The 141,193-nt window shown below is 52.3% G+C and overlaps 1 protein-coding gene across 1 annotated transcript; it reads left to right on the top strand.

Moving 5' to 3' along the window:
* The first annotated feature begins 26,993 nt into the window (after positions 1-26,993).
* On the top strand, positions 26,994-132,957 carry HCN4 (hyperpolarization activated cyclic nucleotide gated potassium channel 4). The gene is made up of 8 exons (XM_030955113.1): positions 26,994-27,967; positions 57,227-57,650; positions 92,723-92,884; positions 101,737-101,955; positions 115,378-115,524; positions 116,640-116,880; positions 118,474-118,638; positions 130,770-132,957. Exons 1-8 carry the CDS (start codon positions 27,264-27,266, stop codon positions 132,323-132,325), a joined length of 3,618 nt encoding a protein of 1,205 aa, XP_030810973.1. The 5' UTR covers positions 26,994-27,263; the 3' UTR covers positions 132,326-132,957.
* The last annotated feature ends 8,236 nt before the right edge of the window (positions 132,958-141,193 follow it).

Here is a 141,193-nt window from a genome sequence, read left to right as displayed (position 1 = left end):
GGCTGCAGCATATTCCTGTGGGATATGGCAACTTCTCCCGTGTGTAATGGAGGACGTGATTAATTCTGACTGTGCTGACACAAGAAGGTTATTGAATAGGATTTCCTTGTGAGTGGCACATCCATTCCCAGGAAAAAACCATTACAGAGATGTCAAACACACTCCCATTCTGTTCTGAACACCCAGCCCAAGGCTGCACTAAACCAGCTCAGGGTGTTGGTAATTAAAAGCTGCAGAGAAGCATCTGCAAACTTGTTCATTTCATAGTAAAAACAATCGGAAGACTTATTTATTGAAGGAAAATATTAACTCTGCAGCCTCCCTGAGTCTCCTCAGCCTCTGTGTTCTCAGCAGCAGTGCAGCTGTGCCTGCATTGACTGTGGAGAGAGATGAGTCAATGACTTAGAGCTGACTGCAGACACCCGGCTCTGGTCAAACAAATCACGGATGAGCAATGCATTCATCACTGTTACCCTCTGGAAAGGAGCCAAGGACCTTGACAGGTCTGGGCTCCTCCTGCCTCAGAGCGAGGTGCACAACATCCTGACATCTGACACCAAAGCTGGGAGGTGGAGCTGGCTCCAGCTGACCTGCACATGCTTTCCCCCTACTGAGAGGATGGAAGAACCAGTGACAGGCATTACTCATGGTACTCCAAGCACTCTGAAAGGTATTTTGGTGCAAGGTAATGGATGTAGCATTCCCACTGAATTCCCGAAGATTTAAGTGTGCATTAATGCTGCACTGACACAGCTCCCCTCGGCAGCTCTCACCTTGCTATTGCTGCATTCGGCTCACTGCAGGCAGTGGAAAGATTTGCAGCAATTAAAAACCAGGCAGAGGAATTGGTACCTGCCTGTGAAGTTCTGAAATGCTCCTGCAGCAGCTGTTGGAAAGCTCTGCCCATGACTCACAAAGGCTTCTCTCTTTTTGTTCTGGCAGGGCCATTGTGGTGGAGGGAGCAGGGTGTCCTTGGGGAAGGCAGGGACAGCCAGGGATGCCATGGGACACTGTCCTGGTGCCATGAGAGAAGCAGGGACAGCAGCACAGGGTCCTACAGCAGGGTTGTGTCACTGCAGGACCCTTCTGACTGCCTGCTTTATTCCCTTGGAATCTCCATGTCATTGCCTTGGAAGCAGCTTGTTATGGTCATAATACAAAAGGTGCTTGACAGAGCGCAAGTCTCAAGTAAGAAAAACAAATTGATTATTTGTGCCATCCCATGCATAGATTGGACACCTTCTAACGAGAACATAAATAGGATTCTGTGAAGGATCAAGACATCCTGTACATTTTCTTTCCATAAGAAGTTTCAGGTATGCGATAGGGAATTTATTGATCAGCACCCTGAGTCCCTGCTGCAGCTTTCTAGGAGCATCAAGCACCTTAGGAGAATCCATTAGGATACTGGATGCTAGTAGAAGTCTCATAGTTAGTAGAAGAATGACACTAAGATTAAGAATTAAAAATGATTAACTGTTAATGCACATTAATAAACTCAGTGTATAGAGCCATTGGAAAGGAACTAGTTCAGAAAGTTTTCTGTCCTCCAGTAGTCAAGAATTAGGCTGGGAGGGTTTTGAATTTCAAGTACTAATTAATATTTCAAATACATAAGTGCTGGATATAACCTCCAGGTCACTAATTATTCAGTAGCCACTAATTAAACCCTGTAAATGCATAAATCAACTAAATTATGTTATTATTTTGTTGTTATTAGTGTAAAATCCTAGAATCATCCTTAATGATCTTAACTGATCAAGTAAGTTTTCTTCCAAATAAGAAGTTCATAAAATTAAATGTTATTTTCAGCGCTGTGCTTATTTTAGAATTTAATGGGATTCCGGGCAGCTGCCTGTTCTATTTATTTCTGCTTTTGTATATTAATTGGTTATATCATTCCTTCTGCCTCTGAGGTCTGGAGGTGGAAGCTTTACAGCTTAATTAATCAGTGCTTTTGCTGTATTAATGTCATTGTGGAATCTGGAATTGGATGGGGTCCTTTTTTCAGCAGTGGTGAGGGCCATTTGTGTGAAGCTTCTTTTCCAAAGCGTGCTCAGCTTTGGCTTCATGGGCTTAGCTCTGCTCTCAGGCTCACTGAGCAAACGGCCAGGAATCCATCCCATCAGTGCAGATACTCCAAAATATCTTGCATTAAATCAGATTTTGAAGAATTCATTGATCCACATGCTGTGGTGGCATAAGGAATTCCAGTTGCCTGGGGCCATCTGGAGAGGACGCCTGGATCATTTCTCCCATGTAAGCAACAGCACACTTGGAGAAATCTGATGTATTTTAAGTTTGCCTCTCTGGCTGAGCTTGTCAGCTGTGGCAGTTTAAATACAGTTCCTCCAACAACATAGTTAAATCCCAACTTTTTCTTTCTTTTTATTTGTAAAGCATTTGGTCCTTCTTGAATGCAGCACCTTCCAAATTGAGAGTACAAGGTACAAACATCACAGATTCATGTTGTTATTTTGGGCAACGGTGGTGAAAGACAACTTTGTAGAAGTGGAAAAACATTGAGTGAATTGTTAGGCAGACATTATTTAAAAGGTTTTGTGTCTTTCATGTGTTTGCTGTTTAATGAACATCACACTTTAGACTCTTTGAGAGCTCTGCTTCCATATCCCCATCTTGGTTTTGACAAGATAAAACACTGGACCACCAATGCTAAGTTCAGCTTGAGCTAAAAGACCAAGTTGGAGAAATCAGAATTTGCTAGTAAAGGAGCACAAAAGGAAATGTATATCAGACTCAGGCCAGCGGGGCATACAGAATATTGTCAGGGCTGGGTAGTACTATCTCACATGCTTTATGGCTAATATATACCTCAGACAAACTCAAAAGAACTTCAAAAGTGTCACTTCGGTGGGGGAAAATAAGTGAAAATACATGGTGTAGAAAATGCCTTTTTATCCCAGTCTGATGATCAACAGGGTCCTCTGTCCAAGACATCATCAATTATACCTTTTCCCCCAGAGCTGTTTACTGATCTATTTTCAGAGCTCTGTGTAGTAGCAACAACAACAGGAAGAAGAAAGGCTCAGCAAACAGGCTGTTTCCCCTTCAGGTACAGAGCAGAGCATCTATTAGTGAGAGGAGATGCTATTTTTGAAGCATTCCCACTGTCCCACTTATTCACTGGTCTCATGCATCCATCTACCTCTCAAACCCCCGTAACAATGCAGGCACAAGCCTTTGGCCAGCTGTGCGTGTGGTGTGGTGTTTAATGGGTGTTGGGTGAGTGAGCTGAAAGGCTCCTTCCGTGTCAGCCCCTGGCCCAGTTCCTGCGGGAGGGGACACAAGGATCCCGCTGTCAGGGAGGCACCGGAGTGCTGAGGAGCAGAGATGCTCTGAGTTGATGAACTGCCCGGAATGTTGTTTATTTCTAACTGCTCTGATGAGCTGAGTGCCCCAAGGCCACAATCCCATCGGTGTAATCCCTGTCCCAGAGCCCCGGGCAGTCCTGCTCTGGGGGGCTCTGTGTTTCCATGGGTGTGAGGCTGTTTGAACAGCTGAAGTTTGATCCAGGCTCTGTTGTCCAGCAGTTCTAGAAGCTGGAAGTGCCCAGGGTTCAGTGCAGGAATCCTGACCTTCGTTTTCTCTGGATGAACTTAGGAGCAAGGCAAGCAAAGGGCCCCTGAGTGTGTGACAAATCATCCTCACAGATCTGCTCTGGCTTTAAGGCAGGGTTGTTCCTGGACATCTTCCCCGGTGTGGGAGCTACACTTGAAATTTACTTTGCTCAGGAACTCTCTAGAGCTTGGATTGGAAACCGACACGGTGTAACCTTGGGGGAGTCATGGAATTGCATATAACCCTATTTGCAAGTTTGGGATATTAAAATCCTCTTCTTGAAGAAGGGCAAGAAGTCTATTAAGTTCCCTAGGAGGCAGACTGCTGGGAAATGAGCATCATTGCAATTCACATGCTTGAGTGAGACATGAGTACAATTTGCTGTGAGCTCTGCAGCATGAGCAGCATTTTCTTCATTCTGTTGTACTGAGATTTTATAATTTCATTACTTTAAATTGAATAGGACATGAAGGCAAATCCATCTATGGAATTGAAGCATACTTCAGTGCATGCACTCATGCTTTAATATCTTCAGACAGGGGCACATCCCATTGGAAGTAGTTTGTGCTTATGTTGTGAAAAGCTTAATCTGAGAAACTGAGGCACGCATCCTTCAGATTACTCACCTGCCTAAAAGCTTGTGCCTTCTTTACAAATTATGCTCCCACTGAAAATGTATGCTTTTCATAATGATAAATATTTAACAGCCCTGAAGAATTCCAGAATTTTGCATATTTATCAAATGATTCAAGCAGAAAACCTTGTCCTATCCTTGCATACACTGCTCTAAAAAGGGGGAAAGTTTGCTTTCCATGGCTCATTCAGTTCTCTATAGGCAAGGCAGTTTAATTCTGGGAGCAGACCTGAAATCATTTAGTGCTCTCAGTGCAGTCATCAGGTGCAGGCATTGGTTCTGGCTCTCTGCATGTGGAGCAGTGTGAGCTGGCTTTGTTCTTGAGGCTCTGGTTGCCATTGCCATTCTCCAGTGGCTTTTTTGAACCCTGTCCCAAATTCATGAAACACTCCTTAGATGGTCTGAGACCATCGTTTCATTTTGTTGCTGACAGTTCCATACTGAATTCCATGATGAATGTATGCAGAAGGAGAGAACTACAGAAGAGAAGGTGATCATGGAGGAATTGCTTCTTCCATCCCATCCCTGTCAGGCACACACACAGCCCTTGCCCTCAGGAAGAGGTGGAATTGCTGAAGGAGCAGGAAGAGCAGGGCTGTAACACAGGGAAGGGCAGGTCAGCAGCTGAGGGAGCCCAGGCACAGGCAGGGCCAGCATCCTCCCCAGTGGCCACAGCACCTCAGCTGGGAAAGCAGGACAGGGCTGGTGACCCTTGCAGGTCGAGGAAAGGCAGAGAACTCAGGAGCAAACATGGAAACAGCAGAGCTTGGGGCAGGACTGGCTGCAGGACCCAGGATCCCGACTCCACAGCTTGAAGAGAGATCTGTCATTCAAAGATGAGTGCTCCCTTCCCTGTCTCCTGCTGCAGCCTGCCTGGCACTGGCAGTGCCGGGCTGCTGTTCCCTTCATTCCAATGACATGAATCTCCTAAAGCCAGTCACTGCCTGACCATCACAAGCAATTTATGGGAAAGCACTTCTTTTGTTCGCTAAAGTGTCACACCAAGGCAATTTGAAATCCAGGTTTATATTCCTATTTCTTTAACTGCTGTTTCCTGCAAATACACAGCGCTGACTAAATGAAGAGCACACAGTAATAAATCACTCTTGTTGAGGCTGCTTGGTGCCCAAACACTGCAGCCAGAAAAAGATGTCACACCTTGGCTGCGGTGACAGTGGAGGCAGTGAAGGATGGTGCTGCCCCCTCCCTCAGTGCCAGGCAGGAGATTCCAGTCTTCAGCCCTTGATGTGTGCCAGCTGCCATTCATTAAGCAGCACTGCAGAATTTGCATCCATCCCCAGCACATCTGATTTACTGACCAAAGACTGGGAGCCTTTTCTAAAGAAAACATTTTTCCTACCCTCCTTCACACATACAGCAGCTTGACCTGGGGATATCTTTTCTTCCTTAATTCCTAACTATTTAATTTCGAGGCAGCCCAATAGCTGCCTTATTTCCTTACCACTTTTAGCAACTTCATAATTCACAAGCTGTTTCATGGACAGCTCCTGAGCTATCCTTTTAGACATGGCAGCTTGGCTTCTGCTCCACAGGATACTTTGCTGCAGTTCAAGGCTGAATATTAGGCTGTTCCCCAAAATTTCCATGGGGTGCTCCAGCTCAGTGCTGAGCCCTTTCAGTACCACACAGGAGAAGCACTACAGAGGTGGCTTGTTAAGGGAGCAGCCACATTTTCTCATTTGGTACTGTTTAGTCATGGGTCCTGTGCCTTGGGGCTGCCTGAGGGATTGTCTCTACAAAAGCTGTTTTAAAACAGACTTTGCATCAGATTTCTGAGAGTTAAAGATGATCTGGCAATGTTTAGTGCCATTACTGCTCTTCTTTGTGCTCCCGATTTTAGCAGGTTCTTAGGAAGATGGCTTTGTGATAATCTCTCCCTAATCCTGCAGAAACCTGTTTTTTCCTGGGCTGCTGAGGGCTCTGGTGAGGAGAGCTTGCATTTGGGATATAGGTGCACTTGGCAGCTTGGTCTTTCTTACACCTGGTGGGCTCTTCCAGATCAGAGGGATGATCACTCTGATTCTCAGCCTCTTCTTTGTGACTCATTTTTGGTTACTCAGAAATGTCTTTGAAAGCAAGGGATTCTTCCTCAGCTAAGCCATGATGAGTTTACAAACCTATTGGGCTTCCTTTTTGGTTTTGATGGGAAATGAGTCCCACTTCTGCCTTCAATTCAGTGATCAGAGAGAAGGCAGCTGCCTGAGTTACAGCCCATGTCCTCCAGAAGAAGCCAAACACTCCTGTGGAGGTCAGGACATTGAGTTTTGTACCAGTTTGAGCTGAACTACAGCTGGCAGCCCAGGAGCAGAGAGGTGCTGCATCTTTTTGTTCTCCCAAGACATCTAATTTTCTAGAAGAGGATATAAATATTAACAAATAATTGCTGTTCTGGTTAATAAAAGAACCCATTTTCCATCATCCCAGGAGCAGGCATTGATTTTTGTAGAAATTCAGCAATCTCAATTCAGCAATTCAGAGAACAGACCTGTTCACTATTTATGACTTACACTGAATGGTTTTCTAAAAAATAGAGTCAAGGATTTGATCTTGAATGATTCATGGAAATCAAGAAAAAAGGTCAGTCCCCAAGAAAGTCTGATAAGTATTTCAGAATTGCAGCAGCACCTTCCCAGACTGTATTCCTGGCTCAGTTATCATCTTTGAACTCTCCATTAGTCCCTGATTTCTTTCTGTCTTGCCCATAACCATCCTGACTAAATCCAGGGACAGGCAATTCCATCATTGTCTCTGTTAAGCTCCCAGCACTCGTTCCTGAGTTACCACAACAACAAGGATTACGTGACAAGCAAATGAAGAACCAGTCAGATAATGGAGTTTTTTAAATGGGGATTACTGGTGCTGAAGATGTAATGGCCTCTTTGATGCTGTTACTATCTATAGCACAAATCCTTCTCAGTCTTTGGACTATTGACCTGACACACTGAAAAGGCTCCTTTGCAGCCCCCATTGTCCGGAGTAAGGGAGAAGCTTTGAGCACCGAGGCCTTCAAGGCACAGGAAAAACACAAGGCAGAGAGATAAGCTCGGTAATTTGAAAGCATTTGATTTCTTTCAAGCACAATCCCAACGTTTTAGCTGAAAGTGATATCCCGATTTTATCTGTGTTGCTTTTTCTCCAAGGTGTGCACTCAGTACTTGGTAATTTCCAAAGATACTCTGAGCTGATCTTCCAGCAGCTTGCAAATCAGATCTGCTGCAAAGAACTGTCTAAGGAGATTCTGGGGAAAAAGTTCTCCCTGACCCTTGGGCCGTTGTTCCTTTTGGGGTGTCTACAGGTTGGACAGCATGACTGGATATAGACCTTTGCTACCTAAGAATAAATAGCTGGATTTGGGAATAACTGGGCTGATTGTTCTTGGTTTGGGAGGTATCAGTTAATGGCACAGGACAATTTGCAGAAAGGTGAGGTTTTTTACCCTTTGTCCATAACATAATGCTGATTGTCTGCAGAGCTGCTAATGTCCAGGGAAACTGAGCAAGCATCAGCCCTTTGCTGTTTCATCCAGAGAGTCCTGGGTTTTTCTGCAAATAGATTATCAAGTTCATAATATTGTGAGGAAGTCGGGGTTTGTAATGCTTCCTGTTTTACAGGTACAAGGGGAAATTCTCTCCTGCATTATGGCAACATTGTGCTTTCTAGCAGAGTTACGAAGACTGCCTGCAGGAACTGAACAGGTGTAGCTGTGCTTCACACACACACTCCCCTGCTTGGGTCTCTGATTAGTCCCTGGTTTTGTGAGAGCTCTGTGGGATACCAGGCAATTAGCAAGTGTTGGACCAGTTTCAGTTTGCTCTGAGACTGAAAATATGTGTGCAAAAGAAAACCGAGGGGTGAGGCTGAAAGCTGCGCTTGTAGAGAAGTTGCCTCCCTCTGTTTTGACTCTGCTCCTCAGCTGCATTCAAGGCCAGGCTCATGGAAACTCGGCACAGTGGGACTCATTCAAGTGTCCTCTGAGGAGATCCTTGTCCTCAGTGTCCCCACCAGCTCTGCCCCCAGGGCTGCTGTCCCTCCGTGTGTGCACAGCCCTCTGCTGATGCCAGCACCTTTGTTAGGTGACACTGCCCGGGTTCACAGGGGCTGCTGCCTCCTTTCCCTTGGTGCCTCTTCACAACTCAGGGCTCAAAACACTTGTCCAGGAGCTTGACTTCTACACTGGCTTCAGAGCATTTTCCTTTCCAGTGTTCCAGTTCTGGATATCAGAGCTGCTCCAGCATTTGTGCTCTGGACTTTCATTTCCACAAGCCTTGGACATGTCTCTCTGCTCAGCTGCATGGTTCATGGAGATCAATACATCACTGGCAGGAGACTCCTGGGCTTTAGCCTTGCTGCCTTTGCTCCCTTCCCTGTCCCTTCTCATGACAGCACTCTAACAAACTGGATTGCCCTTCCTGTGTTCAAACCTTTCAGCTATTGGCAAGTGGTTTTCAGGACCCCCAGTCATTGCTGAGCCAAGCTGTACATATTTAATTGCGTTAATTTAATCTTTCTTCACAAGTCAGTCTTTTCAGCTCCCTCATCACTTGTGTCATTTTTTTCTGAACTGCCTACAAGCTCTGTCAATAAGGAGCCCATGACAGAACACCATGTTAGAGATGCAATTTCACCACAGTGGCAAAGAAGAAATTTTACTGGTTCCTTCTTCCTTAATGCAGTGTCACTGTAGATTCTCCCTCAGAATTCCTTTGCTTTCTCTTCCCTTTTACTGATATATTTTAGTGAAAACTCACTGCCAGATTCTCCTAAGGCCCCAGGTGTTGTCCAGGGTCACATAGGATGTGGGGAAGCTATTAGCTTAAATTCAGACCGCCAGAAGAATGGTGGGATTATTTGTCAGGATGGAGAGAGGCGCTGGTAGGAGTCCCCTGGAGCACAGCAGTTTAAACAGAATTCAGGTAATGAGTCACAGCCAGAGCTGAGAACACAAGACAGGAGCTCTGGTTGCTATTTTCTGCTCCAACCTTTGCCCTCACACCCAGGCCCCTGTCTCGAGGGCATGCTCTGAGCTGCCCTGGCAACCTGAGCAGCAGCACTTCCACCCTGCTCTGTGTGCAGGCACACCCGAGCTGGGCACAGCAGGGTTATTCTCAGATGCAGCCACACACGGTCCAGGCTGCACTGTGTGACCTGATCTGTTCAGACTGGAGCTGGTTTAGGTGTGATCTCTTACAGAGGCAGTGACAGGGGAAGCTGTGGAAATGGAACGTGAGTTGACATCTCAGAGCCTCAGTGTGGGTACACTGACCTGCCTTGGTGCTCAGGGCACCCTGCCCTACACCTGCCTCCACCACTGGCTGACTGTGAGCATGACTGAAGCACCTGCTCGCCCTTGGCCTCTCTTTGCTCCCTGACCCTTCATCTAGAACATCAGCCCTCTCAAACAGCAGCTTGGAGACTTTTTTTATGCACTGCCTAAGCTGCAGGGGCTGAGTTCAGCTGGGTTTAGATTCTCTCAATCACTCTAATGAAGCCCATCACAACAGAACAAACAAAAGCAGAGCAGAGTGGTAACCCCTCACTAAGTTATTAGAATTGCAGCACGACTAAATCCCACTCAATCTGCTAAAGACAAGGCTGGCAGCAAGGGAATTTCAGTAATGTAATATATGTATTTTTAAACAGGGAAATAAGGGATGCTACAGGCCAGGCAGTCTCACCTCAGGAGCCAGCAAGATGAAGCAGATCTGCACTGCAGCAGATGCAAAGTAAGGAGGTGATTGGTGACAGCCAGCATGGCTTCACTAGGGGCAAATCCTGCCTGACAAATGTGTGACAGGATTATGGTGTTGAGGGGTGAGGGAAGGACACCTGAATCATCTTCTTGGGCTTGTGCAAAGCATCAGACCCTGTCCTGCATGATCCCAGTGTCTGAACTGGGAGACATAGATTTCATGGGTGGGCCTCAGGCTGGGTAAGGAATTGGCTAGATGCTCACACCCCAGGAGCTGTGGCCAGTGGCTCAGTGTCCAGGGGACCAGTGGTGTCCTCAGGGGTCAGACCGGGGCTGGTGCTGTCGAACATCTTTGTCAGTGACAGGGACAGTGGCATCCTGTGAAAAGCCCCAGCAGGTTTGCCAAGACACTGAGCTGTGGGGTGTGCTCAGCCTGGGGACCTGGCACAGGGTGCCCAGAGCAGCTGGGGCTGCCCCTGCATCCCTGGCAGTGCCCAAGGCCGGGCTGGACAGGGCTTGGAGCAGCCTGGGACAGTGGAAGGTGTCCCTGCCATGACAGGAGGTGGCTTTAAGGTCCCTCCCAACCCAAACCATTCCATGGATCTCTGTGTGAGCTAACACACACTGGGTCAGGAGTGCATGGCCATGAGTGCACCACAAGTAAATTTAGGCTGAAAAGTTGGAGAAGAACTTTCTAAGCATCAAGCCAGGTATGTTCTGGGAGAGTTTCCCCCTAAGGAAGTTGGAGACAGATGACATAACCTTTTGTACTAACTGTGAATAGCCTTTTAACTTTAAAACATGGGCAACTAATGAAGTTTGGGGACAGATTCTTACTCCACATGTCCCTTTCTCAAAGCCATGTCAGATCTTAATTTCCTTTGTTATTTTCTATCTTTAATTCCTACCAGTTCCTACCATTTCCTTTAGTTAACCTGAAAAAGAATCTAAAACAAATTTGTAAACCAAGCTGAGGTCAGATCAGAGGGTTTTACCTGTCCATTCTAAACCTGAGAAACTGTGGCTTCTTAGTGAGGACTTCTAAGAGGATTTTTGTCTGAACCACATTACCATAATGGAGATAATTTGTTCCTTGATTGCAGCAGTCCACTTAAGGAAGTTTGCAGCTGAAGTGTGCAAGCAAATGCACCTTCCTCCCCACAGCAGGAAGGGAGGCTGTGCTCCCCTGCCTGCCACCTCGGGTTTCTGCAGCTCTGCAGGCTGTGCCTGTGTCTTAACTAGGTCAGGCAATATGGAAAGCGGAACCTTAGCTGGTTATCACCCTCGAGAAAAGTGCTGGCTTGGGTTTCAGCACGAGCTGCTGATCCAACCTGTGGGGAAAATTACTTCAGTGGAAAAAGCCACTTTTGTGAAGGAACAAAGCAGAAGGGAATTTGAATGGACTTCAGAGTAGCTGAGAAACTCCACTTGGTACCTGCCTGCCTTTGTCCCCCTGTCCTTCCTGTGCATGTGCTCTAAAACACAGAGCAGAACAAGCTCCTTGGAGTGTAAAATGCCAGGAATTCTGCCTGAATGGATCAGTGTCACTCCTGTGCCAGCGGCATGGCTTTGACAGGGCTGCTGGATGCAAACATCCAATCATGGCCTCCAGGCCCAGGCAACACTTCCTTGTAAGAGCCAGCTTGGCAGCATCCCTTTCCAGGAGGTTTTGCAGGCAGGCAGAACAAGCTCCCACAGACCCTGCACAGCATGTGAGTTGGGAAATGCAGTCTGCATCCATTTGGGATCTTCCTTCATTGGGTCTTCACTGCTTGTCCTTTCTCCTGTGATGAGATGAAGGCAGATGCTCTGTGCTTGTTTCCAGCAGTCACAGCTGAAACCAGAGTCCTGAGCCTCCCCTGAGGGCACCATCTGATAGTGCCCAGGCAGAGCCCAGCACACAGTGTTCTGCAGGGCTCCAATCCCTTCTTTCTCTGAACATCCCAACAGCTTTTCTGGCAAGCAGTCCCTGCGTGGCATCTCTACCTCACCTGGCTGTTCTGTGTGTCACAATGAGCCCCAGCCAAAGGGGGGAGCTGCGTTTCCCCAGCCACCTCCTACACTCTGCTGCTTTTATTGCCTCTGGCCCTCAACAGGGCTTTAAAAACTGAGGGAGTCTTCTAAGCTGGCAGGCAGCTAAGGAAGCAAACCAAAAAACTCTTACATTTCTGGATTGGGAAATAGAAACGTTTGTGAAAGTTTCCTGAGTGCAAAGAAAAGGGAAGGGAGAGCAGAAGTGGGGAGCGAAGACCACTTTCAGCATCTGCCAGCTGGTAAAGTTGTAGTTTCAGCTGTAGTCTCACCCTGTATTTTCTAAAACACCAGGAAAAACTGAAAAGCTGAAAACACAGAACTAATTTTCATGGTTCAGAGAGATGTCTCTCCTAAGGTTGCAAAAATGCCTACAGGATAATTCTCACAGACCACAAGGCACACGAACATAGTGTCCTTCATTCTAGGTAAACTTTGTCAGAGTGCAGCCCCTAACTGGTGAATATTCTGCTCCTTGGGTGGCATCTATGCTAGAAAAAAAAAAGAATTAGCTTGTCCCAGTGGAACACAGGGTGGTGTACAGCTGTCAGAACTTCCACCTGTAACTCTGGATGCAGGCTGTTCTCTCATACTCCATGTTCACCCTGGAGAACCTTCTCCTGCTCTCTAGTGGTGGAAGCACAAAAAGGCCAAAAATGTTCGGCTTCTTCTTCCCGGGCATCTCACGCATTCACACCTCGTTGTTGCTGCACAGCCCCAGAAATGGTTCCCAGTTCCAAGCTGGATAGTTCAGTGCAGTACATATCTGTGTGCATAGTGCTTCTTAAGAGTGTCAGAGCAATCGTTGTGCTGCACTCTTTTAAAGAAGAGTAAAGTCCTTGCCCAGCTCTGCCTTTAACTCACTACTCCATGCAGTAAAAGCAGAGAGACTCCTTGGCTGCCTGGCAGCTGAGGACACAGTCCTTAAACTCACACCTGCAAACACACCTATAAATAGGGTTGAGTCCAAGCTAAATGAGAGGTGGATCTGGATTTTAAACATGCAAACATTTCAGAACAGTGTCCTGGGTTATAAACTAAACAAAAAGTTCCCTTTAAGGCTTGCTTTAACACAGGCAACTCAGAACAGATGAGTCAGTGCTGGAAAATTGCAGATTATTCTCTTGTTCATCCCATCCAGTGGAAAAGAAGGGATATAAACTTTTTCCTAGTCATCTGCTGACGTGTGAGTAACATGGTTTGATACCTGGACAGGCAATCCTCAGCTTAACTGCCTCAGTTGCTGAAGTATCCATTTTAATCAGAACTGCACAGCACCCTCTTCTGCTGAGAGGAGCTGAGCCGTGGAACTCCCTGGGCTGGCTCTTTTCCTGTCTCTGATGGGCATTTATACACTGAAGAGCAAGGTAAGTATAAAAACTCAATTACAGCAACTAGGGCAGAATCAATAAAGGAATGAGAGGCTGGCAGCTGCATGGATGGGGCTTTATCTCTGCAGCAGAATCCTGACACACGACATTACAAGAACATGGAGTGCTTAGGTGAGTTATGAAGATTGATATTTATGATTATGACTTGCAATTGTGCTATTTTAAAAACCCACCTATTTGGTAATGAAAACCTGCTGGCAAGATCTGCTCAAAGAGGTGAAATTGCAGGAAGAGTAAAATCAGATCAGTAAATCAAATGCTCTAAATCATCAGTGAGACACACTACAATTAGGGTTGGATTCAAGCAGGCAGACTTATTGAATTGCAAGCATAAATCCATGGCATGCATGTGCTGCCACTCCTTCTGGGAAGCACACTCTCACCTCCAGCATTCCAGACTGACCTCTGCCAAGGGCAGCAGGATAAGGACTGTCTCCCAACATAACAATTCCCATGGACTACAGTGAGGTTCACTTCTCCAGAGGATCCCCATTTCCTCACCTCAGGCTCTTGGGGCACAGGGGTGGATGGGGCACAGAGCTCTGCTGGAGGCTCAGAACCCTTGGCTGACTCTGCCTGATGTGAAATGCACAACAACCTTGGAACAGCAGGGCCTTCTCCCTTTCTGACTACCGACCTTGTCTCTTGTTTTTGTTAATCCCTCTTGCTCCATTTGCCTTAAGAAGACTCCCAGTTCCTGATGACCTGCTGGCCTGTGCATGCAATGGGCAGCACAGGAGTGGAAGGTGCAGGAGCTCCTCTGAATAATGCAGTGCAGCTCTGGTGTGCTGCACTGTTCTCCCTCTCCTCACCCACCCCAGAAAAAGGCGAGGCTGTCAGTGATTGTGAGAAATGCATGTATTTTATTATTGGCTTTTCGCAAATATTAAAATGAATATTATATGTGTTGTGTTAGCAAGTAATGCTGTATTAATTCTCTTAAGTACTGTATAGTTTTAGGTTATAAAAAATTGCTAAAATAGAAACTATGCTATATAAGATGCTTTGTTTAAAAGAAAGGACTCGCAGCGAGATAACAGCCACAGGACACCTAAATCTTTCAGAAGAGAAGAATTTATTGCTCTCCTATCAGAAGAAACGAACTGCTTCCCGCCTCGAAGGCGCCATGGGTGTTAGAAAGGAGAAGTTGACACTGACCCGACAAAAATCCTGTGTTTGAATAGGAATTTATGCATCATGTATGAAGTGTATGAATATGCAACAGGCTATTGCTCTTAAAGATTACTCCTTTTGTTAAAGGTGTGTCCTTTTTCCTGGGCCGGTGCTGCCTGGAAAAAGGTACCCAGACTTCCATAACTCTTTGTCTTTATTGTCTCATATTGTCCTAACCTAGCTTGTCCAAATTATTATTACTCTGATTGTATTACTATTTTTATAACCATTTTTATTACTATTAAACTTTTAAAATTTTGAAAACAAGTGATTGGCGTTTTTCACAGTGATGAAACTGCAGCCTGGGCTTTCCCTGCTGCCCAGGGCCACCTCCTCAGGACATGGCTGTCAGCTGGGGATTGAAGTGACTCTTCCAGTGGCAGCTGGCTCATCAGGTTTAGTGCAAACAAACCTGCCTTGGAATGCATTTAGGGAAATGCTTCACAAAAGCTGCTTTCAGCTCAGTGGCAACAGCTGGAATCTGGTTTTAAGAGGCAGCATTGAACAAGCACAAGTGGAGAGGAATGGTTTGTTCCAGTGGGCTGATTATGGCACAAGGAATTAGGAAATCCTGCATTTTAGTTCCTACCACTGCTTTGCTAAGAGGCCTTGGTGAAATCTTTTAGATTCTCTCTAGTGAGCCTCTTCCTTATTTCACCTCCTGTAGCAATAAAACTTGCTTCAGTGAACAGTCACAAAGGCTGGCAGCTTGACACACTACAAATGAGCCTTGCTCAGAAAATTTAAGCAGGGCATATGGTTTCCCTGGTTTAATTTTTAGTAGAGAGGAAAATTGTCCCAGGAGTCCACATGGGAGTGATAATATCTGAGAATTTCCTGTTCTCACTGGAGGAAAACACAGATCTAAGAGCACTTTTGTCTCTTTTCTCCTATTTCAGATCCTCTCTCCTTGATTCCTTTATAAAGAGGAATTAGAATAAAAGAGTGGATTTATGAGGAAAGAACCCCTCCAATTAATTGGGATTTTTCCTACAGAATGCTGAGGAATGATTTGAAAGCGACAGCAAGACTGTTGCAGGTTTTTAATCCTGAGTCCAGCACTGATTTCATTGTGGTAATCTGTCCAAGGTAACCATTCTGCCTCATTTTCCCTACACAGAAACCTCACAAGGTGCTGAAGTGAATTTGTGCTCCTACTCTCAGCAGCACCTTTGGTGCAAAGTAGTTATTTCCGTGGCTCCTTGATGCTCTTTGTGTGTATCCTGCAAAACTGCTGGAGGGAGCTCAGTAAATGAATGGTTACTTGTCATCCAGCCTTGGGAATGGCTCCATCAGTTCTCCAAAGTGCCAGTTTATTACTCATTTTACTGAGCTACGAGGCATTAATAAAACATGAAGGCTGAAGCTGACTTCACTGCGCTTGGAAATTCATGCAACATAATTACCCAGGCTGGGAAATCTCATTATTTTGCTTTCAATTTCTCCAGGAAAACAAACATTTTGCACCAACAGAATTTACTGTTTGTGGGTTTCAGTTTGGATTCACCATCCCATCACACTGCCATGCTCTCAGCAAGATTCTTGCAAAAAGCAAAGACAAAATCCCCAAGAATTCATTGGGAATCTTCCTTTGAAGCAGCCCCAAAGAGTGCTCAAATAGATCACTGCAACCAAACCCAGAATCCTGAATTCTGAGCACACAAACCTCTACAGGACAGGAGCTTGGATTAAAAGGATCTACTTGGTTCCACTTGGGAAGGGTCAAAAGGAGTCCTGAGAGTTTCCAAACCTCTTGGACATCTTTGAAGAGCCATCAATAAATGGAATAGCAAGATCTGATTTATATTGTCCATTGGAAGTTTCAAAAGGCTTTGGCAAATCTATTTTTTGAGGAAACTGAGCAGCCAGAGAGGGCAGGGGAGTCCTTAGATGGGGAGACAAAGAATGGGATGGAGCCCCACAATAGTGCCAGAGGAGCTCCTCAGGGGTTTGTGCTGGATGTAGCAGTAGAGCATATTCACAAGTGACTCAGAAGAGGGTGTGAGCATTCTAGTCACTATTCCTGTTCATTTGCCTTTCTGTTTTCCAGGATTTAATATAGAAAAGAACATTATTAACATTTACTCTGGCTTTCTTTGCGACATGAGCTGGGACAAACCCAAATTGATTGCAGATTCAAATCTAGCATCTGAGATTGAGCTAAGGCAGACCTTTTATGAAAAAAAAAATCTAATCTTCTGCTTAAAATTTCCTGTGACAGAGAATCTACGAGAACTTCATCGTGTCAATCTAGAGGTTAGTTGCCCTCAACGTGAAAAATTATTAACTGAATTCTGGCCTGGAGGCGTGGAGCTCACAGGCAGCATCTCTTTTGCAACTCCATCTGCTGGTGTGAGGAGTCCTCCGTGTTCAGGTCTCCACCTCTCCATGTGGGTACTTACAGATGATTATCAAATAATTACTTACACTTCCTTTTGCTTAACCAGAAAAGATTACACTGCCAGGATCTTTTCTATTAAATCTGTCTTCCAGTTCTTTCCCGCTGAACAGGATCTTCAGCTTGAATTTGGTACTCCCACAAATCCTGAGTGGAGTTTAATCACCTTTGTGAGGGTCTTCTGCACCTGGAAACCCTTCCAGCCAAGGGGAAGGGCAGGATCTTTCTCTGGATCCCACTGCAGTCTTGTCCCTGCCAGGAAAAGTTAAGCATTCCCTCGTACTGAAAGGACAAACACCTGCTCTGAACCCTTTCCCCTCCTGAGAAGTCTGAATTTATAGCAGCAACAACACAATTGTGAGCTTTGCCCCCATTACTCATGAAGGAGGTGTTTCCATCACCGCACTTTCCAAAGAAATCCTGACACCTAATCCTGTTAAGTGAAGCCTGCAAATCCAAGGAAGTGGAAGTTTTGTTGCTTCGCTGAAATGAGGATTTGTGCAAGGTTTTGCAGAAAGGTGAAAAACAAAGAATTAACAAGTCCAGAAGTGGCTAATAACGCACACAATTATTCCTGGAACAGACTTTGATCACAGCTTGTCAAGTGTCTGCTGTGACACGAAGTTTCTGTGAAGGGGGACAGCAGTGGCTTTGTTATTGTTCAACCTGAAGTGCTTCCTCCGGGCTGGAGTGTGCCCTGGGATGTCCCCACTCCACAGCGCTCCTCAGCCTGACCCCTGTCTGTGGGAGCAGGAGGAGATGGTGGCAGTGCCTGGGCGGGCTTTTCTCAGCTGCTTTCTGGATCTGTGGATGTGAACAGAGCCAGCAGAAATCCATGTTTTGTGCCAGACACTGTGGGAGCGCAGCTAACCTGGCGAACTGTGTGGGCACACGGCCTGTGCCACCTTGGGCAAGGTTTTACCCAGCCCAGAGAAGGGTGGAAGTGCAGAGTGTGGGTCCTGGGGGCAGCCAGGGTGGGACACTGGCCCTCTCAGTGCACTGGTGGCTCTCTGGGGACATGCCAGCCTGTGTGCCCAGCAGGGAGCAGCTGAGTCATGAGGGAAATGCTGCCAAAATCAGGTAACCACAAATGGCTGCTCTTCATCATCCCACCACAGATCAGCCACACGTGGGGCTGTGTGTGCTCTCACACCATCCAGAACTCTGCCACAAAGATTCAGGCTTTTTTACTAAAACATCCCCCCAAAAAAACCAGAAGCATTTTCATTCTCCTGAATTGCAGCTGGTGAAGCAAATGCCCCTTCCCTGTTTGCCTGGTGTCCCACAGGAAGCATCTTGGTGAAGCTGCTCCATTGAACAGAAGATTGAAGACACCATCAGGCAGTAGGGAGAGCACAGGAGGGAATTGGATTCTGTCAGCTAATGGTTTGGGGGAAAATCAGGAAGGCCTGGCTTCTGTCCTGCTCCAGGAATGTCTCTGCAATTCACATGGGACAAAGCCTTGCCTGAAGACAGCCCAGGAAGAACCATCTAGAGCTGCTGGGTGTTGTCCTGCCCCTGGCCCAGCAGCACTGAGCAGTGACAGATGCAGTTTCTCATTGATTCCACCAAAAAAAGCTTCAGTATGCACAGAGGAGCCGGGTGAGGGATCCCTCCCCCTGCACAAAAACACACACAAGGCCGCCATCCACCCAGGCAAATTTATTGCAGTGATGAACTGATACTATCAAGGCAGCAGCCTCAAGGGTCTGCAGAGCTTTGTTTAAACCCTCACACAAAGGTCAGCAGAGTGTTGAAAACCAATGAAAGCGCAGGCTGTGAAAATCAAGGCGTGGGGAGTCCCTGGGTGGGCTCTGGGAGCAGCAGGGGGACAGGGCTGGGCACTCTGCTTTCCTCTCTCTGCTGCAGGAGCATCCCAGAATTTGGCACTGTTTAACCAGGATGGCACTGGGAGGAGCAAACCTTAGTTTGTCCTTGGCCTGAGAGCCAGGGAGGTGCCTGCAGGATAGAACTGATGGGCACAAGGTGAGGGGCATCCAGGAAGGGCAGGCACAGGTAAGGAAACAGGGAATGAACCTTCTGCCTCCCCCCTCCTGGCTTTGCTGGGTGTTTCACCTTTGTCAAGTGAACAGCAGCAGCACTTTCCTTTATTAAGGAGTCCTAATCTAATTTTATTATTAACCACTCGAGTAATTCATTGCCTCCTAAACTACCATTTTAAAAAAAGAGAAAACCACATGTTCTCTTTTTTTTTTTTTCCTTTTCTTCACATACAACCTTCTTGTTTACAAAGCCAGCAGGTTTTGCTTTATCTTTCAAAAGAAGGAAATTCCCTTTTTGGTGAAGATATGGTGTTCAGAATGTCAGCTTAGATAGCTGAGATGAAGAATGGCCACAAAGCAGCTTCTAATGGAAGTTCAGCTTGTCCTTAATGGTGGCATTGCAGCACAACTTCATCATGCAGTGCAGACAATTCTCCCCCTGCCCTCTTCCCATGTTCTCATGGAGCTCTGCCTCCTCTTCTGCTATGGATCCCCCTTCTGTGTCTTCTCCCTGCTCAGTTCCTCTCACCACAGCTTTCTCTGAAGCTAAACAAGCAGAAATGAAGCAGCTCTCAGCTGGCATTTGGAGCCCATGAGCTTGTTTCCTCTGCTGCCATATTCTGTTCTCTGCTGGATTTTGACATCAGCAGGATTTTCTGTAACACCTAAAATTAAGCAACAGCAACAAATGACACACAGATGGGAGATTCTTGATCCAGAATTGAAGTTAAAGCTTGATCAGCACAAGCACAAATGTGCATGTGGAGACACAGGCAGGAGCAAACTGCAGGGAATAACCTTGGATTTAGGATAACCACAAGACCTCTCTGGTGCTGAGTGGGCAGTGCCACCCAAGGGTGGCTTCTACAGCAAAGCCCAGACAGAGCTTTATTTTAATCTCAGTATTATTTGCAGCCTTATCAAGCGAAGCCTTTTGCCTTTCCTGTCCATATCTCCTGGCTCCTGAGGTGCTGGGCTCTGCTGACGCTGCTGCTGAGCCACACACACGGCGGTGGCACAAATCCTCCTTTCCCTGCAGGAGGATGGGGATGGCTGGAGGACTCAGGCTGCCCCAGCCTGTTTGTAGAGGATGTGCTTGTGCCAGTGAGAACAAAATGCAGGCAGAAAAAAAATTACTCTGTGTCCCTTGGCTGTGTTTTAATGGCAGTGAAGCTCTACTCCAGTGAAGTTACAGAGTGGGAAGGATAATTCCTGAAAATCTTTCTGTGGCACCATGGCAGGGGTGTGTGCATGGGATAGCTCCTGAAATTCCCTCTGTGGCACCATGGCAGGGGTACCTGGGAGGGATAACTCTTGAAAATCCCTCTGTGGCACCATGGCAGGGGTGTGTGCATGGGATAGCTCCTGAAATTCCCTCTGTGGCACCATGGCAGGGGTACATGGGAGGGGCAATGATCAACAGGCATCTGCTGGAAGCTCTTCTACTTCAGATGTGCTGACCAAGGTTGGCTTGGCAGTTTGGCTGTTTTTACAAATCCAGGGATATTGAGTCAGAATGGAAATACCTTGAGGTTGTCCTCCCAAATCCTGACTTCTTGCTGCCTGCCTGAAGAAGTGAACCTTGCAGAGTCATGCCCTGTATCCAGCATTGTGTCAGTTCCCTCCTACTAATATTTCAACCTGTTTGATCATTCAAAACTAATATGACAGGGGGATTTTGCCTCAAAGTGAGTACCTTCCTACATAGTTCTGGAAGTAGGTGGCTGGAGTAAAGAGAGGATTCCTCCTGAGTCACAGCATTATAGAATTAGAGAGTAATTGAAGTTGGAAGGGATCTCTGAGAATCTTCTGCTCCAAGCTGCTGCTCATGGCACCAGCATCAATAACTGAGCAGACACTGGAGGATCCATGTGCTGTGAATTATGGGGAGAAGTTTGGTGTTGAATCCTGCACATTGGGCATGGGAGACTCCACTCACAAGGAATTTCTTTTATGGGCATTTTGCTTGCAGAGCATCTTGTTTCTAATTACTCTCTTATTTCCAATTTTTCAATCTTCTGCCTGTCCTCAGCCAATGGAGGGAGGGAGGCAATGCTAAGGTACATCCCCTGAGGATTATGAGTTCCTAAAACACAGCTGTACAAATGCCTGACAGGCTGTAAAACTTTTGATTGGAAATGTGCTGTTGAGTTTGATTAACCTCTTCGGAGAAAAAGAAAGGTTTAAAGTGAGCCCAGACCCAATGCAGCTCACCAAGAGCAGAGTCTGGACTTGCCAAAGCTGGAGCTGCCGTGACTGTGAGGGAGCAGTGGCACATTTGCCATCCAATCCAGCACTGCCTGATCATCCAGGGCCTGTAACAGGAGATCCAGCAGCAGGACAGGCTCCAGAGAGGGACCCATCCTTGTCTGGAGGCTGCAGCTCATTAAACACTGCTGGAAGGCTCTATTTTGAGAAGGACTTGTTTGACAAGCACTGAGCTGATCCAGTTGGAGCAAATCTCTCCTGAATAACTCCAGATCAGGGGAGAAAAACAAGCTAGTGCTCAGTTTTAAAATGGAAATTTGATGGAATGTATATCTGGAAGGCAAATTTTGTTGAAGTCCAAGATATGCGCTCAATATAAGCGCTCTGAATATTGGGGAATTCATTGGTGGAGTTTACACAGAAACTTTGTAAGCTAATTGTTACTAAATCATGCAGCTGCTCTCATCTCAGCAGCTCCTCTGAGCTCTGTCATTTCTCTTCTTTGCAGCTCCATCCACGGTTACCTGTCTCTGTTTTCCTATTTCTTCCTATTTTGGAAGGTTCCTATTCTCCAAGGGGAGTATTAAAGGTCAGGTGGCAAGATGCTCATGCTAATCACTCTGTTCCTAGCTGGGATTTTCAGCTGCTTGCTCCAGTGAGGATTACCATCTTCTGCAGAAAATCCTGGAAATTTCAAGGGGTTATTTGCTGCAGAGTCTGGGAATTCTTTCCATAGCCACCAACGTGGCTGAATTTTTGGATAATGTCCTTTTTGCAGTCGGGTTGTCAGCACATTCCCAGCAACCCCCTCACACCCGTGACAAGTACTCGCATTTTGATCTTGGTTCCAAGGGTGAGGAGAGCAGGCTGCTGTGGATTTATTTCCCCCTGGGAGCTGCAGTTAATATTGCTTTCCAGGCGCTTCCTGGGAGCAGCGTTTCCATCCTGCTGTGTATCAGCTCCTATGGCAGGCTGCTCCCTGGGGATCTGGTCAGTGTCTCTGTGCTCCCACTGATGGACTCTGAGCAGTTCTGCCTCAAAAACCCACTGCAGCCCTTCCTTCCCTCCTGACAGCAGCTCTGGGGCTCTCCCTGTCCGTCCCCCTGCCCAGATCCCAGCATCCAGGCATGGATCTCCCTTCCCATTGCTCCTTGGCAGTGCAGCCTTTATCCAGGCTACCCTTAAGGATATCTGACCACATCAGAAGGATATCCAGGTATCCTTTATCCTTAACGAGAGGACATGGTTCCTTTATCCAGCCTGGTGCCCTCTGGGCCTTCAATCAGCCTGGGCTGTATGTTGCAATCCCCACTCTGCAGCTCCTCTAAGGAACAGAGAGCAGGAGCAAAGCCCAGGCTGCATTTCAATGAGTGCAGTGTGACAGCACACCTGGGTAATGAATAGTGCCAAGGGTGAGTGAGGATTTGTGTATTTATCACGATTATTCCTTCATTATCTCTGAGCTATCAGGGAGCTGCAGAGTGCAGCCTCTCCCACCAAAACTCCGAGGCAGAATTTCCCTGCTTTGTAGTGTTGAATATTTCATGAGTTTCAAATGCCAATTATGAGTTACCTGCTGCCTGCTAGGAACAATAAGCAGCTTTGAAAGGACTTGCTCCATTCTTCCAAGCCCTGCCACATGTTCAGTGACTCCTGAGAATCCAGAGGCTCAAGGGTGATGATGGGAACTCTCAGCCAAGCCAAGGTCGGCCTAAAAGACCAGCTTGCACTGCTGTTTCTGTACCCTGAGCCACAGGATATCAGTTCTCATGGCTGTCAGACTATTCCTCTGTAGTCCTGAGCTCATTTGGAATGGGATTTTTCACATTTGCAGTGTAGCACTGGACTTTTATCAAAATACCATATATATATATATATATATATATATATAAATATATATATATACATATATATAAATATGAGCTGGCAAAATTCCTCAAGAAACAAATGCATCATTGGCTGCTTCACCTGCATTCTCCCTACTCAATCCATTCCCTTTGTATCTATGCCAAGGCCCTTGGAACAGTATTGACAAATATTGCTAAAACAGAGATAATTTCCCTCAAAACTAGTTCTGCCTTTTCATGACAGGTGACTTCTCCATCCCCCCTTTGAATGCACTGTGCAGCCAGTGATACTCAAGACAGTGAAATATTCTAAAAATCTGCTTCTAAAGGTGCATTTGCTGCCCTGGAAAGCACTGCCACAATGCTGGCAATAAATTCCATCTCTGATAGTGGTTTCATACCATTAGACAAGGATAATTCCCATCCTCTACACTTAGTTCTTGGAAGGCTCTCAAGTAAAATACCATTACTTTGAAGTTCTCTCAACACAAAATTGTCACTACATTTTAAAGAGTCGAGAAATTCCTCTGAGTTTGGCTACCTGGCACTGCTGGAGCCAAGTTTTCAGAAGTTTTTAGGAACGCACACTTGGAGACAGATGTGCACAAGGAGGCACCTTCTGGATTTAGCACTTTGGATGATTCCATGAACTCACAGAGCTTCCTTAGATTCATCTTTTTCACAGAGAGGTGTAGAGGTAGCTGTGGTCTGTAGGTGAGGAATTCCACCTGTAATGTCCAAACTGGCCACTGAGGGCTGGGCAGTGCCAGGCTCCCGGGCACAGGGACCTCTCCATCCCTCTGGAATGGTGCAGTGTGTGCCCACAGCCCGGCTCAGCCTCTGCTCCCCATCACTTCTGTCCTCCTGCGCAAGGCATGGAGCAGAGTTCTGCTGCTGGCTGCCCTGTGGTGTTCTCCCCCTGCCTCGGGGCTGGGAGAGAACCTGACCCCGTCACCAAACCAGGCACAGCCTGATCCTGTCACCAAACCGGGCACAGCCTGACCCCATCACCAAACCAGGCACAGCCTGATCCTGTCACCAAACCGGGCACAGCCTGATCCTGTCACCAAACCGGGCACAGCCTGATCCCATCACCAAACCAGGCACAGCCTGACCCCATCACCAAACCGGGCACAGCCTGACCCCGTCACCAAAGGCATCCGGGCACAGCCTGACCCCGTCACCAAACCGGGCACAACCTGACCCCGTCACCAAACCAGGCACAGCCTGACCCCGTCACCAAACCAGGCACAACCTGACCCCATCACCAAACCAGGCACAGCCTGATCCTGTCACCAAACCAGGCACAGCCTGATCCTGTCACCAAACCGGGCACAACCTGACCCCATCACCAAACCAGGCACAGCCTGATCCTGTCACCAAACCAGGCACAGCCTGATCCTGCCACCAAACCGGGCACAGCCTGATCCAGGCACAGCCTGACCCTGTCACCAAATCAGGCACAGCCTGACCCCATCACCAAACCGACACTGATGTACACCGACAGGTCACCAAACCAGGCACAGCCTGACCCCGTCACCAAACCAGGCACAGCCTGACCCCGTCACCAAACCGGGCACAACCTGACTCCATCACCAAACCAGGCACAGCCTGATCCTGTCACCAAACCGGGCACAGCCTGATCCTGTCACCAAACCAAATCAGGCACAGCCTGACCCCGTCACCAAACCGGGCACAGCCTGATCCTGTCACCAAACCAGGCACAACCATGCCAGCCAGGCCAGGGGACAGTGGCATTTTCAGATGCCAGGCAGAGCACCTCTAGCAGAGAGAGGACAAACAGCTTGGTTCCTTGGGCACGTCCTTTCCTGCTCTGTCATTCCCTGGAACACGAGGGACTACGCTTAAGAAGCTGCATCAGTTTCAGATGTTGGTGCACCTCATTAATCAAAACACATCCTTTTGGAAGGCAGTTGATTGCAGCTGAGGCACAGAAGTGCTTACACCTCAGCATCCCTAGTGCCTGCAGGAGGGAAGAAAAACAGGGAAAAGACCTTTAATGCTCTCCCTGGCTGAGTTCACATTATCTAATATTCAGGAGTATTGGAAAAATAAAATTTATTTCCCCATAAAAGCTCATGCTATTAGAAATTGTGATGAAAATAAGAATATTAAATGATATTTGCACTGTGGAGTATTTGGAATGAGTCACAGGCAGTCTGGCTGTGCCAGGAGGTGGGTGTAGAAGAGGAGCAGGTAACACACATGGGAGAGAGGATTCGGGAGAGGCAAACAAAGATGAGGAAGCATGTGCTGTGTGTGTGCTTGGTGGAGTCACTGCTGAGCAGCATTTCCTACCCTGGAGCTGCAGGAACATCAGTCTGTGAGGGATAACTCACCACGGTCACCTCTGGCCAGTGGCTCCTGCAAGGGAAAAGGGGAATATTTGCTCCCAAAGCAGAAGCACAGAGGTGAGGTGGGGATTTCCTCCCTGCCTGCCGTGGGCATTCCTTGCTGTGCTCAGCCTCCCTGCCTGCGCAGTTCACGTGGTTTCCTTCTCCTAGCAGGTAGGGTTTGCAATGTCTGAAACAACAGACATTCTAGAAAGCCTCAGATGCTGAACCTCTGCAAAAATACATACCAAAATCTCTCATATGGCCAAACAGATTCTTAATTTTACTCCAGTGGTTTCACAGGCTCAGCACTATTTCAACCACTTTATCAACCTAGGAGCTTTTTAAACAGAATAAGCAGCCATTCCCAAAGAAGCACAGGCAGGGCTGATTGCCACCTCCTTCCCTCTTTTTCTCTCAGAAAAACCCTCTCCAACATCAAAAGGAAATGCTTAATTGTAGCCGTTTTCCCCGCTGCTTTTGCCTCAGTTGCGGGAGGCGCCCGGTGGGCAGCAGCGAGGGGAGCAGCGTTCCCAGGCGGAGCCGCGTCCCCGAGCAGCCTGGGCGGGCAGTGCTGACTCAGGAGCCCGCCGGGCCGTGGGGTTCCCCCGCCGCGGGAGAGCCCCCGCAGCCCGCAGCGCCAGCCCAGCCTCCCGCAGGCCGGCGCCGGAGCTCGCCCAGATGCAGCTGCCTTTTATTGACTGGGTTTTGCATGACTTCTCCACATCCAACCGCTCAGCCAGGGAAGGAGGTTCCTTCCAAACCTCCGGCACGCTGCGGACGGAGATAAGGCAGCGTGTTCCCGGCAGGCAAACTTCTGCTAGGGAGCACAGGCACTCCCGAGCCCCTGCTTTGCATGCAAGTGAGATTTTCAAGGTGAACCGCTGGTTTTCCTTTAGATTTGGGTTCGCCCCCTCCCACAACACCCCCCGTGCCTTCACAAGCAAACCTGCCCTCAGCAGCCACACCTCCGGGCGGAGCGGAGCGGGGAGCGCCCGCATCCGAGAGAAAAAGGAATATTCTCGCTCCTCTTTATTTACTTTGTCATGTTTACGATGCTGCTGTTGATAAGCTGGCGGCAGCTCGGTGGCCGTGGCCGCTAGCGGGGCGTGCCCGGGGCCCGGCGCTGCCCGGTGCCCGCAGCGCCCGGGGCGCGGTGCCCGCGGCGGCGGCGGCGGCAGCGGCGGAGCCCCGCGGTTGCCGGGCGTTGCCCCTTTAAGAAGCCCGGGTGCTGTCTCAGGTAGGCAGAGCCTGTGCGCTGTAGTCGCTCCTATGGCAACCCAATAGAATGGGATCGCTTCATGAATATTCCCAGGAGCAGGGGCTGCATGAGGAATAAGTGATGACAGTGATGTAAGCAAGCAGTGGCCGCTGCAGGTTGCAGTTCATTGTGTTATTGGCCGGCAGGTTGAGGAGTTTGAGGCTTGAGCTTCGCTTTCCGGGTGATGTCTGCCCGCCGGGAGCCACGGCACATTTGCATCTCGAAGCCAACATGGCAAAGCGGCTGCTGCCGCCCTCCCTCGCCTTCCAGCCAGAAGTGTGTGGCTCTCCTCTAGACTACTTGCCCAGTGCTCAGCATCTGAGCAGACAGGGATTGCAGTAACACTCACCAAGGGGAGACAAGCAGCAAGTAGCCAAATCGGGACAACGGAGGAGAAGGGGGAGCTTTTTGCCTTCCCTCTTTTTATTTTTTTTTTTTTTTTTTTTTTTTTTTTTTTTTTTTCTCTCATTCCCTTCCCTTCTGGATGCAGAGCCTGTGTTTTGATGCAGAGCCTGTGGATGCCACAGCCTGGTAAGGAGATGACACGCCAGTCCCTGGTCCCCCGTGCCCCGTGAGCCGGGGGCAGGGGCCTGGGGGCAGTGCCGGTTCCCCTCGCTGGGCAGAGCGGGGGGGTCTCTCCCTGTCCCCGAGCAGCAGCAGCAGCAGCAGCGGCCATGGACAAGCTGCCCCCCTCCATGCGCAAGAGGCTCTACAGCCTGCCCCAGCAGATCGGACCCAAGGCGTCGATCATGGACGAGGAAGATGACAGCGACAAGGACACCCGCAGGAAAAGCATCAGGCTCAAGCCACTGCCTTCGCCCTCTGCTGGGAGCACCCGGGCCCTCGGGGGGGACCCCGGCCGAGGGGGAGACCCCGGCCTGCTGGAGACGGAGGCCGGCGGCAAGGGCGCCAAGACCAGCACCAACGGGGACTGCCGCCGCTTCAAAGGGAGCCTGTCCTCGCTCACCAGCAGGCACCTCCACGACGCGGCCGAGGAGAAGCGGCTCATCGGCGGCGAGGGGGAGCCGGCCTCTCCCGGGGAGGACAAGAGCCCCCCCGGCAGCGGGGAGCTGGAGCAGGGGCTGCCTGGGCCCCCACCGCCCGCCTCCCCCCCGGAGCCCCAGCAGCCGCCCCCCCGGACCTGCTCCTCGAGCTCCATCAAAGTGGAGGGAGGTGGAGGGTGCGACCAGATCACCCCAGATGAGGAGCAGAGGCTCGGCCAGGCCGGTTTCATGCAGAGGCAGTTCGGGGCCATGCTCCAGCCGGGGGTCAACAAATTCTCCTTGAGGATGTTTGGCAGCCAGAAGGCCGTGGAGAGGGAGCAGGAAAGAGTTAAGTCTGCCGGGTTCTGGATCATCCATCCCTACAGCGACTTCAGGTACATCCCCCCCTTTCCAACCCCCCCTTTCCCGGCCCGCTCCAAAACAGCTGGCCAGCCCCTTCCCTCGGCACCTCCTGCACAGGGCACCCACCCCAGCAGAACTTTCCTGGGTCATTTCCTAGCCAGAGCAGCTGGAGGACACAGCCAAGATCTGCTCCACTCAAACAAGCTGCAGATTTCCTTTACATTTCACCTTAATTTTAGTGTCCCCAGACTATTAGTAATTTTAAATTGTTTTTAAACCAGTTGTCTTTGGGTTTTTATGATGGAAAGGCTCTTTTAAGTTCGTTGTGAATGGGAAAAACTGTTCCCACCTGATGCACAACTTTAGATCTCTGATCTTAACTAGTCCTGCATCTCCATGGATGCTCTGCCTGATTGATGCTTCCCATTTTCACACCTCCAAGTCCTCTCCCTGCTCCTTCCCAAGAGTTAGGCAGGAATGTTGCTACTGTTGCTGTTGTGTAGGTGTCTTACTGCAGCATGGCTTTTCAGGATTTGGGATGTGCAGGGGATGGCAGGTTCATTAACAAGGTTCTTCACGGAGGAAGAGCCCCTTTTGCATCTGTGCATCCTCATTTGCAAAATTAGTTTGGATCGGGGATAGTTAACACTGACTTTGCCAAAGTAATGCTTGCTCTCGCTCCACACCAACATTTCTGTGGAGGTTAATGAGGAAATGAACTTGGAAATCCTAGAGCCAGTTTTGGTGAAGTCCTGTATAGTTCTGCATGGAGGGGCTGTGTTTGGGTATTTCTGAGCAAAGTACTGTCTGCTGCACAGGTGAACTGTCCTCTGCAATATGTATGTAAAGCACTGCAATCAATAATTAATTACTGAGTGCAATCAATGGCTAAGGTTTATTGCCTCAACTTTAATTACAACGGGCTTACATCTCACATTTAAAAGCGCACAGGAGAAGAATCTTATTCAAACACACCTTTGTCACACGGTGTGATTTTATTGAATGTGTGCACTCTGCAAGGAACCATGCATGATTCCCACAAATACACTTAGTGATAATTGCAGGAAGGAGTTTCAGGGTGGATTTGGCCTCCCAAAGGCAGGAATGACAGAAACCTCCTGACACCACCTATTAGGGATTTAGCAAGCAGCCCACATGCTTAGGAGATTCAGCACTGGCACTGACCAGATTCCTTGATATTTGCTTGGATTAACAAATGTTATTAGAAGGCTCTGTGAGTTGGAAGACTGCACTGTCATTTAAATTCAGTGCATTCAAGTGTCCCAAGCACACAGCTGACTGAGCTTAGGAGGGTTTCCAGCAGCTACAGCATGATGCAGAGTCCTTGCAAGCACAGCCTTACCCAATCCCACACTGGAACCAGGAGAAAATTGCCTCCCAGTGAGACTGGCCAAGTAATAGCTCCCAAACACTGAAATGTGAGAATGAGCAGCTTTCAAAAGAACAAAACCAGTTTCATACTCTCGGCTATATTTGCAGTGTTTGCCATGAGTCTGGAGTTTAACTGCTCTGTTTTCTTGGGTTATTCTAGCAAGGCGTGCTCTGCGTGTCGCACCCACAGGAAATTTGGGGTTTAGTCTCTGCGTTGGATCTGGAGTTAGGCAAAAGCAGTGTTCAGCTTCCATGTCCTTCTGTCTCTGTAGTGGGTTTGTTCCCTTCCACATCTGTGCCTGTTTTCAGCACAGAACCAGCCTGGCAAACTTCAGCAGCAGCAGATGAGGTAACCACCTTGCCCAAGGTGAGATGGTCCCAAGAGTTTGGGATTTTAAGGTTCCTACAGAACCAGTGCTTATTCTGTAAGATGATGAGGTAACTTTTCCTTCCTGAGGCACTTGGCTATGGGGCCTTGCCCAAAGGAGTGGAGTCTGCTGGCAAGCCCTGGCTCCCCCAGCCAGCTGCTGGCACGGAGCTGTTTGTGCGTGCAGAGCTCCGTGGGTACACGGGTGACTCCTGGTGTTAATAGCAGCCCCTGCCCTGATGGAGCTGGGAAGGCACAGGGAGCTGCTGTCCGTGCCTGTGGGCATATTCCAGGTGGGCTGGGCTCCTTCTGAGCTGCTGTGGCAGCCCAGCCCAGCCCTGCCCAGCCCAGCAGCACGGGCTGTCCCTGCTGTCCCCCTGGGCCGGGGCAGCGGGGTGAGTGTCTGGAGCCATGTGCCAAGGCCAGGAGGAGCTGGATGCACCACTGCCTGCTCAGGGAGGATATTTCCAGGGAAGCTTTGTTCACCCCCGTTTCTAGGTCACCTGCAGCAGGTCTGTTTGGATAGGAATGCTGCTTAGGGCGTGGGCTTCCATGGAAAGTGACCTGTGGACAATGGCTGCCTTGAAGGGGAAGGGTGGGAGCCTTCCCACCTTCTCTTTGGGCTTTGTGTTCCCTCTTGCCCTCTGCTAAAGCATATCTCTTGGAAACAGCTGCCATGAATATGGCTAACATTTTTTGACCTCTGAAATGCAGCAGATTGCACCAAAGAGCAGATCTTATCAAAATATTTGCAAGAGCTGTATCTGTGCCCCAAAGGAGGGTGTTGTGTGCTTGGGGAATTACGCAGTGCAATTCCTGCCTGCTCCGTGTTCCAGCGGGCTGCGGATGCCGGAGCCTCGGCATCCTGGAGGCTCCGTTATCCTGCCCTTGGCTGGCACCAAGGCTGTGCAGCAGCGTTTGCTGGTCAAGTTTCAGGCGAGGAAAGGTTCAGACCCCGAGCTGGCTTTCTGTGCCTTTGGAGAAGCTGCCTTCCCTCTGTGAGCATCTCCAGGGCTCCAGCCCTCGTGACTGCCGGCTCCGGGCAGCTGGAGCTGGGAAGTTTGCATGGAACACTCCAGGCCGAGGCACTGCTGTGCAATGACATTGGTGCAGCTCCCCGACTCCACGGAGTCGCTGCTCCTTCTGCTTCCAGAGGAGTTCCTGATTTGGAATAGGACAGAGGCTTTCATCATTGTCTCATTAAATTACCATTTTAGCATCTAACAGGGCTAATTCCAGTGGCAAATCTATGACCCTCCAAGAGCAAAACAAATTAATATAGATTCAGGCTCTGTTGATCTCTGCTTTTAGTCCATTGTGAGGGGAAAAGACATCAAATGACCTTTATAAAAATCAAGCTCAGTGCCCCTGAGTACTCCTGACTAATGCAGTGGGCTGGTTCTAGAAGCACTTAAAAGGTGTCTTAGCAATTTCTAATGAAAATTAAGAATCCTGGCTCCCATTCTGAGGTGCAGATGTGTGTGCTGGCAGCTGGAGTTCATTTGCATCTGTGGTTGATTGCACATCAGTGCAGAGCCACACCGTATTTCCTAGATCAAGATTTATCTGTGACTTTGAAAGCTCTTCCACTGCGTAGACAGAATTGTATTTTATTGCTTAGAGGAAGCATTGATCCAGTACAATTGGTTTAATAAAAAAATTCCAAACAAACAATGATCTGTCTAGTTCGTAGCTGACTGAAGCATATGGTTGGAGCTGCTGCCCAGAATTGCTTGCAAAAAAAGTGTAGCATGCTGCTTTTAGAAAGACCTGAGAACAGATACACTATCTGAGGGCCCAAAATAGTCCCAGCAGTGGATGTAAATAGAACTGCACATAATTCACTGCCCAGTAATCTATTAACTTCCTCACAGTGAAGAGAAGCTGCTGTCTCTCTGAAAACAATGGGAAACATTCCGCTCGATAGCAGACCCGACTACAGATTTTAGAATTCTTCTTTTCGCTGCTCTCCGTTACTTGTAATACTTGTGTGCAAACAGATCCTTTCTTTGGTTTGCTTCCTCTGCCAGCACTCCCTGGCTGCTGGGACCCTGGGGAGGTTTCTGTGGCAGCAAAAACCAGGTGCTCAGGTGGGAGGTATAAGGGGAAAGAACAAAATCACTGCTTCCCTTCGTGCTGCAGTGTCCCTCAGCCTCCCTTCTCGGGGGGAATCAGTGGGATTTACTAATTATAGCCCTAAGAACTGAACCCAGTAGCACTGTGGGATGGAGCAGAAATGGAGGGATGTGTTTACCTTTCCCATTCTCCTGAGCAGACCTAATTTCCAGTGCCTCTCTGAGCACTGCTCTGGCCGTGCACACTGTTCTCACTGGGAAGCTTTTCCCTGTGCTTTAGAAGGGTAAACAATTGGTGGAGAGTCCAGCAGTGCTGACTGACTTTGGCAGCCCCCTTGGGTGTGGGTTGCTCCCTGCTCTGAGGCAATAATTCCCTTTTGTCCATCTCCTGCCCAAAGTGCTGCTCCTTGTGCTGCCCTCCCTCCTCTCCTGCCCACACCCACACGCTGAGTCCATGACTTGCCCTTTGCTCCAAGTGCCCAGCACGGGGCAGGGTGTGCAGCCCTTGGGGGTTGTGGCTCAGGGAAAGGGCAGGGAGCAGTGGCTTTGCTGGCAGGACCTGGGCCTGCCACTGGACTCCAACAGCAGTGCCACCAGGCCAGGTTTGGAGGGGGCAGCTGCTAGGCTTGGCTCCCTTTCTCCTCCTCTTTGTGGTGATGGTGTGTCCCTGGGGTGGCAGCACTCCACACATTGGAGACAGATCCCACTGCCTTTGCTACAGAGAACTTCCCAGCCAACTCCCAGGGCACTTTGCTGGAGCAGAACAAGGGGATCCCAACAGGAATCATGCAGAGGATAATCCAGATTCTGCTGGATTGTTCTCTGTTGTCTTAGTGGACTTGCAGTCAGGCTGCAAAAGAACCATGGCTCTGTGACTGTTGTAGTTGAGACAGTCACAGTAAAAAGCAACACACTCCATTTTCAGAAGGCTTCAAACCTTATTTTATTACAGCATGCATGTTTTGTATACATTCTTACAAAACTCCTAAGTTTACACTTTACTCATTGGTTACAAAGTGCTTATTGGAATAGGCAGTTGCAGGTTTTTCTTATTTATCCTTCTTTCTTTCTTGGTTTCTATGTCAACGACCTTGGTAGGAAACTCTTTCAGGGGTAAGCATGGATCCTCTTACCAAACTTCTCAGTGGCTCACAGAAGTCACTGTAAAACCTCTTCCACATGTGGCCATGAGCTAAGGGAGTGAAACTCCTGCATCCATACTCCCCATGCCCACAGGCAAGGCAGGCTTTGTGCCCCAGCTCACCTGTCAGGAGGCAGAGGAGAAATAATCCCACAGCAGCCAGTCCATGTAGGAGTCCAGCTTTTTGTAGGAAACACATTCACATGCCTGAGCTGGAAAACAGAAAGGCCTCAGTAAAGGCAGCACCTCAGTGGATCACCATGGTAAAATATTTTAGGACTAATATTATGGTTTTTCCACATGGAGAAAATGAGATAAAAGAACATCAATAAATAGTAAAGCAAGCATTGAGATTTAACGAAGAATGGTTAAGATTTTTGCATAAACTTAAGCTAGGCTTATCATACCAGTCTCTGCCAACAGATGAAGACATTATCTCTCCCAAAGAAGCTCCTCCCTCAGTACACTCAGGGATGGCTCCTTTGGGAAAAGCAATTTAATGTTTTCTCCATCTCTTCTTGTAAGATAACATATCTTATTTATTATATCTTATTCAGATCCTGATGTGAAAAAAAAGATTAATTTTCTCATGGCTTTACAAAATACTGACTATGCTAACAATAAATGTTCAGTTCGCTTCCTGACAGCAAGGAAATTGGAAATATCATCCCCAGGTTATAGTGAGGTGGCACAGCCCGGTGGGGATTGAGGTAAAACCATCCCTGACCTGGGTGTGGTGGAACTGAGGCCCAGTTGTGCAGAGCAGGAGCATCCCCTGGGCCAGAGCTGTGCCCTGGGGCTCTGCAGGGACTGGGCCGTGCCTGGCACTCAGAAGGGCTAATGAGGAGTGTGTGAGGAGCCGTGGGTGCCTTCAGAGGACTGGGCACATTCTGCTTTGGACCATTTCTTAGGCTGGCTCCGTGAGCAGCCAGACTGGGAAATGGGCCCATCCCTCCCAAGCCTCTGCTACTTGTTGGTTTGTCTGTTGTTATAGCAAAAAATCATCACTGCTGTAAACAATGACATCGTGTTCTCTCCCATCCTCATCTCAGAGCGTTATTGCAGCTGCAGTTTGGGATTGGCCTCCTTGCCTGACACTTCTGCAGCAGCTTTCAGCCACAGGGGGAGGCTCTGGGGCTCTGCTCACCTGCCCTGGCCATCATACCCCACCTGCATTTCTTCCTCTCTTCCACTGCAAACCAGGCTGGGCAAGAAATGGGCTCCTACAGAAAATCCCCTCCTGCACACACCTGCCCCAAGGCCACCTTCCCACCCTGGAGGAGGCAGGAGTTCTCTGGGAAGCCCTGCTTTGATCCATGTCCTGAGTGTAACAGCACAGCCAAGCTCCTGGCTGCTGTTTCCTACCCCGAGCTTTTCACTTTGCAGTCTGATTTTTAATGCACTGTTTTGTACAGTTCTTAGGGTTTTCAAAACAGCTCGGTCTCTCCCTTTGGCATATCTCTGGGTTCATTAGCAGGTGTGGAGCTGTTCAAGGCTGTGCTGCGCTGCCCTCTGCTCTGAATGAAGCAGTGCCTGTAGCAGGGAGCTACGGCAAAGGAAAGAGGCTGCACCACATTCCAGGGCTACTCCAGCCTCCAAAGGGAACACACTCTGCCTGCTATAACTCCCTGCTTGTTTTCTCCTTCTCACCCTCAGCTCCACTCTCTCCAGCCTGTTGTCTTGCCCATCAGAATAGAAGTTTGTGTTTCCCATCACACCAATACCAACTCCATTTTCTCCTCGTGGTAGGCGTCTTGTGCAGCCAGTCTTAGATGCCAATGTCCAGCTTCCTTCTCATCTGATCACTGATTTCCACCTTGTTTGCAGTAATACCTCTCCCGCTCACCCCGTTGCCATGTTCCAGTGTGTTGGGTTGGCATTTACTCAGTCCACTTCCAGTCTCCATCCTTATGCTTCAGCTTTTTCTCTGGGTGGGTCTCTCCAAATCAATTCCTTCTCCTCCCATGTATTCTTAGTTTTTATCGTCCTTCCGACTCTTCCAACAATCTCAGTTTTCTCCATCCCCTTCCTGACTTAAGAATGGATCATTTTTCCCAGTAATTTAAAACCCTTCCACATTATCCTTCTCCTTCTCCTTGGACACTGCCAATGCTTAGACAAAAGCTACCCATTTTCTAGTTTTTAAACTTGAAAGATCTCAATCCTCAGACCTAAGCATTTAACGTGATGAATTTGTCTGGAAGCACAATCTCCACTGCAGGAGAATGAAACAGATTTTATTTGAAGGAAAAAATGTGGTTTCTGAGGGTAAAACCCACAGAGTCAGTGTAGGACTTTGCAGCACTATTTTAAGGAGGCAAACTTGGGGTTTCAATCCAGTGTTATTCTGGTTAGGTAACTGTGCTAGTGCTTTCTGTGGCACTGAGGTTTTTTTCTGCTCTAGAGTCGCTGCTGCTGCACTGAAATCCATTTATTACACAGATAAAAGAGTGATCTTTGTCTGGAGATAACATAGTGTCATTTTAGCTTGAAACCATTGAAATTTGTCTTTGTTTCTGATGTGTTATGAGCATCTCATTAGCAAGTCCATGAATCCCTCAGTTTGCTCTCAAAACCAACTATCTGAGCTCTCATCTCTGCCAGAGCAGAGATTTCCTCCTTTCTCTTATTTTTGAAAGCTGTGTTGGTGCCAAGGCAGTTATAGGTCAATTGAGTTATTGTTGGTTCTAATTGGCACTCTAACAAGCTATTAAATCAATTTACCTACAGATGAATGTCACTCAAAAAGCAAGGTGCCAGCTCCTTTTGAGAACTTCAAAAAGCCCATTGCCACTGCTGAGTGTGAGGGAAAGGTCAGGCTGCAGGGAAGTGGCTACTTGAGATTTGCCCCCGAAGTGTTTGTGCCACCAGCTCTGTGCCTGAGCACAGGCCAGGCTGTGAGGAGGGATAAGAGCATTCCCAGAGCTCCAGGCCAGGAGGAAGAATTAAGAACATCAGCAGCTCTGGCAGATCTCTTGCATCCCTTGCTGGGTGTGTGACAAAGCACGGGCTTATTTCCATGTGGAAGGATGCAGGTGCTGTCCTGCTCCTTGCCAGGTGTGTGTGCCACGTGCTTTCCTGTGGCTGTGCATGCAGGTGCAGCGTCCACAAGCATCTTCCAAGCCAGGCAGCCCCCAGCTGGTGACATCACTGCCTTTTGAATGTCTGCAGATTCAGGAGATTTCCTCAAGAGCCGGAGTCATTATGGTGAGCTGGGTTGATTTAAGTTCCTTTCTGAAGGGACGTTTGGGTGACCTCTCCCCCCAGCAGCACTGCAGAGCTCATCCCCACGGAGCTGAGCCCTCCTTGGCTGTAAACCTGGCACTCCTGAGCCTGCAGGGCAGCACAAGGGCTCCTACCCGGGCATCCCTGCCCGTTCAAAGTCCAAGCTGCTGTCCTGGATGAGCATGAGGAGTGCTCAGGCCCCCTGGAGCAGGCTGGGGTTTGCTGAGGCTCAGGGCAGAGCAGGATGCAGCTTGGCTCCGTGCAGCTCCGCAGTGCTGACAGCACCAAGCCCGGGTTTGTCAGCAGACACAGCACTCAGGGCTCCAGAAACACAGCAGAGGGAGCAGATGTGTCCTGGGCTAGCAAGGTGCTCTTAGAGAGACCTTTTCCTGCCCCTTCTCCATGCTGAATGCTTTGCTAGCTGGGAAGTCCCTTTCCCGACTGGAATTATTCATTGTGTGCGGTATCAATGTGGTCACTGCGTGCCCGGTGTTAGCAGCAGGCTGGAGGAAAAGCAGGCTCTTATCTCCCGAGGAGCTGCTGCAGGCAGCAGGGGAACACAGCGCCGTGAGAGCAAAGCAGATGAGCAGCCAAGGGGGAATTCCAAGGTCAGCTTGAGGGCCCACCACTTCCACGTTCCAGGGGCACAGCAGCTTCCCCAGCGATGCGGAGTGCTAATCTCATTTGTGGTGACTCGTCCAAATGTGCTAATTAGGGATTTAACTCGCGGCCTCTTTGGATGGAGAGGTTGTCTGTGTGTGTGCATCCATTGTTCCAGAGCTCAGAGGCACGAGAGGAGCTGCAGGTTGCCAGCTGACTCGGTGCAGGAGCTCCAACTCCTGGTTTTTTGGGGTGTTGGTGAGTGCCAGGCAATCAGGAGCTGTGCTGGAAACCACAGGGAAAGCTGCACTTTTGGGGTCTCCCCTCCTTTATTCCCATTGTGATGGGCTCCTCTGCTGCTGTGGCTGCAGCACAGGCACTGCTCCCTCATCCCGCTGTGAACTGGGAGCACAGGAACTCTGCTGGGAGTCACTTCTGCTCCTGGTCAGAACCTGGGCACTGTTACAGTGGGGTCCTGTACCCCCATGCACCCCACCTGGGCACGGGGAGGGCATGGAAAACCCTGGAAAACCCAGGGAGAGCCATTTGCATGTGCTGGGTGCGGGAAAGCAGCGTCTGGCGGTTATCAGCTCTTGGGAGGAGATAACAGCTGCATTCCAGAGCCTGGGGGACTCCACTCCACAAATCCTGGCCTTCCCGGGGGTGTCAGGGCAAGGGGCTCACTCAGCTCTGCACTGGCACCTCTCAGCAGGGCAGTTGTGGGGGTCTGGGGGCAGGGGAGCCCCTCCCTGTGCCCCGTTGTGCTCAGGGACACCCTGGCTCTGCATTGGGCACACTGGGCAGTGCCAGCCTCACTCCTGCCATGTCCTGGGCCGGCTCTCCCAGCAGCCCAGGAGATAAGAGAAAAGATAATGATGCCTGGCTCTGTGGAGCTTTTTTAACAATAGCAAACCCACTTTCATTAAGCGCAAATTCTTAATACTTCACCTTTCCCCCTTCACTTCAAAGCACTAATGCATGCACAAGTTACACTTCTGTTAATAACGAGAGGAATATATTTTTCCATCCCTATTTTCCTGTGAATGGTGGGGAGGGCAGGAGGAGGGACCAGTCTAGACTGCAGATGATGGTCTGTTCTCCTTGATGCCCATACAAAGCACTGGTATCGTGCTCATTTAGCTGTGCATGCTCCTGGAATGACAAGCAGTGCCTGGCAGACAGAAGGACAAGCTGGAAGGGATGTCAGGCATACAGGTTGGACCTGTGAGCCATCCTGAGCTGAATCCTCCATGCCTTGATTTCTCCAGCTCTAAGAAAAAGGCTGATGGTGCTGTCAGGGGCCATGGAAGATGCTGGGGGACTCTGTAATATTTTAATGTAACAGCAGATGCCAGAGGAGATACCAGCAAGGGTGGGCTTGTCTCTACCAGGCAGTTTCATGAGGATTTCTTTGGGATTCTCCTTTTCTGTGTACTGCTGTAGATTTGGTCTCACCTATTGTCCATCTTTTGTCAGGACCCCAAAAAGCAGTGGAGCTGTGTACCAGTAGGGGATTTCTGAATCATCAGTTCCTGTGTCTTGATAAGGGAAGAGATTACCAGTACTCTCCAGTTCCATGTATGGTGCTCTATTGTCTGGCAGGTTTAGAGCTAGGCTGGAAAAGGATGGGGAAAAAGCCTGCATGGAGAGGCAGGCAAGATGGATTTTACCTTTTATGTCCGTGAATGAGAATTGTGAAGCCCCTGCATGGGGTTTGGAGATGCTCTAAGAAGAAAATGTTCCATCTTTCCCTCACCAGTCATGTGTACTGCTTCCCTTTGCTTTGGGAATGTGTGACTCTTGACTTCAGTGAACACTCCCAAATACCTGGTCTGGCACAGGAGCTGTGAGGTGTCTGTCCTGCTGTGGTGTGGAAGCTCTAGCAAGCATCCCTGAGGCTGGGTAGCTGGTGGATTGAACCAGAAGAGAACCCTAGTTCTATTTCTCTCTCAACAATGTCTGTCCTAACTCTGTGGCATTTCTAAGTCAGCATTTCTTATTTCAAAGTTTGCATGTAGATGCACACTATGTGAGCCTTCTGTCAAGCTTTGAGAATTTTCTATGAATCCATTTCCCACACTGGATCTTGAGGTGATGTGTTGTGACCCTTGGCTTTTAGTGCAAACACCAGTGTGCTCCAGGCCAGCCTGGGTCAGGGCAGTTCCCTGCGTGTGCTGTGCCTGGGAATGAGACAAAAACCTGGCTCACAGATGTGCTTCAGCCAAACTCCAGCTGTGCCCGTGGCTTCTGCTAAACCCTGAGTGCTTCTGGACAGCTTTTGGGGCTCACTTTGTGCCACCACAGGGAAAAGCTGCACTGTTGGGGTCTCCCCTCCTTTATTGCCGCTGTGATGGGTCCCTCTGCTGTGGCTGTGGCTGCAGCACAGGCACTGCTCCCTCATCCCTCTGCCAGTCCCACTGGCTTCTCCTTGCCTGCACATCCTGCTGGAACTTGGGCCCAAGCCTTGCAAAGCAAGGCAACCGCCCCTTCTGCAGCATGAGCAGCAGTTTGGGCTAACACTGGCAGCTGTGGCCGTGGCCTAGGGCTCCTGCTTTCCAACAGGGGATCTGGAAGCCTCATTTGCAAGTGAATTCACACAGCCAAATCTGCACTGCAGACAAAAAAAGATTTGCCTTGACATCATCTGCCCTGCTCTGCGCTCCGCAGTCAGTCAGGAGAGCAGAGCACAGCTCCAGCCTCTCCAGCTCAGCAGAATTAAGGCTAAGCTTCATCATGAGCTCATGCAAGCTGTTCCCACCCCAAATAATTGGCTGCTGCATGCTTTGTGTCTGTCTAGCCATTGCTGCGTGTGGGTGGGTGTGTTGTGTGTGTGTGAATGAGTCTGCTGTGGAAATGAATGCGTAACATCGGGGGTGCAGCTGATCATGAAGTGCCTTGGGAATGCTGGGGCTGGGAGCAGTGTGAGGCAGAGCTGAGCCCTCAGACACCTGCACAGAGATCCCTCTGCCTGCTGCCACAGCATGGGCGTTCCCACTTCAGACCACCACCACCTCTCTTTTGCTCATCCTCCCACACTAAACCCCCTCAGGAGCGTTTCCAGCCCGCGTTTCCCGTAGCTGGGATGTAAAAGCAGGACAAAAAGCAGTGTTGTTTCTCCAAAGCTCAGTGCCTCCATCAGCACAAGCCTCTTGGCAGGTGAAGAGGAATGCCAGAGGTGCTGGTGTGTCCATTGGGATGGGAGGCAATGCCATCCATGAGTGTGGCCGTGGGGACACTGCTGGGTGAAGTCAGGGATGAAGCCCCTGTGGGGCTTGGCTGCTGTTCTGGGCTGTTGCTCTCACAGGGCTGAGCTGTTCCTGAGCACTTCCAGTGCACTCATCACTCTCTCTCTCAGGAGTGGCAGCATTTCTGCCCACTCTCTCAGATAAGAGCTGCAGAGACAGGCTGTCAAAGAGCTCCACAAGGTGCCAGGAGTTGGGCCTTCCCATTTCCTCAGCCTGGCCCAGAGCTTCCAGCCTTGCTTTCTCTCCACACTCCCACGCCCAAGATTTTTTATTCACCTCTTCGAAGTTAGGACAGGTCAGTGGAAACTTGTGCCTGCCCCAAACTGGGATCCGGAGATCTGCAGCCCAGTTAGGGAAAAGGAACGGGGTTGGTTTTTCCTCTGGTGGTGTGATGCAGAAAGGAGCGTGGCTTTCCTAAGGCTGGGCACCAGAGGAGGGCAGAGAATGCTTCAAAAGCTCTTGGAAAACTTGCTTTTCCTAGGCAAAGTGTGGCCCTGGCTGGCTCAGGGAGAGGAGGGGAGGGTATTCCAATAAAGGAGTTTTGTAGTAATATAAACTACCCAGATGATAAAAGCCCAAGGCTTTGGCAGAGCAGCTCGTGACCTTTGCAGGCAGGCAGGTGACTCTGTGAGTGAGGGCAGTGCAGTTCAGCTACTCCAGCTTTGCTCAGCCCCTGCCCTGGAGCTGCAGTGGTTCTGCTGCATTTCCCTCAGCTCAGCCTGGCTGCAGGGCTGGGTGAGATCATCCCTGCACACATTTTTGTGGATGCAGGAGGGTTGATCACCATTCCTGTGAAATGAGGGTCATTATTAGCCAAATTCCCAGCTGAGAATGACCCTGGGGATGAGTTTCCCCCCTTTGGAGGCACCTCAGGCTGTGTGTCCCTACAGGAACCCCAAATTCCATCCCGGGAGCTGCTGGTGCTGCGCTGCTGTCACTGGTCCCAGATTCCACTCCCAGCTTGGTGCTTGTGCAGTGGCTCTTCAAGGCAGGATTCAGCCAGCCTGGGGCTCTCTTGCTACAGTGGAAGTGGTTCAGAGCCCTGAATTTTCTGCTCTTTGCCCACAGAACAGCAATTTCTGATTCAAGGATGCCTTTCCTGAAGGAGATCCCTAATTTACTGTCTGAATGTCTAATGAGATAATATGGGCTTGGATGCACTTGAGAGCAGAGCTGATGTGCTCCCTGCTTTCCCTGGCCTCCAGTCCAAGACCCTCTGCTGTTCCCCACTGCAGTGACTTGAGAGCTTTCCCAGGAACCCTCACCACTGACCCACCTTCCTCCTCCTCTTCCTCAGCCTCCCTGTGGCCTCCCAGAGCCAGGGCTCCCAGCTGGGCTGAGGCACAGCCCAGACATTTCTGCTGGCATGAAAGGACAAGAGCAAAACCCTGGCTCTTGCCTTACTCTGAGCTTAAGCAGGACTGGATTAACTAAAAGGAAGAAAACCACAGAAATCATGTAATCATGGTGGAAGTGCACGAGTTCCCAGGCAACTGATGTGATGTCCCAGCACATCCCTGCTGAAATCAAAGGCTGAGCCTGCTGCAGTGGCCTGGAAATTGGGTCCTGTGTGTGCAGAAGGAAAAACTACAAGGATGTTTTGTGGTTTAGGGAAGAGGGCCCTCTGAGAGTGTGTTCTTCTTGGGAAAGCTGGAATTCATTGAGACACTGCTGCCATCCTCCATTCCCAAAACAGGCCAGGGAACAGACTTGCCTCTAGGCACCACAACCAAAGGATAGGACTTGTCTTTTCTTTTAAGGCACAAAACTTAAAAGCCTGGAATAGTCTTTTGTGCCCGTGACTCTCAGATCCCAGAGCATGTTTAGGTTCTTTTAAGGTTCCCTTTTCTGCACTCAGGACCAGAAGTAGATTTTTCTAGGCTGGTGGGGAGGGCAAAGTGCCCATCTCACATTTCCCTGTGGTTCTCTGGGCTCAGGCACGAACAGAGCCTGTGCTGAGCTCCTGCCTTGAGGTATGGATTTAAAATTGAGAATAAACCCTTACGGCACATTTAGTGGTACCTTCAGTGGTAGGGTTTGCCTGTCACTGCCTTGGAGCAGCTCCTGTCCTGCTGTCCCTGTGGTAACCATTCACTGTGTCAGCATGTCTCACGTCTAAGGGCTGTGGCAATTTTGTGTCCCAAACTCCTTACAGAGGTTGTTATTTCACATTGCCCTTGTAGCTTGTCTGAGCCTGATGCCAAGGTGGAAATACAAGGGGGGTGTTGTTATTTATTGGGTTTTCGTGGCTCTCATATCTGCTCTGCCCCAGCTGTGTGTAGGAATAGCTTTGTCATATTCCTGTGAAATAGCAGGGAGATCTATTCCCACCTTATGGCTGGAATAGGAATAGAGAGAAAAAACTCCTTTATTTCCTCTCATGCAGACTGAACCTAAGTGGTGCAGACATCACAAGGAGCTGTCCTGCTTGTCCCTGCAGTGTCCCTTTCCTGTCCCTCTGGCAGGCTGGAGCCTCCTCCTCCTGTATTGATGGAAAATGCATCAAGCTGAATGTATTTCTGAAACAACTTGTTTCTGGCAGGTTGTTCATTCTAAAAATATATTTATTTCTAATCGCTGAGCGGAATGCTTAATGAATTCTTCCTTCCCAAGAACAATTAATCAAAGAAATGATTTAGGGTTGGCACTTGCTCCCCCAGGGCTCAATGGCTTTGTTCCAATGGAGCAGGGCAAGTCCAGCCCCTAGTGGAAAAGATTTATCTGAGCATTTTTCATGGTGCCCATCACTGTTTGTCTGCCTGTCCCTGGCACTCTGTGTGTTGCAGGAGCAGCACTGCACAGCAGGGTCACAGCAAGTTTACAGAGCCCCCCTTATCCTGGTGAGAGAAGAGGCTGCAGCTCCAGCTTGCTCTGGAAGGTCTCTTGGTGGCAACACATGGCTGGAGAGGACTCTGTGGGTCACAGACCCTGCCAGTTTTGATAAAGGAGAACCCCCGGGGAACCCCCAGCACGCCACAAGTCAGAAAGTTTGCAGTGTGTCCTGGAAGAGCAGGAGAGATGCAGCAGCATCCCAGGGGTTGGCAGAGGGCAGGGAGGTGCTGGGTGGAAGCACGCTGCCGTGCTCCTTCCCAGGAGTGTGTGTGCACATTCCATGCCACACAGGCGGGGAAAAGCCCAAATACCCTGAATGTGGCCACTGAATTCTTTATATTGTGATTCAGAGCATCCTCTGTGTGATGTCCTTTCTGGGCAGGATGTATTTCACACATCCACTGCCTGAGTTTTTCATTCTGCTGTCCCAGGGTGTGCAGCAAGCCCTGCTCCTTGTCCCTCAGTTCCTGCTGGGTTTCCTCATTCCACTCAGCCCAGCACAGGAGCATTAGGAGGGACAGTCCCCGTTCCTCAGCACCTGAAGGGGCTTTAGGGGATGTGAAGCTCAGGGCTGAGTGCCCTTCACACTCTGGATTGGATGGCAGAATTCCTGCTCTCTCCTCTCCCTTCTGTTCAGGGAGTGAGGCCCTCTGCAATACCCACCCCTCTGTGCCTCAGTTTCCCAGCTGGTGGGCAGACTCAGGCACCTGCCCTAAAAAGCTTTGAGGTCAAAAGGGAACCAGTCTCTGGGGAGCTCCTCAGTGCTTCAGTAAGGCAGTAATTAATTCAGCAGCCGTTCCAGGGGGAGGGATAGTGGATTCACGTGGATGCCTTAGGTAAGCACAGCCTCAGTACAGTATGTTTCTTCTGAGACTGAAAATAATCAGAAGCAATTGGACTTTATTTTTTTTTTTTTCCTTAACTGCTGCATTTTTAGAAGGTGATTCATCTCTTGTCTGGGGTCTGGGCTACCTGAATAGCCCCAAGATCCCAGCAGCATTAGTCTTTTTGAGGATTCATTGTGCTCCATTGCAGCCTGAATAACTCATTACAAACAAGAGTCTGATGTGAGCAGCAGGAGAGCTGGGCAGGAGAAGCATTTTGTGCTTTGGAAGCTGAACTACACACAGGCAGTGCCTTGTTACCTTTTCAGGTGCCTCACTCCTTCCACTCCACTCCTTCCCCATGGCAAGAGGCTGTGGCACCACTGGCTGTGAACCTTGTCTGGGGCAGTGGTGCCAGCAGGGACATTTCCCACCAGGGCTGAAGGATGGGAAATCCTAAGCCAGTGAGGATTCCCAGAAAGTGATGTGGATGATGAGGAGCTGAAGGTCTGAAGCACAGCCTAGTACGTGCTCCATCCACCCCAATCCGTGCTCCTCAAACATTGCACCTTTGGCGCTGCCTCCAGGACTTCAGCCATATTCACTGGGTGCAGAAAATCCACATTAAAACCTGGCCATCCCTGTTGGCCTGAGTGTGTTTAACCCCAAAGCCACCCTGGGAAAGAAGGGATTTACCCAGGAGTGACCCCTCTCCTCCAGCAGTTCTTCTGCTGTGCTGTGCAACCCTCAGGGCTGTGGGAGCTGTCCTTGCCAGGGGTGACAGCAACCAGCATCACTCTGGCTTTCCTGTCCTCACTGAACATGTGCTTTAGGAAGTTTGGAGCCTTTACAGGGAGCCAGCTTTGAATATGATCGTTCCAGCAGACCGCTGGAAACGCCAAACTGCTTTCTGTCGCCTTTTCTGGCAGCTTTGAGCATTCCTGTGCTGCCATGAGCCAGGACAGAGGTCTGAGTTTTGTCCCTGCCCCATCTGGCATGGCCAGAGCTCACCCAGCAGGAACGTGTGCACGGTGCTGAGGTCTGGCAGATGCTGTTGCCTGTTTCAGACATAAATCCTGGGAGCTGTGCACGTTGGAGAGAGGCTGAGAGAGCACGTGTGCCTGGGAGCAGAGCTGAGTAAATCATGCAGCTGAACAGCAGCTCCAGGTTTGATCCATCCTCAGGCGCTGGGAGCTCTCCTGGTGCTCTCTGGGCTTTCCTTGTGGTGTGGCTGATGTGACTGGCCCAGGGCTCAGCTGGGCACACACAGAGATGTGGCACCTGGGGGAGTTCCCTGGTGCTGCATGCTTCAAATGTTATGGCAGGTATCCCAAACTTGGGCTCTGGGGTCTTGAGGAGAGCCTGGATGTTGGGATGATCACAGAATCCCAGAATGGTTTGGCTTGGAAAGGGCCTTAAAGCTCATCCCATCCCACCCCTGCCATGGTAGGGACACCTCCCACTGTCCCAGGGTGCTCCAAGCCCCATCCAGCCTGGCCTTGGGCACTGCCAGGGATGCAGGGGCAGCCACAGCTGCTCTGGGCACCCTGTGCCAGGGCCTGCCCACCCTCACAGGGAACAATTCCTAATTCCCAATATCCCATCCATGCCCGGCAGTGGGAAGCCATGAAGGGAGCCCAGTTTCCTGTGGGGGCCCTGTGAGTCCCAGCCCTCAGGAGCTGGGGCACAGCAATGCCCAGGAGGAGCAGTTTTAGCATCTCGGCTGGTGGGAAGTCTTGTTCTCAGCTGGCAGATGACTTAGCAGGGTTTGTCACTTCCTTGGGGACAGCTGCAGAGTATGAGGGCAGAAATATGTCAGTGCAAGGCAGAAAGCACTGCAGTGTCCCCTCCACACCCCCCACTCCCCAAACTGTGCTTCTTACCTAGCTGTGTGACTCATGTCATTTCTCTGCCTTATTTTGGTGTTTAATTTTAGTAAATTTGGCTTCCTAGTGGTGAGAGTGACATCCTCATCTCACATAAACCCAAATTATGTCAAGACAGGCATGTCAACACAAAATAGTTTCGAAGCCAGCCTGTCATCCCTGTGACTTCCCAAGGAGATGAGTGTGGAAGGTCCCTGGTGTCGGTGACGTATGTCCTGTGCTGCTCGTGGAGCAGCTCTGAACTGAGACATCCCCAGAGCCCCCTGCCCTGGGCTGAGCCCCAGCAGGGCAGGGGAATTGTGCCCCTCTCAGGTGAGACCCACCTGCAGAGCTGCCCCAGTCCTGGGGCCAGCACAGGAGGGGCCTGGAGCTGCTGGAGAGAGCCCAGAGGAGACATCAGAGAGATGGAGCAGCTCTGCTGGGAGAGCTGGGGGTGCTCACCTGGAGAGGAGGAGCTTTGGGTGACCTCACTGTGGCCTTGCAGAGCCTGAAGGAGCTGACAAGAGAGATGGAGAGAGACTTGGGACAAGGGATGGAGGGACAGGACAGGATTAGATGGGATCCTGGGAGGGAATTCCTCCCTGGGAGGGTGGGCAGGCCCTGGCACAGATGCATCCCTGCATCCCTGGCAGTGCCCAAGGCCAGCTTGGAGGGCCCTGGGATGGTGGAAAGTGTCCCTGCCCACGGCAGGGTGGTCTGTAAGGACCCTTCAGCCAAACCACTCTGCTTCTGCGATGATATGATAGATATGACAGATCTCTACAGCATCTCTAGACAGTCATTTTCCTTCCTGTCCCTGTGTACTAACCAAGCCCTTCCCCAACCCTGCTGCTCTTTGGGACAGCTCAGAGCTCCCTGGTGCAGATCCTCCCTGCCTGGGGTTTGACTCATGGATGGTGGACACGGGCCAGGGCCTGAACTTCATCATGTCACAACTTGTGCATGTCTTTAGGCTTTAATCCTCCACATTCCACAGCGTGTTCCCGATGGCTTGGAGGCTGCAGCCCTTATTGATCCATCCCTTCTCTACAACAGCAACATATGGCACGTTTCCATGGCAATAGGTCCCCCTGAAGGGGCTTCCTCCCCTTCCTCACTTTATTGGTCTTTTTCTTTATTAAATCATCAGAGAGAAATGCACGCAGGAGAAGGGTCAATGTGTGGATCAATGGGCAGCAAACAAAGAGGAACTTTTCCATATTCATACAAGCAAGAGATTTCAGGAGATCAAACAATGCAGAATTGCCAGGCCCTGAGGTGGCAGCTGATGCATCATTTATTCTGGGAACTCTGCAATCAATGCACATCCAACACCTTGGAGACCCCTGGGATTCAGCTGCAGGTGGGCAGGGAAGGGGAATCCACAAATGTTTGTGAGTGCAGTGGGGTGGGGCATGAAGAGAGGTTAACTCTGTGCTAGCCCTGCAGCTTTGGCTCAGTGCTGCAGACAGAATGGTGCAGGGTTCTGTACCCATGGAGGGTGTGGGGTGGGAGCTTCATTCCTTCTGGTGGGGTTTGGTGAGCTCTCAGGATTTCTGCTGGTCACAGCGACCCTGAGATAGGTACAAGTCTCTTTTCCCAGCCCGGCAGTCGAAGAAGGAGTCAGGATTCCTCAGCTGTAGTTCTCGAGGTTGTTTATTGTTTCTTATCTGTAAAATTCTTTCTCTGGCCTGCTGAGGTCTGCTCAGCAGGTCAGACAGAGGCACACTGACCACCCTCAGAGGCAGGGTTGTCTTTTATACTAAAAACTACATGTACATAACTTCCCAATACCTATCACCCATGTTAGACAGTGAGCTTCTACCTTAAACCAATCCAAAAGTGCCAGCATCACCCAGAACATGGAAGCTAGGAAGAAAGAAGGACAAAGCATGCCCAAATTCCTCCATCTTGGGACCCCAAGCCCCCATTCTAAAACCCCAAAAATTTACTTCTCACCCAGTGACAAACTGTTATTCTACTTAAACTCTCTTGACTTGTAATTCTTCATATATAGGTGGTGATTTGCTCCATGGGTCATAATCAAAGTCAGAGGTGTCTTGGGCTCTGTGCCAGGGTCTCTGAGCCCCCTGGCAGGGGTTTGAGCCATCCAGGACAGCCAGAGGGATGCCCTGGGTTCTGACAGTGAGCCAGCCATGGAGTGAAACCTGCTTTGTGCCATGGTGTGACCCAAAATTGTCTGAGCTTCTGTGGGGACAGGAGTCCTCTGGACATGGGGCTGGTGGTGGCTGCACTGCCCTGCTCCCCTTCCCAAGGAATCCTGTAAACCTCCCGGTGAATCTGCACCATTCCATCCTCAGATGGTGTCTCCAGCCCCTGCTGCAGGGAATTCCCACTGCAGGACAATTTATATCCGTGCTCACCTCGGTGGTGCTGTGAGAACAGCAATAAATTCTCTGGGTTCAGTGTGTAAATGCTGCTCCTTTGGGCCTGCACACAGAGAGAGGGTAAGCTTTCCTAGGAGTAGTACCATAAAAATTTCACTGCTTCTGCAGCTTGTTGCAGGGGAATTCTCCCTGAGATATTAATAGCTGTGTCCAAGCAAGTGAGAAAATATTAATAATGCTGCTTTAGTCAGAAATGGGATGTGTGCTCTATTGGCCTCCGTGCTCCAAATTTAGAGCCGGAACAAACCGAGTCTCTTGTGGCTATCTCTGGTTCTGGGAGAGATATGAAATCTTGTTTATTTTTACTTTTCTGGGAAGATTGGCTTCTAAGTATAGATTTAAGATAGGCTTTAATTTGTTAGCTGGTAGCTGCTGGCAGGAAGGCAGCAGGAGCTGAGGGCAGTGGGCATTGGCTCCGTGGGGCCAAATCCACGGGGACTTTGCCATGGATATGGTTCAGAGTGACTGGGCATGAAAGTGCAGGAGCAGCTCGGCTCTGGGTGCTCCAGTTTCCCTGCAGAGCCAGGACTGGGAGCAGGTGTTCATCAAATTGAAGATAAATCCTGGGAAATGCTTATCCAGGTGCTGTGGAGCCCCTTGCAGGGTCTAGGACCTCACAGATTGGGTGGAGCCTCATGATCCCAGGATGGATGCAAGGCAGGCAGCAGCACTCCAGCCTCCAGGAGCCTTTCTGCAAATGTGGTGTGCTGAATCCTTGAAACTGAGCTTAGGATGTGAGCTCACTCACCCTCAGAGGATCCCCTTCGCAGCTGGGGTGCTGCTGTCCTGGCCAGGGCACTTCAATCCCATCCTCACTCCCCACTTGAGCACACTTCTGAGCAGGGGTGGCAGCATCCCTTGCACTGGCTCTTCACGTGCTTGAGCAGCACTTCATGTGGGTGTGGTTGCTGACTGGTGCACTTGAGCACAAAGATAATGCAAAGTGAGGGGTTTTCTGAGGCAGGAAAGCAGCAAACACAAGGAAGATGTTCCAGCAAAGTCGCTGAAGGTCAGGACTCTCTGTCTTGGCTGATTCATAAAGCCTCTCTCAAACTGAGATGGAGGCCAGGGAAGTGTTTGTGTCTCAGTGATTGGAGTTGGTGTGAAGGACAGTCAGCAGCAGCTTCTGGGGGCTCCTCTGGCAGCTCCCTGGGCACCGCTGAGTGTCCCACATGTGGCTGTTCTGCCTCCCCACAGAGCTCCCACATGAGGGGAAGGTGTTGCCATCTCTCCTAAGGGAATAGTTGATGAAAACACCCTGAGCACTGAGCACCGAGCTGTTCCCTCATTCAGGCAAACCCACTGCTCAGTGGATTGTCTTTGAGATCAGCTCCGCTTTCCTGGTCCTCAGTCCTTCAGAATTCTCCAGCAAAATTCACTGTCATGTGGATCCATAGAAAGGCTTGGGCTGGAAGGGGCCTTCAGGGTCATCCAGTGCCACCCCCTGCCATGGCAGGGACACCTCCCACTGTCCCAGGCTGCTCCAAGCCCCATCCAGCCTGGCCTTGGGCACTGCCAGGGATCCAGGGCAGCCACAGCTGCTCTGGGCACCTGTGCCAGGGCCTGCCCACCCTCACAGGGAGGAATTCCTTCCCAGAATCCCATCCATCCCTGCCCTCTGGCAGTGGAAGCCATTCCCTGTGTGCTGTCCCTCCATCCCTTGTCCCCAGTCCCTCTCCAGCTCTCCTGGAGCCCCTTCAGGCCCTGCCAGGGGCTCTGAGCTCTCCTGGAGCCTTCTCTGCTCCAGGTGAGCACCCCCAGCTCTGCCAGCCTGGCTCCAGAGCAGAGGGGCTCCACCCTCAGAGCATCTCCATGGCCTCCTCTGGGCTCTCTCCAGCAGCTCAGTGTCCTCCCTGTGCTGGCCCCAGGGCTGGGGCAGCTCTGCAGGTGGGGTCTCACCTGAGGGGACAGAGGGGCAGAATCCTTCCCTCCCCTGCTGCTGGGATCAGCCCAGGGCAGGGGGGGATTCAGGGCTGGGTCATTTCCAGCTCTCACCCCCAGCACCCCCAGGTCCCTTTGGCCCGGGGCTGCTCTCAATCCCTTCATCCCCAGCCTGGAGTGATCCCAGGGCTTGCCCAGCACCAGCCCTTGGCCTTCCAGGCTTTGCTGAGGCTCACACAGAGCCACCTGTGCAGCCTGTCCAGGTGCCCCAGATGTCACTGGCTGTCCATCCCTGCAGGCAGCCTGGCAGCAGTGGGTGCAGGGCAGAGGCAGCAGCTCAGGCTGACAGAGTGCCCTGTGTTTTGTGAGTTAAAGAAAGGGCAGCACTCACAATGTACCCGCTGATAGTTGCTGAAATCCATCAGCGCCTCAAACGTGGTGTTTGCAAATTGTCAGCTATTACTGCTGGAATAAAAATACCTCTAAGTAATGTGTATATTTATACTTTTACAGTAGAAAAGAGAAGAAATTTCCCCTTTGCTGCTACTGATCAAATTACAGATTATAACATGGCTGGAAACCTCTCCTGAGTCTAGACAACCTCATTTGCTGGGTGGTGCTTCTACCTCTGAATGAGTTTCTTTAATCTTTGGTATCTCATAGTCTATCTGTAATATAGGATGATAATACCTTCCTAATTATATCTGCTGGGATTTAATTAATGTTTGGACATTACTTTGAAAAATGTAGGGTGTTGATTATTGTTTAATAATGTAGTGTTAGATTTAAAAATTAATGATAGAGAAGCAATGAAAATACTTCCTTGCTTGGACTGCAAATGCCATCTCCAAGTATTACATAAGCAATAGCTTCCTTAATTTTCCACTTAGCAAAATCCATGTAATTATATTTTAAGGTAATAATATGAGCATATGTTCTAAACTTGAAACATGGTTTGGAATTGGGCACTGCTCAGAGGAGATTAGGTGAGCAATTATGTAGATTGAAGATAATCTAAGTCAAAGGCTAAGCGCAGACCTTGGAGAATGTCTTGCCTGGGGTGGAACTGCCAGCTGAATTCGATGGGGATTCTGTCAGGGAGAGCACAGGAGCTTTAAGGAATCCAGATGCAAAGTGCTGCCAGGGCCACACCTGGTTTGTGCTGGGATCCCTCCCCATCAGCCACGTGCTGGTGTCGCCATTCCCACCCATCACAGGCCTCGTGCTCCTGGCAGGGCACTGAGCTCCATGGGAGTCCCATCCCATCCCATCCCATCCCATCCCATCCCATCCCATCCCATCCCATCCCATCCCATCCCATCCCATCCCACCCCACTGAGCCTGCAGCCAGCTGAGCCCTGCTGTGACCCAGGGAAGGGACATTCCCTGCCAGCTCCTGCTGGCACCTGGGAGGTGCTGGAGCATCCTTGGTGAGCTGCTGTGGGTGCTGCCCTTGCCCAGCCAGCTTTTCCATGCCTGGCAGTGCCCTGGGTTTGGTGTCCCCGAGTCCTGGGGCGGCCAGGAGCCAGCAGGGTTGCAGGAGATGCAGAGATCAGGGAGATGCAGAGTTTGAGGAGAAGCAGGCATCCAGGACATGCTGGTATCCAGGAGAAGCACACATCCAGGAGATGCAGGCATCCAGGAGAAGCAGAGGTCCAGGAGCTGTAGGCATCCAGGAGAAGCAGGCATCCAGGAGATGCAGAGATCCAGGAGATGAAGAGATTCAGGAGGTGCAGGCATCCAGGAGATGCAGAGATCCAGGTGAAGCAGGCATCCAGGAGATGCAGGCATCCAGGAGATGCAGGCATCCAGGAGAAGCACACATCCAGGAGAAGCAGAGGTCCAGGAGCTGTAGGCATCCAGGAGATGCAGGCATCCAGGAGAAGCACACATCCAGGAGATGAAGAGTTTCAGGAGATGCAGGCATCCAGGAGATGCAGGCATCCAGGAGAAGCAACAAGATCAGAGAAGCAGGCATCCAGGAGAAGCAGATCCAGGAAGCACACATCCAGGAGATGAAATATGTAGGCATCCAGGAGATGCAGGCATCCAGGAGAAGCACACATCCAGGAGATGCACACATCCAGGAGATGAAGAGTTTCAGGAGATGCAGGCATCCAGGAGCTGTAGGCATCCAGGAGATGCAGGCATCCAGGAGAAGCACACATCCAAGAGATGCAGAGATCCAGGTGAAGCACGCATCCAGGAGAAGGAGGCATCCAGGAGAAGGAGGCATGCAGGGAAATCTGGAGGAAGCTGGGACCCAGCAGGCTCTCCTGTGCTGTCAGAATGCATGGTTAATTAGCAGTGCTCCCAGGGGCTTTTGTCAGGATGGCAGAGTATTTGCATAGAGCGGTCAGAAGGAATTAAAACTGTTTGTCTTTTCCTTTAGCTGGGTCCTCTCCCATTACACAGCACTCAGAATATTTTTGTAACTCGTTTGACTCTTTTTCTGGTGAGCATTCATGGCGAAGAAGTTTCCAAGTGCACAGGTCTTTGAGTAAACTCTCTATAAATAAATTAATTCCTCCCACAAGGGAATTGCTGGACTCAGAGCTGGTTAAATGTCCTTTAGTGTGTTCAGGAGCGGTGAATCACCCGGTTCCTCCCTTTATCTCTAGGGCAGAGCAATGTCTGTAACTCTCCAGCAGAAGCAGTCAGCTCCTGTCTGGCAGAAGTGATGCTTCCAGAGGCAGGCAGGGGTCTCCTCGTGCTTTTTCTCTTGCTCTCTCTGTTCAGCTGTCTCTGTGAATGGCTGTTCCTGGAGTCAGCTTTGCTCCCACCGTGGCTCCAGGCACCCTGACATCCCCTAATGTCACTGACGTGTTTTCTGAAAAATCCCTTCGCCAGGATTTCTTCTCCTGGGAAGCTGGGAAGCTTCAGCTTCTCCCTGTTTTGCTCCTCTGGAATGTGATTTGGAGAATTGTTTACCCAGCATGTGAATTGTTTTTAATTAATGACCAATCCCAGTCCAGCTGTGCTGGGACTCTGGTCAGTCACAGGTTTTTTATGATCATTCTTGTCTAGCCTTCTAATGTATCCTTCCTCTTTCTTTAGTATAGTTTTAGTGTAGCATTTTCTTTTAATATAATATAATAAATCAACCTTCTGAGAACTTAGAATCAATTCTCATCTCTCAGCTCATCCTAAAACCACTACAACAATTAATAACCACACCCTAAAGCTCTTTCCAAAGTGATTTCTGTTTCCAGCCCCAGAGCCCTCCTGGGAGCTGCAGCACGGCCTCTCTCCTGCCAGGCCACCTGATCCAGCGTGCATTCCAGAGCCAGGAAAGGCAGCTGCCACCCTGCAGAGAAGGTTTCCAGCAGCTCAGAAGGGGTTTAGGAGCACTTGCTCCCCACCAGCAGGGGATGGAGATTCCGGGTGGGACTCAGTAGGTGGCACTCTCCTTCTGGAGTCAGCACCGAGCCTTGGGACAGAGCTGGGCTTTGGGCTTGCTTTGAACGAGCTGTGCTCATTAAAGAGCTGTTCTTGGGAGCTCAGCAGGGCCGGCCACGGGCTGGGAGCTCAGTTCCAGTGCTGGGGAGAATCTCCTGGCCCCTGGCACTGCCAGGCAGGTGCATTGTTGTTTGTGCTTCAGCCCACAGCTGGCTGCCGAGCAGGAGCTGAAAACCCCAAAAAGCTTTGTTAATTTAGAGATGAGGCCACTCAAGTTCATTTTCTCTGGACTGTGCAAGCACTGTGGAGCCAGAACAGAAAGTCAGAAGTCAGAAATGCACCGGGTTTCAGTGCTGTTGTGACCCAGTGGTGCTGCTGAGTCTCTCACCTCTGGGATTCACTGCTTGCTCTCCAATTCCTCACTTCCTGAGCTCATGCTCTAGAATTGCCCACACTGCACCATGGAATGAAAGAGGAAATTTCATTTAATTGTAAAGAATGACTTCCAAAAGCAATATTCCCAGCCTGCTGTCACAGTGTGCTCTAGGCAGAGCAGAAGGATGGTCCAGCATTCCAAACCCACAAACCAATACCTACAGAGTGTACAGGCTGTCACATCAGCTGAGTGACACAGCAGTGCTTAAGGAGCACATATTCCTGGATTGTCTGTGCCACAATAATTCTCAGATGCATTCTGTTTAAATAATGTATTGGGAATTAAGAGATCTGAGGTAGTGGTGCATGTTAAAATGTGATTTTCAGATCCAAGGAGTGTGCAGAGAGTGGGATGGAGTATAAAAACCAGGGTGTTTGAACAAGACATCTGGTTTATATAGTGCTGCCTGTTCCCTGTGCTCTGAGCTGCTCAGTTGCACTGAGTCAACTGTAATAAAACAATACATTCATATTTATTAATTTTTTATGTAGGCTTTTGGAAACAGGAAGAGAAGTGAGAAGAAGACAGGATATCAGACATCCCAGAGATGCATCTCTGTTAGGCTCTTTTGCAAGCCACACCAATGGCTTCAGATCTGCTTAGGCTCAAAGATCAGATTCAGCTCCTAAGCCTTGCTTAGCCTCAGCCTTCCACGGACAAACCCCACGCTCCTCACTTTGCCATGTGGCTCCTCTGTGTGCAAGGCAGGGATAATAACTCTGCCTCTCCTGGGTGCAGCGCAGCCAATTTCATCACTGTCAGCTCCGTGGAATCCCTGGGTGAAAGGAACAACAGAAATCCAGAAAACATGGGTTATTAATAGCTGGTGCTTGCCCTTACATACATCACATGCACTGTTAGTCATTGTGGCCAGTAATTTACAGGGAGGGGAAAGATGTTCCTGGGAGCAAATGCGAAATGACACTTGGATGGTATCAGCCCTCTGAGGTGTTGCAGGCCCAGAGAGTCTAATTAAGTCTAAATGCACTGATGCCACCCTGAGCAGATCCTGCTTCTTGTGTGGGTGAAATGGAAATGTGCAGGAGCTCTGCAAATCTTAACGGGGGAATTTTAACTGCCAGGCAGTTCGCGTTGGAAAGGCAAGTGCTGGAGTTGGTGTGCAGGCCAAATTCTTGATGTGTTCCAGCTTTTTCTGCCTCCTTCACAGAGCCCCAAGGTTGTCTCCTGTCTGACACCTTTATTAGAGGGATCACTGCGTGCAGAAGTTTCCCTTCCCTGGTTTTAAGCGGTGGCTTTAAAGGTCAGGGCTGAGGGGCCACGACAGTAACGTGGAGTCAGCAGTGCAGCCCTGAGGAGAGCTGTGCTGTAAGGGACACGTGGCAGTGGGGCTCAGGAGTCTCCCCTGCCCACGCTGCACACCCTGCTGCCCCAGGGCAGCTCAGGGGCAGCGGGCTGGGAGCTCAGGAACTGCTGCAAGTGAGGGTGCAGGACAGCTGAGCACACTGGCCAGGGAGAGGCTGGGCTGCTGCAGTCCGGGGAAAGCATTTCACTGGCCTTGTGTGTGTGTGCAAAACCTCTTCTTTGAGCTGGGAGCCACCCTGCCACTGCTGGCCGTGTCCCCAAGTGTAGAAATCACCACCCAGCCTAAAAAAGAGGCACAAAAATGCAAAGATCTCAGAAGAAATGCACTTACCTTCCCGGCACTGCAAACCTGGCCGTGCCAGGCTCATGCCATTAATTTGAAACTTGAGAAAACTCATTTTCTTTGGGCCTATCTCCTTGTGTATTCCCTAAGGGAAATGAAGGATGGCTGGGATGTTATTTATTTTCAGTAATAATGCACACACTGCTTCCAGACTTCCTGCTATTGTGTGATTATCCAGATTAATTGCCTGGGAAAGCTGCAGCATCATCTCGGGCCCTTATTAAGGAAGCTCACAACACGGATTTATATTAATGCATATTGCTGGGTGCCACAGCCTTGCTCCTGGAGGCAGATGGACAAATCCCACTGCCGAGTGCTGCCAGCAGCCCTGGACCTGCAGACTAAGGGGGGGATTGGTGGCACCTTGAGAGCCAGGAGGGGAGAGCTGAGGTTGTTTTTAGAAAGCTCGTTAGTGAATAACTTTGCTTATTGTAAAATCAGTTCCCATCAGCCCCTGCTGAATGATTGTGAGAATTGCTGGGGTGCTGCTGGCTGCTGACCCTGCCTGTACACGGGCAAGGGCTGGAATCTTAAAGATGCTTTTAGGTGCTTTAAAGTGCTCTTGCCAGGGAGAGAGGCTCTAGACAGAGAAGGCTTTTAAGGTATATTCTGCCCTTTTGGTTTCCCTGCTGAGAGTTTAACAAACCATGTAGTTGCCTTGCTCTGAAAATCCTGTTCTGCAGCAGCTCAGCCTGGTCCAGGTTCCAGCCAAACAGCCACTAACCAAGGTAGAGCTTGAGGGTTTTTAAAGCAAGTCCAGCTCTCCTGAAACATCTCAGGGGGAGCAGCATGTGCACATCCTTCAGCAGCCCAACACTTCCCTCTGATAAATCAGTGTCAGTGCAGGGTCACACTGATGCTCTCGCTGCTGTTGAGGTGATTGCTCATCTCCTGTGACAAAGGGGTGATTATTGTATTAATAACTAATGATATTAGAGTAGCTGTAACTAATATTGTATTAATAACTAATGATATTAGAGTAGCTGATCCATAGTGCACAATGTGGGGTGCTGGAATCCTGGCAGTGTGAGCTTGCAGTGCAGCAGCATCTACTGACATGTGAGGAGAGCACTGCAGCACCACTGAGCTGGGCAGTGAGGCTCCTCAGCAAGCTCTGACACTGGGAAGGGTTTTAGTCCTCACTCTGGGGGAGCTGGGACCACATTGTCTCATTGTGCATCTGTGGGAAATCTTTAAAAAATCCCAGTGGTATAAATCAGGGGTTCTGCTCAGACTGAGTGGTACACTGAGGGCCACTGGATAACACTGAGCCACCACTGGAGTGAAGATAAGGCTTCCTGGAGACTGTGCTTCATGGAACAGGAGTTAAGTGCTGGTGTTACTGTCCTTAGAAATGGAATAGGCATCTCCAGGCATGTGACTCCAGGCTTTATTGATTGTTTCTGTACAACATGGGAGCCTGTAGAGCGTGGGCTGAACTCCTGGAGTCCAGCTCGGCAGGAATCTGCACTGAAGGCTGGAGATGAGAGCACAGGCTCCAGTTCCATCCTGATCCCAGAGCTGTCAGTGCTGGCTGCTTCTAAAGCAGGATCAGCCAGCAGGAGCACAGCCTGATGGTTTAACCCCACATGGCTTTATTGACACACAGACTCTGAGGCCTCCCCAGTCCTTCTCTCCTTCCCCAGTGGTCCCTGTAGTAACCACAGGTTTCTCAGTCTGTCCCCGGGCAGCTCCCAGGTCCCAGGAGGGTGTTCCAGCAGGCATGGCCAGCCCTGGCTCAGCTCCTTTGTGAGCCCTCGAAGGCAGAGCAGGAGAGTTCCTCTGATATTAATTAGTCAATTAGCAGCTTGTGCAGCAGCGGAGCCCAGGGGATGACTGACAGCAGAGATGGATGAGTTCATCAGTGCAGCTGACCCGGGCTCCCCCACCTCCCGCTCTGGGCCTGACCTCACATGTCTCTGTCTTGCTGTCCAGGTTTTACTGGGATCTCACCATGCTGCTGCTGATGGTAGGGAACCTGATCATCATCCCTGTGGGCATCACTTTCTTCAAGGATGAAAACACCACCCCGTGGATTGTCTTCAACGTGGTTTCGGACACGTTCTTCCTCATCGACCTTGTCCTCAACTTCCGGACAGGCATCGTGGTGGAGGACAACACCGAGATCATCCTGGACCCGCAGAGGATCAAGATGAAGTACCTGAAGAGCTGGTTTGTGGTGGATTTTATCTCCTCCATCCCCGTGGACTACATCTTCCTGATCGTGGAGACGCGCATCGACTCCGAGGTGTACAAGACGGCGCGGGCCCTGCGCATCGTGCGCTTCACCAAGATCCTGAGCCTGCTGCGCCTGCTGCGCCTCTCCCGCCTCATCCGCTACATCCACCAGTGGGAGGAGGTGAGACAGCCCTGCCTGCCAGCTCTGCCCTCCCACAGCTGCTTGCCTTGAATGCCCCTTCTCCTTCCTGCTCCTTGTGGCGGGGCTTGATGCTTTGCTGGAGCGGATTGCCGAGGGAATTCTGCAGGTTGTGGGCTGTGGGCTCTGGGAATGGCATCCACGTGATCTGTGGAGATGCTGCAGGGGGGTGGGCGCAGGTGGGCCCCTTGCAGGAACTGTGGAGCTGGTGAGCAGAGCAATGAGCCAGACAGCGAGGGCTTGCCCTCTCAGAGCCCCTAAAGGTCCAGGAACAGCTCTGAGGAAAGGGCTGGAGACAGCTGATTTGCAGAACCTGTGCATCTGTTTGCCATCTGCTGCTTCTCTGTGCTTATCTCTTGAGTGAAGAGATAAGCATGGGCATGTGTTCGAGCCTCTTGCTTTCTATATTCTCTGACACCGTGCTAAGGGAAAAAGGAAGGAAAAGCAATCTGCAGACAAAGGTCTGGTGAAAAGCAAGATCCCCACAAGTCTGGGACCCTGTGCTGCTCCCAGGGGGAATTCCAGGGTACAGGGTGAGTTGTCAGGAATAATGTGGGTGAAGCCACAACCTTGCAAGCAGCTTGAAAATCAGCTGTTTCTCTCCTGTCTCTGTGCTCTCCAAAGCAGAGAGAAAGATCCCTGCATCTCTCTCCACATGTCAGGAGCATATTTTCAGGACAAGGAAAGCTGGTCAGGGCAATTTCATCTTCATCCCCATACTTTGTGTTGTGCTTTGGAGCAGAGCCTGCTGCAGAGCATGATCTAATGCAGGGCGTGCTCCTGGGAATGTGAAGGGGAAGCAGCCATGCAAGTCATGGCTCGATTGCAGCGAGCTGTCACAACTCTAATTCATGACAGAGCTGAGCCCTTCCCTCCTCCAAGCAGCCCTCACTCACAGGGAGAGAGAGCACTGGGGCATGCTTCACAAATCTCAGGCTTCATCCTTGTGGTGTTACCATTGTGAGGGCTTCACTTAGAGCAGAGCAGAGCCTCACTGAGCTCTGGGATGACACTGGACAGGTGCTGGGGAGAGGCAGCCCCAGCCCTCAGATTTATGATTTATATTCATTCACTCCGTGGCGCAGGCAGGAGTGCACAGAGAGATGAACAAAGCACAAGTGTCCTTCTGGGGTGACTCAGTGAGTCAGGGGCTGAGCAGGCGCTGACATCTCTGCAGGTGTGCTGGCCTGTCCCGTGGTTGCTTTGCTTCCCTCTCCTCTCCTCTGAGTGGCTCAGCAAGGGTGAGGTGGTGGCTCAGGCTCTCCACAGACTCCCAGGCACCCACAGCAGTGCACAGCTCCCTGCTTGCTTCCCTCTGCTCCTTGACTTCCCTTCCAGGAGGTGCTTGAAGAGGACTGAGGTATATTTGCTGTTTTGTACTGAATTTGTTTTGAGAATGACAAGACAGAAGCGGATCAGTGTTTTTCCCTCTCTCACTTCTTGTGGCTCGACCGAGCAGCCATTCCCAGCTTCTGTCTTCTGGTGCCATTCCAGGGATGCTGTTCCTGCGCTGCTGTGCTGGGCCCTGGCACAGCCCAGCTGGGTGCCCTCTGGGGCACAGGCTCCCCAGGGCAGGGCAGTGCTGCCAGGGCAGGGCAGGGCTGGTGCTGGTTGCAGTTTGGGACTGCAATGCAGACTCTGTGTGCACTGCAGAGCCCATACAGCAAACACCACGGGCTGTGTCAAACAGGGCTCGGCCCAGGCTGCAGTTCCTGGAGAGAGTTTGACGCTGGGAGCCTCTCCAGCTTCACACCAGGGAGGGAGGCAGGGGGAAGGGGTGATCCCCTGTTATTGGTGCAGTGCCTGCCACAGGACAGAGGGGAGACAGGGAGGGGGAGTGCTGCTTCGTCCTTGCGTGGGAGTTGTGCTCCTGCAGCCACGCTGGCAGCTCCCTTCCTCTGAAGTGCCTACAGACGATCCCTGGCTGAAAGGCCACGTTCATCTTTCCTCCCTGCACCCATCAGTGCTGATCTGGGAGTGCCAGGACAGAGCAGTGCTGGACAGACTTACTCTGGGTGTGCAGGAGGTTGCTGTGCACAGCTAAAGGAGGAGGAGGAATTGGGAGAGGGGGTGCTGCAGGTCTGGTCCCTGTGGTTCCCCCCCTCCTACTCCTTGCCTCATCAGCTAGTAGTGTCTCTGTAGCCCTTTGCTTCTGAGCAGATCAGCTGTGAGGAGATGTGAGCAGGGTGTGCTGGGCCTCTGCAGAGGAGTGTGTGCCCTAGGGGAGCGTGTGCAGGCCAGAGAGGGATCACTGTGCCATTGTGTGAGGGCAGAGCACCCCTCACTGCCCAGAGCTGGGGCGGTCCCTTCCCGTGGAGGAGGCAGGGGCAGCACACACAGTGCCCTCCCCACTCAGCTCCTTGCGTTGCTGCAGCGAGGGCAGGGAGCAGGGGGCACTTCCCAAGCTGCCAGCAGCCTCTCCCCTCATTCCCCTGCAATTGTCCATGCTCTGCATGAATTTATCTGCGAGGCTGCAGTGAGCAGGAGCAGCCTTCTCCAGGGCTGCAGTGCTGTAAAGCAGCCAGGCTCTCATCAGTTCCACATCAGCGCTGCTCAGGACTCTCTGGGCTCCAGAGCCGGGCCTGCAAGTCCCTGCAGCCTCTGCCATCCTCCCCAGATCCCAGAGAGGTGCTCTGGGGATACAGCTGGGCAAGCAACCTGAAGAGAAAAGGAAAGCGAAAGGCAAGAAAAACAATCTAAAGGCACTCATGTTCACTGGAGTATGAAAATAAGCTTAATTCCAAATGTAGCAGTTTCATTTGCATGATGCATTTTGCATGAGTGGTCCCACGAATGAATTTACCAGAAGGGCAGAGTATAAATAGAGTCTTTTTGAAGTGTCTGCCGTGTCTCCCCTGCAGTTGGGAGCTTGATTGCAGGCTAGGCAGCTGCACTCCCACTGGCTGGGCTCTGGCTTGCCTCAAATCTGTATCACCAGTGGTGTTCCTGGAGTTCTCCAGGCCAGGAGCACAGGTCAGAGCAAACAGGGCTGCTCCAGCCAGGCCTTGTCCTCCCCCAGAGAAACTCCTGTTATCTCAGCCTTCCTTTGGGGCACCCAGCTTGGTCAGTGCTTCCTGCAGCACATGGTCCCAGGGCCAGGTGTCCCATTGTCCCACTGTCCCACCGTCCCACAGTTAGGGAGCTGGGTCTCCCCACTGCTGAGCTGAGAGTGTCCAGGGAAAGGAGATCCAAACACGAACATCCTACAGGCAGAAAAACAGCAGAAACACCATGGAACCCATGGATTCAATCAGGATGAACCATCCAGGTCAGATTGGGAGTCAAACCCCCTCAATTTTCTGAGCTTTCCCTGTTGTATGCACAGCATCTAGCCCGTGGTTGGTGCTGGGGTGCAGTAATCTGTGTTTAACATCAAATTATTTTGATTTATGAACATTCATTGGAACAACAGCACAATCCTGCTCCTGTAAATCTGTTTCCAAATAGTACATAGGGCAAGATAACCAAAGTGTTTTGATTGCAGACTCTGTGGGAGGGACTGTGATGGGAAGGAAAGGAACTGTCTGGGTTTGATAGATATCACAATGGTAATAGTATCATAAGTGAGGATTTTTCAGATTTTTTTCAGGAAGAAAAATACATCTTTTGGTTTCTGCAGCTGAAACCTGAAGCAAAGGACAATTTGATGATTTTCAGGCTATTATGTTATTGAAACCTTGCAAACTTGCCTGAGTGCTGTCCTTTTCTTCCTTCGAGTTTCCATATTACAGAGAAGCTTCTGGAGGGAGGCAATGCATCCTCTCAGGTCCCAGTGACAACTTCCAGTAACAGCTGGGCACAGATCAGACCCTCTGAAGATGATGTCACTTTTCAGAAGCTTCAGCTGTTTAGAAAATGGACCCAAAGTTGGAGGGCCTGTGTGGAAGGACCAGGAAGGAGCTTCCAGAGGCCAGGGGAATATGGCTCCCAAGTGATTCTCCTTGGCTTGCTAATTCCCTTTGTTTATCTGACCTATCTGTAGCCTTTCCTAAATGCAATTACAATAATGTGTCTGGAGGCCTGGGGTATCATTGTCACCCCTAATTATGAAGAGATGGGACTGTTTTGGGGCTAAGAACTATTTATGGCTCAGATAAACATCAATCTCAGAGACGGTGAGATTTTAGAGGAGCAAGCAGCCAGCCATAGCCCGAAGTAGTCACAAGTTCTTTGTTACAAGGCAATACAGAACTTTCTAACCCAATGAACAGGTGCCACAAGGTTTATTTTGCTTTTCTAACCACTCACCTTTACTCACTTGTGCTGCACTGTGGATGCTTTTACCCAGCAGGTTTCTGTCTCACATGCACACAAATGCTTCTCACTTCTAAACTCTGAAGGTTGTGAGCTCAATCCTCCAACAGGGCACCAATTTTTTGGATTAAACCCTTTTCTGACCCAGAGATGGGGCAGCTGAGAGGTGTTTTAAGAGCTTTTATTCCATTTTCAGTCTCATGAGAAGGGTGAGACAATACAGATGTTATAATTCACACCATCACAATCAGAAACCCACTATTTCCTAATTACATTATAAGCGTTTCTTGGCCTATCGGCTTTTGTCACACCATGCTGGAAATGCCTTAAAGCCAATAATCTAAATGCATCTTTCATAGTTCTATTTCTCCAGAGTTTCTGGTCTTATTTGCAAGGCCATCCTTTGAAACTTGTTTCTAGTTCCATTTCTCTCTCCACAATGTCTGTCCTATTCCATGGCATTTCTCAGTCAGCATTTCTTATCTCAAGGTTTGCATACAGATATGTGAGCTTTCTGTCAGGCCCTGAGAATCCTCTACAAATCCATTTCCCACATCAGTTTATTCCATACAACCCCACCCCTACATTAGATACCCTTCACCATTTAGCAATGCAGTTTCTCACTTAGTTAAAGCATATTCTTACAACTACAGAAACATAAGTTTATGATTTTCCTGTTTAATGTCTGTGTATTGTATTTTTACATCAAGCCAAGCTTCTCCCAAGGCTGCAAATCAACCCCTTCAGTGCCTGTGGAAGTTTCTGCTTCTCTGATTCCCACACAGGGGAATGGGATGGGATGTTTGGCCAAGTGTGTAAGTGGAGAGGGGAGGAGCTGGGCAGAGTGACTGTTCCCAGCAGCACAGCAGGGTCCTGTGGCACAGGCAGCTCCATGGGGCTGAGCGGGTCCTTTCTCAACAGGATTTGCAATTCTGTCCCATTAAACAGCAAGGCAGGCCCAGGAGAGCAACTCATCAAAACCTGTGGCCAGGCTTGGGTAAAATCAGACTCAACAAACACCAGGAGTGTGGCCAGGAGGGGGACTGGGGGCTGGGCTTCTTCCCTAATTTGCATTACCTCATTTCTGAAGCCTTATTAAGCACTGCTCTTTAATGTGCTTGCAGGAGCTTATTAAAACCATGCTGCAAGATACAGGAATTTTCATTCTCACTGCACAAAGTGACCCCAAACTTGAGACATCTTATCCTCTCAGAGAAAATCCTGGCTGCCCTGAAACAAATGGCAAAACTCTCCTGTTGGAATATCAGTCAGAGGTGTTTCATTATTGTACCACAGCCTCTCCCATGGAACTGTTGTCACTTGTGCAGCACAACATCCTTGTGGAGGGTGAGCAGGCAGCACAAGGACACGGATGTTCTTTATTCCTGTAAATTGAATTTTCCTTCTCCTGCCCGTGGGCATCCCCTGCCCTGTGTCAGGAGAAACACATCCAGAAGAGTTTTTTGGAAGAGCTGTTCTTTGGCAGGAAGTTCTTCTGCTCTAATGGAAATTCAGCTCCCCACCTGGGCCCTGGGAATACAGTTTCAAAGAGAGTATCATCAAAAAATGGCTTCTAATGAATTATAAGGAGCTAGGCAAATATTTGAATAGCTGTGCAGCCACGGGGCTTGCCATGAAAAGGAAAAAGCTTTTCCTTTTTCTACACTCACCTCCTGGCTGTGCTTAATGGGTCCTGTGTCAACAGCAGGGTGTGAGCAGGGAATGCCTGCTCTGGGCTTTGGGATTGGGGCACAGAGCTGTCTGTCTGTCTGTCTGTCTGTCTGTCTGTCTGTCTGTCTGTAGGGATATATGCTCTGGGCTTTGGGATTAGGGCACAGTGTCTGTCCATCTGTAGGAATGCCTGCTCTGGGCTTTGGGATTAGGGCACAGAGCTGTCTGTCTGTCTGTCTGTCTGTAGGATATATGCTCTGGGCTTTGGGATTAGGGCACAGAGCTGTCTGTCTGTCTGTCTGTCTGTAGGGATATATGCTCTGGGCTTTGGGATTAGGGCACAGAGCTGTCTGTCTGTCTGTCTGTCTGTAGGGATATATGCTCTGGGCTTTGGGATTAGGGCACAGAGCTGTCTGTCTGTCTGTCTGTAGGGATACCTGCTCTGGGCTTTGCGATTAGGGCACACAGTGTCTGTCTGTTTGTCTGTCTGTAGGGATATATGCTCTGGGCTTTGGGATTAGGGCACAGTGTCTGTCTGTCTGTCTGTCTGTCTGTCTGTCTGTCTGTACGGATACCTGCTCTGGGCTTTGCGATTAGGGCACAGAGCTGTTTGTCTGTCTGTCTGTAGGATACCTGCTCTGGGCTTTGGGATTAAGGCACACAGTGTCTGTCTGTAGGATACCTGCTGTGGGATTTGGGATTAAGGCACACAGTGTCTGTCTGTGGCATTTGGGATTAGGGCACAGTGTCTGTCTGTCTGGAGGAACACCTGATTTGGGGTTTGGGATTGAGGCACAGAGTATCTGTCTATAGGATTACCTGGTTTGGGATTAGGGCACACAGTGTCTGTCTGTCTGTAGGATACCTGCTCTGGGCTTTGGGATTAGGGCACAGAGCTGTCTGTCTGTCTGTCTGTCTGTAGGGATACCTGCTCTGGGGTTTGGGATTAAGGCACAGAGTGTCTGTCTGTCTGTTTGTAGTAATGCCTGCTCTGGGCTTTGGGATTAGGGCACAGTGTCTGTCTGTCTGGAGGAACACCTGATTTGGGGTTTGGGATTAGGGCACGGAGCCGTGTGTCTATAGGAATACCTGCTTTGGGGTTAGGGCACACAGTGTCTATAGGATTACCTGCTTTGGGATTGGGGCACACAGTGTCTATAGGATTACCTGCTTTGGGGTTTGGGATTAGGGCACACAGTGTCTATAGGATACCTGCTTTGGGGTTTGGGATTGGGGCACACAGTGTCTATAGGATACCTGCTTTGGGGTTAGGGCACACAGTGTCTATAGGATTACCTGCTTTGGGGTTTGGGATTGGGGCACACAGTGTCTATAGGATACCTGCTTTGGGGTTAGGGCACACAGTGTCTATAGGATTACCTGCTTTGGGGTTTGGGATTAGGGCACACAGTGTCTATAGGATTACCTGCTTTGGGATTAGGGCACACAGTGTCTACAGGAATACCTGCTTTGGGATTGGGGCACACAGTGTCTATAGGAATACCTGCTTTGGGGTTTGGGATTAGGGCACACAGTGTCTATAGGATTACCTGCTTTGGGATTAGGGCACACAGTGTCTATAGGAATACCTGCTTTGGGGTTTGGGATTAGGGCACACAGTGTCTATAGGATTACCTGCTTTGGGGTTAGGGCACACAGTGTCTATAGGATACCTGCTTTGGGATTAGGGCACACAGTGTCTATAGGAATACCTGCTTTGGGATTAGGGCACACAGTGTCTATAGGATACCTGCTTTGGGGTTTGGGGTTAGGGCACACAGTGTCTATAGGATACCTGCTTTGGGATTAGGGCACACAGTGTCTATAGGATACCTGCTTTGGGGTTTGGGGTTAGGGCACACAGTGTCTATAGGAATACCTGCTTTGGGATTAGGGCACACAGTGTCTATAGGATACCTGCTTTGGGGTTTGGGGTTAGGGCACACAGTGTCTATAGGATACCTGCTTTGGGATTAGGGCACACAGTGTCTATAGGATACCTGCTTTGGGGTTTGGGGTTAGGGCACACAGTGTCTATAGGAATACCTGCTTTGGGATTAGGGCACACAGTGTCTATAGGATACCTGCTTTGGGGTTTGGGGTTAGGGCACACAGTGTCTATAGGATTACCTGCTTTGGGGTTTGGGATTGGGGCACACAGTGTCTATAGGATACCTGCTTTGGGGTTTGGGGTTAGGGCACACAGTGTCTATAGGATTACCTGCTTTGGGGTTTGGGATTGGGGCACACAGTGTCTATAGGATACCTGCTTTGGGGTTTGGGATTAGGGCACAGAGCCGTCTGTAGGGCAGGAGCTCAGAGCCAGGCTGTGGCAGTGGGAGCCATTGGCTGTCTCAGGGCTGGTGTTGCCCTGGTGTGTTCTCAGCACAGAGGTGCCCATGTGGCAGACCCAGCTGGGCACTGCCCTGGGCAGAGCAGTGGGGTTAAACCCTCCCTCCTGCAGGGCAGTGCCCAGGGGTGCCCAGGCTCTGTCAGGGGTGCCAGGGTCCTTCAGTCTGCCCTTTCCTGCTGGGTTCCTAAAGCCACAGGCTGCTCTCCTGATGGTCCCTGATCCCTGGCAGAGCTGGGCCTGGCCTCTGTGGGTTTGCTGTCTGTCAGGGAGCTCTCATCCCCTGTGCCCTGCCAGCACCAGCTGCCTCAGCTCGGTGCCCACATCGTGCCAGCTGCCTGGCATTTGCCTCGGGCCGTTGCGTTTGGAGGCTTCATTATCCCTGCTGTGTTACAATAACAGAGGGATGTGCTGCAGCCTGGCACCAGGGCTCCTCTTGCCACTGCCGCTTCCCAGGCTTTGATGGAGATTTACTGATGGGGTTTGTTCCAGCTGCAGCCCTGCGGGAGCTCGGGCCCAGCCTGCCCTGGGGCTGGCACACAGGGCACAGCTGAGGAGTTGTCACCTACCCTGGGTCAGCCTGGAAGGCACCACGCAGGCACAGGATTGTGCTGGGAGGGCTCTGGAATATCCCCAGGGAGGAAACCCCAGAGCCTGTCTGGGCTCTGCTCAGGGCTGGCACTGCCCAGGGCAGCAGTTGTGCCTCCTGGGCAGGGGCAGCTCCTGGGCTCAGGCCCTGCCCGTGGCTCTGGGGCCATGGCTGGGCCTGGAGCAGAGCCTGGGACCTGCTCTGCCCCTCCCTGCACACAGGGACACCCAGGGACATCCAGGGACATCCAGGGATGCTCAGGGACACCCAGGGACACTCAGGGATACCCAGGGACATCCAGGGATGCCCAGGGACACCTAGGGATGCCCAGGGATACCCAGGGACACCCAGGGATACCCTGGGATACCCAGGGACACCCAGGGACACCCAGGGATGCCCAGGGACATCCAGGGACACTCAGGGATACCCAGGGACATCCAGGGACACTCCAGGGATACCCAGGGACACACAGGGATCCACTGGGATACCCAGGGACACCCAGGAACATCCAGGGACATCCAGGGACACCCAGGGACACCCAGGGACAGCACCCAGGGACACTCAGGGATACCCAGGGATACCCAGGGACATCCAGGGACATTCAGGGACACCCAGGGACACCCACCCAGGGACACCCAGGGATGCCCAGGGACACTCAGGGACACCCAGGGATACGCTGGGATACCCAGGGGCACCACCCAGGGACACCCACGGCTACCCAGGGACACCCAAGGACACCCAGGGATAGCCAGGGACACCCAGAGACACCGAGGGACACCCAGGGCTGAGGGCTCCTCTCCAGGCTGAGCAGGTCCATCCCCCTCAGCCTCTCCTCAGCAGGGAGATGCTCCAGGCCCTTCCTCATCTCTGCAGCCTCTGGAGCTCCGTGTCCCTGTTGTCCTGAGGAGCCCAGAGCTGGGCACAGCCCTGCAGGGTGAGCAGAGGGGCAGCAGCTGTGTTTGTGACAGGGACAGGGGGCTGACAGCCCTGTATTCCATTTAAGGGGAGCTTCTAAATCACACCCCAATGCCGTGAGCTCAGGAAGCAGCAGGGGCAGTGCCCATTCCCTGAAGTGTGTGGGAGCCCAGATTTCCCCCTCAGAAGGGCTGTGCTCCACACAAGGAGCACTGTGAAGGGCTCTGGAAGGGCTGCACCCTCCCTGGAGCAGGAACTGAGCCCCCCAGGGCGTGTCTGTGCCCCCAGCCCGCACAGCCTGCTGCCAGCACATCATCTGTGGTACCCCCACAGACACTGCTGGTGCTGGCCACAGCTGAGGCAGCTTCTGAACCTTCCACAGAGACATTGCTGTCACCACTTGGGCTCCTGATCCGATGCCAGCTCTGTTTTGTCCCTCAGAGCCGTGTCCTGCCAGGCTCAGCCCAGACCTGGAGGCCAGTTTGTCTAAGGCACATCAGCCCTGGCAAGGGGGTGCAAATGGATGGCTCCTCCTCAAAGGCTCTTCCAGGAAGGCATTATTGATTGCATCCAAAGCAAGTGGGAAACTTTAATGAGATAGCCAGAGAGAGCAGCATTTCCCTGCCTCCCTGGCTGGGTTCAGCAAGGCAGGGCTGGAGAGGAACGTGCCAGATCTGAGAGTTGTGTCAATGAGGCGGGAGCTTGGCCCACGTAGCGCCGTGGCCAAAAATCAAATTGGCTGGTGGAGGAGGAGGGGGTTTTGAGCAGCATGGCAGTGGGGAGCTGCTTTCTGCCCGGAGAGACTGAAGTCAGTTCCTTCCTGTCCCCTCAGAGCATCCTCCTGTGCTGTGAGCGGTGTGGAAGGGCTCACAGCTGCTCCGTGAGTCAGAGTTGAAGAAGAGAAGCTGATAAGAGTTGCCTTTGCCCCTGAAAGGAGTTCTACCAAGGCCATGGGTGTGTAAATGGAGGAGAAGGAGAGATAAACAAGGGGGCTGCAGTTGGATTCTGGAGGAAAACAGTGGTAGAGACCACCCTGCACCAATGATGATGTTGATTTAATTGTGGCCAGTGAATAGGTATCAACTTTGTGAGAGGCTATAAAAAGACAAAAAAAAAGAGAGAAGCCTTCTTAAATACAGGGTGTTCTTCTGTTTGTTACAAGTGTCTCAACAGCCACAGCTCAGTGCCAGCCCCACAGAAGGGTCTGGGCTCCTCCTGCCCTCCCACTGGAAGGGAAGGGCTGCTCTTCCCCAGGGCACCAAACCCCTCAGAGGCCAAGCTTAGAAACCGCCAGCCCCGAGCTCAGCTTTGGCTTTGACCCCCTTTTCTCCTTGCCAGAAATGTGGCAACGCAAGAAAACAGCAGTGTGAGGTGAGGGAAGGAGAAATCTTTCTTGGGAAGGACAAGAGGCAGGCCCAGAGAGGTGTGTGAGGGTTTAATGGGCAGCAGCCTCATTGATGAAGTTATTTTCTGAGCCCTGCTGTGAAAAGAGCTGTTTGGAAGACAGTTTCAGGACATGCAATTATCCAGTTTGCCAGCTTAATGCATTCAACTTAACCTCATTTTTATGAAGCAGAAATCAATGTGGTAACTTTTTCAGGGCTAAGAGATGACATTTTATTCTTGCTTCTCTCATAAGGAGGCATATTTTTAAGTTTCATTTTCTGCTGTAACTCCTCCCTCTCCCACTTTTGCTTAAGCAAGAATACTCCAAGGACTAGAGGAAAGAGTGAGGCAATTTCCACACTCCCAGAGTCACATTAGAATGGAAAATATTTCTGAAATCTCTTTGCAATGCATGGAATCATTTTCCTTCTTGGGAAAGGACTTGGAAATGCATTTAGAACTTCAATACAAGCACTTTTTCATTCATTTCATCCAAGCACCACTTCACCTGGGAAGGATTCTGGCAGTGCTGATCTTCCCCCCAGTTTTTTTTTTTTTCCAAGGAGTGCATGGCCCCTGTTCTCTGTTGTGCCAGTGCCTCTCACCCTCTCTGCTCCCACCTGGGCAGGAGGATTTTGGTCTCAGGTGTCTGTGGCTGAGATGACCCCAAGGTATCAGAAAGTCTTTTTTTCCCAGCCCCGTGACCGAAGAAAAAGTCGAGATTCGTTGGTTCTGCTTTTCAAGGTTGTTTATTTTCTGTTATCTGTTACATTCTTTCTCTGAGAAAGAAAGAATCTGCTGAGATCTGTCCAGCAGGTTGGGTTGTGGCACAGTCCCTGCCCTTGGGGTGGTGTTATCTTGTTATACTAAGAACTACCTGTACTTTATTTACAATAATTTTCCAATACCTATCACCTATGTTAGACAGTCTGTCTCTATCCTAAACCAATCCAAAAGTGTCACCATCACAGCAGAAGATGGAGGACAAGAAGAAGAAGGACAGGACACGCCCAGATTCCTCCATCTTGCTTCTTGAACCCCCATTCTAAAACCCCAAATTTCTACTTTGTCACCCTGTGATAAATTCACTATCATTCTACTCAAACCCTTGTGGCTTGTAACTCCTCACACAAAGTTGGTAATTGTTTCCATGGGCTAAAATCAAGGCACAGGTGGTTTTGACTCTGTGCCAAGGGTGTCTGAGATCACCCAGGGCAGCCAGAGGAAGTTCTTAGGTCTTGACATTTTGGTACCTGTTCCTCCCCTGTGTCTCCTTCCCCTCCCAAGCCAGAATTCCTGCAAAGCAGCAGCTGCCAGAGCTGGGTGATGCTTGTGCAGAAGCTCCCCAACAAGACTGTGCCACAGAACTGGAGAGAGCAGGTGACTGCCCTGCTTCTCATGGGCATGGACATGGTAACTGCCTTGCTTCTCATGGCGGCATGGTAACTGCCCTGCTTCTCATGGGCATGGGCATGGTAACTGCCCTGCTTCTCATGGGCATGGGCATGGTAACTGCCCTGCTTCTCATGGCCATGGGCATGGGCATGGGCATGGTAACTGCCCTGCTTCTCATGGGCATGGTAACTGCCCTGCTTCTCATGGCCATGGTAACTGCCCTGCTTCTCATGGCCATGGGCATGGGCATGGGCATGGAAACTGCCCTGCTTCTCATGGGCATGGGCATGGGCATGGGCATGGTAACTGCCCTGCTTTTCATGGCATGGTAACTGCCCTGCTTCTCATGGGCATGGGCATGCTAACTGCCCTGCTTTTCATGGGCATGCTAACTGCCCTGCTTCTCGTGGGCATGGCCATGGTAACTACCCTGCTTCTTATGAGCATGGTAACTGCCCGGCTTCTCATGGCCATGGGCATGGTCATGGTAACTGCCCTGCTTCTCATGGCCATGGGCATGGGCATGGGCATGGGCATGGTAACTGCCCTGCTTTTCGTGGGCATGGTGACTGCCCTGCTTCTCATGGGCATGCCCCCTGTCCAAGCCCTGGCACTGCTGGCATGGTGGCAGCGCACAGGGAGTGTCAGTGACACGTGCAGAGTCCTGTCCCTGCTGAGCTGCTGCTGCTGATGGTGTCTCTGCCATTTGCTCATCCAGTATTTATGAGGGAGAAGCCAGGAATGAGGGAAGGCCTCATCAGGGGGAACATTCTGCCTTTGGTGACAGCTGGAAAGAGAAAGCGAGAGATGTGATCTGAAAACAGCAACACCAGAATTCTGCTGGCTCCCTTGTGGGTGTGGGCTGAGCCACAGTTCTGGAGTGCCACCATGTCCCCTGCCTTGGAATGAGGGCACCTCACAGGTATCAGCTGCAGCTCATCCAGCCCCCAAGGAGCCACCAGGCGCTCTGTGACACCAACACACCTCTCTGCAGGGCTGGGGACACTGTTCTCTCCTCAACAGGAGCAGAGCCCATCCCTGGCTGGCACATTCCCATCTTTATCTCAGCCCCATCAGTTTGGCATGTACCCAGTGGGCTTGGGGTCATGAGGGGACACGAGCAGAGGGAGGGTGGGGTCGTGGTTTCTCTGGGTGTCCAGCTCCTGGGGCTTTGGAGAGAGGCAGAAATTTGGCGAGGCTGTTTCTGAGCTTTGGATCCAGCCAGGATGGGTCATCAAGAAGCAATCAGGGTCTGTGTGTGTTGGAGCAGGAGGGCAGATCTTGAGGTAGGGGGTGAGTCAGGAGCTGAAGATGCCTGGGAGCAGGGATCCTTCCCCTGGGATCACAGAGCTCTGCCCCAGCATGGAGGAGCTCCAGAGGGTGAGCTTTGGGAGAACCTCTCTCTGTGCTGGCCCTGACAAGCACTCCAACCTCTCTCTGTGCTGGCCCTGACAAGCACTGCTTCCTTGGAAACACAGGAGAGAAACTGTGAGGATAATGTCCCTTAAAGGAGCTGACAGGCCTGCTTCTCCTCAAGTCCCTGCAGAGGGTGGAGAGCAGTTAAGACGCAGCAGCTGTGTTTGTTTTTTCTTCATTTATATATTTTTTTCACCCAGCAAAGTGCCGGGTGTTAATTCCTCTTGATTTGCTCAGTGCAGCCCAGTTTGGAGAGGCTGTCCCTGCAATATGGCTGATTAGCCTCCTCCTCTCCAGTGTGCATCACCCAAACAGCCACTAATCACACTTTATCCCGACTGTGTGCCTCTTGCTGAGGCTGCAGGGAATTAGGCTGGAATTGTGCAGTTAATTACACAAACTTGGGGGAGCCAAAGTCCAGAGGCTTCTGTCAGGCCCTGTGCCCAGCTGCAGGGGATGTTCCTCTGTGGTTTGGAGTAAATTAAGGCACTGCTGAGCTCTGGGTGTTGTGAGGCTCTCCCTGGATCTCCCTGGAGCATCCATGGGAGGTGCAAAGTGGAGCCAGCACCTTCCTCTGCTTCCCATCTACTCTTGAATGCACAGGCGGGATGACAAGGGCTGTCCTTTGGAGAGGGGAGAAAAATTCATGATTCAAGTGAAAAACCCATGATCCAGGGTGCTCATTGCTTCTCCAGTGCTCCTTCCCACAGGAATGGGGATGAGCCTTGTCCCTCTGCGCTCTGAGCTCTCTGCCCAGGTCTGTTCCTGCCAGCAGTCACACACATCCCACCAGGAGCCTCTTCAGCTGATCTATCACCTCAGGCTGGCCTTCCTCAGGGGAGGACAGATAAGAACTTCCACTTCAGCTCTCTTCCCTCCAGGCTTGAAAGACACGTTGGTAGTTTGTGTCGAGCATAAAGCAGCCCCAGTGCAGCTCTGCAATGGGGAAGGGAAGCAGGAGGGGAGGGCAGCAGGATGGAGGGCTCCTGTGAAAGGAGGCAGGAGGAGGGAGAGCTGGGCAAGGCCTGAGGCATCCCCCTGTCTGCCTGGCATGGGATTGTTTGATCTTCAGGGGCTTTTGTCAGATATTCCAAGCAGCAACATTTGTCATGGTTTTTGGGCTGTCCGTGCAGCAGTTCACCCCAGGATGTGATGGGAAGAGTGCAGCTCCACTGCAGGGAATTGAGGGGTCCTCCCTGGATCTCCTCTCGTGTCCCATGGCAGGAACATTGCTGGACATCAGGTACAAGCACACAGGGATGCTTCTTCTCACAGACAGGTTTTTTACCCCTCTCCTTTTCATCTTCAAGGTCATTTGAGCAGCTGGCAGGAAAGGAAGAACACAAGCCACTTTGGGAAGATGGAAAAAACCTTTCAGTTCCATCCTGGCTGGCTGGGAGTGCTGGGAATGCAGGCAGTGAGGCGTGGAGCCAGGCTGGAACATGTTCCTCTGGCCTTTAGCCTCTCCCTCCTCCCCTCCCTGAGCCACAGCACGCAGCAAACTCCTCCAGGAGCCTTTGGAAGGAGCCTTATCTCAGAGCACTGCCCCCTTATCTGCAGCCTTCAGCCTGGCCTGCTGTGCCGAGTGCTGGCTGGGCACCTGCAGCTGCTGGCAGCAGCTCCCATCTGCTGCTGGAAGTGGGAGCTGGCTGGACCCTGCTCCCAGCCCCTGTGCAGCTGCATGGCCAGGCCCAGGGATCCCTGCTGCCCTTGGAGCTGCCCCAGCACTGCAGAAAACCGGGCTGATCTCTGTCCCTCTGTGTGCCAGGGACATCACAGAGCGGGGACCTCACACACCTGAGCAGGTCACACCCCCTGCCCAGCTCCTGGTGCCAGCACAGCCCGGGCTCCAGCAGCTCCCCAGAGTGGCAGCACTGGAGGGCTCTGCCCCTTCGTGCCCGAGGAACGGTTCCCCAGGATGTGCTGCTGCTCCAGCCTTCCCTCCCCACCTCTGCAGCCTCTGAGGCACAGGGGAAGAGCTGCAGAGCCCAGCAGTTGACCCTGATCAGCTAATGGGGGACGGGGAGAGGAGCTGGAGCTACAATCAGTGAAGCAGTGCCTGTTTTGATTAGCAAGCAATTTTTCTGGTCATTTGGAGAACAAAATTTGCCTGCCTGTGCTCCCTCGTGCTCCCTCCTTCCCTGGGGGAGATGTGAGCTGTTGGGTACCACCCCAGAACTGCCTCTGCTGTTTGGGAACTGGGGAGAAGCTGTTTCCACAGTGACTGAAGGGGAAAGCCCAAGCTCAAAGGGCTGGGGAATATTTTACCCCAGCCAAGGCATTTCCTCAGCAGGAGAGCTGGACAGCAGCACCCCACCCAGGAGCTTCTCCCTGCTGCCATCAGCTCTGGTCTGCAGCTGCTGCAGAGCTCCCTGGGCCTCCAAGCTGCTGCTTCCGTGCTCTGTGCAGCCAGGAGGGTGGGAAGGCTGCACCCCTGTGCCAGCTTCATTGACAGCTGGCACGGAGCAGGGGATGTGCTGATGGATGGGAGGCAGCTGCCAGCTTCAGATGCCAGCCCTGGCAGCACACAAGTGACAGGACACGGGGCCAGGAACGAGTGGGGAAGAGCCTGGGACAGCCCCGTGAGGGTGGGTGGTGCCTGACTCAGGTGGAGCCCTGAATGTGGCAGCCCAGGTGGGGTCACCACCTGCGAGGTGACCCAGCAAGGACAGCAGTGTCCCTGTCCTTGAAGCCTCCTGGGAGTGGGACAGCAAAGCTGTGCCCTCCCCTGGGCCCTGCTGGCTGCACTGGCAGCTGTGCCAGGTTCAGCTCCCTCAGCGGGGACACGGCCACCACTCCCTGGCATGGCCAGGAGAGATCCTGGTGCTTCCTGAGAGCAGGACATCCTGCCCATGGCGGGGTGTGGGGCTGACCCCTCAGCACAGCCCTGCTGGCCTTCCCTTGGGGACTTTGCCAGGTCACCTTGGCTGCACTGAGTCCCAGCCAGGACGTGCTGGCTTGGGCAGGTCCAGGTGCAGGCACAGCTGCCCACAGGAGCCTCCTGTGCTCCCCATCAGCCCTGATCCCCAGTGCCCCAAGTGTGTGGGTTCCTGCTTTTCCTTTAGCAGGGTCATGGAATCGTGGAATTCCAGGCTGGTTTGGGACCTAAAGCTCATCTCATTCCACCTCCTGCCGTGGGCAGGGACATCCTCCAGTATCCAGCTGCTCCAAGCCCTGTCCAGCCTGGCCTTGGGCACTGTCAGGGATGGAACAAAGACCCTTCCAGTCAGTTTTTTTTTCCCCTTGAGGTTCAGTTTAAGGTTTTCTCTGATTGCATCCTAATACATTCTGCTCCAACCCCTCCACCTCATCCCTCATGTTCCTCAACACTTCCCTCCTCACCTCCCTTTCATCATCCAGCAGATCTGAAGCAGAGAAAATCACCAAATTCTTTGTCTTGTCAAAGTCCACGATACCCTCCACGATATCTGGAGCACAGCTGGAGTCCATAATGAAATCCTGACGTTCAGATCATCCTTTGTCTCTGTGCTAGGGAGTTACAAAGCTCAGCTTCAAACACCAATCACTCATTGAACATCTGAACACCACTCCAGTCCTTCCAGAGCCTGAAGTTCCTGGTGGGTTAGGGAGATCCAGACTAGTAACTGGGATATCAGACATCTGTCCTGACTCCATTTTCAGTCTTCCCACTGGGGCTGTGCAGTTTCATCCCTCAGATTATTTTGTTTACTGCCCTTGGGAGTGCCCACACCCATCCGTGTGCTTCTGAGCAAATTCCCTGGAGGAAGTGTCCAGGTCTGGGTGGTCATGAAGAGAAACTTCACTGAATTCCCAGGTCTCACTACCGTGGACACTAAACTCTGGGAGATGATGGTGTTGTGAATCCAGGTTTAGTGGAAGGACACAAACTCTTACATTCTGTGAGGTTTCCAGGCTGTGGGACACAGACCTGGGATCTCAGGGTTCTGAGCCCTAAACTGTCAGGGCAGACTCACACCTGGGCTTCAGGCTTGGAAATCTGAAGAGCTCAAGTTCAGTGCCCTGCATTTGCCTCATCCCATGCTCAGTTTACCTTTGGTTTTTTGACGTTCAGAGCCTTCACAGGCTGCTGGGAAACCCTGAAGTTCTGGCTTTTGGAAGAGCCCACCTTGCTCACCCCACGTTGCTTTGGCAGAACTCCTCATGTGCAGCTTAACCCTGGTTCCATTTGTGGAGGGGAGAGCACCTGAAGTGCAAAGAAAGAACTTGTGGTGTTGTTTGAAACAGGAACTCCCTGAGTGCCAAAGCTTTCCCTTAACGCTGCCTGGGAGGTGTCCCTGCTTCCCTTGCCTGATCCCATGGGGTGCAGCTGCTCCCATTTCTTGCCCTGCCAAAGCTTTCTGGGGTCAGGGATCCACCTTCATTCACAACCATCTGACACTGAATTATAACCCACCTTGGGCTGGAAGGGCTCTTGGAGAAGACACCCATTATGGGAATGCAGAGCACTGGAGCTCTGCACTGGTGCCTTCTCCATCCTTCTTCCACAGGCACAGATCCAGCCCTGCTGCAGTTTGACCACTCCAGCAGGATTTTTTGGGGGGAGAAAAGGCAGTGTGAGCTTTCCTCAATTCCTGCTGTGGGTCTGAACCTCTCCTGGCATCCCAGCTTGTGTGGGATCTGCAGTGTGTCAGTACAAACGCAGACATGGAGCAGCCCACAGCCTTCATGGAGTGATGGAATCACAGAACCCTTGGGCTGGACAGGCCCTTAAAGGTCCTCCAGTTCCACCCCCCTGCCATGGGCAGGACATCTGAACTTCCACAGGGAATGGGCTGGGCGCTGTCCTTGGCACAGCTCTGCAGAGCTCAGCACTGGGGTCACCAGCAGTGATTCCCTGGGACCCTGAGCCCTCCCAAATGCACTGCTGGGACCCTGAGCCCTCCCAAATGCACTGCTGTGAGCCAGTGCTGCAGCCCTGGGGCCCTGAGCCCTCCCAAATGCGCTGCTGCTGCTGTGAGCCAGTGCTGCAGCCCGCAGTGATTTCCTGAGACCCTGAGCTCTCCCAGATCCACTGCTGCAGCCAGGAGTGATTCCCTGAGACCCTGAGGCCTCCCAAATGCACTGGGGTGCTGCTGTGAGCCTGGGACCCTGAGCTGCTGCTGCTGCTGTGAGCCAGTGCTGCAGCCAGCAGTGATTCCCTGGGACCCTGAGCCCTCCCAAATCTGCTGCTGGTTTCAGCCAGTGCTATGGCCAGGAGTGATTCCTCGAGCCCTCTCAAATGCACTGGGGTGCTGCTGTGAGCCAGTGCTGCAGCCAGGAGTGATTCCCTGAGACCCTGAGCTCTCCCAAATGCACTGCTGGTTTCAGCCAGTGCTGCAGGCAGTGCCAGGGTGGAGCAGGGTGTTCTGCACACCCCCAGGGCTCAGTGCAGCCCTTCCCTGCGTTCCAGGGCAGGTGCAGCCCCGTGGGCACAGCCTGGAGCCCTGGAGGCACAGCCAGGGTGGCTCTGCAAGGCCCAGAGCTGGAACCCCCCAGAATGTGTGTGAATGACCCCCAGAGATGCTGAGGGGGAGGCTGGGCTGTGGCAGCTGCTGGGCGCTGTAAGGAATGAGCAGTGCTGCCGTCCTTGGGCACCTCATCCCCCTGGACATTTCTCAGTACTGCTGCCATCATTTTTGCTTTTTCTGATGGGGGTAAATTTTCCTGCTGCTGGCCTGGTCAGCAGTGATGTCTCATTAAATCAGCTTGGATTGGAGAATGACCCCCAGACCATGCAGGACAGGTGCACTGAGCAGGTTTTGAATTCCCCCAGGACTGAGTTTCCTTTAACTGACCAAGAACCAAGCAGAGTAAACACGAGTGAGTACACAAAGCAGCTCCATTTGTGTTTTGTAGTGGAGCTTTTCCATAGAAGCTGCTTCTCCAGAACTTCTTCCCTTCTGCTCCTCTGCTGGAGGGGATGAAAAGAGAACAGGGATTGAGGGAGCGCAGGGTGGAGACAGGCACTAAAAATAATATAAATGGCCATTATAGGTTACCTGAGTCTAAAAATATTTCAATTTTAGTTACTTGGGCTACTTCTACACCAGAGAGTAAAGCAAATTCAGAGAAATCTGACGAGAACAACCTGGAAGAAAAGAAAAGCTTGGCATTCTTTCCTTTAAAGGGAAGAGATAAAAAGAAAAAGAAAACCCTGCAAAGCAATAAGTCAGCTAGAAAAAGATGAGTTCTGTATTAATTTTTCCTGCCATATTCAGCAAAGATAGGGGCAGCCAATGAAATTGAAAAGGCACCAAATTCCAAAAGCAGTCCGGGAAATGCTCCTTGAGACGGCAGCTACTGAGCCATGGGAGCCCCTTCCAGAGGAGCCCCTTCTGAGGGCTCCACTTTGGGGGTTCCTGGAAGCCCCTTCCACAGGGAACCCCTTCTGAGGGCTCCACTTTGGGGGTTCCTGAGCTCCTTCCAAGGGCTCCACTTTGGGGGTTCCTGGGAGCTCCTCCTACAGGGAACCCCTTCCAAGTTCTCCTCTTTTGGGGTTCCTGGGAGCTCCTTCCACAGGGAGCCCCTTCCAGGAGCACTTTGGGGGTTCCTGAGCTCATCCTATTGGGAGCCCCTTCCAAGGACTCCATTTCGGGGTTCCTGGGAGCCCCTTCCACAGGGAACCCCTTCCAAGTTCTCCTCTTTTGGGGTTCCTGAGCTCTTCCCACAGGGAACTCCTTCCAAGGGTACTTGGGGGGTTCCTGGGAGCTCCTTCCAAGGACACTTTGGGGGCTCCTGAGCTCCTCCTATGGGGAACCCCTTCCAAGGGCTCCACTTTGGGGGTTCATGGGAACCCCTTCTAAGGGCTCCATATTGGGGGTTCCTGGGAGCCCCTTCCAAGGGCACTTTGGGGGTTCCTGGGAGCTCCTTCTACAGGGAGCTCCTTCCAAGGGCACTTTGGGAGTTCCTGAGCTCCTCCTATGGGGAACCCCTTCCAAGGGCTCCATTTCGGGGTTCCTGGGAGCCCCTTCCACAGGAAACCCCTTCTAAGGGCTCCACTTTGGGGGGGTTCCTGAGCTCTTCCCACAGGGAACCCCTTCCAGGAGCACTTTTGGGGTTCCTGGGAGCTCCTTCCACAGGGAACCCCTTCCAAGTTCTCCTCTTTTGGGGTTCCTGGGAGCTCCTCCTACAGGGAACCCCTTCCAAGAGCACTTTGGGGGTTCCTGAGCTCCTCCTGTGGGGAGCCCCTTCCAAGGGCACTTTGGGGGTTCCTGGGAGCCCCTTCCAAGGGCTCCTCTTTGGGGGTTCCTGGGAGCCCCTTCCAAGGGCTCCTCTTTGGGGGTTCCTGATCTCCTCCCACAGACACAGGCATGGTTTATAACCCCTGAATTTTCCTGCACCTCCAAGCCCCTGCCCAGCTGTTGTTGCTGTTTCTGGGGTTGCTGGGATCCTGGTGTCTTCCACCCCTCAAAGAGCTCTGCAGATCTCCTCCTTCCCCCTGGCTGTGGCTCCTGGGATTCCTGCCCCGATAGCTGTCATCAGCTGCATTTCCTGTTGGATTTCTAATTAAAATGGCAGCCTTTGGGGACTCTCTTCCTGCCCAGACATGTATTAATGCAGGAGTTAGAGTATTTTAGGTAGAGTTTAAATACTGCTTTTCAATGTCTTTGTTCTGCCTGAGTACATTTTTATAGAATCTATGAAATCTGTATACAACCACAGCAGGAATTAATGCCTCATACTTTCACAAATATCATCTAGGCTGCTTCTTAGTTAAAACCAGTTTTCCCTGCCCTAGATTCTTCAAGGAAATCAAGAATTCACCCAGCACTTCCCCCCTTTTCTCTTCTGCTGGCACTGGAGCAGCCTCGGGTGTGCATCCCAAGGTTGTGCTCAGGATTCACCTCCCCAGTGCTGTTCCCGTGGGGTTTGTCCCCTCTCAGGTGCAGCAGGAAAAGGTGACATTGCTGTTGTTGTCCCAGCAGAGTGGGAGGACATTTGTGTCCCTGTCACTCGCCCTGGGCTGCCTGTGACGTGTGACCCTGCATTAAAATACATTTGTGTCAGCCTGGGCAGGGCCGTTGTCACTGCTGAGGTCCCCAGAGATGATCCAGTCCTTGCTGGGTGGACTCTCAGGAAAAGCCCAGCAGTGACAAACAAAGCCTTTGGGGTCTGTGCTCCCTGCCCACAGCCTGGCACAGCTCTCCCAGTCCCTCCAGGGCTGCGGCCAAGCATTCTGTCCCTGGCGTGGGAGGTGCCCCAGGGTGACAGACAGGTGCCCCAGTCCCTTCTTCAGCCCTCTCTGAAATGCAGGAACAGCAAAGAGTGCCCAGAGTGGATCCCTTTGCAGGGCAGGGCTCAGCCCTGTGCCAGCCAGGCCCTGGGGCTGAGCATCCTCTGCTCCCCTGTGTGGGAATCAGAAAAGCAGAAACTTCCACAGGCACTGCAGGGTTTGATTTGCAGCCTTGGGAGAAGCTTGGCTTGATGTGAATATACAATACACAGACATCATTAAACAGGAAAATCATAAACTTATGTTTCTATAGTTGTAAGTAAGAATATGCTTTAACTAAGTGAGAAACTGCATTGATAGATGGTGAAGGGTTTCTAATGTAGGGGCGGGGTTGTATGGAATAAACTGAGAGTTTAGAAGTTATAACAGAAGCATTTGTGTGCACGTGAGACAGGAGCCTATTGGGTAAAAGTATCCACAGTGCAGCAGAAGTGAGTAAAGGTGACAGGTTAGAAAAGCAAAATACACCTCATGGCATCTATTCTTTGGGTTAGAAAGTTCTGTGTTGCCTTGTAACAAAGAAACTTTCACAAAATTCACAGAATCACCAGGCTGGAAGAGACCTTCAAGACCATCCAGTCCAACCCAGCCCCAAACCCTGGCACCCAGTGCCACATCCAGGCTTTGTTAAACACCCCCAGGGATGGGGACTCCACCACCTCCCTGGGCAGAACATTCCAGAACTTCATCACCCTTTCTGGAAAAAGCTTTTTCCTGATATCCAAGCTATATTTCCCTTGGTGCAGCTTGAGGCTGTGTGCTCTGGTTCTGTCAGTGCTGCTGGAGAAAGAGCCCAGCCCCAGGTGAGCACAGGCGCCTTTCAGGAGCTGTGCAGAGTGATGGGGGCAGCCCTGAGTCTCCTTTTCTCCAGGCTGAGCACCCCCAGCTCCCTCAGGGGTTCCTCACAGGGTTTGTGTTCCAAACCCCTCTCCAGCCTCGTTGCCCCCTCTGGATGTGCTCAGTGTCCCAACTGAGGGATCCTTCCCGAACTGAGGGGCCAGGGCTGGGCACAGCACCCAAGGTGTGCCCTCAGCAGTGCTGGGCACAGGGCAGCAATGCCCCCCCTGCTCCTGCTGGCCGCGCCATTCCTGATCCAGGCCAGGATGCTGTGACTTTGCTTGTGACTCCTTTGAGCTGTGGCCAGCTGCTTGCTCCTCTAAAATCTCACAGCCTCTCAGACTGATGTTTATCTGAGCAAAAAAAAAATCCTTCTTAGCCCAAAAACAGTCCCATCCCCTCGTTATTAGTGGGGATAATGATAGCCTGAGCTGTGCCCACACTCTGCCCTGTGCCACAGGAAACATTCCCAGCTCCAGGCCTGCCAGGAGCTTCCTCCCTGGACATTACAGCCCCTGGCAGCCCCCAGGAGCCCAGGCTGGAAGTTGTGCCTTGGTTGCTGTGGCTGTAATGGAATTAAAGCTCAGGATTGAGTTAGGTGGGAGCGCTCAGCGTCCCTGCGGAGCACGGAGCATCCTGGCAGGCTGGGCCAGGCTGGAGCAGCCCCAGGTCCTGCTTTGGGACAGCAAAAAATCAAATATAACCCAAGGGCTGTGCCCACACTGCCCCTGCTGTGCCCAGCACAGAGAGCCTTTCACAGACAAAAATGCTCCTTTTGGGGAGTGCATTTTTGGCTCTCTTCTTCCCCTGTGCTCCTACAGACCCCTAAACTGGGTTAGCAGAGGGGTAACAAGTGTATGCTGTGCTGTCTTGATTGAAATGCAGGTAGCATCAAAGAAATAATGTTAATTGATCAAGGGCAAACTGCAGGAGTTCTCTGGTTCTTCAGCAATTTTGCAGTTCCAGGGTGGGTCCTAGTGAGTTCATATTCAATCTCAGCTGTTAATCATACGGATCCCTAGGGATCAAGCTTGGATTTTAAAAAATCTGTTCTGAATTTTAAACAAAAAATTCAGGTGGGACTTAAAGGAATAAGAAAACAAAGGTTGCTGCTGATTTCTTTATGAAATTGGGAACAAGAATTCTGTGGGCAGTCAGAATCTTGAGAAGACAATTCTCTTTCTCATTGAGGAGTCTGTTCTCTTGGTGTGATTGTGTTTGTGCCATGTCCTGGTGCTGTGTTTATGGATACAAACAGTCCCTGGCTCCCAGGTCAGCCTCTGGGATGGGGACAGGGAGGCACCTGTGGCACACCAGACATTCATTGAATCCGCTCTCACATGCTGCAGAGGGAGCACCAGATGAGCTCCAGGACAACAGCTCTAAAACAAGAAATGATTTCATTTACTGGCGTTTGACTTCCACCTCCTGATCAGGGACCTTCAGGCTGTGCTGAAGCTGTCACTGTGGAAGTCAAACAGCTTCCAAAGAGCCGTGGCACGGAAGGAAAGGGGTTGGGACCCCTTCCTTAGCACAGCTTGCCAGGCAAGGCTGGCACTGGCCTGGGCACTGGCACAGGCTGAGCAGGGGACAAGGCTGGCAGTGGCCTGGCACAGGCTGAGCAGGGGACAAGGCTGGCAATGGCCTGGCACAGGCTGAGCAGGGTGCAGGGCTGGCAGTGGCCTGGCACAGGCTGAGCAGTGCTGGCAGTGGGCTGGCACAGGCTGAGCAGGGGACAAGGCTGGCAGTGGGCTGGCACAGGCTGGGCAGTGTTGGCAGTGGCCTGGCACAGGCTGAGCAGTGCTGGCAGTGGGCTGGCACAGGCTGGGCAGTGTTGGCAGTGGGCTGGCACAGGCTGAGCAGGGGGAGGGCTGGCAAGGCTGGCACTGGTCTGGCACAGGCTGAGCAGGGTGCAGGGCTGGCAGTGGCCTGGCATAGGCTGGGCAGTGACAGCAGTGGCCTGGCACAGGCTGAGCAGTGCTGGCAGTGGGCTGGCACAGGCTGAGCAGGGGACAAGGCTGGCAATGGGCTGGCACAGGCTGTGCATGGGACAAGGCTGGCAGTGGCCTGGCACAGGCTGAGCAGTGCTGGCAGTGGGCTGGGCACTGGCACAGGCTGAGCAGGGGACAAGGCTGGCAGTGGCCTGGCACAGGCTGAGCAGTGCTGGCAGTGGCCTGGCACAGGCTGGGCAGTGTTGGCAGTGGGCTGGGCACTGGCACAGGCTGTGCATGGGACAAGGCTGGCAGTGGCCTGGCACAGGCTGGGCAGTGCTGGCAGTGGCCTGGCACAGGCTGAGCAGTGCTGGCAGCAGTGTTTGCTCCGTGCTGCTTGTGCCAGCTGCCTGCAGACTGGGCCTGGCAGCTCAGAGCATTCCAGGCTGATTTCCCACTTAGCCCAGGCAGGTTTGCTCAGACCACAAATGAGCCCTCCTGGCAGAGGCTGCAGCCTCACCTGCAGCTCCTGGCTCAGGCATCCACCACCCCCATGCTGCTGTTCCAGGGGGAGTCCCTGGCACCACCCTGCACCTCTCAGTGCCCCTCTGGAGCCATTTCCAGGCCTGCAGGCCCCAGTTTCCACCCACTTGTGTGCCTTGTCCCTTTCTCAGGGATTTCAGCCTACTTTCCCCTCAGCATCCCAGCTACTCCTTTCCCTGGGCACATCTATGTATAGCTCCTGAGCAAGGCAGACCTTTTGTCTGGTGACTGTGGTCATTCTTAAACATCCAAAAAAGCCCGTGACCTATTTCAGCAGTGATTCATTGCAAGCCTCTCAGAAGGACTACAATTCCCCAAGATGCAGATAAGAGCCCTGAGAGATTAGAGCCAGCCTCAGCAGGTAAGAGATCTAATTCCCCTTGAGAACCAGACACCCAGCCTATTTACAGCTCTGGGGGCTTGTTTTCCTTCCCTTTTCCAAAGGCACCGAGAGATCCTGTGGAAAACCTGAGCTGGGGGCGTGTGGGAACATAAACCCCATGGAAAAGCAAAGCAGAGCTTCCTCCAAAGTCACAGAGCTGCTGGAAAAAGCCCTGGCCCCAGTCCTTGTGTTGCTGTTCCTGGAGGTGACAGTGTCACCATCCTTCCTCCCTGGAGCTGCTGCTGCTGTCTCACACCCAGGGCAGTCTCACACTCCACCCAACCCCAAATGTTTTTTCCTGGAGGTTGAAAGGGAGCCGTGCAGGAAAGACAGTCGTTTGAGTTGTGCTAGAAAATATTTTTAAAAGTCTGTGGCACGTTGCCGTGGTGACAAAAGTTCTTAAAATGATGAAGATTAAAGTCTAGGCTGGGAATGGTGGCATGGGGAGAGGAAGGGGGGCTGCTGTCATGACAACCTCAACTCTGAGAGTGCAAGAGGCAAAACACACGGTGGTGGCAGGATCTTTGGGGTTTATATATATCCATAAACATCTGCCAGCTACGCCAGCCTTCTCCCTGCTAATTAGTCCTGCTATTTCACCTTTCTCTGCTGTAAATATTTTCCAGTAGACACAAGTCTCAGAGGGACAAGGCAAGAAAATGCCATTTTTCCCTGTTTCCTTTTGCTTTCTGGTGTTCTCTATCTCTGTTCCTTGAACTTCTGCCGGGGGAAGAACTTCCAGTGGCCAGGAGCAGCTGCCTGGGAAGAGCTGAATCCTCTGAGGAGGAGGTGGAGGCTTGGTGGGCTGGGGCAGGAGCACTGGCTGTGCTGCCCTGCTTCCACACACACACTGAGGCACCTCCTTGGGCCATCCCACAGCCCATGGGCAGCAGATCAGAGCTGCCAGACCCAGGTTTGGCTGAACACTTTGCCCTCGGAGGTTTTTCCCTGTTCCGTGCCCTGCTGACCCCTCCGGGATAGCAGAGCTCAGGGAGTTTGGGAACACAGCAGCTGAGCGTCAGCACAGCCCCCGGGACCTGCAGAGGAAAAACTGCCAGGGCAGCACAAAGGATTTTGGATTTGGAGTGTAAAATGCGCTCGGCTATCTGTGCTCACACCTGGGCCCGGGGGCGCTCCCCCTGCCCCGGTGAGCCACGGCAGCATCAGCAGCTCTGCTGACATTGCTCGTGTCACTCGCTGCAAAGCAAGCACAAAACCAGAATCAACCCCAAACTCTTGCCTTCATCGAGAACTCGATCTTCTGGCTCTGGCTGGCTGCTGGCGCAGCAGAAAGCGGGCGAGCACAGCCCCAGCCCGTGCTGGAGTGTGCGCACAGCCTGAAGATGTAGCTGTGCTCCACAGCCCAGCCCTGCTCAGCCCATCTGCTGCCTGCTGCTGCCAAACCTGGCCCAAACATTTGCATCCAGCTCCCTCCTTGTCCAGGCACTCTGTGATGGGCACAGCCCAGAGCTGTCTGTGAGAAACACGTTCATTCTCCTGTGAAAATGTAAAAAGTTTGATCAAGGACAATTGTCGGGATCTCTCGCTTGTCAGAGTGACCCCGAGAAGAGTTCCAAAGTCTCTTTTCCCAGCCTGGCGCTTGAAGAAAGAGTCAGGGCTCTTCATTTCTCGCTCTCAAGGTTGTTTATTGTATCTTATCTATAAAATTCTTTCTCCTGCCCTGCTGAGGTCCATCCAGCAGGACAGTTCCAGGCACTCTGCCTGCCCCCGGGGCAGTGTTATGTCTTTATACTAAAAACTACGTGTACAATATTTACCATAACTTCCCAATACCTGTCACCTGTGTTAGACAGTGAGCTTCTAGTCTAAACCAATCCCAAAGTGCCAACATCACAGCAGAAGATGGAGGCCAAGAGGAAGAAGGAGAAAGGCTGGACACACCCAGATTCCTCCATCTTGCCTCCCAAACCCCCATACCAAAAACCCCAAAATCTACTTTTTCCGCCCCGTGATAACTTCACTGTTATTCTACCTAAACTGTTGTGGCTTGCTGATCTTCATACAAGGTTGGTAATTTGCTCCACAGGTCATAATCAAACCCACAGGTGTTTTGGGCTCTGTGCCAGGGTCTCTGAGCCCCCTGGCAGGGCTCTTGGCCGTCCTGGACAGCCAGAGGGATGCCCTGGGTCCTGACAGACAATAGGAGACATCTGTCCAGGTGTGCTCACCCCGTGTGGCACATCTGTCCAGGTGTGCTCACCCTGTGTTCACTGGGTGTTATCCCATCCCTGCAGGCGCTGTGACACTGACAGCAGCTGCTGCACTGAGCTTCATGAACAGAAATAAAACCCGTATCTTTATAACAAAGTCACTTTAACACCCCACATCTGAAATCCATTTTAATATTTGCAAAAAGCCAATATTATAACGTGTGCCTATGACATGTCTGACCCAATGCTGCTCCTTCTAAAGGGATCCTGCTTCCTGAGGTGTCAGGAAACCCAACTGTGTTCCTTTAGGGGATTCTTCTTCTTCCCCAGCTCTGCCTGTTGGCAGCAACAGTCGCCTTGGAAATTTGGAGTTTCTATCTTTGTGTAATTCAGTGGCTAGAACAGCATTTTGTCTGCTCTTCCAAAGAAAGAAATGTGTAAAAATGTGTCCATTCTTCCTAAAGACCAAAACCTGAGGAGTTGCTCAGGACAGGAAACCTCCTGGAGTCAAATTGGATTATATTTTGATGCAGCTTAAGAATGACATCACTGGAAGAATAAATAGGAAGTTGGGGAGGGTGAGGAAGGAGCAAGGAGCAGGGGATGAGGTATTTCCCACAGCAGCATCACGAGAGGGGAAGGAGCAGCTGAGGTGTTGCTTTGCCTTGCTGGAACACCGTGTGTGCCAGCAGGGTGGGCTCATTGCACAGGTGCAATTCCTGGGGGAGCTGCCCTTTCCCTGCCAGCCCTGATTGCTCTGTGTGCCCAGGGTGGCTCAGGGTTGGATCTGTGTGCCCCAGGTGTGCCCAGGGCTGCTCTGTGTGCCCCAGGTGTGCTCAGGGCTGCTCTGTGTGCCCAGGCTCTGTGTGCCCTGGCTGTGTGTGCCCTGGCTCTGTGTGCCCAGGCTCTGTGTGCCCAGGCTCTGTGTGCCCTGGCCAAGCTCAGGGCTCCTGTGCCTCGCTGCCCTGTGTGTGCCCAGGCTCTGTGTGCCCAGGCTCTGTGTGCTCAGGCTCTGTGTGCCCAGGCTCTGTGTGCCTCAGGTGTGCTCAGGGCTGCTCTGTGTGCCCTGGCTCTGTGTGCCCAGGCTCTGTGTGCCCTGGCTGTGTGTGCCCTGGCTCTGTGTGCCCAGGCTCTGTGTGCCCTGGCTCTGTGTGCCCTGGCTGTGTGTGCTCAGGGCTGCTCTGTGTGCCCTGGCTCTGTGTGCCCAGGGCTGCTCTGTGTGCCCCAGGTGTGCTCAGGGCTGCTCTGTGTGCCCTGGCTCTGTGTGCTCAGGCTCTGTGTGCCCAGGCTCTGTGTGCCCTGGCTCTGTGTGCCCAGGCTCTGTGTGCCCTGGCTGTGTGTGCCCTGGCTCTGTGTGCCCTGGCTGTGTGTGCCCTGGCTCTGTGTGCCCTGGCTCTGTGTGCTCAGGCTCTGTGTGCCCTGGCTCTGTGTGCCCTGGCTCTGTGTGCTCAGGCTCTGTGTGCCCAGGCTCTGTGTGCCCTGGCCAAGCTCAGGGCTCCTGTGCCTCGCTGCCCTGTGTGTGCCCAGGCTCTTTGTCCTCCTGGGCAAGCCCACCCTGCCAGTTCTGTGTTCTTTGTCTCTCCCTCGCTGCAGCTTCCCAGGCTGGGTGTGCTCCTCAGGGCTCCCAAAGCCTTCCCCTCTTGTGTGAGTTGTGTCAGTCAGGGCTCACCCCGGCTGTGCAGAAGGTGACATTAGCCACAAGAACTGGCACTGATCCCCAAATCACGTTTTTTTCAGTGAGCTGCCTTCAGTTTGCACGTTGGCCAGAATGAGCTCGTTGTCCAGGCTGCTCTTGGGACTAAATGGGATGACTGGTTTTGGGTGAGCCAGAGCCACAGCAGCTGCTGCTGCAGGGCCTCAGCACAGCCACCCTCAGTAATCTGGCTAAACTGGATTTTAGGCTCAGAAAAGCTCTTTGCAGCACCCACCTATCCCCAGTCTATTGGGAGATTAACACTGAGGTTGGAAAAGGCAGCTAATGCCTCTGTGAAGAAAATGGATCTTTACCTCTGTTATCTTCAAAAGCCAAGGAGAGAAAGGCAGACTGAAAGACATGTCAACTTTCTTCCCCACAGCCCACAAATACTCTTCTTAAATGTGAGTAAACACGTTTTTCCTCACAGCAGAACAAACTTAACTCTGACCCTGGAGCACTCACAACATCATATGAGACTGTTTTGATTCTCTTCTGAGATTTGTATTTCCTTCTCAGGTCTGTGGGTTTTTTAAGCCAAAAATGAAGAGTAAGTTCTTTGCTTCTTTTAAGCTGGAGCAGTGTCACAGCTCCTTGATTATCCCCAGGGGATTTATCACAGTTGTATATTAACCATGGTGTGGGCACAGACACCAGCACTGGCTCGGGACCAGGCAGGATGTGGAGCTACAGAATTCCTGCTACGCTGGCAGTGCAGTAGTGAAGGGCAACAAGCAGTTTCAGTGCTTTCCTGTGGAGCAGAATCTGCTCAGGAGCCCCAGGGATGGCAGTGAGTCCTGCCAGAGCCAGCACTCAGCTCTGCTGGCTCACCCTGCCTCAGCCAGGATCATCGGGGTGCCTCTGCATCAGGGCCCCCAAAGGCCTGGGAAAGCCCCTTGGCTCCAGGCACAGCAGCTCCAGAGTGTGAGAAGCCAGCAGGGATGCGCAGTCAGACCCCAGCAGGGATGTGCTGTGAGATCCCAGGCTAGATGTGCAGTCAGACCCCAGCCTGGACGTGCAGTCAGATCCCAGTCCAGATGTGCAGATCCCAGCCCAAATGTGCAGTCAGATCCCAGCCCAGATGTGCAGATCCCAGCCCAGATGTGCAGATCCCAGTCCAGATGTGCAGTCAGATCTCAGCCCAAATGTGCAGTCAGATCCCAGCCCAGATGTGCAGTCAGATCCCAGCCCAGATGTGCCGATCCCAGCCCAGATGTGCAGTCAGATCCCAGCCCAGATGTGCAGTCAGATCCCAGCCCAGATGTGCAGTCAGATCTCAGCCCAAATGTGCCGATCCCAGCCCAGATGTGCAGTCAGATCCCAGCCCAGATGTGCAGTCAGATCCCAGTCCAGATGTGCAGATCCCAGCCCAAATGTGCAGTCAGATCCCAGCCCAGATGTGCAGATCCCAGCCCAGATGTGCAGATCCCAGTCCAGATGTGCAGTCAGATCTCAGCCCAAATGTGCAGTCAGATCCCAGCCCAGATGTGCAGTCAGATCCCAGCCCAGATGTGCAGATCCCAGCCCAGATGTGCAGTCAGATCTCAGCCCAAATGTGCAGTCAGATCCCAGCCCAGATGTGCAGATCCCAGCCCAGATGTGCAGTCAGATCTCAGCCCAAATGTGCAGTCAGATCCCAGCCCAGATGTGCAGTCAGATCCCAGCCCAAATGTGCAGATCCCAGTCTGAACGTGCAGTCAGATCCCAGCAGGGATGTGCAGTCCGATCCCAGCCCAGATGTGCAGTCAGATCCCATCCCAGCTGTGCCAGCAGAGCCAGGGACAGGGGCTGTGCCAAGGGCTGGCCCTGGCAGGGTGTGCCTGGAGCAGCTGCTGCCCTGCCCAGCGCTGCCCCAGTGTGTGCCAGCCCCAGGGCCCCAGCCAGCAGAGGGATGCTGGTGACCAGCCTGGAGCAGAGGGACGGTCGTGGCTGTGGTTTGGACAGCACCTGAGTCTTGTGCCAGCACAGACCAGCAGGCCTAATTAACCTCACAGCCTTGATTGGAGCCACTGCCAGAGCCAGGCCCCATTTCTCCAAGGTGTCCTTGATTCCTTCCAGCTCAGGTGCTGCAGGCCAGGATGGAGGAGGGCTGCACAGTGACTTGGGGCTGACAGGATTTCAGATTGCTCCTGATAGGATCCCAGTAGCTCGTGCTGTACAAGTGGAGTTTCTGAGATTGAGCTCTTACATAACCAGAAATGACTTTTGGAGAGAAGTTTTGGTCCTCCCGCTTTCCCAAGCTGTCCTTTCCACAAGAATTGCAAGGTGAACTTTGGCTGGAAAGACAGAGCTGGTTTTGTAGCAGGGATGCTGAAGCCAGAGATTGTTTTGGTCTGTCAAAAATATTCCCTATCGAGGGAAATCCTTTAAATGGGAATCCAGGCTTGGCTCTTCTCCTGGCTCCCTTTTTCCCCGTGCAAGCAGCAGAAAGTCAGGAAGCACAGGCAGTGCTGGGGTGGAAGGGGCTGGGGTGCTCTGGGACCCAGCCTGGGTTGTGTTACAGCAGGACACAAAGTCCTGAGTGTTCCTGATGGAAACCACAGAAGTTGCTGTTACCACTCACGTTCCTGTGCTCGTGCATGGACCAGCTCTTCTGGAATGTTCCTGGCCCTCCTCTGCCTGGTGAGCCAAGGAAGTGCTGGAGAGCACTGCAACAGCTGGGTCAGAATTCCCTGTGACACCAGCACCTCTTTGCAGTGGGAGCTTCTCAGCGGCAGGAGTTTGTTCCCTTCGCAGTTGTTCCTGCACCAGGAGTGCTCCTGCTTTTCTCTTGCATGGGAATGCAAATGTATTCCAAGGAGTGGGCAGGAGCTGGGATCTCCTGAGACATTTGGAACTGGAGTTGTCTCACCTGCAGCTCAGACATTTGCAGTTCATAATCATAATTACCCCTGGGAATCCCTGAGCTCCTTCTCAGGTGCCACAGCCCAGATGTGTCACCCTCAGGGATCTGTTCCCATCCAGTGGCTCTGGTGTTCCAGTCCAGATCCCAAGGTGCAGAGTAGGAGCTGAATCCACCCTCTCCTCTCTCTGCATGCACCAAATGAAGGCTGACTAGGATGGATCCCAACCCTCCTCTCAGAAGCTCCATATCCATCACCTGGTCCCTGAGCCATCCATGCCCTCGAGCTCTTCAGTCTGCTTTTCATCTGTCAAAGGAAGGAAGGAAGGCACGTCCTTCCTCAGTCTGACAGGGCTTCTCCCTGCCCCTGGCTGGAGCTCCCTGGGTTACAGCAGGGCTGGAGCTCTTCGAAAAACACCCGGAGGTGTGAGAGGAAAAGTCATTAGCACAGAAAAACCCTGGTGGCACAAAAGATCCTTCTGCAAACTGCTGCTCCGGCTTCATTAAAAGCACAGCCCCGGGCTCTCATTCCAACAGGATGGATTCGCTCTGGGTTATCTAAATGAGAATGATCATTTCTGCAGGGGGAGGAAAACAGAGGAAACCAGGAGGAATTATTCTGTATGAATTATGTGCTCAGCTTTCATACTGACCTATTGAGTCAGCAGTGAGAGCTGGATTTCCTAGAACAGCCTTTCATGCTGGATTTTGGAGATATTCTTCTTTTCAGCCCTGAAAGATCACTCAAATGGCCTTTCTCACATTGGCAGTGTGGCCTCCAGCCTGGGTGCAGGGAAATAATGGAGTTAGCAGCAGTTATCCAAACCGTTCATCCTTCTGGATTTCAGCATCCTTGTGCTCCCTCCTGGCAAGGGTTGGGCGCATGGGCATCGCTGTGGGCATGAGATGCTGAGGTGGGCATGGAGACAGACATTCCAGCTGGACAGCCAGCTCCAACAGCAGCAATTCCAGCTGGAAAAATGTGATTCCTTTGCTGACAACAAAGGTTTCCTGCTGTTTTAGCTGTTGAGCTGCCTTCCTGTGGGATGAGAGGCTGATCTGTGGCAAAAGTGGCAGGCACACAGTGCCATGGTGAGGGGAGGAGCAGGATTGTCCCTGTTGGAGCAGCCAGGAGGTGTATGGATTTGGGCACACATCACACAGCCTGTCCCCTGTGTCACAAACCACCCTGACACTCCTGTCCCTTGGAAGGTGATGCCACCTGACCCCCCCTGGATCAGGGCCTGTGTCACTTCTGACCTGTAAGAAAGTTGTGTTCGCAGCTTTGTTTTCCACGTGAAGAACTGACAGGTGAGGAAAACCAACCCTGTCTGCCATGGTTCTCTTTTCCTTGCCCACCTGGGCAGAGGTGTAGCAGCAAAACACCAGGAGTACAAGAAAAGAGATGAATCAGATCCTCTTCCAGCAGCCTCTGCTGAGTTGGAGGCTGTTCCTTGTTGCATTTGATTCATGCAGAGACTGCAGCTGACGCCCAGCACAAAGGCAGCTGCCACCATGGGTCACCGTGGAACACATATCCAGCAAGAACAGAAAGCAAAGAAGGGCATTGCAGCTAAAAAATGGAATTATAGAGTTGATTCTTGAGGAGTGGCTGATGGTCCAGAAATATTTGCAACCAGCTTGTTTTATAGAAGGAGTTATGGAGCTTTTAATGGTAAATTAGAAGGCAAAGTTGCAGGGCAGGAGGGAGTAATAGGAGCCTCCACAAGCCAGGTCTCATAAGCTCTTAGAGGTTTATTTCTCACCCAAGATAGCTCAGCTACCTTTGGAGGCATAAAATGAGCAGGATGGCTTCTGTTGCAGTGTTGGAAACAGAAATGTTTAATAAAAGGCAAAATAATAAACTCTTTACAGAGAAAAGCCGACCTAGCTGCAAGAGGTTCTTGCCCCTGGTAAAACACCTCACAAAAGCCATTCGTTTCTTTGTTCTCTTCTTTTTCTAGTAAATTGCTCAGGTGGGACTTTTTGGCTCCTGTCCCATTGGCTATCCTTAATTTGAAGTGAAGTCCTCCAAGCCTATGAGATACCTTTTTCACCTAATCGAGGACAAAAACTTCTGAGCTTCTTTCCTTTTTAAGGGGACAAAGGATAGTTTTGTCACTCCATCAACAAGAAACACAGTCCTGTAGGAGGGGTGACTGATGATGAGTTTGTATTTTGGTTTTTCAGCTGTTTTTCAGCTGGTTCTGCCTCCCTAGTTCTGTATTTTGGTTTTTCAGCTGGTTCTGCCTGCCTGGTTCTGTATTTTGGTTTTTCAGCTGGTTCTGCCTCCCTGGTTCTGTATTTTGGTTTTTCAGCTGTTTTTCAGCTGGTTCTGCCTGCACACTGTGCCTGAGCTGAGCTGGTGCAGCTTTAGCAGGGTTCTGGAGCCTGACCCTGTGTGTAATGACCCTGGGGGCTGTTCGGGGGAGCTGCTGCCTCACCTGTCCCTGTGTGCCCGCAGATCTTCCACATGACCTACGACCTGGCCAGCGCCGTGGTGAGGATCGTCAATCTGATCGGGATGATGCTGCTGCTGTGCCACTGGGACGGCTGCCTGCAGTTCCTGGTGCCCATGCTGCAGGACTTCCCCGACGACTGCTGGGTGTCCCTCAACCGCATGGTGGTGAGTGCTGGCCAGGGAGCACTTGGACCTGCTTGTGTTTCCTCCTTTCTTCCCTGTTTTATCTTTTCCCCCTGTTTCCACTCTCTTCCTCTTCCCAAAGAGTGAGGCCGATGCCAGGTGTTGTATGTTTCATTCCCTTGATCAGCTCGTAATAAATAATTAAATAGAAATGTATATAAATAATGAAACATATATAAAATACAATATATATATATTATATATATAATATATAGTATATATTAAATATATAAAATATTATCTATAATATAAAATATATAATAAAACCATAATATATAATAAAGCCATAATATATATACTACATAATATAATATTATAAGATTATAATAAATAATATAATATATAATAGAAAATGTAAATAAATAATATAATATATAATATATAGTATATAGTACATATGAAATAATATTATATATAATATATAGTATGTAGTACATAGTTTATAATATATAATTAATATATAATATATATAATATATAATATCTCGTATATAGTATATAACCTATAATATATAATATACAAGAGAAATATATATTTTATATATGTTATTTATATATTTTATATATGTGTATATATAAAAATATGTATATATGTATATGTGTATATATATCTATACATATACAGATACACACATATATATACACATATACATATATATACACACATATACATATATATATACATATATATATAAAGAATTAAATACAAATAACCAGCTCAGAGATGGTGGGTGGGATCTCCCCTCTGGAGCATCCCACATGCCATCCATGCTCCCCATCCCACCTCTCAGCCCTAAACGCAGCCCCTGGCTGACACCCCTGCAGCAGCAACTGCCATCCCCCAGCTTCCCGTTCCTCCTTTCATCCCCTGGGGCTGTGGGCATGGAGGCAGGTCCTGCAGGGATACAGTGCTGGGGCATGGAGGCAGGTCCTGCAGGGATACAGTGCTGGGGCATGGAGGCAGGTCCTGCAGGGACACAGTGCTGGGAGAGGGAGGCAGGTCCTGCAAGGATACAGTGCTGGGGCATGGAGGCAGGTCCTGCAGGGATACAGTGCTGGGAGAGGGAGGCAGGTCCTGCAGGCACAGTGCCGGGGTTTGGGGGCAGGTCCTGCAGGGACACAGTGCCGGGACAGGGGAGGCAGGTCCTGCAGGGACACAGTGCCGGGGTTTGGGGGCAGGTCCTGCAGGAACAGTCCCGGGGCTCGGAGCAGGACCGGCCCCGGCAGAGCCGCAGAAGGCAGGAGCCAGGCTCCCTCTCCTGGCACGGAGCAGCAAGGAGCAGGCTGGAAACTGCTTCCCGCTGGAATCTGAGTATGTGGGGTCCCAGAGACAGGGCTGGGGCTGATCCATAATTCCCATTGCTGGTCCCTTTGCCCCATACCCCTGGAAGGGTCGGTGCGACCACCCACCCACCCTGGAGTGAGCCAGGGTCACGGGATGAGGAGCCAGGCTGCCGGTGCCATCCCAAGCTGTGCCCTGCTGCTGCTGGGAGGGAGTTTGACACCATATGGCAAAGGCAGGGCGAATTCATGGTACCTTTCAACCATCTTGCTGAGAATTCAGGAGCTTTTATTCAAAGGGACAATGTCCAGTTGATTAAGCAGCAAAAACTGACAAAGCTGAAAAAATTGCCTGTTATTGCAGTTCTTAACCTCCAGATTCCCCCAGCCAATTTCTTCTTGAATAAAGGAAATAATCAAGCACTGGGGCAGAACAGAACAAATGTAAAATGTATCAAAGATGCGCCAGCCTGCCGTGCCTCCCACGTGCAGGGCTGTGGGCACAGGCTGCCCGTGCCTGGAGGAGTGAGCATCCGTGGAAAAGTCATCTGTTTGCTGTTTATTTAGTCATTTCTCCTCTCTGCAATAATGGTTCTCCTCCTGCTGCTGCCAGACTGCCATTTCTGGAGCCTGGAACCCTCTGCTCCTCTCCAGCAGAGCAACAACTGTGCAGCAGCTGCCTGGGCTTCCCCATGCTGCCTTTTCTTGATTTATGTGGCAGGAGCAGTCAGAGATTGGGGCCCCATTGTGCTGCTCAGGGCCAGGAGGACACTCAGCTCAGAGGTGCAGGTGGCCTCATCCCCCTCCTGAGGGTGCCTCGGCTGTGGCAGGATGGCTTCAGAGCAGCAGATTTGGAGCACAATTCCCTCATCCCAACGTTTGGCTGCAGATTTGGAGCACAATTCCCTCATCCCAACGACGGCAGCAGCAGCTCCTGGCTCTCCCCATCCATCCCTAGGGGCAGAGGTGCAGGCTGGGCTTGAAGCTGCCAGCTGTAGTCAAAGGGAAGGGTCTGCAAAAGTGGCAGGACATGGGACAGAGGAAGAAAAGAAGCAAATCCCAGCAGCAAGGCTGGGGAGAGAGAGGAGGATGTATTCCAGAGGCAGGAAGGCTCAGCAGGCTCCAGGAGAGCAGGGGAGGGAGCTCCTATCCAGAGCAGAGCTTTCCTCATGCTGCAGCCTTGTCTTCCCAGCCTTGAGAGCCTCTGAAGCTGGGAATTAAACTTCCCTTGGGAGATTTTTTTTCTGCTTCTTCCCTGCAGCTAAATCACCTTTTTTTTTTGTTTTGTTCAACTTAAAAGAAGTGGAAAAAAATCATTATCTCTGAAAATGGAGCTTCAGGAAAGTGGGATGAAGAGCTGGAGAGATGCCCCACCTAGAGTTCAGGGGGCTTCCACTCCAGAAGCTGTTCAGGAATATGCCAGCCTCAAAATAGCCTGGGATTAGAATATTTAACAAAGAGTGCAGTAGTTCTTTGGGGAAAAAAAAATCGGGTTTTTCTCCCAGTAATGTCCTTTAATCTCCTGAGGAGATTTCCAGGCATGTCACTGGGACCAGCAGTGGGTGTGGATGGCAATGTCAGTGAAACAATTCACATCTGATCTGGAGGGGAGCATTGAGAGAGGCCAAGGAGTCAGGAAACAAGAAACTGGAGCTCTGGGCTCTTCCCAGGCTTTGGTGGCAGGATGTGGCTGGAAGGTTCCAGCATGGCTCTGTGTGATGGACACAGCTGGGCAGGGAGGGCCAGGGTGGCCTCTGTGCCAGGGATTTTGGGACATTCTGTACCAGCCTGGTGGGAGCTCTGAGGAGATAAATAAATATCCTGCTGCATGGCTGCCCTGATTGCACACAGGAGCCAGAAGTTTGGGAAAAGGGGAATCTTCTGAAGCTGCTGCAGCCAAGGGGAGCTGGAAGTGAGGTCCAGATGCTTTGGAGGCTCTGTCTGTGAGTGTGTTGGTGCTGGTCTTCCTCTGCTCTGGGGTTTCCCACCACTTGGCACTCTGTAAAACCAGCCCTCATTTCCATGCTGCAGGGAAAGAAGATTCATCACCTCCCATCTGCTTCCTAAAGGTTTGATCCTCATCCAGGGGATTTGTGAAGGGTCTGGTGTTGCCAAAATCATCTCAGGGCCTCGATAAATCCCCGAGTCTGGTTCCTCTGGGTGTTTTCCACATGCCTCGTGTTCCATTTCAGCAGCCATGGAAGCAGTGGGTGTCTGGCTGGCTCCTGGAACTGCAGGGCAGGATGTTTGCAGTATTAATTGCTGAGTCCCAATCCCAGGGGCTCCAGCATTAGCCTTCCTGCAGTGCGTTTTATTAAAAACTGGAAACACTGGTGAGTCAGCTGCAGAGTGTGTGCTGCTGCCCCCAGAGCTGGCCTGGCAGCTCCTCTCCCAGAGATCCCAACTCTGCTGAGCCCTGAAAGCTGCTGGGAGCGCGTGGCCTCCTGCCCTGGGTGCTGTGCTGACCCCACACACCCTGCAGGGAGGGCAGAGACCCCTGAGGCCAGGGCAGCAAACCCTGATCATCCTCCCCTCCACCAGAGCACATTCCTGGGGAGCTCTGCCCCTCCCTGCTGAGGGCTGCTGATGGAAAAGGGGAAGAGGAATGGCTGCAGAGTGTGGGAGAGAGCAATCCTGCATGGATTTGCTGTGATTCCCAGCTCCCCCCGAGCCTCTGGGCCAGCACATCCCTCCTGCCCTCCCTCAGGAGGAACAGGAACCTGAGGGAAATTCCATGCTCTGGAAAGTGTCAGGAGCAGGGCTGCTCCCATGGGGTGGGATCCTGGAGCTCAGGGTGACAGGCACAGGGAGTGCCCTCCCCAGCTGGGGCCAAAAGCAGTCCAGAGCAGGGCAGAGCAGGGCAGAGCAGCCCATAACTGGGAATATTGACCTTTCCAGGGAATGCAGGGTGGCAGGCACCTCCAGGGCTGCCCAGGGAGGCCAGCTGGGAGCAGCATGAGATGGGCACAGCAGCAGGGATGGAAAGGAGGCAGAAGCACTCTGTGCACAGCCCTGGGTACTGGTGCCATGTCCAGGCAAGGAGTGGGTGCCCAGGTCTGGATCGCCAGGAGCACAGAGTGCTTGGGAGGGCCCCCAGGAAAGGCTGCCTGGGACATTGGGCACTCAGAGAAGATCCCTGCAGTCAGGTGAAGGCCATGTGAGCTTCCCTTGGAAGCAAGCCCAGAACAGGCAGGTTCTGTCCAAAGTGAAGTTTAACCTGTCATCTCCATGTGTTCCCACCCTTTAAACTGGATCTGGAGGGGTGTTTTCCCAGCCCAGCAGTTCCAGGGTGGGCAGGGATGGTCTGAGACATCCCCTGAGTTCTCCAAGTGTTAATGGTGTAAGTCAGGCATAACATTGTTCTTTAGAGGCTTTGTCTGTGACAAAGCTGGTGCTGCACTTCCTTCCTCTGCTCTGGCGTTTCCCACTTGGCACTCCATAAAACCAGCCCTCATTTCCATGCTGCAGGGAAAGAAGATTCATCACCTCCATGATAGGATTACACCCCTATCCCAAGAACTTGCAGTCCTTCTCCATGTCTTTACTCATCTCACTCCTCCTCTCCAGGGAGGACTCAAGCAGACACACTCACATGTACATCAGAACCAAACTACTCTGTCAGACACCACCGTTTGCCTCCAGGTGCTTCTGTAAGGTACTACAGAACCCAGCAGTGCCTTTGAAGTGTTCCAGGGAAGTGCCTCCAAGTATTCCAAGGTGGATCTGAGCAGGCCAGACTCTAATGCCAGAGAAGCCCTTCCAGCACTGCCAGTGTGGATGTTAAAAACAAACCAGTCAGAAGCAGCTTCAAAGTCATTTCACAGCCTTTTGCAGAGTCTCTTGGTGCCTCTGAGATAACCCCCTCTTGACTGTGAGCAGGCACAGAGCTGTGGCTGTGCTTTTGCATGCTTTGGGATTTGCTTAATGAGGAGTCATTTTCCCCCTGCAGTTCAAGGCCTCATTTCCCTGCCCTGATGGGCCATTTTAGCCACTCCAGTATCTGTGGAGTGGTGCTGGTGTAGGTGGCTGTTAGATGGGGTATGGCTCTTACAGCAATGAGCTGTGGCAGTGTGAGGCACCTGGTGCTGACAAACCCATGGCCACACTGCAGCTGGAACCTCTTCTAGTCTGGCCTAAAGTACTGAGGGCTTGACCTGTCTGCTCATCCTGGGGAAAACAAAAAGCCTGAAAGCTAAAGAGGTACCAGGACCTGTGAGTGAAGAATCATCACAGAGCATCCAGTGCTCTTCACACTTGGTACCCTAAAGGTAATTGCTCTGAAAGGCTTCCCCTTCACAGGAGTGCCTCTCTCTGAGCAGTCCTTGATGTGCTCGGGGTTTTGTTTGGAAAGCTCTGTGTTTTCCTGCAGCTCCCACCTCCCAGCCTGTCATCCCTCAGTCTGGCACCCTCAGCCTGTCCTCACTGCTGCTGCTGGGGCTCGGAGCTGTGCAATTCCCAGGGAATGCTGTGCAGGCTGCAAGGGCTCTGCATGCTGCATGTCAGAGGTTTGGATGACTAATTCCTACAAAACACTGGCAAGCTTCCTTGTAAACAGCACTCCTGAGCAGCAAGTTGCTGGAAGAATGGCTTTTAAACCTCCAGCCTGCCTGGTACCCAGATGTTCACAGCCACTAAAGAGCCTGGCTGCCAGTTTTCCAGCTCAGCTATTACTGCTCTGTCTGCCCAGATTCCCTTTGGAATTCCCTCAGCTTCCTTTGTCCCTGCTCTCAGCTCTGTGGTGGGGCTGTGCTGCCCTGTTAAACTACTGCCACACTGAACTCAGAGGGCAGCAGCATTCCTGCAAGAGCCAGAGAGGAACGGGCAAGGAATTCATTCAGCAAGGGATGGGACAGAGCAGCTGCAAAAATGCCACAAAACCTGGGCAGTGGAAACCAAAAATGCCACAAAACCTGGGCAGTGGAAACCAAAAATCCCACAAAGCCTGGGGGTGGAAACCAAAAATGCCACAAAACCTGGGCAGTGGAAACCAAAAATCCCACAAAGCCTGGGGTGGAAACAAAAGCCACAAAACTGGCAGTGGAAACCAAAAATGCCACAAAACCTGGGGGTGGAAACCAAAAATGCCACAAAGCCTGGGGATAGGAACCAAAAATGCCACAAAGCCTGGGGATAGGAACCAAAAATGCCACAAAACCTGGGCGTGGAAACCAAAAATGCCACAAAGCCTGGGGTCACCCAGCACTTCTTTGGCCAGGCTCAGACCCCAGCACAGCCTCGAGGCAGAGGAGCAGGAGAGGTCACTCCTTTGGCCTCACACCTCTGGCAGCTCCCGTGGCCAGACCCTTCCTGTGCCCTGGCCAGGGGACAAACTCCCCGTGCCCTGTCCTGTCCTGTGTGCAGCTCCTCTGGGCTCCTCCCGCACGAGCCTAGGGCACAGCCAGCAGCAGTCACCACTTTGTCTCTGGCCCCTCTCTCTTGGCTCCAGGGTGGTTTTTCCAGGGTCCTGCTCTGTTGGGAGGCGAGCCCAGACAGGCTGGCACCGGCAGCAGGAGCAGTCCCTGCTGGGCTGTGGCTGTGCCGCTGCTCCCTTGTCAGCTCTGCTGTCACCTGTGTGGCTTTGCCCTTCTTGCTGCAGTGGGAATCAGGCCTGGCTTGCATAATGAAACTGAATCTGGCCAGGTAATGCTATCAGCTGCCTTTGTCCATGCGCTTATCTCCTAACCCAGCACCAGCCCTGGGCAGAGGTTCCAGCTCCCAGCCAGCTCTGTCACTGTTTGCTCCTGTCAGGTCAGTGAGAACTTTCCATGGGCATCAGTGGCACTGAGGGCTGCCTGCAGGGAGGTCATCAGCCACCCCCTGGCTGTGAGGAGACACCTCCAGGAGGTGCCCAGTGAGCTCCAGAGCTCCCAGCACTGCTGCCCACTGGTGCTCTGGATGGAGGTCACAGGAGAACTCCTTGCTTATTGACACGCCAGCAGCAGGCCTGTGCTGTGACCTCTGTGCAGTGACCTTCCAAGCTGCCACAGCACCTGTGTCTGCAGAGCTCCATCCATAACCTTGGCCCCTTCCAGGAGCAGGAATCAGCTGAGCAATGCCCAGTGCTGTCACCCAGCAGAGGCATTTTCACATCCTTGTAGGAGCCATGTGTGATGCCAGAGCAGTTACTTGTCAAGGTTTCACAGCAAGAACTTGCTGGCAGATAATACCCACAGGATGGCAAGTGCACCTCGAGCTGTTCCATGAGCTCAGGCTAAGCCTGAGTGCTGTCTCACCAGGGAACTTGTGCTGGTTTTTCTCTCTGTGCCATGCTGAGGTGCTGCCTGTGTGAGCTGCAGTGGAGAGCACAAGGTGTCTCAGCACTCTTTCCTGGCAGAATGTTGCTGCTCTCAAATGAAACCATTTGTAGTTCCTCAGCTCGCTGAAAAAGCCCAGTTTTGCACTGAGAAGAACTTGCTGTCCAGACATTACCAACTTCATTTTCTGCCCTTCTCATCTCTCCAGGTAATGACCAGAGACCCTGGCCATTTCCTAAATTGCTGGGCAGTGATTTTCCTCACTCTCAGATCCTGCTCTCTGTTTCAGTTCTCAGTTCAAGTCCATTTCCCAGGGGAGAAAATGATTCACTTCAGTTCCCTCTCCCACTTGTGGGTCATTGTGAAGATCTCCCAGTGCATCATCTGGGTTTATCCCAGGTTACCAGCAGGGCACCCTGGCTGCCTTCCCTGCTGGAAAAAGCACATGGAGTCTCTAAAAACCAGGGCCAAAGTGCTGATCTCAGATCTGGGATCTGGGCTTGTTTTTCCAAATGGACTCAGCTAGGGTTGTGGGGCCGTGAGGGCTCTGAAATTAAATTTCTTGTGTAACAAAGAGTAAATTTCTTGTGTTGAGGTGCCTCCAACAGGGATTTTTGGGTGCAGTTGACAGCATTGAGGTGTAGGGTATTAGTGAGGGATACAGGAGTTATGGGGGGCTCTGAGGGCATTGAGGTGTAGGGTCTCAGTGAGGGGTATGGGAGTTAGGGGGCTATGGGGGCACTGAGGTGTGGGGGGCTCTGTGAAGGATATGGGAGTTATGGGGGCATTGAGGGGTTTGATGAGTAGGGTCTCAGAGATCTGGGAGTTATGGGGCTATGGGGACATTGAGATGTAGGGTCTCAGTGAGGGATATGGGAGTTATGGGGGCTCTGAGAGGTTTGAGGTGTAGGGGTTCAGTGAGAGATATAGCAGTTCTGAGGCTATGGGGGCTCCGAGGTGTAGGGGCTCTGTGAGGGATATGGGAGTTATGGGGGCTCTGAGAGGTTTGAGGTGTAGGGTCTCAGTAATATGGGAGTAGTTATGGGGCTATGGGGGCATTGAGGTGTAGGATCTCAGTGAGGCACATGGGAGTTATGGGTGCTCTGAGGGATTTGGGGATTGAGACTCCATATCCCTCCTTGCTTTCAAAGACCCCCCAGCCCTCCAAGCTACCAAAGAATTAAATTTCCTGTGTAACACACCAAGGTGCCTCCGACAGGGATTTTGGGGTGCAGTGCCAGGGGTGCTTTCCTGCCCCATGGCCCTGTCCCCGTGCTGAAGCTGTGCCCTGTCCCCGCAGAACGACTCCTGGGGGAAGCAGTACTCGTATGCCCTGTTCAAGGCCATGAGCCACATGCTGTGCATCGGCTACGGGCAGCAGGCGCCGGTGGGGATGTCGGACGTGTGGCTCACCATGCTCAGCATGATCGTGGGGGCCACCTGCTACGCCATGTTCATCGGCCACGCCACCGCCCTCATCCAGTCCCTGGACTCCTCGCGCCGCCAGTACCAGGAGAAGGTAAGGACAGCCCTGCTGGGGTGGGCTGCTCTCTGTGCTCTCTGGGGGGAGCCCGGGGTGGTCTCTGTTCTCTCTGGGGGGAGCCCAGGGTGGTCTCTGTGCTATCCAGAGGGAGGATGGGGTGATCTCTGTGCTGTCTGGAGGGAGGATGGGCTGGTCTCTGTGCTTTCTGGGGGGAGCCCAGGATGGTCCTGTGCTGTCTGGGGGGAACCCAGGGTGGTCTCTGTGATATCTGGAGGGAGCCCAGGGTGGTCTCTGTGATATCTGGAGGGAGCCCAGGGTGGTCTCTGTGGTATCCAGACGGAGCTCAGGGTGGTTTCCTTGCTGTGTGGAGGGAGGCTGGGGTGGTCTCTCTGCTGTCCGGGGGGAGCCCAGGGTGGTCTCTGTGCTGCCCAGGGTGGTCTCTGTGCTGCCTGGGGGGAGCCCGGGGTGGTCTCTGTGCTGTCTGGAGGGAGGATGGGGTGGTCTCTGTGCTGTCTGGGGAGAGCCCAGGGTGGTCTCTGTGATATCCAGAGGGAGCCCAGGGTGGTCTCTGTGCTGTTCAGAGAGAGCTTGGGGTGGTTTCTGTGATATCCAGAGGGAGCCTGGGGTGGTCTCTGTGCTGCCCAAGGTGGTCTCTGTGCTGTGTGGAGGGAGCCCAGGGTGGTCTCTGTGTTGTCCAGAGGGAGGATGGGGTGGTCTCTGTGCTGTCTGGAGGGAGGATGGGGTGGTCTCTGTGCTGTCTGGGGAGAGTCCAGGGTGGTCTCTGTGATATCCAGAGGGAGCCCAGGGTGGTTTCCTTGCTGTGTGGAGGGAGGCTGGGGTGGTCTGTGTGATATCTGGAGGGAGCCCAGGGTGGTCTCTGTGCTGTGTGGAGGGAGCCCAGCACTGTCAGTGTGAGAGGCCAGGGCTCTGTTCCTTGCCCCCTCATCCCCATCCATGCACTCCAACACCCCTCAGGAGGAAACAGCAGCAGGATCAGTTAACAGCAGGGCAGGGAGATGGTTGTTGTCGTCCCTGCCTGTCATTGTACACCAATGTTATCAATGTCACCAGTACTTAAAATTTTAAGTCCCTTCTTCCTTTCCCACATCTTGTTTCAAACCCCAAGTGAATGTTCCAGAATGTGCAGCTTTTGTTTAGCGAGTGCTCTCTTTTGAAAGTATCCAGATTATGCACTCCAGTGCTCTGAGTGAGGCTGCAGAACAGCCCCCAAAGCCCAGATCAAGGCTCAGGAGCTCGGAGCAAGTTCCCCAGGTAGTTGTGGAATTAATGGCACCATTGTTGGACTGCAGAATGAAGGGCACAGCCAGAAATGTCACATCTGATCAGACTGCCACAGTCACTGAATCTGTGAGCTGGGCTGGGCATCCAAAAAATGCAGCTGCCCTCAGTTAGTGGGGCTGGGGAGGTTTTATGGCCAGGGTCTTGTGGGTGCATTTGATCTGGAGATTAAGAAGAGGAATTGTTCCTATTCTGACCCTGCCAGGTGCAGTTTAGGTGAGAGGGGAGCTGTGATTCAAATGGGGAAGCTGTGACCAGCAGGCCCTGCTCAAGTGGATTTTAAGTTCAGGGAGGAGGTGGGATGACCTTGGAACAGGTTTGAGACACAGAAATTCCAATGGGAGGAGAGCAGGGCAGAGAGGGAGAGCAAAGCAGACCAGAGATTGACTCATGCCTGGAGCATAGGGAAGATCCCAAACCACAGCTAGAGCTGAAGGAGGGGGAATGCCCAGGAGAAGAGTGTGGAGGCCTGACCTGCATCCACAGCATCCAGAGTTTTAGCTCTGTGCCACAGCTGAGCCAGGCTGATCCCCACGGAGAGCAGGGCACGCCAAAGAGAAGGACACTGCAGCACTGGGAGTGCAGGCTGATCAAATCTCAGGATGCAGAGGATTTATTCAAATGTGTTTGAAGTAGCACAGAAGTCAAGGACTGATCTGCAAAGCCAACCACCTGGGCAGCCTGGCACAGCCAGCACTGCACCTGCAGCACTGGGCACTCCGGGCTCTGCCTCCAGCCTGAGCTCACACAAGGGCACAGCTTGACCCTGGCACTTGGATCCCGGGCAGTGCTCAGGGAAATCAGTGCCCAGGAAGGCAGCAGGGACTGCAGAGGGGGTGCCAGGGACAGTGGGAAGTGTGAGAGCCTTGTTAAAACGTGGGGATGTGAGTGAGAGGGTTAACAGATCCAGGAGAGGAGCTCTGGCAGAGAGGAGAGGGTTGAACCAAGGGTGTATTTCCTGTGGCAGGTTCATCTCCCAAGTTATCCTCCGAGGATCAAAACCTCAGGGATTGAGTGCATTCATTTTCCTCTCGCAAATGGGACAAGTGATGGCCTAAAAACAAATATGTATTTACTTTGTGCATTCCTTAGCACTTGAATAGCCATGATTAAAATGAGGCTGCTGCGTGATTTGCAGCCCTGCAACTCAATTTAGTTCAGTCCTCCTGGGACAAGGTGTCTGCTGAAGCAGATTAGAGAGAGAATCTCAGCAAGTTTGGAGGTTGATTGGTAGGAGCCAGCAGCAATTGAGAGGCCTCTGCTGAGCACCCTGTGGGCTCTGCCTGTCCCTCAGCACAGCTCAGCCTGCAGGGGCCTGGGGAGCTGTGCTGGGAGCGGCCAAGGAAAGGGACACGGTGGAGAGGGAGAGGAACAGCACAAACACAAAGAGGAGAGGAGGTTACAGCTGGAACTGCCCTGGGAGGCTCTGCTGTGCAGGACCCTCAGGACAAGGCTCAGGGGTGGGTTTTTGGGGAGGTTTCAGATTGTCCAGACTTCTGCCAACCCACTGGTTCTTCCCTCGGACAAGCAGGGCTTTGGAAAAGAGGAATAAAAGCCAAGATGTGCTGTCTGTTGGCTTCAGGAGCAGGCTTGTCTCGCTCTGCCTTGGATTCTCTGAACACTGGCATATTCAATCCCTCTCCTGTCAGAATCTCCTCCTGGAGTCTCTCACTTCATGCTGTGCTGGTTGTGCAAGGCAGGGCAGCTGGGTGGATCCATGGGGAGGCAGGAACCATGGGGAATTCAGAGGGAGTGCTCCCCTCCAAGCCAGGGAGGTTCCTGGGTGCCAGGGCACAGTCCCCTGTGGCACAGAGCCCTCCCAGCACATGAAGGGGGCACAGCCATGGTGCAGGGCCAGCCCTGGCCCTCCAGATGGGAGCAGCTCTTTGGATGGGGCTCTCTGGAGGGACTCTTTGACCTCCAGCCCCAGAGGCAAAGTGAGGAGGGACCTGTGTGTCCCATCAGACTTTCCCGTGGTCACAGAGAGTCAGCAGCAGGATCAGGAGCTGAGCTTCTCTCTTAACCTCACTGGAGTTTAACTCCACACTATCCTGGCATGTTTCCTGCACGTGAGACACCACCACAGCTCCTTCCTGAGGGATTCTGGCAGAACAATGTCCCCAGGTGCTGTTGTGCAGCGTGGTGTTGTACCTGAATGGATGGGACAGCTCTGACCAAGAACTGAGCCCGTTCTCACCCAGGGCTCCCTGGCACTGTGCTCAGCTGGGCACACCTTCCTGGCTTCCCAAAGCCTCACTGAGCTCATCTCCTCTCCCACACTCATTTTCTGTCACACCAGTGGGTTGAAAGAGCTTATTTTTGAGCCCATGAGTGCCAGAGCTGCTGCAGGTGCTGGTGAAGGGGGTCAAGGAGAGGAGCAGGGGTACAAGACCCTCTGCAGCTGTTCATGGATCAGCTCCAGCCTTTACTTCATCACTGGCTGCAGAATTCCCCCCTGGCTCACAATAGAGGGAGACTGCTCCCTGCCCAGGAGAGGAATAAACCAGCCAGATATGCCTGTTATTTTCATGCTTTTTGCAGGTTCTCCTATTAATTTGTTTCCCTAATCCTGCAGCTCAGCTGGATTAGTATTTCTGTCAAGTCACCCTCTCCTCCTCCCCAGTGCTCTGTAACCTTGAGGGTGGGGAGGGTGATGGTGCTGCTCTCTGCAGCTCCTTGGAGCAGGGCAGGGATGCTCAGCCCCTGTTGTGAGAAATGATGCTCACTTCCAAAAATTGAAAAGGTTTATTAAAACCTTATCAAAAATACAACAGAAGAGTGAATAGAGAAAATATTACAGCACCAGGAGCAGATGATTTTTCCCACCATGTGCTCATCCACACAATGGAGGTTTTGCCTTTTTACCCTTTAGTTCCGCCAAAGTTCTGTCCATCTGTCCAGTGGTGGAGATCACTTCCTGACATCTTGACTGGAGCTCAGGAGCTGCCACAGTAAGGAGCTGACCCTCCCAAATGTCCCAAACCCAGGTCACCCCTGATAACAACACAAGGGGGGTGAAACTTCACTATAAATCTGTAAAAACTTCTCATAACACATATATATGATATTTCCTTTTAATTGTGAGAGTCAGCCATCACATCACTCATCTGTCCCAGTCAGGGTCACTCTCCCATCCCAGTGGGTGCAGGGAGGCTCAGCTCCCCAGGACACCCAGAGCAGGGACTGCAGTGATGCCTTGGGAAGGCTGACCTAGAACTGAGACTAGACTGAGCTCAAGAATAAAGCAGGGATTTATTAAAAGGATCTCCTCAATGGATCCACCTTGGGCAGCACAACCCAAAATGGACCACAGGTCATGGGGTCTCACACTTTTATAAGTTTTGGCCCATTTGCATATTGGAGTTAATTGTCCAATTCCAGCTCCAGCCCAGGCAGTCCCATCCTGCTTGTTTTTCTCTCTTCAGCCCACGTTGTTTGTGCTCTTGGGGCTGAGATTTGGATCATTTGTCCTTGGTGCCCAGCTGGAGCAGGAATTGTTTTGTCTCCCTGCTCTGTGCAGAGCTCACCATCCCATAATATGAAGCCCAGACCCACACACTAAAGCAGCACAGAATCTAAAAAATATAAAACCCAAAACCTGTGGCCTCAGTGAGAGGCAGGGCTTGCTGCTGTCAGCACTGCAGAGCCCACTGAAGCCCTAATCTCTCCTTCCAGAGCCTCATCTCCCCTCAGGATCTGCTCTCCCCACTCCTCCTCCTCCCTGAGCACTCCATGCAGTGCCTCTTGTTCTTCAAATACCTCTTGGCTGTGGCTAGGGACTTGCACTTTGCCTTTCATTGGGCTCTTCACAGCCTCTTTGCCTGGGCTCCCCCAGCCCAGGGGAGCTTCACAGTGGCACCCCAATAATGCTCCCATGGAAATCCTCATGTTCAAGTGTTCCTTTTCTTGTTAAAGCAGAACTCTCAAGCATGGCCAAGGTCTTTACCATATTTAGATCAGAAGTTTGACCCAGCAGTGCCTCTGAAGCAGCACGTGCTGCAGCAGGATTGCAGGGGGACACTGAAGAGAGAATCACTTCAGGAGCCCTGCAGAGCACTGCCAGCCCCCCTCAGCTCCTCACACCTCTGCACAGCCCACAGCTGATCCCTGCTCTGCCTATCCAAGCACTTCCTTGGGCAGCTGGAACATCTCAGCCCTTCTGCCAGCACCCTGAACTCAGCAGAGAGAAACTGGGGAAGGTTTAGGCATGGGAAAGGCTGAAATAAAACAACTGGAATGTTCTATCCCTGTTGGGGATGCTGGACCAGGATTTGTTGGGGGAAAATCCAGACAGTGCCCTTGGCCTGCCCACTGCTCTGAGAGCTGGGGACCTGTCCTGGGGCTCAGGCAGGTCTTGCTCCTGCTTGGACACCAGTATAATAATAGTAAAATAATAGTAAAATAATTGTTTTATTAGCAACAAGTTTAAAGAGTGATTTGGGCTTTTTTATGGTCCATGAGGACGCAGTGGAACTCGCAGCTCCAGGGTGCTGCAGAGTTCCAGAGTCTCATTAACCTCAGAATATTTAGACAAATTGACTTGAGGAAAACCTTTCAGGTGTTGCTGAGTGCCCAGGTGCAGATGCAGCCCCTGGCATGGGAATCCCAGATCTGCTTTGTCAGTGGGCAGGAGCTGGAGCTCCTCTCCTGCTCCCCATGAGCCTGTGCAGGGAACTGGGGCCACAGATCCTTCCTGGATAATCCCACCAGCCTGGGAGCTGATTAACCCTTTGCTGGAGCTGTGGTGGTTGCTGGGGCTCAGGGCTGGCTCAGCCAGGAGCACAGACACGCTGTGGTGGCTCTGGGAGCCTGCAGTGGGCACACACTGCCGCTGCTCCCTGCCACTGAGCTGCCAGGGGGAACTGCACGTGCTCTACCGCTCCGGGCAGGGTTGGAAGTGACATTCCTGAGAGGATTGGTCGCCAGGAAGTTCTCAGGGATTGTCCCCACGTTCCCTGAGCTCAGAGGCTTCTGGAGGAGTCTCCTCCTGAGCCAGCACCCATGGTGGAGGTCAGGGGAGCTGCAGAGCTCACTCGCTCCTTGGGTAACGTGTGTGAAGGAGAGGGCAGGGAGTGCAGCACCCCAGAAATTAAAGGTGTTTGCAGCACTTAATCAAATGCAAAATGTAATCACATTTCCTAATTGGAAAAAGTTTGGAGAGCCTGGCTTTGTCCTGTCATGCCAGCACTGGGGTTTTGTTCCCTCTGTGCAGAGATGGCCTGAGCACTGCTGTGTCCCACACTGCTGTCAATCAAAGCAGCCTGGGCTGATAACAAGGCTGATAAATGATGGCTCCAGTGATTGTGTCAGGGCCCCTGCTGTGCCCCAGGCCTGGGGTCCCAGCACTGCCCAGGGCAGCTTTGCTTTTCTGCAGTCAGGGGGTTCTGGCTGCTTTGCAGAGCCAAAAGAATGCAAGAAACAGGTAATGGGGTGTTCATGTCAGCCAGAAACTCAGAAGTTGTGTCAGTTGGTTCAGGTTTGTTTAATCCTTTCCCTGAAAGAATCCTGGGTTGGTTAGAAAACAGAAATGTTTGTTTCATGAAAACCTCATGGCTTCTTTTCAGAAAGCCTTGAGGTGCAAACTGCCTTAACCAGAGCAGGGCTGAGCAGTTCCTGCTCTTGCAGGAGAATATGTCATTGGTGGACTTCAACTTGGTTTAATGGTTTACCCATTCCTGAGAGCAGGCTCATTCTGAGGCTGTAAAACATGGCAGAAACAGCTCAGATTGTGACATCTCCACCCTGGGCCTGGAAGGCAGACAGCTCCTTCTGCCCTGTGACCACCATGTGGCACCTGCCTGTGTTGTCATGGCAAGGGAACCTGCCTGCCTTGGCAGCTCTTCCACCTCAGGGAGGGGTTTCAGACTTCAGTATCAGTCTGGGAATTCATGTTGGCACTCGAGCTGCACATAAATAAATAGATAAATAAATAAAGAAGTAAATAAATGGCTGAAGGGCTGATGCTGCAGCACACACAGCCCCTGCTCCCCTGTCCCCATCTCCAGCCTTTGGGGGCACATCTCACCTCATTCCCCCACTTCTGCTCTTCTGCAGAGAGTACTGCTGGTCCCTTTGCCCTGTCCCATTCTGGATGTGTGGCTCCAGTGGCCTGACATCTCCACAATGTCCTGGGATACTCCTAAAGATGGATTGACCGTGGCCAGAAGTGCCCTGTGCTGGCCTGGTGCCTTCTGGCAGGATGTGGCCTCTCCAGCCCAGCCAGGCACTCCCTTCAGGGCCATTCCCAGGGAAACCAGGCTGTTCCATGGCCCTCATGTGCAGCTTTGTCCATATTGCATTCCCTGGGCATGCACAGGATTAGACCTCAGACCACAGCATTTCATGCAGAGGGATTTGTCCCCCAGCTCCTGCATTTGCCTTCCTCACAGCCCTGAGCAGCAGAGATGGTCAGAGGCAAACAGGGGGTTCATCAGGTTTATTATTGATCCTGCTCAGCCCAGGGCCACCTCCCAGTCCAGGAATGGGATTGCCCAAAATCCGTGCCTGAACAGGAATGGGATTGTCCAAAATCCCTGCCTGAACAGGAATGGGATTGCCCAAAATCCGTGCCTGAACAGGAATGGGACTGTCCAAAATCCCTGCTTGAACAGGAATGGGATTGTCCAAAATCCCTGCTTGAACAGGAATGGGATTGCCCAAAATCCCTGCTTGAACAGGAATGGGATTGTCCAAAATCCCTGCTTGAACAGGAATGGGATTGCCCAAAATCCCTGCTTGAACAGGAATGGGATTGCCCAAAATCCGTGCTTGAACAGGAATGGGACTGTCCAAAATCTCTGCCTGAACAGGAATGGGATTCTCCAAAATTCCTGCCTGAACAGGAATGGGACTGTCCAAAATCCGTGCTTGAACAGGAATGGGATTGCCCAAAATCCCTGCTTGAACAGGAATGGGATTCTCCAAAATTCCTGCCTGAACAGGAATGGGACTGTCCAAAATCCGTGCTTGAACAGGAATGGGACTGTCCAAAATCCGTGCTTGAACAGGAATGGGATTGCCCAAAATCCCTGCTTGAACAGGAATGGGATTCTCCAAAATTCCTGCCTGAACAGGAATAGGACTGTCCAAAATCCCTGCTTGAACAGGAATGGGATTGCCCAAAATCCGTGCCTGAACAGAAATGGGATTCTCCAAAATCCATGCTTGAACAGGAATGGGATTGCCCAAAATCCCTGCCTGAATGGGACTGTCCAAAATCCCTGCTTGAACAGGAGCTGATGGGAGTGAGGGGAGGCAACTCACAGCCATCCCCAGTGCAAGGAATGTGGACGGGAAGTGGGAGAAAAGCTCCAGGAATTGTCTGTACCACAGCAAGGGATCAGGAGCCTGACCCTGGGTGAGGTAATTCCCCAAGGAACTGTGCAGTAAGGGAAAGTGTTGCAGGTTTCCCAGGAGGTGACACTTAAAAGTCATTTTCTGGTGGAAATCTGACAAAATGAGCACAATGAGCCAGGGCCATGGTACAGGAATCAATGAGTCCAGCCTTTGGAAAGGCTCACAACCTGGACATCACACAAAGCTCTTGCAGAATGGAGGTAGCTGCCAGCTTTTTGTCACAGAACTTCTGCTGTTCCCCTAAACCCCTCCTGTGACTCCATGAGAATGACCATGAGTAAGCTGTAGGATAGAACAGATCCTGAGGGTAGGAATATGAATGGCTTAAGAGAGAAAAAAAACCCCAGAAGTCAGCATTTCCTTGGGTTTGATGATTCCTGAATGCTGGGGAGCTGCACTCTTGGACTCCTAATCAGAGGCCAGGGAAAACAAACCAAAGATTGCACTGTGTCCTGTCAGCAGGCTCCACGTGGTGGATCCCATGGGCTGATCTTCCCCCTGTGGAGCACTGATCCCCTTGGAGAGCCCAGCACTGCTCAGGGTGGCTCCTGCCCCAGCCCTGGCAGGGCACCACCATCCTTCCCCGAGCTGAAATGCTCCTCTGGAGCCTCCTGCTCCTCCCACAGGTGCATCTCTGGTGGCTTCTGTGGGCTCCAGATGTGGAGATATTTGTGCGTGTGATTAAACCCGGTGCCACAGTGATCTCAGGCTAAATCCTGGAAAGATCCAAGCAGTGCCAGAATCATGGAATGGGCAGGGTTGGGAGGGACCCTCAGGGATCGTGGAGCCCTGCACAGGACACCCCAATAATCCCCCCTGTGCTTGGTGGTTTTCACCTTCAGAACTGGGGCAGGGTTGAGCCTGTTCAGTGATTTATCCCTGATGGATACTGAGGGCATGGAAGGAGTTAAAAATACTCAGTTCTCTTTGGGCTGTGAGTGTCAGAGCTTTGCTAGAAGGGGAGGGAAGTGGTGAGAGAGGAGGGAAAGTGGCCAGCTAGAGGAGCAAAAATCCTCAGCTGAATGGTTTCCTTTTGATATATTAATACCTCCTTCAAGGGCTATTTGAGGAAAAACAGACTTAAGAAAATGAGCTGGGATTTAAATGGGCTCGATTGTCTTCAGAGAGATTGAAATAATTCCTAAATGAGTGTTTTTAGTTGAACTCAGAGGGGCCACTAAGCTCTGAGCACAGGTCAGGCTGGGGACAGGGAGACAAGCGGGAGGCTGAGCAGAGAGGAGGAGGAGGAGAGAGGAGGGGAAGGGGCTGGAAGGCAGCAAGGGGACACCAAGTGGCTTCAGAGAGGGCCAGCTGAGCGTGGCATCATCTGCCTGACCCCACAAGAGTGGGGCCTTCAGCAGCTCCAAGGGAAGGGGAAAAACCCCAGTGAATCCTCAGTTTCTCAGCCATGGAAAGAAGGGGTTGGTGCTTTCAATTCTGACCCCATCTCTGCTCAAGGGAGAGCTGAGGGCCCCCAGACCCTCGTGGCTGAGGGGAGGGAGCACCAGCAGAGGCAGGAGAGACAAGATCTCCCTCTCCTTTAGCAGGACAGAGAATGATGGTTCCTTATTTCACAGCTTGCTTTTATAACCCTGATTTCCATTTGCAATGGGAAGCAGCACCTTTATTTGTGGGGGAGTAAATTTGTCCTGTTTTCCCTGGGAGCCTTATCTGGGGACAGCGGCGACAGGGGACTCTGACAAGCCCTGGGGACACTGCAGAGCAGTAATTTATTGCTCTTTGTTGCAAAGCCATAAATCCATGTTCAGTGGTGAATAAGCAGAGTCCCAGTCACCCCATCCAGCCCATGCTGGTGCATTTTTGGAGCGTGGGGATGTTTTTCCCAAGGAGCAAAGGGCAGTTAAGATGGACAGCAGGTGACAGTGCAGCAGAGGACAGGGACAGGGGCAGGTGGCTGCAGCAGGTGAAGAGAGGCTCCTGGTGACACTGGTCACTGCTCCAGCTCAATCACTGCACTAAAGCTCAGAGCCCAAGGGGATATTTTTGGCAAATCGTTTATTTCAACAAAAATGCAGCATTAAAGCAAGCAGAGCTCTTGGTGGATTTTAGATGAATTTAATAAACCTGAGTCAGCAGAAGCTCGTGCCTCGTGATTTCCCTCTCCCTGGTGAGAGTCCCACACATTCTGTGCCTGGTTTGCCAGGTCCCATGGCTGTCTCAGGCTGCAGTGCCTGTCCAGTGGCAGGAGACATCAAAAACCCTGAAACCTTCTGCTTGGAGCAGCATAACCTCCAAAACTCTCTTTGGGTGAGTTGCCCACAAGGGAGCTGCTGTCCTCCACTCTGCTGCTGCTTTCCCCTTCCTTTCCTGCCTCATTTCCTTGGGGCACATCCTGTCCTGCCACAGCCATCCCTGCAGAGCCTGAGCCAAAGGTGACAAAGGGCCAGTGGGAGGTGGGGACTCCCTTGCCTTTGGCCAGGCTGGAGGGATCAGGAGTATCTCCAGGCAGTTGCTGTGCTTTGGGAATGCCAGGAAGCCCCGAGTGTCCCCTCTGCCACCTTGGCTCCTGGAGTGATGTCCTCTCATGCATGGTGGCAGTGCCAGCACAGGCTGTCCCTGGAGCAGGACCCAGGGCTCTAACGAGCACAACTTCACTGATCAGGCTCTCCTGCACTAAAGGGACATTCAGGGACACATTTATGAGGGAGAAGAAGGGAAATAGGGCTGGCAAAGGAGCAGCACAGCAGTTAGTGCAGTGCACACTGAGGACTGTGTCCTGTGCTGAGAGGAGTGTGACCATCCCCTGCACACACCTTGTCCTGCAGCACCTGCAGGGCAGCAGGACCCTGGTACAGCCCTGGCCCTTGGGGAGGTGTCCTTTACTCACAGGAAGCACCATCCATCCCCAAGGCTGCTCTGTGTGCCCTGCATTCCACTGGAACTGACACCATGGAAAGGTGAACCAGCAGGTGAAAATGTGGAGGGATAAGGGTGACTCCTTGGGGCACAGGAGCGAAGAAAAGGGGAAGAAAGGATGGGAAAGGAAAGGCACAGAGGGGAGAAGCAGCAGGCTGGGGACTGCAGGTCCAGCCCAAAAACCGGGGTGTTGATCCAGGTGTGCCCCTCTGCTGTGAGCCCACAGCCAGGGCAGGTCCTGTGCTCGCCCTGCTGCAGCCCCTGGGGCTGTGACAGCTCTGGAGCCCAGCTGGCCCCTGTCCTGCCATGTGCCATGGAAAAACCTTCCTGGGGTGTGGGTTTGTGATTCACACTAGGTGAGAGTAAAAGGAACAGGCTGCTGCTGTGCCACACTCAAGTTTCTATTCTGTATTCTTCTAAGATCTTCTGAAGGGGAGAGTTCCAAAGGGATACAGTGTTGGCTCTGGTGTGGTAGCAATAGTGAAACAACTGCTGAGTGGGATCTTGAGTAGGCAAGGAGGTAGTGAGTGAGCAGGAAGGGTCTCCAGCATATACAGTATAGGTTAAGTATGATTATAAACTAATGAGTTTAATACAAGGTTTTTGTTTTTCTTTTTTATCTAATCATGCCTTAATTCTAGTTGGCCCTAAGATTTTACACAACATTACTGGAGTATTACTCAGCACTATGTGTGTATTTCGGTCAGTTTTTGTTGTTTAGGGGAACACTATCTCTAAAAAATGGGAACAACAGGTCAAGTTTACATTGGGTCTGGGGAAGGGTAACTTTATGGAAATACCACTACAATGGTAGAATTGTGCCTAAGGACAAGAAGGCCTCTCCTCTCTGCTGCAGCTTTTTAGACGCTCAAGGCAATTTTAGCTTTTAGTAAAAGCTAAAATCTATATTTCTATTCCACTTTGTGGCTTCATCTATCTCAGTTTCTCTGGGGTTTCAGTTCAATCCCTGGGCCTGTGCCCTAAGGGGCTTGCATTCCAACACCTGGGGGCTCTTGGACTCCTGCTCCCACCCTGCACAGTCCTGTTTGCTGGGAGCTCACTCCCAGCCAGGCACTCCTTCCTCAGCCCTGCTCCCAGCTGGGGCTGTGTTGTAGTAATTAGCCCCCAGCCAGGTAATAATTACCATTGACTTCGTGTGTTACAGAAGGCTGATTAATAATAATCTTTATTAAGAGACTCCTTGCTCTTTTATAGACAGATACAAGTTGACCTAATTGGTCCTCTAGTCCAAACACCATCACCATTGGCTAATTAAGAAACCACCCTTTGATAAACAGATCTCCATAACACATTCCACATGTTCACAACAACAGCTGCAGCAAGAGAAGATAAGAATTGTTTCTCATTTTTTTCTCTAATCTTCTCCCAGCCTTTCACACGGTGGTGCCTGGGGAAGTTGTGTTTGTCTCTGTGGCCAGGGAGCTGCGTGTGGAGGGGAGCACAGGCAGCTCAGCACCCAGGCAGTGAGCACAGGGCACCCAGCTGAGGATGAGTTTAAAGGTTAAACCACGGGGCGGCCATTTGGGGGGCACAGCAGGGCAGTCTGCAAGCTCCCCATGGATGGCACAGGCCCTCCCTGCTGCTGCAGGGGCAGGGCGCAGGGCCAGCACAGGTTGCCCATGAGTTTGTGACATGTCCTGGTGATCCTTGTGTGTCCCTGCTCAGTACAAACAGGAGGAGCAGTACATGTCCTTCCTCTGCTGCAGGGGAAGCGAGCATGGGCTGCCCATGAGTTGGTGACATGTCCTGGTAAATGGTGGCTTTGTGTGTCCCTGCTCAATACAAACAGGAGGAGCAGTATTTGTCCTTCCACTGCTGCAGGGGCAGGGAGCAGGGCCAGCCCAGGCTGCCCATGGGTTTGTGACATGTCCTGGTAACCAGTGCCCCTTGTGTGTCCCTGCTCAGTACAAACAGGTGGAGCAGTACATGTCCTTCCACAAGCTGCCTGCCGACATGCGGCAGCGCATCCACGACTACTACGAGCACCGCTACCAGGGCAAGATGTTCGATGAGGAGAGCATCCTGGGGGAGCTGAGCGAGCCCCTGCGGGAGGTAAGAGGGCAACCATGGGCAGGGCATGTTCCCAGCACCTCTGGGAGCTCTGGAGCTCCAGGGTCAGGGGCTCAGGAAGCTCCCACCTCTTGTGTTTGGTTAAAACTTGGCATGGAGTGCTGGCCTCATCCATGCCCCACCCACCGGGAGGTCACAGAAAGAAGGAGCCTTCAGAGAAGCCCCCTTTCCTTCCCAGCTGAAGCCTGGCAATGCAGGTTGTCCCTGGGATGTCACCAATGTGTCACTCACCAGCTCCAGAAGGGGCCTGCCTTCTGTCTTTGTCCCCCAGCAATATTCCTCCATGGGAGAGAGAAGAGCTGAGCAAGTGCCAGCCAGGATTTAGAACTAGTTTTGCTGAAGTCTCAAAGGGCATTCCTCTGAAAACCCCCATGGGGGGACACAGATGCTTCCCCATCTCTCTGTGTTCCTGCTCCAGTTATCCCTGTTCCCATGGAGTGCTGTGCTGGGTGATGGGCTCAGCACCACATCCTGAGTGGGAGCTGCCAAGGCACAGAGCAGCTCCTGAGCTGTCCCCCCTGCGAGTGACACAGAGCCCCAGGGGAGGCCCAGCCTGGCTGTGGTGACAGCTGAGAGCTGAGCTGGGCTTTCTGCAGCCAGGGATGGTGATCCAGCCTCTGCCCAGTGCCTGGGGAGCACCTCTCCTGACACTGTCCCCATCTGCCCGGGATCATTCTCCTCCTGGGCACATTTGTGCTGTTTCACAGCTCATTGACAAGCAAGGGCAGCAGAGAACCAGGGGCTGCCAAGGTGAGTTATGACACCTGCCCAGAGAGGAGCCCTGGGCTTTGTCAGGCAGCATTTCACTGCTGCTGTGCTCCCTCCCAGCCCAAGGTTTCCTACAGAAACAGGAATGCTGTGTGTGTGTTTGGGAGGTTTGAGTGTTGTCCCTGCTCGGGGGAGGCAGAGGTGAATGTGGTGCTGGCTCCAGCACTGCTCTGAGCATCCAGAGCCCATCCAGCCAGACCAAGGCACAGCCACTTTATCCCACTTTAAATGCACAGGTCAGGTGGGGATCTTCACAGGTCATTAGGTGTTGACTAACATGTGCATCCTCTCCTCTTCCTCTCTCTCTCCTTCACACCCCACCTGCTCAGGAAATCATCAACTTCAACTGCCGCAAGCTGGTGGCCTCCATGCCCCTGTTTGCCAACGCAGACCCCAACTTTGTGACGTCCATGCTGACCAAGCTGAAGTTCGAGGTGTTCCAGCCCGGGGACTACATCATCCGGGAGGGCACCATCGGCAAGAAGATGTACTTCATCCAGCACGGCGTGGTCAGCGTCCTCACCAAGGGCAACAAGGAGACCAAGCTGGCTGATGGCTCCTACTTTGGAGGTGTGTGCTGCTCACTGAGCCCCCACAGGCACAGGGCTGCTGTGCTCAGCCATTCCTGGATCCATGAGGGACTGACCCCAGCACCTCCTTCTCCATCTCTGGGCAGCTTCCCAGACAGGGGATGTGTCACTAGCTGGGGGTTATGTACAAATCACAAATGGGAAAGGACTGCTAGGAACTGCCTTGAGCTGTTTTATTTTCCAGCATCACTCTCATTACATGATTATGACAATGGGAAGGTGCCATCAGCTCACATCCCAGGAATGTTTTTGGCCTGTCAGTTCTCCGTAATCATGGAGATTGGGTTCTTCTCTAGAACCTGCCTTTACCCTGTTGATGTTGGGTATCACTGGCCAGGGTCTCTGTACAAATCACAGACAGGATGGGACTGCTGGGAACGTGCCTTGAGCTGTTTTATTTTCCAGCATCACTCTCATTACATGGTTGTGACAATGGGAAGATGCCAGCAGCTCACATCCCAGGCAGCAGACAGGCAGGTTGCAGGACAAGCTCTGAGTGCACCACCTCTGATGATCTACTGAGGGGAGACAGAGCAAAACCTGCCAGGCCTTTCCTCTAAAAAATCCCTATTATGCATTTCCCACTCTCCTGGTTCATGTGGAACAACCTGTCTGCATCTCCCTTGGGTACAAGGGTTTTGCAGCCTGACATTTGGAGCTGGAGGGTTGGAGTCAGGGTCCCCTGACTGCCAGATGGGATTGAACTCGCCTGTGACATTCCATCACAACTCCTCACACACGTGGCACTGTCTCCTAAGCATCATTTCCTTGGGAAAGCAGCCTGGGAGCACACTCAGAACCCTGCTGGAGCAGGGCTTTGGGGAGGCTCAGCATGAATCCAAGGAAAGGTGCAGGAGGATTGGCACCCAACACCCACAGGGAGCACAGTGCTGTCACTGCAGCCCACACCATCTGTCCTGAAGTGCCTGTCTCTGCTGCCCAGGCTCTGTGCAAGCAGTGGGGAAGCGGGATTTGGGAGCTGTCTGTTGGGTGTTCAAGGAGCTGTGGTTGAATGCAGGGCTTTGTGTTCAGTTACCAGGCGAGCAGTGAGGAGTGTGTGACAGCAGTGTAAATACAGCCCGAGCTGGGAGGTGCCACTCATGTGGCTTTCCCTGGCAGTGCTCGTGGAATAGACATGAAAATCTTTGAAAACTCTGGAAAGACAAATGTTCCAGGTACAGAGATCAAAATTACAGCCAGGCACCAGAGGCACAGATCAGCACAGAGCCTCTCGACAAATCTAGAGACAATTGGCTTCAATGAGAGCACGGCTTGACCTTCTGCTCCCAGTGCCCACAAGGAGCTGGAGAAACACAACTCCTCCAGCATGAACACACAATGCTGCCTTTGATAATCCCCCAGAACAAACCTTGTGTGCCTGACTGGACCAGCAGAACCCCTGAGAGCAGCTGTGTGTGGCAGCTGCCTCAAGCGAGCAACGTCGGTGTGCGCACAGAATGTGAACTGTGGCTGGGTTTTCTGTGGGAGGGGAGGCTGGGAGGGCACTGCAGGGAGGGAGGCTGGGGTGCTGTGGTGGTGCCCATGCCCCGTCTGAGCCTCTCTCTGCCTGCAGAGATCTGCCTGCTGACGCGTGGCCGGCGCACGGCCAGCGTGCGCGCCGACACCTACTGCCGCCTGTACTCGCTGTCCGTGGACAACTTCAACGAGGTTCTGGAGGAGTACCCCATGATGAGGAGAGCCTTCGAGACCGTGGCTCTGGACAGGCTGGACAGGATTGGTGAGTACATTGGGGAGAGTCTCCTTCCTCACCTGCTGCCTTGGCAGCCCTTCTCCAGGCTTGCTGTGCTGCAGTTGGGAAGTGATGGAGATCCCAGCCTGGCTCTCCTTGTCCAGCTTCAGCTCCCTCAAGGACTCCAATCTAAACCTACTGGGGGCAAGTTTAGGTTGGATTTTAGGGAGAAATCCTTCCCTGGGAGGGTGGTGAGGCCCTGGCACAGGATCCCTGAAGTGTCCAAGGCCAGATTGGACACTAAAGCTTGGAGCAGCCTGGGATAGTGGAAGGTGTCCCTGCCCATGGCAGGGGGCCTGCACCAGATCACCTTTAAGGTCCAGTCCAACCCAAACTATTCTGGGATTCTGTGATGGTCACAGCTCACAGTGACCCATCCCAGGATGCTCCCTGTCCTGTGGGAGACACAACTTGTGCTGCAAACAGCCTTATCCAGGTGTCTCTTCCCCAGCTAAAGACCAGGACAACATTCCTTGGTCACAGCCAGAGGTGTTTAACAGAGAAGTGACTCATGCAAGGTCATGCAGGAAGGCTGCAGAGCTGAGGAGCATTTTGGAGTCCCAGTCTAACTCCTGCAGCTCCTTATCCATCCCCTCACAGTGCCTGCATTCCCAGTGCTTTCCTCATGGAAAGCTCTGTGGAGCTCTGGGCTCAGTGCAGAGGGCCAGGAGGGTGGTGAGGGGAGGGGGATAGGGGCTAAGCTGGCATCCCAGCAAGGGGTGCAGTGCCTCTGGTCCTTCTCCTGCCAGGGACAGTGGATTCTCTGCATCTCATTACCTGCTGCAAACCACAGAGTGGGACCCTTGAGGAAAAGGCTCTGAGCTGAAGACCAGCTTTGGCAAAGCCCAGGCTAATGAGGCCCTGGTGGAAGTGACAGTAGGCCCAACACTTGGGTTATTTCAGTGAGGCTGTACAAATGGCAGAGAAAATGTAAAATCAATGCAGGGATGGGCCAGCTTGGCTTTATCTCAAGTTCTGCAGGTCTGGGTGCTCAGTGCTGCTGAGCTTTCCAGCCTAGTGCTCTCTGGGACTGTGAGATCAGGTGGGCAGAACATCCTGTGCTTCCTGTCCTGTGCTCTGTGCTCCTGCACATGTAACTGAAATCCATGGAAAATTCTGACCCAGCACAAAGAACCTCACGTGCTTCTTCCCCTGAGAGAGCTCCCCTTGCACAGACAGCTGCAAATGTCAGCGTAAGGTCAGAAGGTGACACAGAGCAAGTGGAACAACAGGCCCTTTGCTGCAGGGCTCTGCCACTGCCTCCCCTTCCTCCTGCTGGTCCCTGTGCCACTGAAAGTCCTGCTGTGCCCTGGTTTCCCTGGCACTCACCCTCGAGAGCTGTCTGCTCCCTTGACTCTGCATCTGAGCTGTTGTGAAATGGCTCCTGCATAGCCCTTGGTGGTGCCCAGCTCTGCTCAGCTCTAGCTGCCCCAAAAAGCCCCAGGGAGCTCTGGGCACCCTACTGGAGCTGGCAGATGCCAAGGAATTCCCTGACTCTGTAAATAAGGCATTTCTTCCCTTCCTCTGGAACGTGCACCATCCAGAAGGAGCAGTGCAGTAGTTCTGTACCAGCCTGTGACTTTGGAGAGAATTCAAGGTTACTGCATTCTGCTGAGGCTCTCTGGAGGTGCAGGAATCATTCTGGAGGAGTGAAGTTGAGGAACGGCAGTTCCTGAAAAGCTGGGATGAACAAAAGCAGGGCCAGTTTTGGTCCTGGCCCATCCAGTTCAGGATCTGTGCACAAGGAGGAAGCAAATGGAAGCCTCTTTCCAAGTCAGTGATGCATTCCCTGGCTCCCTTCTGCCCAGGGTGACAATGTCCTTGGGAAGCCCAGGCCACAGTGAGTACAGGACGTGATTCAGAGGGCCCTGTCTCTGTTCTGGTATCAGGATAAGATCCATCCAATATTCCCCCTATGCATCAAGGGAGCAGGGAGGAAAATCCCAGCCCATCTAGTCCCACTCGGTGATGTTTATGGGATTTCTGGCCACTGGGGGGTTTGGAAAGGGTGGTCTGGTAGGCACAGAGTTTGTGGTGATTGGGAGTGGGGCTGGAGCTCATCCCCAGTGGGTACAGCTGTGAGAAGCAGGTGAGCAGCACTGACAGCAATGAGCCATGGAGTGCCCAGGGGCCCTGAGCAACCACCAAAGGGAGCAGAGGGCACGCAGGTGCAGTGCATAAATACAAGGGGTATAAAAGGTTGGCCTAAAGAATAAGAAGTGCAGATGTTTGCAGCTTTCTGAAGTGATCTGATGTTATTCTATGTGGGCAGATGCCTGAAGCCTTCTGAAGTGGTTTGGTGTTACTCTGTATGGGTTGAAGCTTTCTGGAATTGTATGGGGATACTCTGTGTATTGTGGCCATCTCAGCTGTGACATTTGCTGGGACATGGTCTCAGCTTTGTGGGTAGCAGAAGGAGCAGGCAGGGCTCAGCCCAGGCAGCAACAGGAGCAGGATTGGTTGATTGAGGAGGGATGAGGTAGTCCCACAGCAGTGCTGAGCAGTTTGGAAGCAGTGCGTGGGCAGAGGAGAGGGGCCAGAGCCCCCCAGCCCGTGCTGCCATGGCTTCCTGCAGGAACATGGGCTGTGCATGGAGCTGGCAGGCACACAGAGCCCTGGGCAAAGAGCTGAGGTGTGGCCTTGAACCTCTGCTCCTGCTGGGAACTGATCCTGGTGTCCTGCCTGGATTGGGCAGGAAGGGATTCATCTCCGTGACTTGACAGAGGCTGGGAGGCTACAGAGATTTATGGCTCTGCTTAAGTCTGAGAAACTTCAGGCTCTGAGAGCTCCTCTACGTGCAGAATGTCACACGTGAGACACTCCAGATGCTCAGGGTTGGAAGTTGGACACTCAAAGTAATTGGTCTGAAAGCCAGAAATCAGAAAAAAATTGGTCTGAAATCAGAAATCACTGATCACTGATTAAAGATCATTTTCTCCCTGATGAAATCAGCCCCTCTTCCTTGTTCCTGGGCAGGCTGTGTGCCCCTGTTCCTGCCAGGCTGTAAGGCTGTGTGCAGCGTCTGTGGTTGCAGGGATGCTGTGCTCTCTGCAGTGAGTAATTCTCTGCCTGGCAGTGTTGGTGAAGTGCCCCAGTTTGCCGTGCCCCATTACGTAAATCACACCCTTCTGTTCCTGCCTGCCTTTGAAACTGGCTTTCAGTGACCACTGAAGCTTAAAATGAGATTTCCACAAGTATTTGCACTTGTAAAACACCACCACTTAAATGCTCATTGAGAGGAAGCCCAGCAGGGGTGGTGAATGCTGTCAAACCCAGGGAAATAGCAGGGACCGTGCTCTGCCACTGCTCCATGTGCTGTGGTACACCAGAAATGCCTCCCACCCACTGCAAGGGCACTGGGGAGAGCTGAAAGCCTCCTGGGAGCCAGAGGAAGTTCTTGTTTTCATTTTCCCCGGGAAGTTTTTGCCACATGGTTTGAAATGCACGTACTTTGAATGCCACTTGTGTTTGTTTTGATACAAGGATCCCAGTGAAGTCAGGATTAAAGATGCCTTGAGTTTCCTTCAGGCATTGCAGATGCCAAAAAACCAAAGAAAAGCTAAGACAACATAATTCCAGCCTCTAAATATAATTTATTATATTATTGCAGTATGAGAGTGTCAACAACATACTACAGTGGTAGAAATGTTAAGAGCTTTATCTCTAAACAAACCACAAAAATAGCTGTTACCAAACTCTTGGCCTGCCAGCTCGTGACCACAGTGGTGCAGCTGAGATGCTGTTGGGTTTGCAGCCCTGCTTGTCTGGTCCTGACTAATCCCCTGGGCTGTGCTGCCCCCAGGCAGGGCTGGCCTGGGCCAGGTGAGCCAGGGAGAGCAGCTGGGAGCAGTGCCAAGCTCTGCCTCACATTCCCTGCTTGTCCTTGTGCTGCCTTTGCTGCCAGCCTCAGCTCCTCATCCCTTCTGCAGGGACAGGGATGCTCATAAAGGGGCAGCTGGGATGTTTTGGGGCTGCTCCCTTTGGCACTTGTGAGGATTTGTGAAGGAATTTTGCATGAGTTAGAGACAGGACCTCTGAGTTGCTTTAGATGATGTGATTTGTTTTTCTTATCATCTACATAGGCAGAAAGGGTGAGTTTGGCTCACATCTTCACTGCATGGCTCAGAAGGTCACAAGGCCTCTAGTTTCAAACCTTTTAAGGATTTATTAACCAATAAAACACTGCCAACAAGGATATTTATGTTTTTTACTCAATCCTTAAATATTTCATCTCATGGACTCATGCTACAGTGTGAGCTTTCTTAGCCAATCATGTTATGAGACACACAAACCTACAGCACTGTACTCTAAAACTCTAAACTTCACCTAGCTTAACATGTCTCTGCTCTAAACTATAAATCCACATTCTCACTTCTATCACCTAAGTTTGGAAGGCTTTCCCAAAGTCTCAGGTCAAATTATGTGTTTAATTCTAAGCTTTGGCTTACAGGCTCAAAGTTCTGAGAGTTTTCTGCATTTTGGATTCCAACAGAATGCAGATAACTCCAGCTCAACACCAGCTTTCACTTTAACCAAATACAGTCCCAGGTTTGTTCAATGGGCAGGTGAGTAACCCCCATGGGTGAGAGGAGCAGGATGATCTGGCCATCAGCAGATAAATGCAGCTGGAGATACACAAACTGCTCTGATTTGAGGCTGTGGTTCTCAGTTCTGCTCTGGACCCAGTGGTGCAAGGAGAGAAGTGCCTGTGGCCCAGTGGTAGAGGGTGTGTGCTTTGGCACAAAGCTTCCTTTCAAATGCCCAGCCCTTGGCACAGGTGGGGATTCTTATCCAAGTCCTGAGAGCTGCTCCTGTGTGGTGTCCTCTCCCATCAGCTGAATAACCACAAATGTAACTGTCCACGAGCAAACAAAGTTCAGGTGCCACTTGTGCATTTCTGTGTCTCCCTTCACACCCCAGTGGGGATCTGGGTGTGCCCAGCACAGAGGAAAAGGCACTCAGAGTGTGCTTTGTCTCCCCTGAGGTGGCTCAGGTGAATCACACCTGGAAATGCTCCCTAGCACAGGTGGGAGCTTGGACTTCAGCAGGAACTGAACATCTGAACTTCCTTTCCTTTGGAAGCCAAGGCCCAGCCTGGGAGTGCTTTGTGTTTAGCCCGAGGAGAGGGGTCAGTAACTCACCAGCCATGGGGGAATGTAAATCACTTCAGCTCAGTGAAGGGCACCTGGCAGCCCTGCTCACCTGAATGTGAAGTGCCATTCTCCTGTGACTCAGGGGAAAGCACAGCCCCAACACCCCAGGACAAGTCCTGAGCACCCTGCTCCATCTCAGGAGCCCCATCCCTGACCTTGACCTTGCTCTTTGCTGCCCACAAAGCTCTTTGCTGTCTGCATCGAGATAAAACACCTGCTCAGGGAACATTTTACCATTCCAGCACCTTTATAAATAATTTTCAGCCCTCTTTTGAATCACATGAAGCAGGAGCTGCTCACAGTGACACCTCTGCTCCTGGGGGCCTCTCTCTGCCTTGAAGGCACTCCAGGAGCTGTCTGCAGCCAGCCCACACTTGAGAGCAGCAGCTGACAGTGCCAGCATGTCCAGAGTGTCCCAGAGCCTGGCCTGTCCCAGCTGTCACCACCAGCAGGGCTCTGGGGAGGGTGTGCAGGCACCTTGGCACTGGTGCCACTCAAGAAGCCACCTCTTGGTTTCACTCTGCAGTGATGAGTGAGAGCCCTGAGGGTGTCCCAGCCTTGGCAAGGCCACAGCTCCTCACCCCATGGACAGTCACAACCTACCCAGCTCCAGACATTCCATTTTTATTTCATCCTGCCAAGCTCTGTGTGAAGAGTGGGAGGGAAGAGCTTCATTTATCTGGAGTGTAGCTGTGCTGAGACTCACCAGGTGACATCATTCAGGGTGTGCTGGACCTGCAGCAGTGTGGCTGTGCACAGGGACACCATGGTTTTGGGGGATAATTCAGTTTATGGAAGAGGGGAAGCAATCAGAGGCAGGCCTGAACTGTACAGGGAGGGAAGAGAGGCAATTGTTCATTTCAAAGGTACCCCCAGAGTGAAGAGGATCCAGCCAGGGGAGAAAGGGAAGGGCAGGATGCAGGGAGAGCTGCCCTGGCAGGTGTCAGAGCTCTGTAAATCCATGGATTTACACAGCCAGGCTCACAGGGAAGTCACCCCAGTTTCCAGAGCAGTGTTCTGGGCATGCTTTAGAGCTGATCCAGCTGGCTTTGCTGAGCTCTCCCCCAAGGGCTCCTGAATTCTGAGCAGAAACCTCCCCACAGAGGGACTGCACCTCAGTGGGGCTTCACCTGCATCTTTCCAACAGGCAAAGAACCCACAGTCTGGGGGTTAGGAATCATTTTGAGTTCCCTGTTCCAGCTCATTTCCCTGTGCACACAGACCCTGAAACCACAGCAGAGCTGGGGCAGCTCCTCCCAAGCAGGAAACTCCTGGGGCAGGGCAAACCCAGGCCTGAGAGTGGGCTGGGTACCCCCTCTGGGGCTGAATTCCTGCAGGACACAGCTCAGGAGAACCCCTGGCAAGGAAAGCCCAGCTCCAGGGCAGAGCTGGGATGTGCAGCCAGGCTCCAAAGCCAGCCCTTGGTGCCAGGAATAATCAGTGAAGACCTGAGAGAAGCCCCTGTGGTGGGAGCAGCCACTCTGACAGCAAGCCAGGGCAGAAGGCAGCCTAATAAAATGAGATTATTTCAAATACATGCAAATTCAGAAAGCAATTTAATGACCTGAATTCTTAAAGTGCAGCCAGTGGGCTCAGAGAGAACTGAAAGGAGAAAGGAACAGAAAGTCACAGCTAATTTCCCCTGTGTCTGGGCAGAATTTTAACAGCAGAAAGCTAATTTTGATTGTTTGATAGAAGAATTATTGTTGAGTGCTGGCTCCTTTTATGAAATCACATGAGCCTTTCTCCCTGTCCTTTTGTGTGCTATCTACAGTTGAGGAAAATCTGACTTTGCAGTTCTTAATTAGGGGAGCAACATCTGTTTGCTTCGTTTCCATAATTTTACATACCCCCCTCCACTTCAAACCACCAGGAGCTTTGCTCTGAACATCTCCAAGGCTCTAAATATCTTCCTTTTCCCCTTATATTTAGCCCATTGTTGCAGTGAGGCAGATAGGGAGTTCTCAGAGCCCAGAGGGGAGCTGGAGCTGGGGCTGGGGTGGCTGCAGATGCTTCCTCTGCTCTGGGGTGTCTCAGTGGGTTTTTGTGCAGCTTTAGCAGTGATTTGGGGTGCATTTTTTTATCTCAGCACCTCACTGTGCCCAGCACTTTGATTTTTGTGGGATGAACATCTCAGAAGGACAAACTCAGCCTCCCTGGTTGGATTGCAGGGCACCAGGAGCCCTTTGGCTTCTCCTGATGCAGCTTCCCCGTGGCTGAGCAGGAGCACAGGAGTCACTCCCTGGGGTCACTGAGCAGGGCTGGGGACAGAACCTCACCTCAGGGGGGTCCCCAGGGCCAAACTCATCAGCTGCATCCCCCTCGCCCTCCTTCTGCCCAGGGACAAGGAACCCATGCCAGGAAAAGGGGTTGGAGCTGTTGAGGAGGAATAATGTCAGCACCAATCTCAGCCCAAGCAGAGTCAGTCCCGCTCCTCCTTTCTGTCCCACTGCTGGTTTCTGTCTCGTGCAGGACCTCAGGAATGTTTGTCCCAGCAGGACTCTGCTCTGGGGCTGGTGGCAAGCAGGATTTTCTCCAGAAGCAACCCACAGGGCTTATATTGGCACGTGGAAACACCGTGTAAATGAGGCAATTCATTAGGATGGGGAAGTCAATTAATTTTTCAGTTTGCCAACCAGTTACAGTTTTAAAAAATGGTTTTGAAAAATCCCTCTCCCCTTCTATGGCTGGAAGAACGTTTTCAGTAATCTTCTGCAGTGTTCTGGAGGAGAAATTTGATATTTTCTTGGCAAATCAGAAGAGAAAAATGTGATCTAATGGAACAGCTAATAGAGGCAAGCTGGGCTCGGGAAAACAGTGAAGTGTAATGTGATTTCAAAGGGAAAATGGAGTGTTCTGGTTTAAAAACCAACAGAAATAATCATTCCAAGGTTTTTACTGGTATTACTTCATCAAGTTGACACCAAGCTAAGGAGCTTTGATCAAACCACTTCCAGTAAATACCAGGCACGTTTGGAAAGCATCAGCATGGTCTGTGTTCAGCTGGGCTGTGGAGCCCCTGGAGTGCAGCTGGGAGACATCCAGGGTGGTTTCCCCTGGGATTCACAGAAATGCCCCCACAGAAATGTTCTACAAGGGCACGTTGGAGGCACAGCATCATTCTCTCCCTAGTGATGAATCCATGCCAACACAGACCTCTAGGGCACTGAGCAGGAGACCCTCAGAGCTGGATCCCATCTCACGTCCCCATTACCTGGAGCAGTTTCTCCCACCTCAGCAGCCCAGGTTCACAGTCCTTGCCTTCACTCTTCACCCTGACTGCAGGTGCCAGAAATCAGTGGGGCTTTCCAGCCAGCTGGGATGGCCTGAGAGGGAGGGGAGCCACAGTGCAGGGCTTCAGGGACACCCTTGCTCTGGGACCAGCCCCAGAGCCATAGCCAGGGCACTGGGACAGGAGTGGGATGGGGATAGGGTGCTGGGAGAGGAGTGGAATGGGGATAGGGTGCTGGGAGAGTGGGATGGGGTTAGGGTGCTGGGAGAGGAGTGGGATGGGGTTAGGGTGCTGGGAGAGGAGTGGGATGGGGATAGGGTGCTGGGAGAGGAGTGGGATGGGGATAGGGTGCTGGGATGAGGAAGGGCACTGGGACAGGAGTGGGATGGGGTTAGGGTGCTGGGAGAGGAGTGGGATGGGGTTAGGGCACTGGGAGAGGAGTGGGATGGGGTTAGGGTGCTGGGAGAGGAGTGGGATGGGGTTAGGGTGCTGGGAGAGGAGTGGGATGGGGTTAGGGTGCTGGGACAGGAGTGGGATGGGGTTAGGGCACTGGGAGAAGAGTGGGATGGAGTGGGGCACTGGGAGAGGAGTGGGATGGGGTTAGGATACTGGAAGAGTGGGATGGAGTGGGGCACTGGGAGAGGAGTGGGATGGGGTTAGGATACTGGAAGAGTGGGATGGAGTGGGGCACTGGGAGAGGAGTGGGATGAGGAGGGGCACTGGAACAGTGGGAGGAGGTGTGGTGACACCAGCACGGAGCCATGGCTGCTGTGGAGCTTTGGGAAGCTGTTCCTCGTGTCCCCGCTCTGGCCCTTCCCCTCAGGCTGGTTTTATCTCAGGCCAGCAGCTTTGTCCCCGGCTGCTTTGAGCTCAGCGTGTGTCCCAGGCACAGTCTGACCTTGCAGTGCTGCAGGGGCTGCACATGGCCCATGCTGGGATTTGTCCCCTCAGCTCTGGGAAGGGCAGCACTGCAAAACTGCAGTCCCAGTGCCTCTGTGACTTTGGAGTGCTGCAGTCTGGCCACCTCCTCCCTCACCTGCAGCTGCAGTCGGGCAGGTTCTGCTCTCTCCACACACAGTCTGTGTCTCTGAGTGTGTTTAAGCAGCTCTGTGGAGCTCATTTGCTGTGATTTTAGCAGATCTGGGTGGGAATGACTCTGTGTGCATGTGTGTTCAGTGACCTCCTGTGCAAACCCCATTTAAAGGTGGCCCTGGTGCTGCCTCTGCTGTGCCTGGCTGTGGGAAGGACTGAGCTCTGTCTCTCTGGGGTATCCAGGGCTGTTCCAGTCCAGCCATTAGAGAATCCCTACACATACACTTCCAGCCCCTGGAATGACTTGAGCAGCTCCAAACTCTGCTTGCCTTCAGGATCACGTCCTTCCTGGACTAGGATCTTGCTCTGAGTGAGAAACAAAAGCTTTTCTGCTTTTTTTTTTTTTTTTCAGGGAGTGATTGGCAGTAGGTAAAACAGCAGAGCATTGATCATCCCATCCCACTCCCCACAGCAGCCAGGCCCTGGGTGCACATCCAGGATCAGAGCCCTGGCAGCATTTCAGTGCAGCTCTGCCCACTGCAGCTTTACCCACAGAGCTGTCAGAGCCACCCCCTGTCCTCTGTGGGGTGACAAAGGCTTGATGTGAAAAAGGGAAGGGAAAACCTTCAGCATGTTCTGGCAGCATCCGCAATTACAGATTGCTCTTTCCTTTTTTATGGGCTTGGCTCAAATCCGGTCTGCTGGTTCCTCCTGCAAGGGAGGGGAGGTTTGGGAACAGCTTCCTTTGTCCCTGAGCTCCCTCCTCAGCTGTGAAATCACCTCCATTCTGAATGTGCTGTACTTCCTCCCTGATGTTTTTCATGGCTTCTGTACACTCCATGCTTTGCAGCAAGAACTAAACACATTTTACCATCCCAGCATCACGGTGGGAGTGACTGGGATCTCCCTCCTCTTGTACAATTTCCTCTTTATTGGTGCAGGAGTTGTTTCACCTTTTTCTGGTGCTGCATTTGGAGCTCAGCGAGTTATATCCAAGACTCTGCTGTTGCAGAGTGGCTCTTTAGGAGGCCAGGGTGCCACCTTCCCTCTTCAGTGCCATTCCAGCTCTCTCCTGCCAGATGTTTGATTTTCCATTTGGCTGGAGTGAGAGGCATGTCCTTAAACTCTTACTCTTTTATCTGTTGCACACTTAAAAGCTACATCATGCAGTAGAAAAACCAAACAACCATCTGGATGTCATCTAGATGTGCCTCAGATCATAAAGATCTGAGAGCTGGCTGGGTAGGATCAAAAGGAAATCCCTCTGGTGCCAGGCCCTGCCCTGGCTGGCTCTGTCCCTCAGCCCAGGAGTGATCCCTCAGTGCCAGCTGCACTCGCAGGCTGCACAAATCATTCCAGGGCATTTTCCAGCCCATTGCAAGGGCAAAGAGCTGAGTTAAACTGTGGCTGCAGGCTGGGAATGCAGCTGGAACATTCCCTAAAGCTGGGGCTCCAAGGGCACAGGAGCTGCTTGAGGGTCCTACCTGGCCCAGCTGAGCTTTTCCAGCTCATGAATAGAATCACAGAACCATTCAGGTTGGAAAAGACTCCAAGACCATCAAGTCCTGACTCACAGGGAAATCTCCTCTCAAGTGAACCCCTATATGTGACTCCAGAGGGACCAAGGCACCTGAGACAAGTGAGGAAAAGGTGAAGCTGAAGGAGACTGGCTGAAGATTTCACTGGGTTTATATTTTTGATGTTTTAATCCCTTTTTCTAATGGAGGCTCAGGTGCAAAATGGGAATCTTCCAAATCCATCAGCTTTTTGCTGCCAGTCTGCCACACTTCCCAGCAGTGCTGTTACTGCCTAAGCATGTGTTGGGACATGCAGCTCTGTGCTCCAGCTCCTAGCTCTGAGGGACCTGAGCCTGTGGGTTCCACAGGAGCAGGGGATGTGGTGTTTGCCATCTCAGTGCTGGGGCAGAGCTGTGCAGGGCACCAAGGGGAGGCATAGCAGGGAAGTGGGGCAGGAAGCTCCACCTGTGCTCTGCCACCCACAGTGACCCTTTGTCACAGACATGGTTTATGAAAAATCCTTTCCTTAGGATTTTTCCTCCTGAGAAGCTGAGAGGCCTCAGGAACAAAATGTAAACAATGATTATCTGCTGCTGTGGAATGCAACAGGTGCATCTTTGATTGGTCTCATGTGGTTGTTTCTAATTAATGGCCAGTCACAGTCTGGCTGTCTCGGACTCTCTGGTCAGTCACAGGATTTTGTTATCATTCCTTTTTTTTTTCCTTGCTTGCTAGCCTTCTGATGAAATCCTTTCTTCTATTCTTTTAGTGTAGTTTTAATATAATATATCTAATAATATAATATAATATAATATAATATAATATAATATAATATAATATAATATAATATAATATTTCTTCTATTATAATATATAATATAATATACCATATACAATGTACAATATATAATATATAATCTATAATATATAATCTATAATATATAATATATAATATATAATATATAATATATAATATATAATATATAATATATAATATGTAAGAATAGATGAAATTTATATTATATATGTATTTCTTCTATTCTTTTAGGATAGCTTTAATATAATATATATCATAAAACAATAAATCAAGCCTTTTGAAACATGGAGTCAGATCCTCGTCTCTTCCCTCATCCTGGGACCCCTGTGAACACCACCACAACCCTTTCTCTCCTCCCTTCCTCCACAGGCAAGAAGAACTCCATCCTGCTCCACAAAGTGCAGCACGACCTCAACTCGGGGGTGTTCAACTACCAGGAGAACGAGATCATCCAGCAGATCGTGCAGCACGACCGGGAGATGGCTCACTGCGCGCACAACGTGCAGGCGGCCGCGGCCGCCGCCTCCACGCCCACGCCGGTGATCTGGACGCCGCTGATCCAGGCCCCGCTGCAGGCGGCCGCCGCCACCACCTCGGTGGCCATCGCCCTGACGCACCACCCGCGCCTGCCCACGGCCATCTTCCGCCCGCCCGTGTCCGTGCTGGGCTCGCTGGGCCAGCAGCCCAACCAGACCCCCAGGCAGCTGAAGAGGTTCCAGTCGCTCGTCCCGTCCGCCGGCCCCTCGGCCGTGGGCTCCCCGTCCAGTACGCCCTCGCAGCTGCACACGCCGGGCGCCGAGACGCCCTCGTCCTCCTCCTTCCACATCCAGCAGCTCGCCGGCTTCTCGGCCGCCGCCGGCCTGGGCCAGTTCCAGGTGGGGTCTCCTCCGGGGGGCTCCGGCCAGGCGGGGCTCAGCAGCGCCTCCTCGGTGGGGCTGAGCCAGTTCCAGAGTGCACCCTCTGGGTCACCCTTAGGCGCGGCTCAGCCCCCGCAGCAGCAGCAGCAGCGGCAGCAGCAGCAGCAGCAGCAGCAGCAGCAGCAGCAGCAGCAGCAGCAGCCAGCCCTGTCCAGCAGTGGATTTGGGCACTTCCAGCAAGCCACAGCGAGCTCCCCATCGACATCGCTCACCCAGCTCTCATCAAACTCCCCCCCCAGTCTCCTGAACCAGTTCCAGCCCACCACGAGACCACTGCAGGGGGGACAGTCGCAGCAGCAGCAGCAGCTCTCGGGCAGTGGGACCCTGGGGGGATTGAACCACTTCCAAGCCCCTCCTTCTTCCAACTCTCCATCCTCCAGCCTAAGCCAGCTGGCGCAGGCCTCGGGCGGGCCGTCCGCGGGGCTGTGCCAAACACATCCAAGTGCTTTAGGATCTCTGACTGGAACGATAGCCCAGCTCCACCAGGAGCGGCCTCCCTTCGCCCCCGCGGCCCCGCTCCAGCAGCCCGGCATCGCCTCTCCCTGTTACACCCCTTCTGGCCTTAGTCCTCCCAGCCAGAGCCCGGTGGCCACCAGAACTTTCCAGAGCGGCGCCGCGGGGCCCTCGGGCTCGCACGGCTCCCTGCTGCTGCCGCAGCCCGCCAGCCCCCCGGCCCAGGCGCTGCCGCCGCGCCTCAACCAGGACATCAAGCTGATCTCGGCATCCCAGCCCTCTCTGCCCCAGGAGCTGGCTCAGACGCTGGGCCGCCACAGCTCTCCTCATTCCTCTAGAGAATCTGTTTCCAGCTTCTCCCCTTTCCCCGGCGGTGGGAGCGGACTCCTGGGGAAGCCTTGCAGCTCGGTCCCCGGGCGGGTGACGCTGCCACGCCAGATGTCCTCAGGTTCTCTGCCACACCCGCTGGCCTTGGCCGCCGGCGGGCGCAAAGAGTCCATAGTGCTCACGGGGGATCTGGAGCCCGTCAGGTCCAAACTGCCCTCCAATTTGTGAGGACTCCTGCAGGAGCTGCCTGTGCCAGCTCTGCCCTTCAGTTCCTGATGAGTTCACCGAGCGATTTTTTCCTTTCCTTCCCCTTCTGCGCCACTCCTGCTTTGTTTTCTTTTTTTCCCCCTCCATTTCTTTTGTTTAGGTTTAACTGTGCTTAGAAACAAAGGAAAAAAAAAAAAACACATGAAAAACAACGGAAAAAAAAAAAGAAGATAACCAGGTATTCTTAGAGCTATAGATTTTTGGTCACTTGATTTTATAGAATATTTTAATACACAGGAAAAAAAGGATACGAGCAAATTTAATCCAACGAGGTAACGCACAGCCGGGGCGAGTGCCTGAGCTGGAACACGTGAATGAGCAGCCATAGAAGCCACCAAAAAGGTTTTCCTGTTGAGACAAAAACCCGAGGTTGATGTGGGCCACAGAAGGGGCCGTGGGGTCAGGCCCGGAGCTGGTGTTTGTGGAGCAGCCCTGGTTGGCCTCAGCTTTGCCCCAGCTGTGACCCTGGGGCTGGGGACGTGGGTGGCCCAGCACACACCACAAGTGTCCCTCTCTCCCTGCCAGGTGTCCCTCCCTCCCTGTCCTCAGCAGGTCACAGAGGAGCTGGGAAGGGGCGAGTTCTCTCTTGCAGACCCTCCCACAAGCTGAGGTTTGGGTTGGACTCCAGCTGAGGAAGATGAAGGTGACCAGGAGATGGACAGGCCTCACTGCAGATTGTCCCTTTCTTACGCCACTGATGCTCCGCTGGGAACAAGGAGCAATCCCCTGTAAGGCACAGGGAGGGCAGGGATGATCCCTCTGTGCTTTGGCATGTGGGCAGTGGGAGCAGAGCAGGCAGAGGGCCCCAAGCTTCAGCCTCTCCATGGTGTGTGCAAACACAGGAGGGATGAAGGAAGAGGCAGTGCTTTAACGTCCCCTCTGTCACTTCAGTGTCTCAGCGTCCCTGGGTGACTGCTCTGAGGAGAACTAGAAAGGACTGAGCAGTGGGGTGCAGTCCCCAGCCCTCCTCCTCCTCCTCCTTAGCCCAGGGCAGTGGGAGGCACCAGGACAGTTCCAAGATTTACAAGTTTTTTTTACCATTAAAACCAGATCAGCCCAGAAATTTGGCCAGCCATGGTCTGTGCTTGTCCCCTGCTGGGGGGAACCGAAATCCTTTGTTTGATTTCACCAGCAATAAGAGCCTGCACCTGGTGGGCTTCCCCTGAGACCCTGCAGCGTCCCCGGGCACACCTGGGGCACCTGGGGCACCTGGGCTTTGGGTCCCCGCCTGGGGACACTCCCAGTGGGGCGGGGACAGAGCGGGGCCAGCAGCACTGAGAAGCCGCAGCCTTTACCTCCAGGGCAGACATCTCCTTTTGTGTCACTTCGTCCTTCCTCTCTCTCTCTCTGTTTGGGGTTTTCTTAGGCCGAGGGGTGTCTGTGGCCACCTCACTGTCCGAGTCAGGTGCTCAACTTTTCTAACGCTCCTTAGAGACACATCCAGCCTCCCTCTGTCCCCAGCCCTCAAGGGGACAGAGACTCCATGCAGCAGTGCCAAAAACTTCCCCCCTCTCCCAGTCCCAGCCCCTGGAGCTCCCTGTGCCCTGCCCCAGCCCTGGCCGATGGTTGTTTTTATACCGACTCGTCTGCAGAACTCTCTGCCACGTGCCTGCACCTTGAATGTTGCATTCCTGGGCACTCCTGCTTCACCCTGCTTTGGTGGCTCTGAATTCAGATGTGATCAGCTTTGGTCTTCCTTAAAAAGGGTCAGGGGAACTCTGGAAATGCTTTTTCTACTGGCTCCATACAGCTCTGTCTGTGTGAGTGTGGTGGGAGGGTGAGTGTGTGTGTGTGTGTGTGTGTGTTTTGTATAGATTTTATAGATGTATCTATATCTACACACCTGCTTTTCTATCTGTAGGGTAGTCACACACATCTGTAGTCTATTTATGCACATGTGTCAGCACACACACACACACATATTTATATATATATATGTATATCCTAGTTTTAAATTAAAATACGTGTCAGTTCTGACCCTCCTGCAGGGCTGATTGGCAGGTGACAATTATAACCTCTAGATCCTGCTTTTCCAAATATGTACAGGTTCATCTTGAAACAGGAGTTGAAGCAGACTCACAGACCCTCTCATGTTTTCAGAGGTAGAAGGAAGACTCACAATATCCTTTGCAGTTTTTTGGGTTTTTAGCAAACCTTTCCCCCGTGTGCCAGAGGGCCCCTGGCCGAGCACCTGGAGGGTTTGGGGTGGGCTGGGCAAGGGTCTCCAGCCCTCCTGGGCTCCTGTCCCGTGGCTGCTGCACTGGCCCTGAGTCCTGGGCACCCTGGGGACCCTCAGGGGACAGACAGGGCTGGCACTGCCCAGCCATGCCCCCTCCTCACTGCAGGACATCCTCCTTGGCTTTGCTTCCCTCGGGGATCTCTTTGGGTTTCCAGCTCTCAGCACTGCAGTAGCCAACTTTGAGTTATTCTGACTGGACCCCAGTCAACACTAGGCTTGTCTCAGTAGGTGGAACTATATTTATTACTATTATTATTATTATTATTATTATTATTATTATTATTATTATTATTATTATTATTATTATTATTATTATTTGGTTTCTTTTGGGGGGAAGGGAGGGGAAGAGTTCTAGGGGTGGGGTTTGCAATATAAAACACACAATAAAAACCTTAGTAAATAAAAATGTGAAAAACCCACCCCTCTGACTGGCTGTGTGCTTCACGTGGTGAGCTCCAGGCAACACGAGACGAGCTTTAAAGGAGGAAAATCCCATTTCAGCCCTTTGCCTTGTCCTGTCTCTGTTTCCTGCTGCCTCTGGAGCTTTGGCAGGGTGTTCACCACCTCACACATTCTCTGTATTCATCCACTGACAGGAAAAGTTTAAAACTTCCAGCTACACCTGAATTTTCACCAGGCCAGGGGAGAAATCTGGCAGTTGTTTTGCAGGTGTGTGCACGAAAATCCCTCACTTTGATGCAGACATGGAAGCTGTGGCTGCCTGTGGGATCCCTGGAGGAGGAACCCTGCACAGGACACAGCCCTGGCAGCAGCACAGGAGCCACACAGGGAGGATGCCAAGGCCAGGAGCTGAACAGTTGTAGGCAGGTAAAACTGGCCTGAGCTCTGAGCTTCCATTGCTCCTGCAAGGCCCTCTGAGGTCTGTGCGAGACTCCTGGTGGCTCACCGTGTCCTGGAGTTCCCACGAGGGAATTGAGGCACTGAAATGTTGGGGTTGCCTTTTGGAATGGGTTTTTAGGCCAGGCTGTTTTCCATGCCATTCCTGTAACACAGGGAACAGGGTTGTTAGTCCTGGCCAAGCCAACGTTTCTTTTAAAATTAAGATTTCCCAGAAGATTTGTAAATTTGCAAGGTTGGACTGGAACAGAATCCCAAGTTTTGAGCTCTCAAAGCACACCTGGAAGGCCTGGCTGGTTCAGCACGTGGTGCTGCCTCCTTGCCTCACTGCAAGGGCTTCAGGGATGATCCAGCTGTGGGGAAACCATCCCCAGAGCCAGGTGACTGCCCTCAGCGGGGTGGGTGTGCCCCTCATCACCACTGCCTGCCCCACAGAGCCTCGGGAGCCCTCCCCAGGGTGGGGCAAAGGCAGCAGCAGCAGCTCTGCTGGTCTCTCCATTTGCCCAGCACAGTTTGGGCAGGAATTCCTGGGAATTTCAGCCTGGCCTGGCTGCCCACCCAGCAGTGTCTGGCTTGGGGAGAGGCAGCAGCTGCCACACTCATGGCTCTTACACCCTGGGGGAGATTTTGGGGTGTGGGAGCCCACAGGAGCCAGCAGTGGGATTGGCTGGTCCCTGCACCAGCCAGCCCTGGCAGAAGGAAAGTGGTGCCAGGGCTGCAGGGAAAGGCAGCCTGGGGCTCAGCTCTCCCTTGGGAAGAGGATTTTCCTCCTCTCTGCAGCCTCCCCGAGCTCTGGGCCTGGCAGGACCCTCAGGCTGGTCCCCCCCAGTCACAGCCGCCAGCAGGGACACCCTGCCACACCTCTGGGGTGTCCCCAGGGAGCCCCAGGCTGGGGCTGGGGTTGGGCATGCCCTGACTGAGCCCTGTTTCATCTCCTCTGCAGTCCTAGGGATCTCCCAGCACAGGACCAGCAAGCCCAGGTACCCTGCAAGGTTCTCCTGGGGATGCCCACAAGGAAAAGGGAGTTGTATCTTTTTCCTCCCTGCTAGGAGAGCCACAAGTAAGTTGGGAATGACCCTTTAAAGCCATCATTACAGCAGAGTGTGTATTTTACCTGAAATGAGGAACAGCAGAGAGCTTTCACCCCCAGCCTCAGGGCTGAGCTCATCCCTGCCCCCGTGGCACTGCTGTGACAGTGACAGGAGCTGAGAGCCACGCTCTGAGCCCTGCTCTTCTGTGGGACAGGATCCCTTGGGGAAGGGGAGACGGGCACAAAGCAATGCCCTCAGCCATGGCCAAACCTCAGAGAGCAAAGAGCAAATGGGGCAGCTCCTCCGAGGCTCCACACCCTGGGCAGAGGGGACATGTCACTGCTCACACCCCTGGGAGGTGGCAGGGGACACTTCCAGCTCCTTGGGAATGCCCGAGCTGGAGTGGGGCACCCACTGGGGCTGCTCTGCAGGGACTGAGGGCCCCAGACCTGTGTGGGACGGGAGAGGCACCGAGGGCACATCCCTGCCCTGGCACAGGGACACAGAGGGGAACAGCCCTGGGGTCAGGGTGGGACCCTCCTGAGCTGAAGGAGGGACAGCAGGGCCAGGATTGGATTGTCAGCAGCCTGGCAGGGAGTGCTGGGGTCACAGCTGCAATAAAGGCTGGCCAGGAGCTCTGCTTCCCACAGGGGAGGGAGCTGGACACAGAGCTGGCACCTGCTGAGCAGGACCCCTCCCTTGGCAGTGATTGCCCAGCACTGCAGCCACGTCTCCAGGCCCAGAGGGGCCAGACATGGGCACCATGGGGAGGGCAGGGCAGAGGCCAGCCCAGGATGGAGCCCTGTGCCCGCCCCAGGAGGGCTGGGGCTGCAGGGATGAGCCCCAGAACTGGCACACACACACCAGCAGTGCTCTTTGCTGGATGCCCTCTGATGCCTCCCCATGCCCTCTGCCCCTTGCAGGCCATGCCCGGCCCCCAGCCCTGCCTGGGTGACCTGTGTGAGGGGTAGGGGGATCTTTCCCTCTGCAGGGGCAGGAAAAGCAGGGCAGGCCAGGCTGCAGCTGGGGTTGGAGGTGATCCTGCAGCAGCTTTTCATCATCCTGCACTTCCCTGCTCACGTTTGTGCCTTGCCCCACACGGAGAAACGCTCCCACTGTGGTCCCAGGTTTGGAGTGTGCCTCTGGCCCCTCTGCCCCGGTTTTCAGCCCAAATCTGCACTCAGAAACCTGCAGGAATGAGATGAGGCTGCTCAGGCACGTTGTGAGCAGCACTATCAGCTCCTGGCAGAGGGGCAGCCTTGGCTGGACACTGCTTTTCCCAGGGGAGAAGCTGGGGCAGCCCAAGGTCCCCAGGTCAGAGCTGAGCTCCCCCTGCTTCCCAGCACAGACCTTCCCCCGGTGTGCTCCCTGTGCAGTGACGGCTGCAAGGACACCCTGCCCTCCCTGCAGCCCCCCGCGCCTCGGGGGAGCACTGCCCGCTGTCCCCAGCCCTGTGTGCCCCCGGGGTGCCCGGGCACTGTTCGTGTCTGGACAGGGGCTCTCCAAAGCCATCCCCTCGCTGCCTGCTCTCTCCCCTGGATGAGGAGAGGCCCGATTTTAGCTGGGTTTATGTGCATTGGTTGTGTCACATCACTCGCAGAGCCCGCAGCCATTCTCCCTCGCTAATTCCAGCGCCCTCCGCCTAAGCCCCGCTCCGGCTTTAGGCTCTGATTTTAATGGAGCTGAAGGTGGTGCCATTAATGCAGATTAAGGGAACAAAGCCGTGACTTGGTTCTGCCATCTGCAGAGGCAGGAGAGGCGATTGCTGCCCCTTGCAGCAGTTCCGCAGCAGCGCAGGCTGCAGCTCCCACCGACCCCAACCACCACCGGGCTCCTGATGGCACAGACCTCGCCTGGAGCCCCTCAGGAGACGGAGATGCTCTCGTGGGGAGACCCAGCAGCTTCCCGGCCGATGCCAGGCCCTGTGCGGGCACTGCCCGGCTGGCACGGGCGCTGCAGGAGCGGCTGTGCCCAGGCTGGCACCGGGGAGCCCGGAGCGGAGCCAGGCAGGAAGGCGTTAACAGCCTGTCCCGGTGCCACGTGTGTGCACGCCTTCCCTCCCCGGGAGCCGCTCCCGGCTGGGCTGGAAATTACAGAGCGCTTCAGGGGCATTTTGCGCCTTTCTCCCTCCCGCTGCCTTTACACGGCCGCGCTCTCGGGCGGGCAGCGGCGCTCACGCGGTGCCAGCGCGGGAGCCACGTGCTGGCTGTCCCCTCCAGCCTGTCCCCCCCCAGGGCTCCTGTCTCCTCCAGCCTGTCCCGGGGCCAGCTGTCCGCCCCCCCCATCCCCCCGGGCTCCTGTCCCCCGCTGTGGCCGCAGGATGCGGTCAGCTCCGGCCAGGACCCTGCCCATCCCTTCAGGCCACCCCAGCCCCAGGGCCGGAGCTGCCGTGTCCGAGGCTCCCAACCCGAGATCCGCCGTGGCTGTGGCTGCGGGGGCCGGAGCTGCCGTGCCTGGGGCTCCCGGGGCCGGAGCTGCCGTGTCCGAGGCTCCCGGGGCCGGAGCTGCCGTGTCCGAGGCCCCAGCTGGCCCAGCAGCTGCTGCCTCCCTGGAGCAGCCCCTGGAGCTGGGAGCTCCGTGGGTGTCACACAGCCCATCCCAGCGCTGCTGGAGCAAACCCAGGGCTGGGGCTGGGTGGTTTCTCCCTCTGGGGAGGAAGGATGCTGCTCCTCTGCCAGCATTCCTGCTCCCCCCGGGCAGCCGTGCTGGATTCCCTGGGGCACAGGAGGGAAGGAGGGCACGGGGCTGAGGGCACATTGCTGTGCCCTCACATCTGCCCGCTGCTGCAGTGCCAGGCAGGAACGAGTCCTGAGGGATCGTTCACCTCTCCCTGCTGCCTCACCACCCCTCTTGTAACAGAGACTGGAGCACCAGAACAGCTCGTGTGTCATGTCCCTGTGCTCCTGGGGAGCCTGTGGCACTGAGGACAGTCACACTCAGCCCCACAAGGATGCTGGAGGTGTGGCTTTAATCAGCGCTCCCATGAAAGCTCCACCCTACAGATCCAACCGGGACACCTGGAGACACTCGTGGCCCAACTCACAGCTTTTTTTCTTCCCTGTCTCCAGCAAAGTGGTCTCCTACATCACAGGGTTTGGTTCAAGGGGTACAAAACCAGGCAGGCACCAGCCTTGGGCACTCTGGAACATCCTCTGGGAGCCCTGAGTCACAGCACTGTGGGACTCAACATCCATTTCTAATTTATCCTGATGCTGTTCTTTGCTTGATGGGTTTTATTAGATCCCAGTGGTTCTCACAGAGCAGCCTTGGCTGGGAAGGGCTGTCCCCACTCCACTCCCATGCCATTAACACCCCACTGCTCCCTGCCCCCTCTCCAGGCCCAGCTGGGTGGGCAGAGACAGCCCCAACCCGGAGCAGCTGGGCTGGGACTCAGGGAAATCTCCTGGAGCTGGGGCTGGAGATGGGAAACACCTGGGATGGAGGTGATGGGATGGGAAACACCTGGGATGGAGATGGGTAATACCTGGGGAGTGTGGGGCACAAGCAGGTTCCAGTTTGGCCTCTCCCAGTCCAGTTCCTTACAGCAAGCAGCAGGAAGGACGAGCAGCTTCTCCTGTGCCTGCCTAGGTAGGAGTGGGGGGGTTTGGGGATGACTCTCCAGCTGAGCCCCACCTTTTGGGGGTGCTGCTGGTCCTGGCTGCTGGGGGCAGCTGTGGAGCTCTCCCTGGGTTTGTTTGTCCCTGGCCCTCTGTCCCATCCTGGCTTTCCCTGTCCCTTCCCCAGGCAGCTGTGCAGGCTGGGGGTGTTTTCCGCTCTTCCACCTTTATGATCATGTTCCTGTGGCTGCCAAGCATTGGCTTTTCCCTTTCCAAACTTGCTGTGCCCTGTCAGTCCTGCCTGTTTCCTTCAATGTCTGTCCCCTGCACTTCCACCACACTGCAGAGCTGGCACAGCTGCTTTGGGGGAAGGGATTTTATCGTGTCTGGAAGGTTCTGGAGAGCCACAGTGCAGCTCCAAGCTTGGCTTTTAGGAGTCACATGGGGCAGATGTGCTGGAAACCACGCCTCATGTCACAGAAACAGGCTCGGAGAGCTGGGGGTGCCCACCTGGAGGAGAGAAGTCACCAGGGAGAGCTCAGAACCCCTGCCAGGGCCTGAAGGGGCTCCAGGAGAGGGATAGGGAGAAGGGATGGAGGGACAGCACACCAGGGAATGGCTCCCACTGCCAGAGGACCGGGATGGATAGGATATGGGAGACAAAAAGGCCGAGATTGCTGTTCAGGGTCCTGTGGCCAGGACTGGCCGGATGCCTCCCGAAATTCCGCGATACGCAGGATGCAACCCAGGCCCAAGCTGGCACCAGTGTCAACGTGGGCTGCTTTCACAGTGCTAACGGACTCCTACAATCTGCCATGAGGAACCGGGGCTGGTCACTTTTGTTGCCAGGGAAAAGGGCCGAGATTCCTGTTGAGAGTGCTGTGGCAGGGAGTGGCTGGCTGGCTCCCGAAATTCTGTGATACACAGGATGCCTCCCAGAGCCAAGCTGGCACCACTGCAAACTTGGGCTACTTTGACAGTGCAAATGGGCTCCTATAATCGCCCATCAGGAAGCGGGGCTGGTGACGTTGTTTCCAAGGAAAAGGGATGAGATTGCTGTTCAGGATGCTGTGGCCGGCTGGCTCCTGAAAATCCACGATAGAGGTGATGCTTCCCAAACCCAAGCTGGCACCAGTGCCAACTG

The sequence above is a fragment of the Camarhynchus parvulus genome, chromosome 10 (assembly GCF_901933205.1).
Source record: "Camarhynchus parvulus chromosome 10, STF_HiC, whole genome shotgun sequence".
Lineage (NCBI taxonomy): Eukaryota > Metazoa > Chordata > Aves > Passeriformes > Thraupidae > Camarhynchus > Camarhynchus parvulus.
The sequence above is the reverse complement of the archived record's forward strand: the minus strand, read 5'-3'. Positions and strand labels throughout refer to the sequence as shown.

What these genes read in the sequence shown, in the direction of transcription:
- HCN4 (XM_030955113.1), top strand. Translation starts at nt 27,264, where the DNA reads ATGGACAAGCTGCCCCCCTCCATGCGCAAGAGGCTCTACAGCCTGCCC. An exon ending in TGTCCCTCAACCGCATGGTG is followed by an intron (nt 92,885 to 101,736) that starts GTGAGTGCTGGC and finishes CTGTCCCCGCAG; the next exon opens with AACGACTCCTGGGGGAAGCA. An exon ending in GCCGCCAGTACCAGGAGAAG is followed by an intron (nt 101,956 to 115,377) that starts GTAAGGACAGCC and finishes GTCCCTGCTCAG; the next exon opens with TACAAACAGGTGGAGCAGTA.